The sequence below is a fragment of the Bos javanicus genome, chromosome 10 (assembly GCF_032452875.1).
Source record: "Bos javanicus breed banteng chromosome 10, ARS-OSU_banteng_1.0, whole genome shotgun sequence".
Taxonomy (NCBI): Eukaryota; Metazoa; Chordata; class Mammalia; order Artiodactyla; family Bovidae; genus Bos; species Bos javanicus.
In genome coordinates this window covers 99,234,358-99,378,536 of record NC_083877.1, presented here as the reverse complement: position 1 = coordinate 99,378,536, position 144,179 = coordinate 99,234,358, and the positions used below count along the sequence as shown (strand labels likewise).

The 144,179-nt window shown below is 42.7% G+C and overlaps 2 protein-coding genes across 8 annotated transcripts; one reads left to right on the top strand and one right to left on the bottom strand.

Moving 5' to 3' along the window:
- Positions 1–32,442: 32,442 nt before the first annotated feature.
- On the bottom strand, positions 32,443–77,559 carry GPR65 (G protein-coupled receptor 65). Of its 4 annotated transcripts, XM_061429631.1 has the most exons (4): positions 74,888–77,559; positions 59,785–59,968; positions 59,428–59,535; positions 32,443–52,761 (listed from the first exon to the last, which is right to left on the bottom strand). In XM_061429631.1, exon 4 carries the CDS (start codon positions 52,301–52,303, stop codon positions 51,278–51,280), a length of 1,026 nt encoding a protein of 341 aa, XP_061285615.1. In that variant the 5' UTR covers positions 52,304–52,761; positions 59,428–59,535; positions 59,785–59,968; positions 74,888–77,559; the 3' UTR covers positions 32,443–51,277. The 4 variants fall into 4 exon arrangements, with proteins under 4 accessions (XP_061285615.1, XP_061285617.1, XP_061285619.1 ...); XM_061429633.1 differs by lacking the exon at positions 59,428–59,535; XM_061429635.1 differs by lacking the exon at positions 59,428–59,535 and having other exon boundaries at positions 32,443–52,177.
- An 88-nt stretch (positions 77,560–77,647) lies between these two features.
- On the top strand, positions 77,648–135,303 carry GALC (galactosylceramidase). Of its 4 annotated transcripts, none has more exons than XM_061429627.1 (17): positions 77,648–77,906; positions 88,999–89,067; positions 89,325–89,388; positions 90,923–91,036; positions 95,502–95,641; positions 97,979–98,017; positions 102,667–102,797; positions 110,485–110,640; positions 111,530–111,654; positions 113,226–113,353; positions 119,382–119,471; positions 120,190–120,276; positions 122,284–122,434; positions 123,669–123,849; positions 129,851–130,014; positions 131,404–131,480; positions 133,466–135,303. In XM_061429627.1, exons 1-17 carry the CDS (start codon positions 77,697–77,699, stop codon positions 133,610–133,612), a joined length of 2,073 nt encoding a protein of 690 aa, XP_061285611.1. In that variant the 5' UTR covers positions 77,648–77,696; the 3' UTR covers positions 133,613–135,303. The 4 variants fall into 4 exon arrangements, with proteins under 4 accessions (XP_061285611.1, XP_061285614.1, XP_061285612.1 ...); XM_061429630.1 differs by lacking the exon at positions 77,648–77,906 and adding an exon at positions 78,025–78,092; XM_061429628.1 differs by lacking the exon at positions 77,648–77,906 and adding an exon at positions 88,185–88,834.
- Positions 135,304–144,179: the final 8,876 nt, after the last annotated feature.

Sequence of the window (144,179 nt, the reverse complement as noted above, 5' to 3'; positions counted from 1 at the left end):
CTTTGCAATACTGTAGTGGTTTTTGCCATACATTGACATGAATCAGCCGTGGGTGCACATGTGTTCCCCATCCTGAACACTGCTTCCACCTCCCTCCCTGTCCCATCCCTCGGGGTCATCCCAGTACACTGGCCCTGAGCACCCTGTCTCATGCATCGAACCTTACTGGCGATCTATTTCACATATGATAATATACATGTTTCAATGCTATTCTCTCAAATCATCCCACCCCCATCTTCTCCCGCAGAGTTCAAAAGTCTGTTCTTTATATCTGTGTCTTTTTTTCTGTCTCGCATACAGGATCATCATTACCATCTTTCTAAATTCCGTATATATGCATTAATATACTGTATTGGTGTTTTTCTTTCTGACTTGCTTCACTCTGTATAATAGGCTCCAGTTTCATCCACCTCATTAGAACTGATTCAAATGCATTCTTTTTAATGGCTGAGTAATACTCCATTGTGTATATGTACCACAGCTTTCTTATCCATTCATCTGCTGATGGACATCTAGGTTGCTTCCATGTCCTGGCTATTATAAACAGTGCTGCAATGAACATTGGGGTACACGTGTCTCTTTCAATTCTGGTTTCCTCGGTGTATATGCCCAGGAGTGGGATTGCTGGGTCGTATGGCAGTTTTATTTCTAGTTTTTTAAGGAATCTCCACACTGTTCTTCACAGTGGCTGTACTAGTTTGCATTCCCACCAACAGTGTAGAGGGTTCCCTTTTCTCTACACCCTCTCTAGTCTGTTCCCGTAGATCAAGGCAATACCCACTGCTCAGTGAACATGCAGTCAGTGCTCAGCAAGTAAAGCAATCAGTGTTGTCTTTTACTTCTAAAAGTCAATCAGCAGTGAACTAACCCTGGTAAATATACCAGGACTGCTAACTAATCAGCACGTGACCATGCTTCTACAGAGGAAGGCAACCTCTTATACCTCTGCAAGTCTCCCAAATCCGTGAATGAACTCTGTGCTTCCCCAAAGCTAGTAGAATATCAGTACTTTTGTTCAGCTCAGAGAGACTGTATCAAACCAGCTTACCTCTCCCTTACTGTAAAGTGAGCAATAAATTGAACTTTTTTTTTCTGGTTTCATTTGGCTTGAACATTTTTGGAATTCTGTTTTTATTGATAGTGTCTTTGAGCATATATCTTTGTACAGCTTTTTTTGTGGCTAGTCTAGGTATTAGATACACAACTCATCATAGTCTACTGGTATCAACATTTTATGTTTGCTGCTGCTAAGTCGCTTCAGTCGTGTCCGACTCTGTGCGACCCCAGAGATGGCAGCCCACCAGGCTCCCCTGTCCCTGGGATTCTCCAGGGAAGAACACTGGAGTGGGTTGCCATTTCCTTCTCCAATACATGAAAGTGAAAAGTGAAAGTGAAGTTGCTCAGTCGTATCCGACTCTTAGTGACCCCATGGACTGCAGCCTACCAGGCTCCTCCGTCCATGGGATTTGCCAGGCAAGAGTACTGGAGTCGGGTGCCATTGCTTTCTCCGAGTGAAGTGCAAAAACCTTACTTTTTTTTCCAACGTTTTACTCTCCCTCATCTTAAATATTTCCTCTACCTACATTGAGAATCAAGTTAGACTGTTTTTTCTTTTTTCTCATCTTCTGGGACTTGTTGTAGTCCCAAATGTCTCAGAGGTTTTGTTCACTTTTTTCAATCTGCTTTCTCTCTGTTTTTCAAATTAGGTATCTTCAATCTCACTGATTCTTTCCTCTGTCTCCTCCATTTTTCTAGTTAGCCCTTTCACTGACTTTTAAATTTTAATTTTGGCTTTTATAATTTTTAGTTCCCAAATATTCATCTTGTTCTTCTTTGTATTTTCTTTTTCTTTGGTAAGATGTTCTGCTTTTTCATTTATCTCAAGTGTTTTCATAATTGCTTATTAAAGCATTTCTTTGGTGACTGGTGTATAATCCTTGTCAGTTAACCTTTACTATCATCTATGTCATTAAGGTGTTGGCATCTGTTGATTGTCTTTTCTCATTAAGTTCGAGCTCTTCCTAGTTCTTGGTATAAGTGATGTTTGATTGAAAGCTGGACCCTTGGGGTTTTATGTTATAAGGATGTGAATCTTCATTTGAATATTGGGTTTTTGCTGGCTTTCCCAGATCTGATGTGTTTCATCACTGCCATATTGAGGGGTGGTTCTCCCCTTTTTCTTTTTGGATAACCAGGGGGAGGGTATCTTTGTTATTTTGTCACTGCAGGAGTGACAGTGAAGGGCTTCCAAGGCTGGGCTCAGAAGGCCACCCAGCTCCTAGGAATCCCTGATGGCGTCCACTCTGCAAGCCTTCAGCCACGCTTCAGGTGAGAAGCGTGGATTTCCTAAGGCTGCCCTGTGGGGAAACCGTACAGAATCACAGAGAGAAAGGGCGAGAGACCCGAGGCGCACCAGCCACTTCAGTCCTCAGTTGATCGGGGCTTCCCAGCCCAGGCACCAGAGGTGGAGTGAAGAAGCCACAGGATGACCTCAGTCCCACGGCCACCTAATCGCAACTGTACGAGAGACCTCAAAAGAGAACTGCCTAGTGGGAGGTTTCTCAGCCGCAGAGCAGACAGGCTCTCCCCGCGGGCATGGCCCTGTGTGCCGCAGCTCGTCGGGCGCCTCCCTGGGCTCTGCTCACTAGATGCGAGCAGCGCCTCCCCAGTCGTGACTACTCAAAGCATCACCCGACACTTCCCTGGAAACACCATCCCGAGCTGGCTAGCTGTTCTCAGTCAGCCCCAGATTTGTGAGTTACTGTTACTGTCTTTAAACCATTGTTTGGGAGTGATTTGCGACACAGCAATAGATCATCAGAGGGGGGCCAAGGAGGCCAGGACACAGAACATCTTCACCCCCTCCTCAAGCCCACCTGATGCCGACGGAAGAGCTGGGCTCTGCGGTCTGCTTCTGGAATGCTTCTGGTGGGCTCTCCATCGCATCTAGGTATGCGTATGCATGTATTCATCACGTACAGGCTTCCCAGTGGTGAAGAATCCACCTGCCAGTGCAGGACGTGCAGAAGAGGCTAGAGACAGACTCGATCCCTGGGTCAGGAAGATCCCCTGGGGTTGGAATGGCAACCCACTGCGGTATTCTAGCTGAAAAAATTCCGTGGACAGAGGAGCCTGGTGGTCTACTGCCCATAGGGCTGCAAAGAGTCAGACACGACTGAGCACACGTGCACACACACACAGCACAGATCTATGATATTTAGGTATGTATTCATTTATCATATATGGGTATATAAACGATCCTTTTATAGATAGGGTTTATAGTGACATAATAAGACACATACACATTACAAAAACATGCTTTTTATATAAATACACGCAAGACAGTTAAATAAAAAGAAAAGAAAAAACTGGAATCATTCAGGAGTATGGGAAAATAATTGCTTTAGAAAGAGCAAAGTGGTTGATGATTCCATTCCCTTTTCATCTTTCTGAAAACAAGAGAAACACATTGATGTTTTATTATAAACTAATTTGTGGGTATTACAAGTTTTTGTGTCCCTACATCCTAAGAGGAATTTACAACATGGATTTTTAGATGAAAGACACCAAAAATGTCATCAACACAGTTTTATGTCTATAAAATTTGCAGGGAAAAAAAATCTCTCTTTGGCCAAGGACCTCACACTAAATCGTAACTCAAAGGAGGTATTTCTGTCAGAATGAAGTTGATGTTGCCTGCATTTTTGATGATTTAGCAAGATACCAGGATAGCATTTAGAGAAAGCAGTACAACAAGGAACATAGTTTGAATAGTAGCTAACTCAGCAGCAACCCTATTTCTGACAAATACTATCTCGTGGGGTCATCTGTTACTTACAGCCTTCCTATTTGAGACCCATCGTTCTTAAAAGAAGATTTTATATGTATATGAAGAAATGCTTGCTTTCTCTTGTTTGTTTTCTGGGGTATGGAAAATCCATGAATGGGATCAAGTTATTAATCGGTTATTAAAAAGGAAAAAGGAATGTGGGGATACAAAACACTCTGGATATCCCCCTCCCTTTTTTCTTTTTAAATTACTACTGTACTGCTCAGTACAGAGCTTCCCTGCAGCTCAGACAGTAAAGAATCTGCCCACCATGCAGGAGACCCGGGTCTGATCCCTGGGTTGGGAAGATCTCTTGGAGAAGGGAATGGCAGCCCACTCCAGTGTTCTTGCTGGAGAATCCCAAGGACAGAGGAGCCAGGCAGGCTATAGTTTGTAGGGTCACTTAGAGTCAGGCACGACTGAGCGACTAACACTACTACACTTAATCCATGAATGGTCAAGTTATTAATCAGTTATTTAAAAAGAAAAAAGGGATGTGGGATACAAAACACTCTGGATCCCCCCTCCCTTTTTCCTTCTTAAATTACTACTGTATTGAGCTCAAGGAGCTCAGCCTGGTGCTCTGTGACAACCTAGAGGGGTGGGATGGGGTGGGAGGTGGGAGGGAGATTCCAGAGGGAGGGGGCGTGTATACCTATGGCTGATTCATGCTGATGTATGGCAGAAACCAACACAACATTGTAAAGCAATTAGCCTCCAATTGAAAATAAATAAATTATATAAAAAGAAATCAAATAATTAAAAAAATCCCACTCTGGAGTTCCATGGCTATCTTCTTACATGCTTGAAGATTCCATCCAAAGATTTTGACTCTTGTAATTGGGATCATAGTGTAAGATCCTTATTAGCATTCCTAACGGCCAAGGACAGGTTAATGGCATCTCTAAATATCTTATATTGTTCAAGCTGTTTTTCTCCTCAAGGTAAGGAATGTAAATCTAGATTTTGGTAGAAGAGTCTGGGCTGAAACTGTTTGCTGTAGAGAATGAGGTGGTTAGAATGTCCCTTGGACCATTTCTTCTTAAATACAGATTTTAAACAGTGCTTTTTAACAATGCCGTGAAGCAGACAGATTACGAGGCGTTGTTAGAAGGCAGTCCACTCACTGAAGACCCTGGACCCCCAGGCAGCCTAAGACAGGAGCTACTTCATCTCTGAGAATCACCAGAGTAGGATCTGTGGGAGTGTACGGTATTATTTGGGGGTCATGTTTGAATAATTTAGAATATTAGCATCGAATCTGGCATGCACGAATCTTAGCCTGTCGATTAGTGGAACAGAGTCAATGTTAGAAAGCCTTTGCTGAATTCCAACTTCTGCCTTGTAAGAGAAACCACCAGGAGTAACTTGAGAATCCCTCCGCTGCTCTATGGGAGGCAAATCTGATCCCCCCATGAGTATATTACGGTGATTATTAAGGATGAAGAACTTTGCTGCCTTTCACTGGGTTGAGAGGCAGATGAGTTTGCCCTCCTGGTGGGTAGATGAGTATACCATCTTGTCACTCTCGGTGGGTGGTAATACGCTGCTTTCTTGAGAACAAACATCCCTCAAATCCCATAGGAGTCTTTGTAAAAAAATTATTTATTTATTTATGTTTGACTGCCCTGCGTCTTTGTTGCTGTGTGCAAGCTTTCTCTAGTTGCAGTAAGGCGGGTTCTACCCTTTGTAGGGGTGCACGGGCTTCTCCTTGCAGTGACTTGTCTTGTTGCAGGGCTCAGGCTCTAGGTGTGTGGGCTTCAGTAGTTGCAACTCATGGACTCTAGAGCATGGGCTCAGTAGTTGTGGCACAGGGGCTGAGTTGCTCTCAGCATGCAGAATCTTCCCGGCCCAGGGGTCGAACCCCCTGTCTCCTGCATTGGCAGGCAGATTCTTATCCACTGCACTGCCAGGGAAGTCTCCATACAAGGCTGAAGATGGGTTTTGCTGTTGTTTTTAAAGTAAACAGAGACCTCTGATTTTAATGGGGGTCATCTGCCATATGATCCAAAAAAAGCCATCAGAAGCCTTTGAGTGAAAGGTCTCAGGACTACTGTTGTGCTAAGAAGGGCAGGCAGGCCCAGGAAGGTTAATTGCCAGGTGTGAAACATAGCATCACTACCATTAGGCTGAACTGAGGATCCAAGTTATGAAGACACAGCTGTGATATACCTTTGGCCCCCCACCTCTTCAAAAGTTCATTTCAGTTTTCAACCATCGGCTGGAAACAAGTTTTAGTATCTGTGTGTCAGATGGAGTAAGACGGCCTAAGGAAATCATAGTGCTTGATGAAGTCCATTTCTTGGTTCCAAACAAACGCAGTCACCTTTGATCCGCAGCTCAGTCCAGAGTCAGGGCTTCTCCGGTAGCTCAGAAGGTAAAGAATCTGCAGGCGACATGGGAGGCCCAGGTTCAACCCCTGGGTCAGAAAGATCCCCTGGAGAAGGGAACGGCAACCCTCTCCAGCAGTCTGGCCTGGAGAATCCCAGGGACAGAGGAGTCTGGTGGGCTGTGGTCCATGGGGTCACAGAGTCAGACACGACTGAGCGACGAGCACCTTCACTTCTTTACTTTTCAGCCCAGGGTGACAAGGTGGTGCAGGTTACCTGCAAGTCCATACTTTGAGAGTGAATTCTGACTTTGTTCTTGGAAGATATGCTCTTTTGAGTCTGTTGGTTTGAATTCCTTGTGATGGTTTTCACGGTCTGATAGTGAGGCAAGTTATCTGTAAATCACAGTGATTAAGAATGAGATCTTCTTGTGCCCCCTAGAGACACTGTTTCTTAGAACAGTTTATTAAGATGTCACTTTTAGAAGGACCTTTCATCTTCATGTCCAGAACTCAGTAATACTTTGAGTCACTTTTGTGCAGCTTGATTTCAGCCACTTTGGAACTTAAAGGCTTGAGTTCACGTGAAAAGGGCACTGGTCTGGTGACTGATCCTTTCAAATTACAATATATTAATTATTCATAGATTTAAATCTCAATTTCCCACATAGTAGCTGAGTTATATTGTACAAGATTTTAACCTCTTTAAATCTATAATTTCCTTTTTTTTTTTTTTGGTAAAATTAGGATAATAATTGTACTTTCCTCTTTGGATTGTTACATGAATTAAATGAAATAATGTAAAGTTCAAAGCTCAGTTCCTGATGCACAAGCTGCCTGTGGAAAATATTAGACCAAATAATGACTGCAGATATTTGGGAACTGACAAGAAAGCTGAGCCCCAAAGAATTGATGCTTTTGAACTGTGGTGTTGGAGAAGACTCTTGAGAGTCCCCTGGACTGCAAGAAGATCCAACCAGTCCATCCTAAAGGAAATCAATCAGTCCTGAATATTCATTGGAAGGACTGATACTGAAGCTGAAACTCCAGTACTTTGGGCACATGTTGCGAAGAGTGGACTCGTTGGAAAAGACCCTGATGCTGGGAAAGATTGAAGGCAGGAGTGCTATCAAAAGGTATGCGTGGGAGGTCTGGCTGCTCGCCACTTAAATGCCAGTAAACCAGCCAGGTTGCTGGAAAGGAAAGTTTATTTCAGGTGCCAGCAACTGGGGTGGAGAGGGTGGCAGACATCTGTTCAAAGGCTGATTCCAGCCCCCCCACCCTCCCACTGACAAGCAGGGGGTGAGAGCGTTTATAGACAGAGTGATGGGGGGTGGGTTACATGCAGAAACAGCACAGTCAGCTCTAACAGTCATCTTCAATTGGTCGTCAGTGGTCCGACTAGCATCATCTTGGTTGTTTTAGGCACAGTTAATCTTTAGTTCTGGGGTGCACTTGTTCCCATTTCTTTGCAGCCAGTTCTCAGAATTGTGGCAGCTCCTGGGTCGAGTCTGGTCATCATGTAGTTACCTTCTCCACCTGGTGTTTTGGTATCTAAGACGGCTTACAGGATGTGGCTCAGAATATTATCTATAGCCCTTGAGAACTAAAGGTCCTTGACTATGCTTAATTACCACATTATTATTTAGTCTCCTGAGACTGTTTTCCTTTGTTTTAGCATTTCTCACTTCTCTGATTAAACTTATATTTTGACTAAAGTTGTCTACAGGCAGAGAACATGGTGAGGGGTGGGCAAGAACCATATGGTCTTGCTCTGTTTCAGGAGGAGAGGAGAATGACAGAGGATGAGATGGCTAGATGGCATCACTGACTCCATGGACGTGAGTTTGAGTGACCTTCAGGAGTTGGTGATGGACAGGGAGGCCTGGCATGCTGCAGTCCATGGGGTTGCAAAGAGTCAGACACGACTGAGCAACTGAACTGAGCTGAACCGAATCTATCAAATTCAGTTTCTTATAGCTCAAAGAACTGGTCAAGCAATTCTATTTTCTTACTATAATTGTAGATAGTAAGGATGTTTTGGAATAACTTTAACTTGGATTCAGTGGAATATTTTATAATATAAAAAAGTCGAAAATAAGGTAAGTTCAAATATTTAAACATATTTTATTTATTTTTATTTTTGGCTGTGCTGAGTCTCTATTGCTGTGCAGGTTTTTCTCTGAATTTGGCAATAAGGAGTTCATGATCTGAGCCACAGTAAGCTTCCAGTCATGTTTTTGCTGGCTGTATAGAGCTTCTCCATCTTTGGCTGCAAAGAACATAATCAATCTGATTTTGGTGTTGACCATCTGGTGATGGCCATGTGTAGAGTCGTCTCTTGTGTTGTTGGAAGGGGGTGTTTGCTATGACCAGTGCATTCTCTTGGCAAAACTCTATTAGCCTTTGCCCTGCTTCATTCTATACTCCAAGGCCAAATTTGCCTGTTACTTCAGGTATCTCTTAACTTCCTACTTTTGCATTCCAGTCCCCTTTAATGAAAAGGATATCTTTTTTGGGTATTAGTTTGTGAAGGTCTTGTAGGTCTTCATAGAACCATTCAACTTCAGCTTCTTCAGCATTACTGGTTGGGGCATAGACTTGGATTACTGTGATATTGAGTGGTTTGCCTTGGAAAAAGCAGAGACATTACTTTGCCAACAAAGGTCTGTCTCGTTCCATCAGTCACATATGGATGTGAGAGTTAGACTATAAAGAAAGCTGAGCGCCGAAGAATTGATGCTTTTGAACTGTGATGTTGGAGAAGACTCTTGAGAGTCCCTTGGACTGCAAGAAGATCCAACCAGTCCATCCTAAAGGAGGTCAGTCCTTAATATTCATTGAAAGGACTGATGCTGAAGTTGAAACTCCAAAGCTTTGGCCACGTAATTCGAAGAGCTGACTCATTGGAAAAGATTCTGATGCTGGGAAAGATTGAAGGCAGGAGGAGAAGGGGACGACAGAGGATGAGATGTTTGGAGGGCATCACTGACTCAATGGACATGTTTGAGTAAGCTCCGGGAGTTGGTGATGGACAGGGAGGCCTGGCGTGCTGCCGTCCATGGGGTTGCAAACAGTTGGACATGACTGAGCGACTGAACTGAACTGAACTGTGCTGGGTCTCTATTGCCGTGCAGGCTTTTCTCTAATTGTGGAGAGTGGGGTCTACTCTGCAGTCGCGGGGTGTGGGCTTCCCATTGGGGTGGCCTCTCGTCGTGGATCACGGGCTCTAGGGCATTTGGGTCAGTGGTTGTGGTGCGTGGGCTCAGTAGTTGCAATTCCTGGGCTCCAGGGCACAAGCTCAATTGTTGTGGTGCATGGACTTCGTTGCTCCGAGGCGTGTGAGATCTTCCTGGACCAGGGATCAAACCTGTGACTCCTGTATTGGCAAGCAGATTCTTTATCACGGAGCTGCCAGGGAAGCCAAATAAGGTCAAATTTTAATTTTCTGAGTGAGTCCAATACTGACGTAAGTTACTAAGTACAACTTTTTAGGGTAGAATATAACAAGAGTTTGTTAAATAGACATATACCTCTCTTTCAGACATTAATTAGAAAATGTTTTGTTGTTCAGTTGCTAAATCGTGTCCAACTTTTTCAACCCCCTGGACTGCAGCAGACTGGACTTCCCTGTCCTTCACTGTCTCTTGAAGTTTGCTTAAACTCATGTGCATTGAGTCAGCAATGCGATCCAACCATCTCATCCTCTGCCATCCCCTTTTCCTCCCACCTTCAATCTTTCCCAGCATCAAAGTCTTTTCCACTGTCAGCTTTTCCCATCAGGTGGCCAAAGTACTGGAGTTTCAGCTTCAGCATCAGTCCTTCCAATGAATATTCAGGACTGATTTCCTTTAGGATTGACTGGTTTGATTTCCTTGCAGTCCAAGGGACTCTCAAGAGCCTTCTCCATCACCATAGTTTTAAAGCAGCACAGTTTGAAAGCATCAGTTCTTTGACGACCAGCCTTGTTCATGGTCCAACTCTCACATCCATACACAACTCCTGGAAAAACCATAGATTTGACTAGATGGAACTTTGTTGGCAAAGTGATGTCTCTGCTTTTTAATACACTGTCTAGGTTTGTCATAGCTTTTATTCCAAGGAGGAAGCATTAGAAAACAATCATTTCAATGTGTCTAGGATGTCCATTTCTCTCCAGACAGCCTAACTTTCAGCAGAACTTCTCCCTCCCACATGCTACAGTTGAAACTGAGTCCCTGCATCTATTTTGGCATAAGCAGAATCCCACGCTTTAGTCCCTCTATTTTGGATCATGACTCATGCCTTCTCGTTCCCTAAAATTACTGTCTTGAGGTTGGATTTCCTGCTCACTTTGCTTGTTTGGGCTGAGTGGATTCTTCTTTTCAGTTCCTGTGAAGGATGATGTTTAATTATCCTGAGAAATGTGAATCTCCCAGACATACAGTCCCAGCTAGAGCAGTCTTGGTGATGAGGAGGTTGTGGTCTATGAAAAGAGAAAGCTCTCTGGAGTCAGCCAGCCCTGAGCTCTATTTTTTAATTGAAAGCACAGTTGATTTACAAGAGACATTAGTTTCAACTGCATTGTTGTTCAGTTGCTCAAGTTGTGTCCGGTTCTTTGGGACCCGATGGACTGCAGCATGCCAGGCTCCCCTGTCCTCTGCTACCTCCCAGAGCTTGCTCAAATTCATGTCCAGTGAGTCGGTGATGCCATTAAACATCTCATCTGCTGACCCCTTCTTCTTTTGCGTTCAATCTTTCCCAGCATCAGAGGCTTTTCCCATGAGTTGACTCTTCATCAGGTGGCCAAAGTGTTGGCGCTTCAGCTTCAGCATCAGTCCTTCCAATGTGATTCAGATTATACCCCACTAAAAGTCATGACAAGATACTGACTAATTCCCTGTGCCACACAACATATCCTTGTTGCCATATTATGCAAAGTAGTTTGTATCTCTTCATCCCTTATCACGATCTTGCCCCTCCCGCTCTCCCCTCCTCACTGATGACTACGAGTTTGTTTCCTCATATCTGTGGGTCTGTTTCTGCTTGCCATTCGCATTACTTGTTTTTTTAGATTCCACAGATAAGTGATGTGTTCCAGTATTTGTCTCCACCTTGCTTATTTCACTGAGCATAATACTCTCTAGGTCTGTGCACATTGCTGCGCATGGCAGAATTTCATTCCCTTTTATAGGCTGAGTCATAGTCCATTGTATGTCCATTCACCACATCTCCTTGGTCCATTCCTGTTGATGGACTATGACTTGGGTTCAGGTCTGGGTTTTGCCATTGGAGAGGGGAGTAGCCTCCTGTGGCATACATAAGTGAGAAGGCATCTGACCCTTCTGGGGTAAAGTTTCTGGTGTCTGGTTGCAGGTGGCACTGGTGGTAAAGAGCCTGGCTCTCAATGCAGAAGACAGAAGAGATGTGGGTTCGACCCCTGGGTTGAAAAGATCCCTTGGAGAAGGCCAAGGCAACCCACACCAGTATTCTTGCCTAGGGAATCCCATGGACAGAGAAGCCTGATAGGCTACAGTCCATGGGGTCGCAAAGGGTCAGATATGACCGATGCGACTTAGCACGCATGCCAGTCTTACAGGACAAAGCCAGAAGCAGCTGTGATTCTGTTCCTGCAGCCCTGTGCTATGACTGGACGGCTCTGCTCCTGGCAGTGAGCCTTCTAACCTGGGTTTTCCAGCCCTCCCAAAGATTGTGTTGCAGCCTAATATCATATTAACAAAACTCACTCTGCTTAACCAGAAAAGAGGATTCAGTTTCTGCCACTAAGAACCCAGACGGATACCATCCTTCCCCACCTGCATCCAAATCCAGCCTATCACCCAGTCCTGCTGATGGAGTCATTTCGATCTGTCCACTTCTCTTTCCCTCTGCTTCTTCCATGGTTCAGAAACTACCTTTTTTGTCCAGATCCCATCCACAGCCTCCTGTTGGCTCTCTGACCCCCAGACCACCGCACTCTAATTCATTCTCCTCACTGACACCAGAGTCATCTCCCTTCGATGCCAACATGCTCATGACACCTCCCAGAGCAAACTCCCCGAGTGCTCAGTGGCTCAGTCATGTCTGACCCTTTGTGACCCCATGGATTGTAACCCACCAGGCTCTTCTGTCCATGGGATTTTCCAGGCAAGAATCCTGGAGTGGGTTGCCATTCCCTCCTCCAGGGGATCTTCCCGATCCAGAGTCGAACCCATGTCTCCTGTATAGGCAATCGGATTCCTTACCACTGACGCCACCTAGACCCCTGCTCTGTGGGATCTCTGTCTATTCCTTGGGAGTGCAGTTGGTCCTCTTATCACCAGGTGTGTGTGAATTTACTCTTTCCACCTAAACGTGCTTCTCCCAAATCACCAGGTGATGTTTTAGTCACCTTCCTGGCCTTAGGTAAGGTTTTCTCTGCTTCAGGAAGCAGTTCCCGACTTCTCAAGTTCCAGTTAGGGGCCTTTGTAATTCTAGAGCATCCCCAGACGAATTTTACTTGCTGTTTATTTATCTGGATTCCATGCCACACAGAAGGCCCTATGAGAGCTGGAGTCTTTTCTGTTTAGTTGAGAAGTATGCCTCCAAAATCTGCAATGCAACCTGACACATGTGAGCACTCAAAAAAAAGCTAATTAAATGGAGAATGGTGTCAAATGTCTTAGAAAGACCTAAAGTATTAATGTAAGAATTGACCATCATGCATGAGTTCTGACAACCTAGAGGCCCCTAATGACCTCAATAGGGGCAGTTTCAGTGGAGAGGTGACAGCTGAGGCCAGGTCTCATGGGGCTAGCAGGAAGTGGATGCAGGAAGTCGCTTGGTTTAGGACATCTTCTCCCACTCCACGACTGGCCAAGATGCCCTTATGAGGTCTATGGGCAGGACAGGCAGTGGACAGAGGAAGGCACTAGACGCCCAGGGTATTGGTCTGGAAGAAACAGCGAAGGAGCTAAGGCACCAGCACAGGCTGAGTTCTCCGCGAGGCACCGGAAGCAGCGTCTAGAACCCCCAGTACTTGCAGGGGCCCACAAGGTTGTTTTAATTTCATTTTTAATAAGAAGAACAAAATCTGCCTAGAATCCTCCTGAGTCTACACTCATGATGCTTGGATTATAGTCTTCCTTATACCAACACAGTCAAGAAATATAATCGGTGACATTATTTAACAGAGGAAGGAGATCCCATAGGAAAAGGGCCCCCAGCCCACGGCAATCACAATGCACCCCAGCGACTTTGCTGACCTCAGGAAGTCTAGTTTTGCCTCTGAGATTAATTTGTCATGAATCAGGTCACCCCCTTTCTTCTTTCTCTCAGCTGTTGGGCCCCCATTAGCTTCAGCTCTCCCATGCTTCCTAGGTTGATGTGATGGGGAGACAGCCCTATCCTCTGATATCTCAGAGACTGTGGTTTGGAAAGGTCTTAGAGGTTCCTGGCAAGGCCAAGGGCAAAACTGCATTTTATGATTTTTAACTCAGATGTTGGGTTCAGCATGTGGGCATGTCTGCGGATTTCTGTTTCCCCTTGGGGTAAGCAAAGTCTACAAGCAAAGATACCATCTTCCTGGAACTGAAGAGGGAGAAAGACCGTTCAAACTGCCAACGCAGCACAGGATCTGGAAACAGGAAGTGCTGACTTTGTTGGATGAAGCGATTAGGAACTACTGTTCATGACCAGATGGGTGAAGACACCCCGGGAAAGAACAGGGAGCCTGGGTAAGGATTGCCTCCCCAAGAGGGACACTGAGAGGAACAAAGAAAGCTTAGGGACACCTTTCCCATCCAGACCGACTTTGTTCTAAGGGAAGGTCTAATTTGCTTTAGAGAAACTGGGAAGTTCTCAACTTTACAAGAATCTGCATTTTTTAGAGGAGATAAGTCTCTCTCTAGCCCTTGGTATAGGGGGCCAGGGCAGGGTGTGTGTGGGGGGAAGGGATTGCATTCAGAGTCCATATAAAGGGCTTTGTTTCTTCAGGCTTTTCCATGTGGGAACCACCTGCAGCCAACACACACAAGGTCTGTGGGAGGGTGAACCAAGGCCTGGTTCAGAGCCCGAGTTCCATGGCTGCATGGCAAATGCTTTGTCTCATAGGAGTGTTTCAAATTAAGTCATTAATCCGTTCATCCTCTTAAGCCCCTTCAGATGCTAGAGATTAAGTGTGAAGCGACCCCGCCTGGCCTGCTTCGTGGGCACTTCGCTTTGTGCCCAGTGTCTGGTACGGTCACTTGTTTACCGCCTCTCCCCTGGCTCTGCTCTGTGAGACCATAATCTCCACAAGACTGCGGACTGGGCTCTTTTGTCCACTGGTCTGAATTTAGTGCCCAGAACAGCTCCTGGTATGGCTGGATAAATGTTTGTTGCCTGATTTTGGATGAATGAATGAAATTATTTTATCATTCCTAATCCTGAACAAACTGTTAAAAGAAAAATCCAAGAGCTTCATTCATTCAGTTTTGATTACCATTTTCCAAGAATTTGATTTTGGAAATGTTTATAAAGACATGGTAAAATTAACATGGAAACATCAACACTTTTCTTTAATACAAACTTGATATAAGTATGTAACACAGCACTCCCAAGCTCTACCTAAACTTCTTACGTTACTCACTTTAAGGAATTTGAACTTCACTTGAACTAGCAATTGTCTTTAGTAACTTCTAGGTATAGCTTTCACCAGCTCAATAATGCAACTCACCTTTTAGTCATTTGAAATAGTTCTTTCACACAAGGCTAAATCTCCTACTAGGAAAGATTAATCTGTTTGCAATGAGCTCTGCACATGTTCAAAACCTGGTTGGTCTGTTTTGACATTTAAAAGGAAAACAGACTTGGGCTCTGAACCAAATCAAACAGCTCTGCAGGAGTGAGCCATATGGCCTCGTAAAATGATCTGGTGACAGAACTCAGCCTTAAGAGCATCAGGTATTGAAAGTCACATGCAGTGACTGTCTCTTGAGTTCCTCTATTGAAGAGTCAATCCTTTGGGTGTCAAAAGGCTTCTTAATCTTTAAGTTTTCCTCTATAAATTTGGGAGAACTAAATACTCTAAGCCATCATATCTTGAACAGCCAGTCAAAATTGTGAATTAGTGAGGTAGGGGGATACAAGACAATAGGGAATCTGGGCGGGGTGGGTGGGGGTGGGCATAGATGTTTATGGCTCCTAATTTCTACCCAGTAGCAACTTCAGAGTTTTACTTAGAAGGATGACCACCCAACTTGGGCTGGGGACGGGACGGGGCAGCTGGTGGTGGTGCTTGAAGCTAAGTTTGCATAGTCATTTACATGAAATAAACATAACATCCTTTGTTCCTGTCAAGGTGTGAGGACAGAGCACAAACAGAAATTGTATGGGAAGAACAACTATAGGTCCCACCGGGATGCTGTTCCTGGCTCAGATCCATTGCTGCCCTGTGAAAACTGGGCCCAGCCTTGTTAGAGCACCTGCATTTTCTAAAGAAGTTGGAAGCCTCAATTTTTATGAGAAATATCCTGGTGGTGGTGGCGGTGGTGGTTTAGATTAGGTATCAGAAAAGGCCTGCCTGATAAATAAGGTGACATCTGAGTACCGTCTTGAGGAAACTGCGAAAGAGTGAACCACGAGAGATAACGAAAGATGAAGCAAAGAGTGCACAGCCCTGTGCTGCAGTGTGCTTGTGAGCCAGAGAGTGGCCACTGTGTCTGAAGAGGACCAGTGGGGAGAAGAGAGGGTGGATACGACGACGGCAGAGGAGGAGCAGGGAGGGCGGAACATGGAAGCCCAGACAGGTCTGGGGAGGGCCTTGATGAGCCCATGATGGGAGTCACCTGGGAAGCTCCTGGGAGGCTTTGACTGCAGGAGTAACTTGAGCCAAGCTGAAATCATTTCTGGCTGATGCCATGGGGAAAATAATTAATTTTTTAAAAAAGGAATGAGAGCGAGATCAGGAGAAAAATGAGAAGGCATATTGTCTTGAATGAAATTCAGCAGTGACAGTGTTCTCCAAATAAGAGAGAGTGAAAGTGAAAGTCACTCAGTCGGGTCTGCCTTTTTGCAACCCCATGGACTGTATAGTCCATGGGATTCTCCAGGCCAGAATACTGGAGTGGGTAGCCTTGCCCTTCTCCAGGGGATCTTCCCAACCCAGGGATTGAACCCAGGTCTCCTGCATTGCAGGCAGATTCTTTACCAGCTGAGCCACAAGGGAAGCCCAAGAATACTGGAGTGGGTGGCCTATCCCTTCTCCAGGGGATCTTCCTGATCAAAAACTGAACCCGGGTCTGCTGCATTGAAGGCAGATTCTTTACCAGCTGAGCTATGAGGGAAACCCCCAAATGAGAGAGGCTTTAAGTAAAGGGTGGGGATCCCCTGGTGGCTCAGATGGTGAAGAATCTGCCTGAGATGTGCGAGACCCAGATTCAGTCCCTCGGTTGGGAAGATCCCCTGGAGAAGGGAATGGCTACCCACTCCAGTATCCTTGCCTGGAGAGTTCCATGGACAGAGGAGCCTGGCAGGTTACCGTCCGTGGGGTCACAAAAAGTCGCAACTCACACTGCGTAAAAGGTGGTTTCTCTCTCATTCATAAGTTCAGAGGTCTGAATCTAGAGGTCGATGAGAGCTTTGTTTGCCAAGTCCTCAGGGAATCAATAACTTTTCAAGTCATTACTCTAAGGACTTATCTAGGGCCTGAATGCAGATAGAAAAGAGCAAACTTAAGGCTGCCTATCTGTGGGTTAAAGAGTCAACTGTTTAGCAGGAAGCAGGATGAGAAAAAGATAAAGAGAAAGCCATAAAAGGTACCTTACAGCTATCTCTTATGGAAGCTTCCTAGAAGTTCCGTAGATTTTCTGCTTATATCCTCTTGGCTACACAGACGTTTCCACTTATATCCCCTTGGCTACACCAAGCTGCAAAAAGTGTTAGAAAAATCTAAATTTTGTTAAAAATTCTATCAGTGTAGAAGGAGGGAATCTAGATATTGGGAGGAAATAAGCAGGTTTTTAAAATGTATTTTAAAATTTGTTTAGGTTGTGCCAGCTCTTTGATTACAGTGTGCAGGGTCTTCAGTTGTGGCGTGCAGACTCTTAGCTGTGCTGCGTGAGATCTAGTTCCCTGACCAGGAGTCGAACCTGGGCCCCCTGTACTGGGAGTGGATTCTTAGCCGTTGGGCCACCAAGGAAGCCCCAGAAATAAACAGTCTTGAGCACAGGACACAATCATAGTAATCCAGTGAGAGATGATGGTGATGGAGGTGGTACAGAGTGGTCAGATTTTGGATATAGTCTGAAGTAGGGGAAAGAGGACATGCTTCTGCACTGGTTGTGGAGGGTTAGAGAAAGAGGATGGAGGCTTTGGCTTAAGCAACTCAAAAATGGAGCTACTCACATTGAGCAGGGTTAAGGAAAATCCTGGGGGACTTCCCTCGTAGCTCAGTCAGTAAAGAGTCTGCCTGCAGGGCAGGAAACCTGGTTTGATCCCTGGGTCAGGAAGACCCCCTGGAGAAAGAAATGGCAACCTACTCCAGTATTCTTGCCTGGAAAATCTCATGGACAGAAGAGCCTGACAGGTTACAGTCCATGGGGTCGCAAAGAGTCGAGCATGACTGGGTGACTAACGTTTACTTACTTACTTGGGCTTCCTCGGTGGTTCAGCGGTAAAGAGACTGCCTGCAATGCAGGAGACGTAGGAGGTGTGGGTTCGATCCCTGGGTCAGGAAGATCCTCTGGAGGAAGGCAAGGCAATCCACTCCAGTATTCTTGCCTGGAAAATTCAATGGACAGAAGATCCTGGAAGACTACAGTCCATAAGGTCACAAAGAGTTGGACACGACTGAATTGATCAAGCACGCATGCAAGAATAATCGAGTTTGATTTATGGGAGAGTTAATTCGGCACCCAAGTGGAGATGTCAGGAAGGCAGTTGGATATGCAAACCTGGGGTTAAAGGGAGACATGTAGCTTAGAACAAGAAATCCATCTTCATAGACATGGTGTCAAAAGCTACAAAACTTGACAAGATCGTCTAGAGAATGAGTATACATCAGTTCAGTTCAGTTCAGTCACTCAGTCGAGTCTGACTCTTTGCGACCCCATGGACTGCAGCACACCAGGCTTCCCTGTCCTTCACCATCACCCAGAGCTTGCTCAAACTCATATCCATCGAGTCGGTGATGCCATCCAGCCATCTCCTTCTCTGTCTGAGTGTACATAGCAAAGAATGAACATAAGACATGGAGCCCAAGGCATCCCAACATCAGAGGCTGGGGAAATGGAGAAGTGTCCAGTAAGGAGGGCAAAGAACTGAGAGGGCGGGTCCCTGGATATCAAGAGAATCAAGTATTTCACAAAGGCGTGATAGACTGTATGAAATGCTGCAGCGGTGTGTATGCCCAGCAGTGGGACTGCTGGGTCATAAGGCAGTTCTATTTCCAGTTTTTTAAGGAATCTCCACACTGTTCTCCATAGTGGCTGTGCTAGTTTGCATTCCCAGCAACAGCGTAAGAGTGTTCCCTTTTCTCCACACCCTCTCCAGCGTTTATTGCTTGTAGACTTTTGGATCGCAGCCATTCTGACTGGCAAAACCAATACAATATTGTAAAGTTAAAAAAAAAACAAACATATAAAAATTAAAAAAAAATAAATGCTGCAGCAGGTTGAATAATACAGAGATTATTTATTAGTTGACCATTGGGTTTGGCAACATGAAGGTCATCAGTGATCATGATATCAGCTGCTTCAGTGAAATGGTGAGGGAGAAAGCCTATTTGGAGTGCGTTTAAGAGAGAATGAAATTAGAGAAAGAGTGAATATAGACAAATTGTTTTCAGGGATATATAAAAACTAGCAGAGAAATGAGATAGGAGTTGAAAGGAGGTATGGAGTCAAGTTTTTTGTCTTTTAGAATGAGATCTATTACAGCACATTTTGTGTGTTGATGGGAAAGATGGAGTGTAGGGGAAATTTGAGGATGCAGGAGAGAAAGGAGAGAGTTGTTTGGAGTAAGATCTGTGAGTAGAGAAGAGGAAAGGATGCCCAGTGCACATATGGAGGTTTTGGCTTCAGAAAGGAGCACAGACAATTCACCCAGGAGGGAAGACAAATTACATGCGAGCAGATGAAGGTAGGCAGTAGAGGCCTGGTGAGAGCTCGTGGAAATTCTCCCCTGACTGCTTCTGCTTTCTTACTGAAATAGAATTCCAACTCCTCAGTTCAGAGTGAGAAGGAGAGTAGAGGAGCTAGAGATCTGTGAGGAGAGAAGAAAATATGAACTAGTTCTGTAGGAGACTGGATGAGTGAATGAACTGTGGAAAGGTAATGAAATTGCTGGGCACCACTAGGACCGATGTTATGTCAGCGGTTGTGGGTTTAAAGTTTGTGACTGTGGGAGTGGGCAGACAGTTGGATGGCAGCAGAGAGGGGGGTAAGAAGAAAGGGGGGCAGAGAGAGAAGTGGTGGGGAAGGAGGGCAAGGGTGAAGCGTGGACTCATCCAGGGGAATCACAAGAAGTACGAAGAGACCATACCATCTCACCTCGTCCTAAAGGAATGGGATGGTGATGAGGGACAGTGTAAAGGTCTTGGATTCAACGGATCATCTATAGCCTTTCTTAGAAAAGTTGAGCACCTGTGCACAAATAGACATGACTACTGTTTAGCATGACATGTTAGAGAACGCTAAGCTGCAGTTAAAATAAAATCCAAATTTCAGTGGCTTGAAAAGCATAGAGTCACTATGATAGGATTTGAGTTGGTGGCCTCTCTGCACCACACAGCTACGGAAGAACCCTGCCAGCTTCAGCACGTGCCATTTAGGAGTCATCAAAACCTTCCCGAATCAGTCGGTCAGGAGGGAGAAAAGGCACAGAGGGACAGGTGGCAGAGGCTTCTATGGGCCATGCTTGGGAGTGGCATGATCACTTTAATCATATTCGATTGAAGAGAACTTCGTCATGTCTCTGCTGGGGGTGCTGAGAAGAGAAGTCCAGCTGCGTGCCCAGAAGGAAGGGCAGAAGGGATCTTGGTAGACATCTAGCAATCTGTATCACAATTAGCCCCTTTAGTTACCACCCCCACCCCTTACACAAAACATGCATATTCTTTAGGGGAGAAAAACCCACATTTCATCCGACAATTGTATCGGTTTCGAAGTCTAGGATCTCCAGGTGAGGCTCAGACCACTGCTTCAGGTCCAGATCTGATTTCTCAAAGTCCAGCATGCTCTGAACCAAAAGACAAGTTACCTGCCTTCTCTCTGGTCAGCTAATACACAAGCGGATAGGATGATCGTGATAAAAACTCTCAGAGAAGTCCCTAGTCCACAGCAATGATGGAATCCTGTTTGGGGGGATATTGTAGGGAACCCCAACCCTTTGAAGAAAATGTCTTGGTAGAGTCTGGGCCTGTCCTTCCGGGGGGCTTTCTTGTCTGGGGGGCTTTCTTGTCCATTGTTCTTGGTGGCTAGAGGACAAGAAAATTCTTATCCGTTATTCCCGTGGTTATGTATGGGGTGGATATAGGGGAGTATGTTATAAGGAGTTACACACTTTTCAAATTACACTTTCTGCTCCTGTATGAGAGCAATTTTACAGACACAAGCTTGTGGTTTCCGGGCAGTACAGTTTGCCTAAAAACATGAGAGGCTTCTGACTTTCTTGGTTGCAGTCAGTTTTGTGTGGAAGCAAATAAGCTCCAACTTCTTTTCTAGGTTGGTTCTACAGCCTTTTTTTTTTTTTTTCTCAACCCATCCACTTTGCCCTCATGGAATTTGCATTGACGTCTGAAATGATCATCTTAGGTGGCAAGGCAACGTGCTTGATATTATCTTTGTCACTGGGTTGGCTCTCCCTCCTTTTTTATGACCTACAAACCTATCTTCTAGCATTTGATGTACAGATAACACCAGTTTTCCCAGCCCTAAGAAGCACTGAATTCTAAAAGTCTTTTTATGTAGTTTCACTTCAGCTGGCAATCTAGACCATTTTTGCCTGAGATCATCTCTTTCTTGTAATACTTTGCTAAAAGCAATAAATAGCGGCCAATGTACACTAATATTCTTGCTGCTTCTAATTGCTTCCCCTAGAGCTACAGACTTAATAGGCTTTTGGTCTGCCTTCTGAGTGATATCAGAGGTGATAATTGTATTAAGTTATTTTTGCCCCATGGATAACACGAGCTCCAGTTTTCAGTCTTAGATGCGTGCTTGCTTCCTTCCCTTGTTCTGAACACTAAACTAATTCCACACCTTTTAGGTGTTAGCTATGGTACTCACATTCAGGTGATGATTTCAGGTAATTGATTAGGGAATATGGTAACATAAGCCCCTGAAATCCAGTGGCTTAAATGAAAAGCGTGTTCTTCTCTCACTGAGGGAGCTCAGGGCGGTGGCGGCTGGGGCATAGGATCTCAAGGACCTGAGTGTGATGGTGAGCCTGCTGTTTCCCACACGGTTTCCTTATGGTTCCCTGCCCAGTCGCCTGGAGAGGAAAGCATGTGAAGGAGCATGACTGGGGGTTAAGGAGCCTGCCCTGGCAGGGTGCACACGATTTCTGCTCACATTCCACTGGCGAGAACCTAGTCACTTAAGACAACTGTAAAGGAAATCAGGAAATGTACTCCCATCCAGGAAGAAGGAAGGAATGGATTCAGGCGGTCAGCTTGTGGTCTCTATCTCACACAATAATAAAGAGTGAGGACAAATAAATGGGACTAATTCTTCCTACGTGTGTGTGCTAAGTTGCTTCAGTCACCTCTGACTCTATGCAACCTTATAGACTGTGGCCGGCCACGCTCCTCTGTCCATGGGCTTCTCCAGGCAAGAATACTGGAGTGGGTTGCCGTGCTCTCCTCCAGGGGGTCTTCCGAAACCAGGGACTGAACCTGAGGCTCTTACGTCTCCTGCTTTGGCACGTGGGTGCTTTACCACTAACGTCGCCTGGTCAGCCCAATTCTTCCTATAGAACATCTTAATGTATTTGAAGTGTCATGACATCATGGGAAGAATAAGAGGAGGATATATATATAAGGTTTATAGAAGGGACAAAGGGCTAAATTAAGGGATTAAAAAAAATCAATGGACAGAATTCATTAAAATCAGTGCCTAATAAAGAAAAAACTTCATCTGATTTGATCTGGTTTGCAGCAACAGAGATAGATGAGAAAACTATCTTTTGAAGATTATTGATTTTTCCATTTCTAGAAGCTGAGGTATCCTTCACTTTGAAAAGACCCTAAGAATAAAAGTGACAACAAGGAGGCTCATTTTAAAGGAGAATACAGTGCACAATACACTTCAATTATATTTCAGATTAAACCAACAATGCTTTGCTTATCACAAGAATTATTGTTGTTTAGTGGCTAAGTTGTGTCTGACTCTTTGTGACCCCATGGGCTGAAGCACGCCAGCCTCCTGTGTCCTCCACTATCTCCTGGAGTTTGCTCAAATTCGTTTCCATTGAGTCGCTGATGCTCTCTAACCATCTCATCCTCTGTCACTCCCTTCTCCATTTGCCTTCAATCTTTCCCAGCTTCAGGATCTTTTCCAATGAGTTGGCTCTTCACATTAGGTGGCCAAAGTACTGGAGCTTCCGGCAAGGACAGATAATAAAACAGAGACCTTATTTTACCATAGTAAGCAAAAAAACTTTTTTAAAGGAATAATCCAAGACCTCTGATTTTAGGCAGATAGTGGATCACATTAATACCAAAACTTGCATAGCATGTAGAAATTCATAATACTATATATAATATACAGAAAAAAAATTAAAGTGTGCTTCCAGATATCACATAATAGAAAGAAAATTTGCAGAAGTAAGAAATAAATAAGGAATGAAAAAACAACCATAGGTCCAGACAATGTTATAGGCAAAGTTCTAACAATTCTTCAAAAAATACAAACTGGTCTCATACAAACCAGTCTAGAATATAGAAAAAAAGGGAAATTGTTCCATCTCATTTTATGCCATATGGTAATCTTTGTTTCATCAGCTATGCTAAAGCCATTGACTCTGTGGATCATGACAAACTGTGGAAGGCTCTTCAAGAGATGGGAATACCAGACCATCTTACCTGTCTCCTGAGAAACCTGTATGCGGGTCAAGAAGCAACAGTTAGAACCCTGTGTGGAACAATGATTGGTTCAAGATCGAGCAAGGAGTACGACAGGGCTGTCTGCTGTCACCCTGTTTGTTTAATCTGTATGCTGAGCACATCGTGAGAAATGCCGGGCTGGGTGAGCTACAAACCAGAATCAAGATAGGCGGGAGAAACATCAACAACCTCACCTATGTGGAAACCACTCCAATGGCAGAAAGTGAAGAGGAACTAAAGAGCCTCTTGATGAGGGTGAAGGAGGAGAGTGAAAGAGTTGGCCTAGGACTAAATATTAAGAAAGAACTAAGATCGTGGCATCTGGCCCCATTACTGCAGGGCAAATAGAATGAGGAAGGGTGGAAGAAGTGATAGATTTCCTCTTCCTTGGCTCCAAAGTCACTGCAGATGCTGACTGCAGCCATGACATCAGAAGATGATTGCTTCTTGGAAGGAAAGCAATGAGAGACCTGGACAGTGTGTTGAAAAACAGACATTATTCTGCTGACAGAGGTCCACATAGTTAAGACTATGGTCTTCCCAGTGGTCACATGCTGTTGCGAGAGCTGGACCGTAAAGAAGGCACGGAACAGCAAAGAATTGATGCCTCCGAACTGTGGTGCTGGAGAAGACTCCTGAAAGTTCCCTGGACTGCAAGGAGATCAAACCTGTCAATCTTAAGGGAGACCAACCCTGAATTCTCACTGGAAAGACTGATGCTGAAGCAGAAGCTCCAGCATTTTGGTCATCTGATGTGAACAGATGACTCATTGGGAAAGTCTCTGATGTGGGAAAGATTGGGGGCAGAAGGGGAAGAGGGTGTCAGAGGATGAGATGGCTGGATGGCATCACTGACGCAATGAACATGAACTTGGGCAAACTTTGGGAGATGGAGAGGGACGGGGAGGCCTGGCGTGCTGCAGTCCATGGGGTTGCAAACAGTCGGATATGACTGGGAGACCAAACAACAAAAACAGCAATCTCAGTACAGAGAGAGCTTTCAGAATACTAGTTATTAATGCTAATACTAATTTGTAATAGAAACTTATAATACATTTTTTTGACCTGAAAAAGGAAATCATAAGAAAGCATAAAGCAAATATTACACTTAATAGTGAGATCTGACAAAGAAGTCCGTTATGCCAATTTTATTCAACATTATTGTGCAAGAGCTAGTTAGCAAAGTAATGTATGAAAGTAAGTAAAAGTTAAAACGATAGGTAAAGAAAAATCAAATTGTCACTACTCATAAGCAAAATATTAATTTCTACATAGAAAATTAAAGGAATTTAAAGGCCAAAACTAGAGCTATTGAGACTTCATCAACGTTGTGATATACTAGATTATCTTATGAAAAATGAACTCATTCTTGTGCATCAGCCATAACCAATGAAAGGATGAATTTTTAAAAATGCTATTTGCAGCATCAAAGTGACCTAACAATTAATCTAACATAGATGTCTAAGATCTTTATGGAGAATATTATAAAACTTTATTGAAGGCCATAAGAAACATTTAACAAAAAGTAGAAACATATGCTAACTTCCTGGATGGGAAGTCATAAATATGTAAAATTTCCCAAAATGTATCTGTAAAATTCAATGCAATTCTAATGAACAATTCAATAGAGTGTCCTCAGAGACTTGCTAAATTGGTCCAAAAAGCCTGATGAAGTGTAATGGTATAGAAAAAGGCACAAATCCTCAAGAAAAGAGGAGAGGGTATAAATACAGACTTAGCTGCATACCAGAATTAAGAAATATGGAAAAATGGGATTGTACAGTGCAGGAAGGATGGTCATTCAATTAATGGTGTCAAAAATGTGCTTCCCCTGTGGAAAAAAAAGATGTTTTAACTTTTACATATACACCACTTATTAAAATAAATTTCAGAGAGGGTTCTGAGTATGAACCATAGACTCCCCAACCTAAGAAAGCAGCATACTTATCCACCTACATGATGACTTATAATTGGCAACGTGAAGAAATGGGGCAAAGATGGTTCCAGGCTGAAGGAGCAGCATTTGCCCCGAGGCAGAAAGGATCACAGCAAAAAGGAGGAGCCCTGTGTGATGGAAGCTTAAGGAATAGGAGGAGGTGGCCAGAGTTGAGGGTTGATATATTGTTAGGACCGTGTCAGACCCCAAAGCTCATGTGCCCCCTGTTAAGAGTTTTAGAATCCATTCTAAGAGCAGTAGCAGCCAAGAGGGCTTTCAGTGGGACATGTCCTAATCAGACTTTCCTGAAGAGCCCTCTAAGCGGCTGTGTGAAGAACGGATGGGAAGATGAGGAAAGACCACGCTGGAGGCTCTATTGGGTGTCCAGGGTCTTGCGTAATGGACAGGACTGTGGTATTATGAGAGAGACATTTTAGAAGGACACCTAAAATGGGAGACGATCACAGGAACAAAACTGTATTTTGTTACAGTTCTTCCCGAAATTTCACACAGGAAGTCTAAAGCCCTAAAAGTTGCTAAAGCCACCAATAAAGTCTCATTTCCTTATGTTTAGAGCTAATGGACCAAGGAAGCAGAGAGGCCTCACGCTTGGGTGGAGGTGTAGAGGGATGAAGAGAACTCTAGACTCACTTGGAGAGCTTTGTTCAAGTTACATCCATCCTGGCCACTCCAACCTTCCAACTGAGACGTGGGAGATTCTAACAGGGGCCAAAATTAGGTGACTTATTGGGAATTTAACAGGATAGCATATGAAAACTTGGGCTTCCCAGGTGGCACAGTGGTGAAGAATCCTCCTGCCAAAGCAGGAGACGCAGGAGACGTGGCTTTAATCCCTGGGTTGTGAAGATTCCTTCAAGAAGAAAATGGCTCCCCACACCAGCATTCTTGCTGGAAAACTCCCTGGTCAGAGAAGGCTGGCAGGTTGCATTCCATGGGGTCTCGAAGAATTGGACATGACTCAGCAACTGAGCACACACGCACGCATATGAAAATTCAACCATGTTGTTGTCTTACTGCTTTGAAGAGAAGTTCGGCTGACCACTCTTGGCGATAGGAAAAAGCTTGCTGCTTTTACACAGACTGAGCTCTTTACGACCCTCAGAAAAAATGTTTACTCTATTGTGAGATCTCCAGTAGTCCACAAGGAAGTAAAGGGAAGGGGGAAAGGAGGCATAAACCTCAAGTCAGGGGCAGTTTCAAGGGCGCAAAGGAGGACTGAGCAGGGGTGGAAGACCACAGTCCTGGCTACCATGGCTGAGTGCAGCATCGTGGCCGGACGTTCACGTAAAGGGTCAGAGCTGGACAGCATTGTCACATAGGCTCAGGGCCTAGACCCCTCAGCAATTTCCCAGCATCCTGTAACCTTCGACAGTGTAGGAAAAGGAGCCCTAGACATCACTAGAGCTTTCTCAAACTAAGCATCTTGCTATCTCTGCCCCCAGGCCCACCAATAATTGTGGCAGTGAAAATTCTAGAGCCTCTCTCTTAAGGAGTCTTTCCTAAGGACAGCCCTTTATGCACATTGAGTTCACAAGAGTTTTCTCCATTCAGGCTTCTCTGGTGGCACAGTGATAAAGAATCCACCTGCCAATGCTGGAAACTCGAGTTCAATCCCTGGGTGGGGAAGATCCCCTTGAAAAGGAAATGGCAACCCACTCCAGGATTCTTGCCTGGAAAATCTCCTGGTCAGAGAAGCCTGGTGGGGTTGCAGAGCTGGACACGGAGTGACTAAACAGCGGCAGCACCGAGATTCAATCTGGAAGAGACCCGCAGGTGTGGCTCAGCCCTGTTTCAGAGGAGACAGCCAGGCACGTGGTTCAGGGGATACAGCAAGAGTCTGTATCACTGGGATGGCGACTCAGGTTTCCTGCCTCCCCGTCCAAAGCCACATCATCACACGCTTTCTGCTTCAGGAAAGGGAACTTGCCCCAGAAACACAATCTACTTCTAACCTCCCCCGATGAAATGTGAACTGCTGCTTGGTTTGTGATCAACTTATGGAGTTGACATTATGAACTCCATAGTATGAACGTACAATAGGAGAAATTCACCAGGATGCATTCTTTCCTTTGGGCTCCCTCCTGTTCGCACATCTATTACTCCAACTCTCAACAGGGCATTTCAGTTTCAAGGAGTCCGTGAAATAATGTGGTGCCATTATCTCAAATGCAGCCACTAGGGGATAAACATCCATGGAATGCACGATACCTTGGGCAGGCTAACGGCTGGTTTTGAAAAGGTTTATTTCTAGAAAATAGCAAAACGACTTACTTTTGTTTTCGATTGAAAAAGAAGGCAAATTTAAAATGTTAAAGTGCGTGTCCTTTTACATTTGTGTTTCTGGCCATTTCCTGCAAGAACATCTATTTGTCATCAGGCATTTATACATAGGCCTGTAGGAATGTTTGCCAAAAAGACTCTAGGGCGACTGGGGTCTTTGAGATACTTCACGAGAACGTGCAGGAGAGTTACAGTCTCGCTTCCGCTCTTGGACCCTCAGCAGGTTCCTTTAGAAAACTAAAGACTTTGGAAGTTTTTTCACGTAGCCCTTTTGCCACATTTCTTTGACCATGAAACCTTTGCAAATGTTTTTTCTTTTAGCATCCCTAGAACCTCGGTTCCCCAGGACACTCTGGGAGGTGCTGGTTCACGATGACTCTTGGGAGCTTCCCACCCAGAGGGCCTTTTTTGGGCCCCACTGTCTGTCTCTGGAGCCTCACAGATGTAGTGCCAGCTGTGAGCCCAGCACCAGGGCGATCTGACATTGGCAGGTTCTTCCCTGTCGCAGTGGGACAGACAGCATCTTTCCACTTCTTTTCACAACTCTTGAATGTCTGAATGACTCTCAGTGAATATTAACTGTTACTACCTTGAGGCTTGGACCTTGGAAGAAGCATTCATGATCATCCAGCTCCTGTTGCCATGCTGAACACGTCCCCTGGGCTGAGAGATGAGCCCTCGCTGTGTCAGTAGGCTGCCCTGACCCCAAGCCCTGGGCGTGTGGATCTCAAGGCTCACGGCAGGCTGTTCAGAACTTTCTTCTCTACCCCTCTCCCTCACATTTGCTTCCCCAGTCCCGCAAAGGCCATCCAGTTCATCTCCTTGTCCCATGCCTGTGATTTTTGGAAACTGCTTTGTTTGGAACATGCCCTTGAGAGGACTCACCTGAAGCATCAAATATTTACAAGCATTTCTTCCATACTGATGCAAGGTTCCTCCAAGAAGAATTCTGTTCACACTTTCCCAGAGCACTGTCATTGAGACCACATAGGTGTAAAAAGGGAAGAAGCCAGTGGTAGAGCTGGCTCAAGGAACCGAAGTCCTCCTCCCCTTTCCCCGCTCTGCGGGTCTGCGAGTGCTGTGATCAGCCCTGGCTGCACGTCCTGACCATGTGAGGAGCTTATTTTTTTTTTCAGATTAATTTTTATTGAAGGGTGGTTGCTTCATAATAGAAGGAAAACTGTATCTGAAGAGCTTTTAAGACACAGGCCTCTGGGCCCCACTTTTAGCAATTCTGACTTAAATGGGGGAGTCCATGCCTGCGTCAGTTTTTAAAGCACCGAGGTAGTTCAATGGTACACATCAGGGTCGAGTTTCACGGATTTAGAACAAGGGATCAATGAAGGTGAAAAATGCCACGGTAGCCAAATCATCAGAAAGAAGAGCAGCTGAAATATTTCACAGGAACGAATCCACGTGGCCACCCACAGCCCCTCTCCAGCTGTCCGCCTGATCACCCACAGCTCTTCACATACGACTTTCCTTCCAGATGCTCCGAAAAGTGTGACAGCACAGTGGTTCATCCCTGCTCCTGCCACTCGCACTCCCGGCTTGTGAGAATGGGAAAATACAGCTACAGCATTTAAGGCACTTTGTTTATAGTCATCACTGGTGTGACATTACAGCTAAAACTTTACAACCTGGGTTGGATTTTCATCCAGCTCTGATGCGCCCAGTGCAGGGCAGTAGTAACTACAACTAACAATATAATTTGCAAATTCCATTTTTATGGCTCTTTTATGGTTTGATTTCTAGGGTCACTTCTGATGCCAGTCATTTAGCTGGAGGTCCCTTGAAAGCACAGCTTAAAGGCTTGAAGATAACCCCAGAGATCAGGACGGGAGGAAGGCAGATGCAAGCACAGCTGGTATGAGGCTCTGTTGTGACCAGGCTGCCACTGGGGTGACTGACTGCTCGTTCTGTGCGTCCATCCCCCGAGAAGACGCACAAACTGCATCGTAGACCTGTTCGTTCGTCAAGGGAGAGAGAGGAAATTATTCGGTAATAAACTACGAGCAGTAAACTTGGTTGGGCTTCCCTGGTGGCTCAGCGGTAAAGCATCCACCTGCAATGCAGAAGATGTAGGTTCCAGCCGTGGGTCAGAAAGATCCCCTGGAGAAGGAAATGGCAACCCACTCCAGTATTCTCGCCTGGGGAATCCCATGGACAGAGGGCTACAGTCCTGGGGGTCCAAAGAGTTGGATACGACTCAGTGACTAAACCACCACCTTCAAACTTGACTATCCATTTTGTATGGATGGCTTGGCTTGAGTCTGGAAGGTACAGGACTGGAAAACTAAGGACAAAAGTCTGAGGGAGAGGTATGTAGACTGGCCCAAAGGAATGGCACGAAGTCCGAAGCCCATCAGGGAGCACCCACTGCAGGGGCTCTCCCTACCACCAGCGGGGAAGGGTGGCTGTGCTGGACAAAGGGCCAAGAACAGAGGGGGTGTGCAGAGAGACGTGATGGGTCCTCACTCGTCTAGCTAACGCTGCTCCGGAACGCCCAACCTGCTGGCTGCGGAGACCAAGGAGATCACCCAGACTTGGTAGCAGGCTGTTTACAGTAGACATCATCCACTCTGGGGCACAGAAATTTGTCCTTATGGGATTGATACTTAATACAAATTTTCTGTATATAGACTCTAAACATATTTAATAGTTGTATTGCAACATCTAAACTTCCCTGGTGGCTCAGATGGTAAAGAATCTGCCTGCAATGCAGGCAACCCAGGTTCGATCCCTGGGTTGGGAAGATGCCCTGGAAGGGGGCATGGCAACCCACTCCAGTATTCTTGTCTGGAGAATCCCATGGACAGAAGAGCGTGGTGGGCTACAGTCCATGGGGTCACAAAGTGTCAGACACAAATGAGTGACTAACACACACACACACTCACATGCACACACACACACGTTGCAACATTTATGGCTCAACAAAGGCGAGGAAAATAAGGGCTCAGTTTTCAGACATGAAGGTCAACGTCAACCCAGACCAGGATCCCCTGGGACGTGGAGTCAGGAGTAACCTTCCTGAAGCACAAATTTGATCCTGTCATTCACCTGCTTAAAATTCTTAATAGCTACGTATTGACCTCAACAGAAAAGTCCAAATGATTTCTCTGCGCTAAGAGAGTCTCTGGGGTCTAACTTCTGCTTCTTTCCACGTCTTTTTTGCCACTGCCTCCCCGCAGTCAGTGCCAACAGAGCTGAACTGCTTTCACTTCCTCAAGATAGAGCAGGCTGTGTGCTGCCTCTCAGCCCGAAACCCCCTCTCCCGACTTGGTTAATGCCGACTCAGCCTTTTGACCTCAGAGGAGCACCTAGTGTTCTTGGGTGCTTTCCTAGATGCTCCAAGACTGAGTCAGTGGCGGGTGTGCCCACTCACCCTTCTTCCTCACTCTTGCTGAAACACTCACTATTGCATTGCTTGTCCCTGGATCCCTATTAGATTATGAATTTCCCAATATTCCGGGAACCCAGCAAAACTTAGGCACCTGATGAGAATTCGTGAAAAGAAATAATAAGTGAATCAGGCACTTTTCTTTTCTATTAAATTGTTTACTATCCTTTGTATCATTTAAGAAGATGAGTGTGCATTTTTTTCTCATGCACTTCTCCGATGTACTTAAGAAGTAAAATAAAATGGAAGATGAATGGTGTGAAACTGATGGGAAACCTTACCTGAGTAAAGTTTATTTCATTGGGCTTAACCTCTTATAGTCATCTTTAAGGAAAAACAGATTAAATCCATATATAGGTTCTCAATCATTGAATAGTCTCCTACATTTTTATATTTCACAAATCCCAGGTTATATTTTTACCACAACAGTGTACTGCAAAACTGAACACTCTGCCTCTTGACCTCTTGACACTCTCGCTGGTGGCCTTGAATTTTGTGACATCATAATTAGAATTCAGACTTCATAGTGACTGACAGAGAACAGCAACTCAGCACAGCTGTTCCCTTCTCAGCTGCTGACATGGGGTCCTCAGGGGATACTGGCAGGCCTTTTCCCAGAAAAGTGTCCGCAATATATCTGCAGTGGGTACATAAGAATCTCCTGAAATGAGAGGAATAAAACTCCCTCTGCATCTTGACCCAAGGAAGACCTGTTGTCCAGTGAGGATCAGTCAGGGTTTATTGGGAGAGAGAAAGAACAGCATGGACACAGAGCCTGTACATTAAGGAGATTAGGGTCCCAAGCTTTGGACTCAGACATTTGGATTCAAATTCTACTGCTTTAAACCTCTCTAGGCTTCAGTCCTTTCATGGACAATGGGGATAAGAACGTCCACTTCAGATGATTGTTGGGGAGATTGAGTAAAATATCGGATGTGGAGTTCTCAACAGTCTCAGTGCACTCCTAGGAGTTATCACGGCTGAGTTCTCACAAAACTGGAACATAAGAGACTCTGATGGAAAGAGTCTTAGGAACCAGAATATTCACAGAGGGCTGGGGCTTGAGGAAAAGGGGGATTTAAGAGGGACTGAGGGGAGTGTCTCCCTTGTCTCTAAGGTGTGTGCTAAATCACTTTAGTCTTTGTGACCCTATGGACCGTAACCCACCAGGCTCCTCTGTCCATGGGATTCTCCAGGCTAGAATACTAGAGTGGGTTGCCATGCCCTCCTCCAGGGGATCTTCCCAACTCAGGGATAGAACTCCTGTCTCTTGTGTTTCCTGTATTAGGCAGGGTTCTTTACCTTGAGCGCCACCTGGGAAGCCCTGCTCTAAAGCAGTTTATATCAAACCAGAGCTTCCGATCTGGGGTTTGAAGATCAGGCAGTCATCCTAGAATGCAGCAGTGCAGAAATGAATTGTGATAAGCCTAGTTATTTGATGGACAATATTCTCAGCAAACTGCAGGGGAGAGATAGCAGGAAGACCCATGGCTAATGCACAGCTTTTAAAGGGTTTGCATAACTCACTGGGACACATGGATGTTTTCCGCTTTTGCCTACTCATAAAGAGATAATAAGCACAGTGACTCAATGTCAGGCAGAAAACTTGATTAACCTTTTTTATTCTTCCCCCAGCAATAAGCAGAATCGCAGAAGATCATTTCTTCAATGCAATCCTGGAGTAAACTGGAGGTTAATTTCTTATTAATTCATTTCAACTTTCCCATGGTTAAAATATACTGCCACAGAGAGAGTGACGCAGATTGGCTTTAGAACTTTTCCTGATGTAAGAATTTAAAAAATGCACACCCATAAATAAAACATTGTATTTCCTCCGCTCATATACAAAGGCTAAAATGATCAATATGGAATTAGTCCTTTGTCATTCCCCAAACACTTTTATATCTAATATTTCATTTGTACCGAATGACAAATACCATCAGATGGGCGAGGAAAATATTATCTTCACATTAAAGATGGGGAAACTCTGTCTCTGAGAGATTATCTGATTTGTTCAAGGTCACAAAGCTAGTGAACAAAGGAAGGAACAAGTCCTAAGATCCTAAACCAAGATAAAGCTGCAGTGGGCCTCATTGCTGCTGTTGCCGCGTGTACATGCAATCCCTTGTGTTCCCAGGGATTTTTATTGTAGCTGTTTCGCAGGCAATGCTGCAGTATAGGAGTTTAGACAAGGGCTTACAGGCAGACATCTCATGGCCCGTGAATAGAGTGTGAATATAACTGGAAAATCGAATACTGCTTTCTTGATCTTTGTCTATGCAGCTTCGTCCTCTGAGAGGCTGACCTTATGAACCATAATGAGACTTCTGCTTTTGGCTCCCTGGTAGGTAGGTCATCCAATAGAGACTTTCTGCGGAAAAGTAGAGGGAAGGGCGAGAAGTTCTGGGGACTTGTTTCCCCAGCTCCTGTGTTGAGGCTGCACCCTCACTGAAGGTCACAGCCTCAGCCCAGCTGCCCTCTCCAGTCAGGTTTGAGGACCACGCCCCCTTGCCCCTCAGGCCCAGAGGTGTCAGGGAGCCCAGATGTTGCTACCCCTGGGTGCTGCACCATCCCCGTGGCTCCACTACCCTCTGACCTTGCTTTTGTAAATATCTCTTTGAGATGGTTGGACGGCACCATTGACTCAATGCACCCAAGTTTGAGCAAACTCCGGGAGATGGTGAAGGACAGGAAGCCTGGCGTGCTGCAGCCCATGGGGTCTCAAAGAGTTGGACATGACTGTGTGACTGAACAACAGCAACATTTAAACTCTCTCAGATCATCTGAACCTGAGTGAGCCCTCCATTGCCTGCCAGTATCCTTCCTGACATTACCTTCTGGAGCTAACATTGTTGAAGGTTTCTATTCCCTGAAAAGAAGTCCAATCTTCCCCTTTTATAAGCTTAAAGAAACTAACCTTTCTTTCAATTGCGAATAATACAAGGCTTGTGTCTGGTGTCAGTGTACCTGGACCCCAGAGCCCGGAAGGATGCCATCACAGAAACACTCTTTTCCCTCCTCCTTTCGGTATTAGTATTCTGATTTTCCCTTGCGAAGCCACTCTTTCTTCTCCTTTCAGTCTCTGAGCTTAGGGTGTGACTATCTTACACTCCAGGAGCAGGCCTTGTCTATGAGAAAAACTCTTAACCACAAAGACTGGGAAGCAAGGGCAGGGGAACCAGAATCACGAGTCAGGAAAGAGAGTTCTCTCTTCTCCCTGGACTTCCTAAGCTGTGGACCCTCAACCTGGAGGTGCCAGTGGCCATCTCTGACTTGATGTAAAAGCTAAAAATAGCAGAAGGGGAAACAGAAAGATGGTGAAAAATGTCTTCCTGGCGCACACTGAGTTGAGCATTTGAATTCAGCCGCATCTGAAATTGCTCCTGGACTTTACTTTTCTGGACCAATAAGCTTCACCACCACCCCCCCCACCCCCACTGCCGGCTTTGACAATTTGCTTTGTCACCTGCATTCAGAAGGATTTGCAGCAGAGGCAAAACCTCCTGATGTGGGAGACACGAAACGTCTTACAGTTTCGGTTGTTTGGAAGTTATATAAATTGTTTCCCATTGTGACTCTTCATCTATGATAGAGGGTTTTGTAGGTGATGTTCTTCAAATGCCTTCCAAGAGGGGAATATGGAGGAGGAGTAAAGGAGGCCAACCTTCCGACTCAGAAATAAGAGGCAAGTCTTGCCTCCAAGTGAGATCCCTGCACATTCCGGACAGTGAACAGGTAGCCTTACTCCCCACACAATAGAGGCTGCTGCAGAGAAAGACCACACCCAGTCCTTGGCAGTCCCATTGATATTCCTAGGAGTTCCCATCTGTCTTCCCTTCTTCAACTCCACCAAGAACACGATGTAATTTTCATGATATCTCTCTTCAAATCTAATTAGCACATCGGATGATCACATAAATATTCAGTGCCAGGGTAAGCTGATGTGCTAGGTATCGTGGTCATTAGCATTCTATCTTTATGTGCATCCTCCTTGGAAGGGACAATTCATTTTCATCAAATGGATGCCGGGTTGAGTTTTGAAGCAAAGAGGATGGAAAATTTTGGAATACGTCATCTTCCTTATTATCTATCCATCCATTCTTGCAGCACCCAATGGCCAGGATACTGTTTCTGGGCTCTTCCCAGTAGCTCTATTTTCTGCTATTATTTTCCAGTGGAAGACACTTTAGCTTGAATAAACTAGGCTTATACAAAATGAAGAAACAAACAAACAAAAAACCTCAAAATGAATGTAACAGCAAAATCCTGCCCCATCTGCCAAATTTTTGTTGAGTTTCAAGGACACAGTTTTAATCAAAATGTGGATGTGGGGAAGAAACTATTACATTGTCTCCTCTCATCCCCACTGAAGGTGAGGAGAAGACTGAAATTTGCGCATTGAGGGTATTTTAGTCTCTGCTGGCTTAATGTCCACTGCATGTGTGAAATAGACAGCTAGTGGGAACCTGCTCTATTGCAGGGGGCTCGGTGTGGTGTTCCGTGGTAACTTTGATGGATGGGATGAGGGTGGGCTGGGAGGGAGGTCCACGGCGGAGGGGATAGATGTACACGTGGAGCTGATTCACTTTGTTGTTCAACACTGTGAAACCTATGCCCTGATAAAAAAGGTAAACATTCTTTTAGAAATTTGATTAGTATCTTTTGGATAAACAGCCAAATTCAAGATTCCTGTTTCTTCTCGGGACTCGTCTTAGATAGCCACAAGATGGTACCTTGTGTTAGCAAAAGCGATGGGGTTTGGCTGCTCGCTCCCCCAAAAGCCAATAAACAGGCCAGGCTGGTGGACAGGAAAGCTTGCTTCATTTCAGAGGTTGGCAATTGGGGTTGGAGAGAGAGTGGACGTCTGTCCAAAGATGGACTCCCCCAACTGGCACCAGTGGGGCAAGAGCTTTTATAGACAGAGGCAGGGGGCTACGTGCAGAACAGCACAGTCAGCTCTGACAGTCATCCTCAGATTGGTCAGCAGTGGTCTGACCAGCATCGTCTTGCTTGTTTCAGGTACAGTTAATCTTCAGTTGCAAGGTTGGTTTATTTCTGTTTCTTTGAGGCCAATTCTCGGAATTGCGGCAGCTTAGGTCAAGGCTACAGTCTGGTCATCGTGGAGTTAACTCCACCCGGTGGGGCTTCAGTGTCTATAAGACAGCTCACAGGGTACGGCTCAGAATATTATCTACAGCCCTTGCTGCTGCTGCTGCTAAGTCGCTTCAGTTGTGTCCGACTCTGTGAGACCCCATAGACGGCAGCCCACCAGGCTCCTCTGTCCCTGGGATTCTCCAGGTAAGAACACTGGAGTGGGTCGCCATTTCCTTCTCAATGCATGCATGCATGCTAAGTTGCTGCAGTCGTGTCCAACTCTGTGCGACCCTATGGATAGCAGCCCACCAGGCTCCCCTGTCTATGGGATTCCCCAGGCAAGAGTACTCCAGTGGGTTGGAGGAACCCACGTAGCCCTTGAGGAGGAACCCAAAGTCCTTGACTGTGCTTAATGAGTACATTATTATTATTTGGTTTCCTTTGATTGCTTTCCTTCATTTTTGCATGTTCTCATTTATCCGATTAAACTTACTCTTTGACTAACTTTTCCACGGGCAGGAGGCTGGCACAGGAAGTGGTGGAGGTCGTGGTGGGGAAGGACTGGACCACAGGGTCTTGCTCTGTTTCCCCGCTCGGGAAGGGAAGCTCCTGTGTCCTCTGTGATGAGGAGGGTGCTGTTCCCCTGCTGGTCCTGTGTCATCCCCTGGTCCGCTCTAGCCTTTGAGGCAGTGTCGTGCCCATCTCCTGGGACCCTCCTGGTAGAACCGCTGACCCTGCAGTCAGCGTGACTTGTCCCGTGCTGGCTGTGGGGGTCCAGGGTTTCTCCCTCACCTAGGTGCTCGCCAGAGCTGCAGGTGTGCTGGCTCTCAGCCACCGTTTTCATCCTGGGGATACTCTGGATCTCCGTCACCATCCAGCCTCTGCCCTGGGATCACTCCTGCCCTCCACGCGCCCCCAGAGCGATCCATGCTTTTCCCACTGCCCTCCTCACTCCTGCATCTTTCCACTTCTGGGAGTGATACTAGAGGGGGGACCCCTCCCAGGGCCGGAGAGTGGGCTCCTGTCTAACACTCAGAAATGAATTGTCCCGTAGATACACGCGCTGACAAAGTAAGAGACTTGATTGAGAAGGGGTGCCTGGGAGGTAAGCAGAGTCAGCGAACCAGGAAAACTGCTCTGCCGTGCGCCTCGTGGTCTCTGGTTTTATGGTGACGGGACTGGTTTCTAGATCGTCTCTGGTTTTATGGTGACGGGACTGGTTTCTGGATCGTCTCTGGCCAATTACTCTGACTCAGGGCCCTTCCTGGTGGTGCGCACCCTGCTCAGCCAGGATGGATTCCTGCCGGAAGATTCTGAGAGGTAGGTAGGACATGTGGACTGGTGTCTCCTTTCGAACTTTCCCGAATTGTCCCGGTTGGTGGTGGCTTGTTCCCTGTCATAAGACAACTCACGCAAATGGTTACTATGGTACCTGGCCAGGGCAGGCTGTTTCGGTCAGTGTTCCCCAACAGGAGCACATAGCAGTGTTTGGACATCCTCCGCGCCCACCGAGCTGACCTCCGGGCACCTCTCTCAGCACCCTCATGGCTTACCACCGTGTCTGTGTCTCTCTTCCATTGCCATTTTCTCTCTTTTTTTTAAAGAGTTCCCTGAAGGTGGTCTCCTTGCTGAGTCCCCAACAGGACAAGCCCCTCTGCTTCAGCCTTTCCCCCTTGACCTCTCTCCATCTGACCTCAGGGGCATGCACGCTCTCATTCCAGTCTTCTCTACTTCACGGCTTCCTCCTAGAATCAGAAGGATTTAGGAAAGAATCTTTTTACCCAGTGGGGCATCAGCAAGCAACATCTTCTTTCACAGATTGTATTTCTTTGATACCTCCTTCCTTTCTCCTGGGCAGTAAACTGGGCTTTAATGATGACAGAACATCACTCATATGAGAATAGAAAGTGGACTCATTTAATGTCTTCTAAAAACGATTCCGGTTACCTCTAGACTATGCAAAACTTCATGTTCGTTTCCAGAAAGGGAACTGACTATGGGCTTGGAAGAGACACACAGATGAAGAAAGTGTGGTTTCTGCTCTCAAACAGCTCTGGCCTGGTGGAGGGAGACAGGGGTGAAACCGTTCACAGAAGAACCAAATGTGGCTTGCACCATAGAGCTGTGAGATCAGAGAGGTTGTACAGCATCTTAAAATTGCGCAGCGTTCAGTCTAACTGCTTTCTTTCAATTCTGCAAGTTAAAACCATAGCCAGAAACCTACCTGAACACAGTTTTTGAAAGATAAAGATGTCTGTCTTTTAGCAAACTTCAGGTAGGGACATGCATTGGGAATAGGAGGAACCACAGACATACTCATTGCCTGTGTTTGGGTACAGTTGTACCTTCACTGTTTTTATCTGAGTGTGTTAGTCGCTCCAGTTGTGTCTGACTCTTTGTGACCCCCTGGGCTATAGCCTGCCAGGCTCTTCTGTCCATGGAGTTCTCCAAGCACGAATACTGGAATGGGTTGCCATTCCCTTCTCCAGGGGATCTTCTCAACCCAGGGATCGAACTCAGGACTCCTGCATTGCAGGCAGAATCTTTACCATCCAAGCCACCAGGGAAGCCCTAGTTGGTCGTAACTGAGGAAGAAAGGCCAGGGAGAGGGTGCCATGAGATCAGAGCAGATATCTCAACAAGTGGCCCTCCCTCCTCAAGGATACTGGGAAGCTCATCAGAAATACAAATTCTCAGACCTCACCCCGGTCCTGATGGGTCAGAATCTCTGGGAATGAGGCTTTATAGATAAAACCTACCCAGTTTTTCCTTACTATGTGTGTGTCCTGTGGGTGTCGTTCACTGCTCACCCGAAACACTCCGCTTCTGGCACTTCTGGTCACCAAACTGACAACAAGCAATCCTCTGCAACACCAGCTGGGCATCCTCCAGTTTAACTCAGTTCTGACACTATCTGCTTGGAGACACAGCATCGGAGGCCACAGGTTGAGGACTCAGTCCCCGAACACGCTCCCTTCAGATGCCTGTCACCAGCATGAGCAGCCCAGGGTACCCACGACTTCTGACCAACTTGACTACAAATCAGAGGCTCCTATGGGCTTCCCTGGTGGCTCAGATGGTAAAGAACATACCTGCAATGTGGGAGACCTGGGTTCAGTCCTGGGTCTTTTCCAATGAGTCAGCTCTTTGCATCAGGTGGCCAAAGTACTGGAGCTTCAGCTTCAGCATCAGTCCTTCCAATGAATATTCAGGATTGATTTCCTTTAGGATGGACTGGCTGGATCTCCTTGCAGTCCAAGGGACTCTCAAGAGTCTTCTCCAACACCACAGTTCAAAAGCATCAATTCTTTGGCACTCAGCTTTCCTTATAGTCCAACTCTCACATCCGTACCTAACTACTGGAAAAACCAGAGCTTTGACTATATGGACCTATGTCAGCAAAGTGATGTCTCTGCTTTTTGATATGCTGTCTAGGTTTGTAATGGTCCTCCTTCCAAGAAGCAATTGTCTTTTAGTTTCCTGGCTGCAGTCACTGTCCACAGTGATTTTGGAGCCCAAGAAAATAAAATCTGTCACTGTTTCCACTTTATCCCCATCTATTTGCCATGAGATGGGACCAGATGCCATGATCTTAGTTTTTTGAATGTTGAGTTTTAATCTAGCGTTTTCACTCTCCTCTTTTACCCTCATCAAGAGGCTCTTTAGTTCCTCTTGTTTTTTGTCATTAGAATGGTATCATCCACATATCTGAGGTTGTTGATATTTCTCTTGTTGGGTAGCAAGGTACAAAAAAATTATATTGCTTGTGAATAAAAGATATTTTCACCTCTTCCTACTTAAACTGTCTCATTGGGTTAACTCAGCTACTTTGGGCTGAATGCTGAATCTTTCAAATACACTCCATCTCTCCTAGTTCCTCCCATAAAGGCTGTGGAGTGAAAGAGGTTTACATTATTTTGCGGTGGCAGGAGAAAGGCAAGGTTAAGCCTCTCACATGGCATTCTATGCAAATTAGAAAAAAAAAAGTGTCTTCCTTAAGACACTTTCCTTTCAGTGGTGGAACATTTTCACACTGATCTTGTTGGAACACAGTGCTGCCATATGCTCTGAAACTGCCATAATGCACGTGCGAATCTATGATGTCTGTGGAACGTGAGCTGCCCTATAGACACCGGCTTTCTTGTGCAGTGCGCAACCTGCACAGCTGTATGCTAACCTCTGGCTTTGTACCCACTGCTGTGCATCAGGGTGAACACATAACTTCCCCCAGAGGCTTGCAGCTGCCTGCAGGGAAAGCACATTCTTTGTCTTAACTATTCTCACAGGACACACACACACTCTGAAGTTTCTGAGATTCAGCAGAAACTCTCCAGGCCAAGAGGTTCAGCATTTGCCTCTGAGGTCCTCATTCTACTTTTTGTTGCCTCCTCCCTATGGCCCACTGGGGTCAGGTGGCCAGGCTTTTCCACTTTCTTGTGTAACAGGAACTTTGGTTTATATCAAAACTGCATCATCACTTCCCTTGGCTTAGAGAAAACTCCAAATTTAAGTCATCCGTGCCTGATTCTTGATAGGAAATGGGAGCGCAGGGGATTTCAAAATTCTTTTCTTTCTCCATAATGTCTGACTTTTGAGACGTTGCTCTCTAGAGACAATTGATACTGGCTTCCTTTTTCTAACTAAAATTCCGCTCCCCACCTTCCTTTTCCTGAAGCACGAAAACTCATGCTTCAGTGGATAGGTCCCTTGGGTAGCAGTATTTTCTAGATTTGAAAATCTATCAGGCAAGCTCTCACAAAAAATTGTATTAGTGTATCTTTTTCCTGTGGTACCTTATTGAGGGCTGTAAAAAGAAGGCCAGAGACTCAGATGTCCTGAGGTTTTCCTGAAAGCTCCCTGATGTGAGAGCCTTCGTGGGCCTTTTCTGAGTCCTGGGTCATAGCAGAAAATGGTTTAGGTGGTTGTTTGTTCTGCAGCCATTCAATAACAAGGGCCGGAGAAGGCAATGGCACCCGGCTCCAGTCCTCTTGCCTGGAAAATCCCATGGATGGAGGAGCCTGGTAGGCTGCAGTCCATGGGGTCGCACAGAGTTAGACACGACTGAAGCGACTTAGCAGCAGCAGTAACAAGGGCTGCTAATTTCGTAAGCTGGAGCTGCCCCATCGCCCTCTCCTCAGACCTCTGCAGCCGTTTACTGACAGTCTTCGCCTGTAACTTACATCACCCTTACTTCCACATGCCACATTCTGTTAGGACGTGTTGGGGTTCAAGAAAGGGCCTGACTCAGACTGACTTGGAGAATAAGGAAGCTGATATGGCTCGTGTCGCTGCCCTGTGCAGAGACTCAGTGCAAGAGCAGACCCAGCTTCAGTGCTCGGTGTCCCTGAGTTCTCGTGGCTTCCACGTGTTGGCTATTTCATGATCACAGAATGGCCGAGGAAGTTCCAGGAGACTCGTCTGCATATGACGCAAGTGAGTGAGTAAAGTCGCACGGTCGTGTCTGACTCTTTGCGACCCCATGGACGGCAGCCTACCTCTGGAGTGAAAGTGGGAGCCTTTGTGCAGCGTTCTAAGTTCACCCGGACACACTGAACCAATCACTGTTCTTGGGGATTGAGATATTTTTTTTAATTAATTTTTTTAAGTTGGAGGATAATTGCTTTATACTGTTGTGTGGGTTTCTGCTGTACAACGACTCCAATCAGTCATAACTATACATATCCCCTCCTCATGGCCCTCTCTCCCACCCTCCCTACCCCTTCCACTCTAAGTCATCACGGAGCACAAGGCTGGGCTCCCTGTGTTACACAGCAGCTTCCCACTAGCTATCGATTTTACACATCAGCTCAGTTCAGTCACTCAGTCGGGTCCAACTCTTTGCGACCCCATGGGCTGCAGCACGCCAGGCCTCCCTGTCCACCCCCAGCTCCTGGAGCCCGGTCAGACTCACGTCCCTCGGGTCGGTGATGCCCTCCCCCGTCTCAGCCTCTGTCGCCCCCTTCTCCGTAGTGTATGCACGTCGATGCTACCTTCTTAGTTCATTCCACCCTCTCCTTCCCCTGCTGTGTCCACAAGTCTGTTCTTTGCGTTGCATCTCTGTTGCTGCCCTGCAAACAGGTTCATCATTACTATTTTTCTAGATTCCATATATATGCATTAATATATTATACTTGTTTTTCTCTGTCTGACTTACTTCACTGTGTATAACAGGCTCTGCTGCTGCTGCTGCTAAGTCGCTTCAGTCGTGTCTGACTCTGTGTGACCCCATAGACGGCAGCCCACCAGGCTCCCCCGTCCCTGGGATTCTCCAGGCAAGAACACCAGAGTGGGCCGCCATTTCCTTCTCCAATGCATGAAAGTGAAAAGTCAAAGTGAAGTCGCTCAGTCATGTCCGAATCTTAGCGACCCCATGGACTGCAGCCCATCAGGCTCCTCCGTCCATGGGGTTTTCCAGGCAAAAGTGCTGGAGTGGGGTGCCATTGCCTTCTCCATAACAGGCTCTAGAAAACCATAATTCAAAAAGACACGTGTACCCCAATGCTCATTTCAGCACTATTTACAACAGCCAGGGAAGCAACCTAGAGGCCCATCGATGGATTGAGTGACTTCGATCAGCTTCACTTATGTACCTGCTCCGCTCCTGAAGCCAAGAACCACATGGGTTTTGAAGAGAATGTCTACCTGATGGATAGGTTTGTGGGTCATTGGCTGGCTTCTGGTCCATCTTGTCAATGAGCTCTGGGCCTCATGATAGTCAGGCAGGCAGCAAAGAGCAACAGAGGTTCAAAGAACTGTTGAAAGCTTGGATAATGCCATTGTCACTGGAGATCATTAGAGACTGGAAACCCAAGTTTCCTCCTTCAATTTCTTAGCATCATTAAATCTCTCTGATTCTGGCGTAAACCTGAAAAAGGACAGCCCAGTAATGACTGAAATGGAATTTCCTGTAGCTTGGTGGTATGTGGGCTGGGCGTTCTAACTAAATGTTTTGTAACACTGAATGTGAGAGAAGAGACACACAAGCCATTTCATAGTTTGCAACAAAATTTAGTCCATTTATGAACATCTGACTATAAATTTAAAGAAAAATATCATGAGCAAAGAATGATAGATGCTAATCCAAATAATTCCTATTTTTAACCAATTTAAAATATCATTGCTAATATTTGTTTCTATTTCACTTTAACAAATGTAAGAAATATTAATTAAAACTTTCTTAAAAGAAAACTCTTTCTCCTTAACCTTATTTTCCCATATAATCTTAAGAATTTTCAACTGAAAATACAAATAGTGCTAAGGGTTTCAGAAACCTAACTCTGGAGTTAGGATTGAGAGTGAAATTGTGCCATTTTAGCTGATTCCACTGACTGACTTATTATTTATTCACTTAACAAACAAGTTTGATTATCAAGAGAACACCCTTAGCAACAGCCCTTTTAGGGGTCGGGGCAAGGTTTGTAGAGCAAGAGAAAGAATCCCTGCCTATTCCAGACCCTGCTGGGAAGTTTTTCACCCAAGGGGAGCCAGGTGAGCGCTGGGAGACGCTAGGCCTTTCCACCTGGCAGTGCTTCGGAGCGCAGGGTGTCCCAGCTCCCTTCTTGGGTAAATGACAGACAAGCATGGAAGGCATTGCCCCAGAGGTTCACAGTAGCGTTCCTTAGCATCAGCGTCATTTCCGTCGGTGGGTGGGTGGTATGACAGAGGGCTTTTTGCTATATACGTATTTAAAAACGCTAAGAAAGCGTCACAGAGCTGGCACTGTGCGTGCGTCCAGGATTGCCGGATGTCTCTCTATGACATTCCTTCAGAGGCACTTTTTAGTCCATTATTGCAGGCTTTTGATTCGATGCATTTAATCATCCAAAGAATTCAGAGTTTCCAAGTTAATCTATCTGTTAGGAAGTGTCAATAGTCTTGGAGCCAAGACCAGAAATTTTGCAGTAATTTTGAAAAGGATCCTTTTAGAAGGATGTTTACAAGTTCAATTACATTTCCACGAAGGATCAATGAAATTCTGGGAACCAAAGTTAATATTTTTCACAGCATCGGCAAGTCCAGTCACTGCAGAGGGAGATTTCTTGATTGTATTTGATTTTGCAATTAATTGAGCACACATTTCCTAGATAATGACATTTATAATTTATTCTATAGCTCGCCCTGAGTGATGGCACAGAGGCTTCTCCAGCCTATTCCTTTATTGACTTGCTTTTTGAACACCTAATTGTAACATTATTTGAGGAATCATAATCTGTTTTTAAATGTGTAAAAATCCACTGGTGCTTCATAAAGAGCTTATGAAAATTGTAGGCAGAGGAAAAGTAAATTATAGGGCATAATATGTTTAATGATATGCAAATGCTGTTAAACTGGAACATGATTGTATTACTATTCTTTGGGGAAGAACAGATTTAAACAATTCAAAATAGCAGATGTAAGTTTTTAGTGCTGAGATCTAACAATAATAAATTAGAAATGGAAAGTCATACATATACTGAATTACATCTTGACTTTCATTTCATCACCATAGACAAAACTGCAAACGGCTCCCGGCTCATATGTTATGTTTCTCTTCCTGTGGAAGGTGGCCAGTGGGTAAGATAACTAAACTAGAACAAGTCATCAGCGTTATTGCCACAATCGTGCAGAAATTATGCAACTCAGTCTGTGTTCTCTCAGGTGTAAACTGACCAATTTAACCAGCTTGGAAGAAACAAAAAACAAACTAGAATGACACAGGGAATTTGCTCTGGTCTTTGTTGTTACATCGTGTCCCACTTTTTGTGACCCCAGGGACGTTAGTCCCCCAGGCTCCACTGTCCATGGAGTTTTCCAGGCAAGAACACTGGAGTGGGTTGCCATTTCCTTCTCCAGGGAATCTTCCCAACCCAGGGATTGAACTCAGGTCTTTGCAGCAGGTCTGTTTCCCAGCTAAGCCACCAGGGACACCCAAACCAAGCGAAACTATCTAATGGTTACCAAGCTCTCTAGAAAGCAAAGAAATAAAGAATACAAACTGAATTTCAGCACTTGCCCCCATTCACTTCCAATTCACAGGGAATCTTGCTTGTTTCTTGGTTGTAAAAATGTCATTCTAAACTCCTCTCTGCTTTTGGGGAGTGGCAGCTGTGAGCTACGAGGTCCTGAATAGAACGTGATCACCACCTGCTGGCTACAGACAGGGATGCTATGTGAATTTTCTCGGCCAGCAACAAGTGATGTCAACAAGGATCTTGGAAGAAGAAGAGGACTCTAACTTCCGCATCACTGCCCTTCACCCTCGTTTGACCCTGTGTTGCTTTCGTCGGCTAATTCCTGCACAAAAGGGGCATTCACCCAACGCAACTGAAAACCAACCTGTCGTGCTCCGCAGAAAGGGCGTGGAATGCCAAAGAACAAAAGACAAAAAATTTAACTTGAATCAGGTATTTACACTGTGAATGGAGAATTAAACTGGACAGCCCTGCTTTCTTTTAAACTGACCTTCTATTATCTCCCCCCAGAGGCTGTCTGCTCAGGACATGTAAATAAAAGCTCCCAGTCAGACCTGGATATTTTCAGAATAGCAGAGCAAGGGAAACAACGTGTATACGAGTTTCCTTAGCACGGCCTCCTTGGCAGCCACTTTGGGTTGAAGGAAGAAGATGGGAGGAGGGAAGAGGAGGGAAGAATCTTTGCAATGTCTCCCAGCTGCTGATTCAGTAAACAAGGAAATAAAACACCCACATGTGCATTATTTCAGAAGGCAAAGAGGTCACATGTGTCCTTGTTGGTATGGTTGTTGTTCAGTTGCCAAGTTGTGTCTGACTCTTTGTGATCCCATGGATTGCAGCACGCTAGACCTCTTACAAAACAGTACGAAAATAGAGTGAAAGGTCTCAGGAAATTTTTGCCCATTTGTTTTTGTGAGATGATGTGGGTTGCTTGTGTGTGTCTATGAATGTGTATTATTTGTGTGCTGTTCTGTCTATTGTAGGAACAGACTTCTGATTCACAGCAGGGTCACCTGAAGAACCTAGACAAACACACCTCTTATCACAAAGAGCTTCCTGGGTCAGGGTGTTATAATAGCTGCTGTGTTTCCATAGCAACCTGTGGATGGGTTTCACCAGAAAAGAGCAGAAGCCCCATGCGTGAATGACTGATGACAGTGATGCCTGGGAAAGCAGAGGCCCAGGAGAAGATAGACACATTATAAAACGAAATACCTACATGCTATGTATTACAAATTCCACTTTAAAATAGGTACTTTCTAATTAAAAGTGGATAAAGTCAAGAGAAGTAATTGGCAAATAATTGCTTATTTGATCATAACATGAAATATTAGAAATATGGTATCTCAGGGAGAATGTTTAGCTTAAATTGGAAAAAGGGAATAAATCAGGTTGCAAAGGGAGATTTTCTCAGGTTGCTCCTGGGGAAGTGATGGTATGTAATTTGAACAAAATGAGGTGGTTATTTTTTATGTCTTTTAACTTGTTCTTCACCTGTGGTGGCTTAGATGGTAAAGCATCTACCTGTAATGCAGGAGATCCAGGTTCAACCCCTGGGTCAAGAAGATCCCCTGGAGAAGGGAATGGCTACCCACTCCAGTATTCTTGCCTGGAGAATCCCATGGACAGAGGAGCCTGGCGGGCTACAGTCCATGGGGTCACAAAGAGTCAGACACGACTAAGCGACTAGCACTTAGACATCACCTGTGAAGCTTGCCCCAGACTAGGTACAGAAAAAATGGAGACTTTAAAAACCTGTTCTCGGTCTCTTTACTAGCCTATCCTAGACGTTTAATTGAGTTCACTCAAATAAAAAAATAATATTTTTAAAAAGGAAACAAAAATAAAAAATTTAAGCAAAGTAAAACTGGACTCTGCCTCTCTGTTTATGGTGATGACCATAGCTGCATCTCCTCACAGCTATAAATTCCTAGAAGCAGGCTCTACTGAGAATGTGGAACCAACAGCAAAGCTCCTTCGGTTATCATAATGGACTTGCTGAAACATCTAGAGGAAGTAACCACAGCCACGGTGTGTGGGATCCAGCCCTTACCAGCTCACGTTGCTGTATTCGTACCCCTAGAGTCCCTCCAGGGACTATCACTTGGGTCAGGTCAGTTCAGTTCAGTTGCTCAGTTGTGTCTGATTCTCTGCAACCCGTGGACTACAGCACTCCAGGCTTCTCCGTCCATCACCAACTGCCGAAGCTTGCTCAGACTCATCAAGTTTGTGATGCCATCCAACCATCTCATCCTCTGTCGTCCCCTTCTCCTTCTGCCTTCAATCTTTCCCAGCATCAGAATCTTTTCCAATGAGTCAGTTCTTCGCATCAGGTGGCCAAAGTTTTGGAGTTTCAGCTTCAGCATCAGTCCTTCCAATGAATATTCAGGACTGATTCCCTTTAGGATGGACTGGTTGAATCTCCTTGCAGTCCAAGGGACTCTCAAGAGTGTTCTCCAACACCACAGTTCAAAAGCATCAATTCTTCAGTGCTCAGCTTTCTTTAAGGTCAAATCCTCACATCCATACATGACTACTGGAAAAGCCATAGCCTTGACTGCAGCTAAGTCACTTCAGTCGTGCCCAACTCTGTGCGACCCCATAGTCGGCAGCCCACCAGGCTCCCCCGTCCCTGGGATTCTCCAGGCAAGAACATTGGAGTGGGTTGCCATTTCCTTCTCCAATGCAGGAAAGTGAGAAGTGAAAGTGAAGTCACTCAGTCATGTCCAACTCCTAGCAACCCCATGGACTGCAGCCTACCAGACTCCTCCATCCATGGGATTTTCCAGGCAAGAGTACTGGAGTGGGGTGCCATTGCCTAGCCTTGACTAGATGGACCTTTGTTGACAAAGTAATGTCTCTGCTTTCTAATATGCTGTCTAGGTTGGTCATAGCTTTTCTTCAAAGGAGCAAGCATCTTTTAATTTCATGGCTGCAGACACCATCTGCAGTGATTTTGGAGCCCAAGAAAGTAAAGTCTGTCACTGTTTCCATTGTTGGGTATTCCGTCACTTGGGTAGATGTCCACTAATCCTCATGAAGATGAGAATGAAAGTGAAAGTGAAAGTCGCTCAGTCGTGTCCGACTCTTTGTGACCCCATGGACTATGCAGTCCGTGGAATTCTCCAGGCCAGAATACTGGAGTGGATAGCCTTTCCTTTCTCCAGGGGACCTTCTCAACCCAGAGATTGAACCCAGGGCTCCTGCAGGGCAGGCAGATTCTTTACCAGCTGAACCACAAGATATCTAGAGGACTTTGCCCTAAATCATATGAGCATCTTCCTAAAATGTGTTCTCCATGGTTGGCCCCGCTCAAAGGTTTTGACAGCCTGATTTACTTTGGAACTTCTCTCGTAACATGTTAAATTAGTGGTTTTGTTGTTAATCATTAAGTAGAACATTCTAAGGGGGCCACAAATTTTTATTTGCCGTTTCTTTTGATATAACCAACTGAGGTCAATTTCTAATCAGTTCTCTTTAACAGATCAGCTTAATTACTATCTGTATGATTTATTTCCAAAGGTATTGATTCATGAAATAACTCTTGTTTTCTCCTTATTCTGGTCTAAATCCAATGACTATCCTGAACTACTCTCCATGTGTATATGCCGTTTGCATCCCTAAAGAAAGATATAGTAGATATAGAGGGAGGGGATATATGTATATCTGATTCACATTGTTCTTCAGCAGAAACTAACACAACATTGTAAAGCAATTGTCCTCTAATTAAAAAAATGCTATAATAAACCATAATGAAAAATATTTGAAAAATAGCGTATATATATTTACAAGCATTACAGAATCACTTTGCTGTATAGTAGGAATTAATAACATTGCAAATCAACTATACTTCAATAAAAATAAACAATAAAAATGAAATGGTATGTTTTTAAAAAAACACAAAGGAGGAAAAGCAACTGAAGTGAATTTGGGGTTCTAGGGCTTCAAGACAGGACTCTGGATAGCAAGGAAATCAAACCAGTCAATCCTAAAGGAAATCAAGCCTGAATATTCATTGGAAGGACTGATGCTGAAGCTGAAGCGCCAATACTTTGGCCATTTGATGTGAAGAGTCAGCTCACTGGAAAAGACCCTGATGCTGAGAAAGATTGAACGCAGGAGGAGAAGGGGACAACAGAGGATGAGATGGTTGGATGGCATCACCGACTCGATGGACATGAGTTTGAGCAAGCTCCAGGAGATAGTGAAGGACAGGGAAGCCTGGTGTGCTGTAGTCCATGGGGTCACAGAGTCTGACATGAGTTAGCAACTGAATTCCAGCTGCTTCCAATGAACTGTGTGATCTTGGACAAGACAATCTAGGTCTGAGTTTCCAAATGTGGGCAAGATTTCCTGGATCTTTTACTGTAACACATATTCAATGTATGGGGTGCCAATAATTTATCAAGAATGAATGAAGCAGCCCAAACTCTTTTAGTTACTCTTCATTTCATTCATGTATCTTTGACCTTTAAGGATTCATAAATGTATCTCAGCATGCCCAGAAACAATCTACTAATTTTCCAGAAACTTTCTGATCAAAAAAGTGCAAAGATCAGAGAAAGCACCTGAGGCCTCAAAGCAAGGTGGTTTTCTCTTGTGCACCCAAACAATCACGGACAACTTTAACAGAAGATGGAGTCAGTTTGGGCACTACCTGGTTTTTTTCAGTGTATATCTAGAAGTTAATTGTTAGTCTTTTTTGTTATTGGATTTTTTTTCTACTGTGAAGACACAAATGATACCAAGACATTTGCTAGCTGATCAATTTTGGGTACTAGAAGAAACAGATAAGACAGAGAAAGAAGAGGGAAGAATAGGATAAGAAAATGTTTAAAATTCTTAAAAAACACTTCAGTTAAGAAGAAAAATGATACCTACTTAAAACTTGGCAAAGTAATTTATATAATGAGAAAATATAAATATAAAAGAATATATCAAGATTTCCTGAATACTCTAAAGCCCCAAAGAAGTCTCTGAATGTAAGATTTAAAATAATAAATGTCTTTTTTTGTCTATAGCATATCTTTTTGTCTAGACAGGAAACTTCTGGTAATTTCAGCCATACTGTATGTGTGCTTGCTAAGTTGCTTCAGTCGTGTCCGACTCCGTGCGACCCCATGGACTGTAGCCCACTGGGCTCAGTCGAACCTGCAGGGATCGAACCTGCATCTCTTACATCTCTTGCTTTGGCAGGCGGGTTCTTTACCTCTAGCGCCACCTGGGAAACCTATACAACCGTCCTGTACTCAACAGCAGATTTTGAAAGAACCAAACTTTTTTAAAATAATGATTTTAAAGAAGGTAAAAAGTTCTCTGAGTAGCTGAAGGAAATTTTATAAGGCTCATGTCCTTTATATCGTGGATGAGGCCTTCAGACTCTCACTCAGAAACAATTTACTTTTATAAAGAGCTCTTACAAGCTAGTGACTTAGTGATTGTATAAGGTTCAAAAAGCTTATTAGATCATTTCTCTTGTAACCTCACTACTTAACAGAAAACCTGGTACATAGAATGGGCTCAATAAATATTCGTTAACTAAGGAGACAGATGGAAGCAGTATTTAGCAGGTGTTGTTGGAGACAGGTCCATATGATCGGGCGGAGTGATGGTCTGAAATCCAGAGGAGTGGGAAAATCACCATGACCATACCCCGTGGTCACCGCTTTAAAAACGCACAGTCCAATACAGCCTATTACTCTCTGAGAGCTTAGAGCACAGATACAAAAACAATTGCCATGAACAATAATGACCCCGAGTCATTAGGAAAATATTCAGTTTTATTTAATTCTCATTTAATAAAAGTCAGGGAGCTATACAACCTTTTTAAAAAATATTTCCATTAGGATTAAAATTGTCCCTCAATGGGAACACATGTTTAGGTTTCCTCTGCAAAATATAATCTAGATGGCATAATATCATTAATATTAATGAAACTGGAGCCTGTTATATACAGTGAAGTAAGCCAGAAAGAAAAACACCAATACAGTATACTAACGCATATATATGAAATTTAGAAAGATGTAATGATAACCCTGTATGTGAGACAGCAAAAGAGACACAGATGTATAGAACAGTCTTTTGGACTCTGGGAGAGGGAGAGGGTGGGATGATTTGGGGGAATGGCATTGAAACAGGTATAATATCATATATGAAACGAATCGCCAGTCCAAGTTCGATGCAGAATACAGGATGCGTGGGGCTGGTGCACTGGGATGACCCAGAGGGATGGCATGGGGAGGGAGGTGGGAGGAGGGTTCGGGATGCGGAACACGTGTATACTTGTGGTGGATTCATGTTGATGTATGGCAAAACCAATACAATATTGTAATTAGCCTCCAATTAAAATAAATAAATTTATATTAAAAAATAAAATAAAAAACATATACCTTGGTTCTATTCCAGGATGTCTAATTCTACAGTATCTTTGGTAGATACAGAAAGTACACTTTTTCCTTGTCTCTTTGATTTATTAAGCTTCCCAGTAAAGAACTTTAATATATTCCACATATCTGATCTTCCTATCTCAGTTATAAAGCAGTACAGGATTGGGTCAGCAACACAATTTAAACTTGTTAATGCAACTGTGATTCTGTAGATCTTATAACTTTGCTTCCCAGACTTGAAATGGTCAAACACTTGTTCTTTTAAGTTCATGTCATGCTCTAAAATGCTGCGAATCAGCAACATCACATGAAAGGGAGTAAAACACAAGATAAAAGTCAACGTGATACTAATAAGTAGTTTTATGATTCTCTTCCTTTCCCTGTGTTCCGTGGCTTGATTTTGCCGCACAGCTTGGTAAACTTTCTTGTTGCAAGTCATTATAACGACCAGAGGTATCACATAACCTATACACGTCCTAGCAAAGTTAAACCTGATTTGCCAGTTCTCCAAAGGATATTTGTCATAGCATAAAGTAAAGTTAGACTTCTTGGCGTCACAATATTCGACAGCTGTTTCGTCTTCCCACAGAATGACAGCATTGAGGATCGTTTCCAAAACCCAGATGGTGAGGCTGACCATGAATGCACATTTTCTTGACCTTAGGAAAAAGAACCTCAGAGGGTAGACCACTGCCAAATACCGATCAATCGAGATGCAGGTGAGGAAAGCTGTGCTGCTGTAAAAGTTCAGGTACATGAAAAAAGCACTCCCTTTGCACAAGGCAGGAGAGAACGTCCAATTGTCTCTATTCCAAGTATAATTGATCCACAGAGGAAGAGTTGAGGCGTAGAGCAGGTCCGAGAGGGATAAACTGAAGAGGTAAATGCCTAATTCGTTTTCTTGCTTTGCCTGCAGAAAAGACACACAGAGAGAACCGATGTTGGCTGGAATGCTGACTATTACCACAAAGACATAAACAACGGGAAACAAGTAGTGCTCCAAGTCATGCTGCTCGTCAATACATGTGCTGTTCATTGCTTCTTTTTAAGGGGCCGATTACATTTGTTCCCAGACAGGAAATAGCAAACTGAGTCTTGCCTCCTGGTGATTTGCTTTCAACACCTAATTCTCTTTTGCTAAGACTGTGTCAGTCCTCCTTTGCTTTCAAATGTCCTGATTGGTTCATTGGTGGTCTTAAAGATGAATGGAGGTCAATTTTCACACAGGTATCGGTGGGTGGAGGTCAGGGTTCAGGCTCCTGGCAGTTACAAAAGGAATCAGTTGATTTTAAGGTGCAGGAGTCCAAGCACTTACTATCACGGAAGGCTGACAAAGAGCTCTGGAGGATGAACTAGCTTATCCACCAGTTTTCATAGAGTGCTGTTCTTCAGTTTAGTTTTCTTCGCAAAACTCAGAGGAGATTGGAGCAAACGTGAATATACAAGGTTTCATTTTCACAGAGGATGGCATCTCTTTTTAAAATGCTTTTGTTTCTGTAATGAAAAACAAACTAGAATAGTTTGGATGTTTAAAAGAGACATCATCATTTTTGAAAGAATCTTATTTTATTTCATTTATTGAGGATATCAAAATGCATTAAATTTCATACACTGAAGGTGTTTAAAAAGGGGAAATGGTCTAGCAGACTTCAGTAAATGAAATCAAGCTGAGATATTTGACTTATTTCAAATAAAAATTATTCAAAGGATGATGGGTTAGAAGGAATTATGTTTCCCACTGGACATAATCTAAGAATGCAAAATTAAAGTCAAAAGTCATTTTAGAAGCTAATTTTTAAAAAAGATGGCAAATTCAGTTATTTATTTGTAATTAGTAAATGCTTTTGAGTGTATGGTAAACTGTGTGATTACAGCATTTCAAGTTTTTAATTTCATATGCAATATCTGTATAAGGCACTTATTTTCAAAATAAGCTTATGAGCCAAGAAAAAATTGTCATAAGAGGTTTGATAAAGTGAAGCATTTGAAAATATAGCAGCTTGTTGAGCCTTCATAAATAATTAAGCCACACTACCTCATTTGTTTTTCCTTTCCTTTCTTTGTAGGCTAATTTACTTTATCATTCTCATATTCTTGTGAAAGACAGGGCAGAATGTTCTCGATTCTGGGTAATATCTTGTGATCTTCAGTTTCTACCATTTATATCTGATTGCTTACAAGTCTAGTTTTCTAAAAAGGTCTGATGTTGTAGATTCAACATCTGCAGAAAGAAAAGCGCAAGAAAGAGAGAAGCCATCCTCCTCTCCACACTAGAACAGGGAAGTAGTGAGGTCTGCTGGTGCTTCGGCTGATTTATCTGAGGGGATATTCACAGAAAGCTCTGTGGGGTCACCACACTGGGAAAGGAAGTCATGCCCTCTTCCTGAGTAAGCCAGAGAGTGAACCAGGCCCAGAGCCCGGAGTGTAGATCACAGCACAAAACAGAGAACTACAATTCCTGAAATCACCTAGTGTTTCCACACCTAAAAATATGACTCAAATTCTTTCAGATCAATAGGGAATCCTGCCAGAGAGGGAAAAGGGGAGCAAGAGCTAAGATCAGAGAGGTAAGTGGGCTGGGTACCCTAAGGCGTATGTGGGTCTGGAGGAACTAATTTTGACGGCAGAGAACCAGGGACAGAGTGTGGGCCTGCGCAGGTAGCAAGTGGCGCTCGGTCATCCGACACCTGCTGAGGTCCAGGAGCCTCTGCCCTCAAAATAAAGACGCTAAAAACACACTTCACACGTATGTGTAGACCGCAGGGTAAGTTGGCAAGTTCCCTGTCTTAGCATTATTTCTTTGAGGAATTCTCAGAAAAAGCCCCATATCTATCCATGGCCTCTGGTTGGTCCTCACTTGGGAACGGGGAGACTACACTATTAGTTTTGTTCTGAAAACTTAAGGTCAACAGTGACTCAATACTGGATCTATGTGCTCAGCCTCATTAGTCATTAGGGAACTACAGACTAAAACCACAGTGAGACACAACTACGCATTCACCAGAATAAATGAAATGAAAAAGAGCAAATATTAATACCAAGTCTTGATGACGTAGAGCATCTGGAACTCTCATATACGGTTGGGTGGAAAACTCTTTGGCTCTTATGCAAATCTTATGGTTCAGCAACTCTACTTCTAGGTATGTGCTCAACAGTAAGACATAACATGTGGTTCCCAAGACACATGTGGTAGAATTAGAATGTTCACAGTAGCTTTATTTGTAATATCCCCCAACTGGAATGCCTAATAGCAATAGAAAAGATACTTTTGAACCATCATGCTGGAGAAGACTTTTGAGAGTCCCTTGGACAGCAAAAGGATCAAACCAGTCCATCCTAAAGGAAATCAATTCTGAATATTCATTGGAAGGACTGATGCTGAAGCTGAAGCTCCAATACTTTAGCTACCTGAAATGAAGAGCTGACTCATTGGAAAAGACCCTGATGCTGGGAAAGATTGAGGGCAGGAGGAGAAGGGGGCGACAGAGGATGAGATGGTTGGATATCATCGACTCAATGGACATGAGTTTGTGCAAGCTCTGGGAGATGGTGAAGGACAGGGAAGCCTGGAATGCTGCAGTCCATGGGGTCGCTAAGAGTCAGACACGACTGAGCAACTGAAAAACAACAAAAAATCTATACATCAGTAAAAGGAACAAATTACTGTTACAAGCAATGATGCAGCTGAAGTTCAGAAACAATGCAGACGGATGGAAAAAGGCAGGCACGAAGGGTCCATATTGTCCGATTAAGAACCGGGTAGTGTTAAGCTGTGCTTTCAGAAATGAGGATAGCTCCCCATCTATTGAGGGCTTTCTGCATGCTGGACTCCATGTTAATGGCATGTATATTTGTTATAATACATGTTTTACAACTCTGCTGTTTATTACAATTATGTATTACAAAGAAGAATTGAGCAACGTATCAGGCAATTAGCCCCCAATCACCTGTCTGCTCTTCGTAGAACTTGGCTGCAATCCTAGGTTGTGATTCTGAAGTCTCTTGACTCTTAACTACTTTGTCTTCTGCCTTTATATAAAAATACTTTAGAAATCTGAAGTGTTTTTAGGGTTTGGGTCTTTCAGCTATAATGACTCTTCTAATTAAAGAAAATGACATCATAATAATTTCTGCAAACTAGATATAAAATAACCCTAAACTTTCCAGAAGGCTTTACTTTTATATTCTCTATTAAACTGCGTGGATTTCAAATAAACACGTGAGAACGATCATCTCACGTCACGTCTCACACTCAGCGACAGCACGTCTTTATGTTCCCTTATATTTGTCAACACGTTTTCTTCCGAAGGTTAAAAGTGTTCCTTTTCAGTAATTTACGAGGCAACACATTTTAATTAGGCTTTTATTTTCCTGTATTTGCTTTTAGGAATAGATAGCTAAAACCGAGCAAATATCCTGCTACCACTGTGAAAAAAAAAAATTCTTTGAGTTAGGAGGCTGAATTTTGAAGGGTCTATTGTTTAGATCAGGGACCATCTGTGAATTGCTTTAAAGTTGAAATGAATTATGTGTCACCACTCATAATGTGGTGATAAAGAAAATGTAAGCTAGACCCACTGGAAGTGGGAAGGAACCTTGTGCAGTCCCTTTCTTCTCAACAAAGCCCATCTGCCTTGCTGCAAGCAGCCATGTAGAATGTCGTGTCGAACGTTTAGCTGTTGGGAAAAACTGACGAAGAGGAGTCAGGTGGCAGTGGCCTTTGGGGAGGGGCTGGGTGATGACAGGAAGAGGGTGCCGGGAGGACTTCTGAGAACCGAGAGGCCTTCTCTTTCTTGATGTGAGTGTTGCTATGAGCAACCTCGGGCTACAGCCACGGGGTCGCAAAGAGCCAGACGCGACTGAGCAACTGAGCCCAGCACCGCAGCACATGAACAAGCTTGTAACAAGCTTGAACAAGTTCGTAAAAATGCATCAGGCGGTAAGCTTGGATACGTGCATTTTTTTCACATATGGGTTATGTTGTGGTTAAGGTTAAAAAGTGGAATCAAAAGGCTGTGTGCGATGAGATGTAAAGAATCTTGACGCCAACACCTGGATTTCCTGCGGGTGGAGCATACATGCCTTCCTAAGAAATGCTATGATTCTACTCCTTTCCTCACATATAAAAGGCAATTTATAGACGCAAAACAAAGCTGTAACTTAAGTAATTTGAAAATGAATTCACCTAAAACAAAGGCTTACCAGATGGAAAAGTGAGTGTACTAAGGTCCTGGAAGAAGCGAATAGAAATCATACCTTGAGGAGAGCGCCCTTGACCCAGGCTTTCAAGAATTCTCACAGATAGGGTTCTAACAAATATGAGCTGATTAAAATGCCCTCCGTCCACACACACACACAAAGAGACTCAATTTTAAAAATTGATAAAAAGAGCATACATCCTGCTACCACACGGAGAGAAAACAGACACAGACAGAAGTTAGCTACTATGTGTGAGATTCAGCAAACAAACGGGAAAGAAGAGACCTGGATCCGCAAAAGCCTTAGAGATGAAATTAATAGATATACAACACAAAAAAAGCATGCCCAATATGTTAAAGAAATAAAAGAAGGAATCTGAACATATGAATAAAGGATCCAGAGACAATGCAAGATAACTAAGCATATAAAAGATTGAAAGAGTCTTTTCAGAAATAAAAAACTTAAAACTTAATACTTAAAACTCGACACGGGGACTAACCAACTGACCAACTCCAGTTGAAGAGAAAATTAGTATGTTGCAAGGTAGAGCTAAAGAATTCACACAAAATTATCAGAGTGTTAAAGAGATGTGAAAATACCATACCACAGAGATAAGGAGGATAAAGTGAAAAGGTCAGCATATGTATAACTGAAGTTCCTGAAGGACAGAAGAAAGTAGGGGAAAGGCGATGTTAGAAAAGATGCTGAGTAAAAGACGTCTGAAAGTGATGCAGGACAAGGCATCCTCAGATTATGAAGCACAGCAAATCCCAAATAAGATTAGAAACAAACAGAGATGGAAATCTCTTCTTAGATGCCTTGCAATCAAGCTTCAGATCACCAAAGACTAAGAAAAAAAAAAAAAGAGCCAGGGAGAAAAAACGAATTACCTATTAAGGATGAAATTTCAACCAAGACCTTTTCAACAGCAATGATAACAGAAACCAGAAGGCAATGGATTGATATTTCCAAATTGCTATGAAAAAATGTCATCCTTTAATAGCCTACTCAACAGAACTAAATTCTAAAATGAGAGCACAAGTAAGGATGTTTGAAGAGAAACTACCACTGAGACCACTGGCCCCCACAATCCTCATTAAAGAGACTTCTGAAGAACATAAGAGGAGAAGGAAAATGTCCAAGATGGCCAGAATATAATAAGCTACCAAGGATGGAATTTTCATGGTTACACGTTACATCCATGACCAGGCTTACGGATCTGGGGAAGAAATTTAAACCATGAAAATATTCTTCCTTAGAAGCGGGACTGGGGGCTGGGTGATGGGCAGGAAGGGACCCCTTCCTCCTTTGTCCATGGTACTCAGCAAATAAGCATCTCTTTTTTTTTTTTTTTTTAAAAGGAGCTCTTCCCTGGTGGTCCAGTGGTTTAAGAATCTGCCTACAGATGCCGGGGGACCCAGATTCGGTCCCTAGTCCGGGGAAGATGACGCACTTCCGAGAGGCAACTAAGCCTGCGCAGCGCAACTACTGAAGCCCACGCACCGAGTGCCGGTGCTCCCCAGCAAGAGAAGCGCCCTCCATGCGAAGCCCACGCTCCACACCTGGAGAGCAGCCCCCGGTTCGCCCCATTTACGAAAAGCCGGTGCGCGGCAACAAAGACCCAGCGCAGCCAAAGATAAACGCATCTTGAAAAAAAGATAAGAAGGATCAATTGGAAAAAAATGATTTTGAGACGACTTACAAAATTTTCAACGGAATACGTTTCTTTCTTTGCAGAAACATTTACTGCCTTAGCTAAACAGCCGCGAGACTACATGGATTGATGAAGCAGGTCCTGAAGCCTTCTGGAGCCTTCTGGGTGGGAGCACAGAGACGGTGGTGACGGAGGCTTGTGGTTACGTTGTGTGGGCTCTGGAAACTCAAAGGCTCTCAGCAGTTCTTGGGGGACTTGTGACCACGTGTGTGTTTATCTGTTTCAGTTTTCACAGGTGTCACTCAGCAACCATTTTACAGAGTTCTTGTGAGGACTGAACGAGATGACACGTGAAGCCCAGTACTAAGAACATGGTAAGCCTGTACTACACGTGAACTGATACTGTTCTAATGACAACACTGTTTTGTCAGTCGCTAAGCTGTGTCCGACTCCTTTGAGACCCCATGGACTACTGGTGCCCGCCAGGCTCCTCTGTCCGTGGGATTTCCCAGGCAAGGACGCTGGAGTGAGCTGTCCTTTCCTCTTCCAAAGGTTCTTCCTGACCTAGGGACTGAACTTGCGTCTCGTGCATTGGCAGCTGAGTTCTTTACCACTGAGCCACTAGGGAAGCCCAACAAGGCTGGTAGTCTGTGATCTCTCCTACATCTCCTGAATGGACATCATCTTTGGCCAGCTATCCAGAGCATAGCAGAGAAGCCAGAGGCACTCAGAGTGAAATTTACATAATAACATTTCACATGTCATACCAAACTCGGAAGATGGTGCTGTTAAATTAATTTGTGTGAATCTCAGATTAAAATGGAACCCATAGTTCTTATCATTCATGCTGCTTTTCAGATATTGTTTTCACTACTTTAATCATATTTTGAGAAAATTGCTTTTAGATCCAGTGCTGAGAAATTTGGGTTAAGGTTTTGATTCTGACTTTAATTTCTACCTAACGCCTAAAGAATATAATCCACAGCTTCTAAAACAATACAGACCATTGATGACAATGATCCGAAGATAAAACGTGGGCTGCCATCTCTGGGGTCGCACAGAGTTGGACACGACTGAAGCGACTTAGCAGCAGCAGCAGCAGCCGCCGCAGGAAACCTTTGCCTTCACTTACCAGTTGAATAGCTACTTATTAAGACTCCTATGTGTCAGACAAGTGATAGTCACCTATTAAGTTATTAATTAATACTGGAAATATTATTTTCAATTTTACTAATAATGTGGGAAACATTCATATTGGAAATATCATTTTCAAATTTCACATTATTTCTGATGGTATAAAAACTTACCAGTAGACCACTATGTTGGTGAAAAGGTGGTGCTACATAGCTCTATAGCCAGGGGTTTGCTTGTTTCTTCCTAACCACTTAATTTTCAGTTTGTCGGTATACCGTTTCCTGTAGAGGAAATAGAGCATAAACATTCCCCTTTCATGTTTTAACAGTTTTACCTAACTCTTTTACACGAAGATTTTGACATCCTTTATTACCACTCTAAGTAGAGAGACCATATGTCATCCCCATGTCTCCCTGTCTTGTAGTATCACATTTATACAGTCTAAACTGGCCAAATGTTGCAAATATCACTGACAACCATTCAAAAGTATGTTAGGTACTTAAATTTTTATTTTTTAATCTTACACTTACCCATGTTCCTTGGGACGGTGACTCTGTTGATCGAGGAGTCAGATACATCTGCTTGCACCCAGAAGAGAAACCAGCATTGTTGAAGGGACAGGAAATTGAACTCATATGTCGTCATAAACCAATGAGGAAGCAGCATCTTAATGAGATTGAAGTCTGTTATCCAAGTTTGAGCAACAGACGTCTCCTAAGGATTTTTAAAGATGCTTTATTTATTATTTACTGTTGTATAATTTTTAGAAATCACTTTTCTGTGTCTCAGTTACAATTGTATACTGATATTATATGTGTTTTATTTAATAGAATATGTACTAGAATCGCATTCATTTGTTCATTCCCTCTTTCATTTATCTGTCAACACATATATCTATCCTACTCTGAGGGCACTGTGCTGGGAAATATATAGGACCTGGTTCTAATCTGTAAGGGGCTTATCAGTTAGTGAAGGAGATAATAACCACCAAAATGGATAAATACTCCAAGAGAGATACAGAAATATAGGATGAGTCACTGGACGTGTGAACTGTGGATGTACGAAACAAGAGAAGAGGTTGTAGATGGAATCAGGGTGATCAACGTCCTGGGAGAAAAAGAGTAGAGAGAATGGAGACTGGGTGTATAAAGAGCTTTGCGTGTATGCTTAGTCGATTTTCCAGGCAGGAATACTGGAGTGGGTTGCCATTTCCTCCTCCAGAGTATCTTCCTGACCCAGGGATCGAACCTGTGTCTCCTCTGTCTCCTGCACAGCAGGCCATTTTTTTTTTTTTTTTTTTTTTTACTGCTGAGCCACTGGGGAAACCCTACATAAACAGCATATTCATTTCTTAATGGCATGATGGTAGGGCCACAGTAGCCAACTTGGTAAAGATTTTTTTTTAAAGATGTTAGTGGGATTAGGTACATAGTATGTTATAGAACCACTTTTTCCTTTGATTTTCCTCTTGGAATAGAAGAGTCCATCAGAGATTGCGAAACCATGTTAAAAACCAGGTGAACTGGTTTGAAGGTGAAAGTTGCTCAGTGGTGTCCAACTATTTGGGACCCCATGGACTGTAGCCTGCCAGGCTCCTCTCTCCATGGGATTCTTCAGGCCAGAATACTGGAGTGGGTAGCGGTTCCCTTCCAGGGCATCTTCCCAACCCAGGGATTGAGCCCAGGTCTCCCACATTGCAGGCAGATTCTTTACCAGCTGAGCCACAAGGGAAGCCCAAGAATACTGGAGTGGGTAGCCTATCCCTTCTCCAGGAGATCTTCCTGACTCAGGAATCGAACCGGGGTCTCCTGCATTCCAGGTGAATTCTTTACCAGCTGAGCTATCAGGGAAGCCCCCTAAGTGGCTTAGACAGATCAATAATTTTATGAAACTTGAAAATTTATTTAAGAAAGATGTGGGTTATTACAATGAAAACTCATGTAGTATATTAAGGTTGACAGTTGCTACCAAATTTGTAAGTGATTTGATGTGAAGTAAAATTAGCTCCTAGAACTTTTGAGATGTTAAAAAAGTCAGAAACATTATGTTTGAACCCCACTGAATGAACTTTTATTACAAATGAATGGGAAATTTTTACTTTATAAGGACAGAATTAATTTGAAGTGGAAAATTTTAACTTCATTTTAAAAACTACAATCATGATGATTTGAGTCTGTTCCTGTAAAAGGAGGTTAGATGTTCCTGTTGGTAGAGTTTTTAAAATTTCTGCCCAGAATTGGAAAAGATGACCTTGTGATATAACCAAAAATGTTTTCCCTTGAAGTTATTCAGGATGTAATAGGTGTGCAGTGGGTTTCCTATACTTCTTTTGTAGGTCTTTCATTGAAAATAATTAAAGTACTCATTTAGATTTATCAGGTACATTTGGAAAGTAATTTAGCATATACTAACTTAAAAGCAGTATAGCATACAGTAACTTAAAATTCAGAATATCTTCTACTTTTACTGAAATAATGAAAAATGTAAGTACAACGCAGAAAATTAATAGTAAGACCCTTCAGTTCAGTTCAGTCACTCAGTTGTGTCCGACTCTTTGCAACCCCATGGACTGCAGCACACCAGGCCTCCCTGTCCATTACCAACTCCTGGAGTTTACTCAAACTCATGTCCACTGAGTTGGTGATGCCCTCCAACCATCTCATCCTCTGTTGTCCCCTTCTCCTCCTGCCCTCAATCTTTCCCAGCATCAGGGTCTTTCCCAGTGAGTCAGCTCTTCGAATCAGGTGGCCAAATTATTGGAGCTTCAGCTTCAGCATCAGTCCTTCCAATGAATATTCAGGACTGATTCTGTGTAGGATGGACTGGTTGGATCTCCTTGCCGTCCAAGGGACTCTTAAGAGTCTTCTCCAACGCCACAGCTCAAAAGCATCAATTCTTCGGTGCTCAGCCTTAAGCCTTTACAAAAACGAAAGCAATGATTTCATTTTCTTATGCCTCTAATCCAAAACTTTTGTTTGGCTTCACACATCCACTTGTCTGTGGCTTCTATACATGGGTATCTCATGATACTCACAATTTCTTATTTACCAAAATAACCTACACGTCTGCTTTTAGGGAAATGCTATTTTCACATCCACATCGGGGTTTTATGTATTTTGCTCTTCAAAAGAAAAAAAAAAGGATGTTGTTTAAAAACACAAGAAACACAAACTTTCACTTCTGATTAATTAGGAGAAAAACTGTGGCTGCCCTATGCTGAAATTTCAATTCCACATTACAAGAGTCTTGAGAACTTTTAAATAACTCTGCTTCTTACTAAGTCCAGTTTTCTGAAGCCACAGGATGGAGTCCCAGCACTGGCCTGTGGCAGAACTCTTGGTCTGCCCGTGGGGAAAACGGGAAGAGAGTGTGGTTCTCCCTGCCTCCAACTTCTCCACAGGGCAGACAGTGCAAGAGCTGAATCTGCTGACGAAGTGTCCTTTGTCGCCACGTTTTCCATTTGGTGCAATTTCACTAGTCAAAGCCGCAACTCAACGTGGCAGGGAACATTCTGAAATACTGACTTATTTCCCCAGCCCTACTTCCTTTTACCCTATCCCTACCCATCCCCCTGCCCTCCCCCCCACCCAACACTCAATTAGCCACTTTGAGTGTTTATTGCCTCAAGATAAGGAGTTCTTGGCAGAAAAATATGGAATGGGGGAGGAGAAGACAATCCTGTTTGGAATTTCAAGGGCTTTAGGCAACCTAGGAGAATGGCTCAATTGGTAAAGAGTCTGCCTGCAATGCAGGAGACCCAGGTTCAATCCCTGGATTGGGAAAATCCCCTAGAAAAAGGAATGGAAACCCATTTCTGTATCCTTGCTTGGAGAATTCCATGGACAGAGGAACCTGGCGGGCTACAGTTGCAGAGAGTCAGACACACTGAGCGGTCAAGCACGGGAGGATGGGCAGGACCGAGAGGCAGACAATCTGCTTGGAAGCCAATCTGTTCAGATAAAGCAAAGCCTCCTGCCCCTGAGAACAGATCTGAGGCTTCTCTGGCCCGATGGGGCTGGGGCTTAGGGCTGTGAGAAAGGAAGTCGTGAGAGGTCAGATGTGGTAGCCGGACACAGGGGCCCTGCGTCCTGACTGAGTCAACCCCCTCCCCTGCCAGCCCTGAGGTGGGGTGGGGTGGGGCCACGGTGATTCCGATGAGCTGGGGAGGAGGGTGGACCTGTCTCTCATGTGCAGGGGTAAGTCCAGATGGGAGGCTGTCTCAAGATGACATGTGTGGGCAGCCTGAGCCAGCTTCACTAAGTTCCCTGGTGCCTGGCACAGCACAGGCCAGGCATGTGAGGACCACTCAAGTGATGGAAAGCATCGGCCTCCCCTTGGTGCTTCCAGTGGCCCAGTGGGTCAGAGAAGAAGCCTGGCTGCCACTGACAGGGGAAAACCCTGCTGAGTCCTGTGTGGGCTCTGCTGACGACCAGGAGGGAGTGAGGACATCCCAGGAGAGGCCAGCATGGGCAGAGGGCAGCCGTGAGGCTCAAGGGTGAGCTAAATCCCTCCAGCCTTAGCAGCATACAAACTCCCAGGTTCCTACCTGGTGTTACGGGCTGACTTTCAACCCCCTACCTCTCTGCCAAAATCCATATGTTGAGGTCCTGCTCCCTAGTACGTCATAATGTGACTGTATTTGGAGATAGGCTCTTTAAAGAGGTGACTAAGCTGAGATAAAACTGTTAGTCCAATCTGATTGGTGGTGTCCTTATAAGAAGAGAGATTTGGACTCACAAAGAGACTCCAGGGATGCACATGCGTAAAGGAAAGAGCAGGTGAGGACAGGGAGAGAAGGTGGCCATCTGCACACCGAGGGGATAGACCTCAGGAGAAGCCAGCCCTACCGACACCTTGATCTTGGACTTCCAGCCTCTAGAACCATGAGGAAATAAACGCCGCTTTGTTATAGCAGCCCTAGCAGAGTATAATAAATACAAGTGCAATCCAGAGGAAGAAGAGGTTAGATCCTGAATTGACTGTGAGCAAGCGTCTACCAGTTTCATAGAATGGGGTATTAAAATGGAATTTTAGTTGAGTTACAGAAAGATAAAGAATATTTTATTTCTTGCATCTCTGATTATGGCCTGAGATTGGAATGTGCATTTTAAGATCACACGTTTGACCTAAAATGTTTAATTCAGCAAACATTTGTTAAGCCTTTGACTAGCAAAAGTATTTTTCTCATTACTTGTCAGGGGGGTTAAAATGTAACTATAAGATGACTTTCATTTGAGGGGTTTTGAAAGTTTTAGGCTTCCCAGGTGGCACTAGTAGTAAAAATTCCGCCTGCTGAAGCCAGGAGACTTAAGAGATGTGGGTTCCATCCCTGGGTCGGGAAGATCCCCTGGAAGAGGGCATGGGAGCCCATTCCAGTATTCTCACCTGGAGAATCCCATGGACAGAGGAGCCTGGCGGGCTACAGTCCATAGGGTGGCAAAGAGTCGGACACGACTGAAGCCTCTTAGTATACATGAGTGAAAGTTTTAGCATCAGGCTTCCTTTCTAAAGATGCAAATATATTACTCGGGTTGAAGGGGAACATTAAGTTGTCAGATAAAACCGTACTCGGTGTCTACACTACGACAAAGCTCCCCAGGGTCCATTTGCACCAATACTTCTCCAAGTGCACTTCTTGGATTGGCAGTGTTAATGTCATTTCTGAATCTTTGAGAATTACAGTTCTCAGTCTCACTCCAGGCCCAGGGTCAGAAGCTCTGGGGCTGGAGCTCAAAGATGTGTGTTATAAAAAGCCCCCCAAGTGGTTTTGATGCCCCAAAGTTTTGAGAACAATTGGCGTACAGGATGGCTGCCTGGATAAGAGACCGGGGGGAGGAGTAGAGACACAGAGGGAACAGAACCTCTATAAAGGGAAGAGTGTGGAGACACGTTCTGTTCAAATTCTTCCTTGGTTTGGGTACTTTAACCATATCAGAGAGGAAGAAAGTTTCCCTGTCCTTCTAGGTTCTTCTGGCTGTTCCAGAGGGAAACTGACATGAGCTCCAAAGAGCTCCAGCACCATAGTCCTTTATGTCTCTGCAGAAAGACTTCAGCAAGGAGCAAGTGGGTAGAAAAGAAGTGATTTATTAGACTGGGACACATTTGAGGCTTATAAGCAGGTGCCCGAGAACTCAGTGGGCTACAGTTTTATAACTGAAAGGAAAGTGCGGAGCAGGAGAAGACCTCCTTTGTCTTTCTTGAGTAGACGTCATGCTTCCATTATCAGCTCTTCCTCCAGGCTGGGCAAGGGAGTTTTCTTGTCCCTACATGGTAAAGCTAAATTCACAAATTATTGTCATTTATGTGTGCAGAGAGCATGTCCTAGAGATCATTCACTTACTGAGCTCACTGGGCAGGGTGTGGGGCTCACACCACCGCTGTTTTATTGTTTGGGGCAGGGCTGGTACTTCTGCATGGTTTTGTTGCTAAGCAAGCCTGCTTGGTTTTGTGGTTAAACCAACCTGCTTTCAGGAATCACCATTAACTTACAGGGGTCTCCCATATACTTTTCTACATACAATCCCCTAGTGGGAAAAACTATTCAATTACCTACTTTGTCCCTTTACTCTGTCCCTATCAAGGTAGGTTAACGGGACAAAATAAGATAAAAATTTAATAGTATGTATGCATGGGAGAGGCCCAGGAAGACTGAGGAACTCGCCAAAAATAGCTGAAATCCTTAAATATTAAACCATAAATATTATCTTCAGCCAAAGACAAAAGAGGATGTTGGGGGCAGTGGTTTGAGACTTCAAAGGGGAGGAAGGTAATTCATATAGAGATGGGAAGGCAAACGTTTGGTAAATAAACGTGTGCTGGTTTACATGGAGACAGTGGAATGTCTCTGATGCCCAGACTCTGCCAAGTTTCCCCCATCACTCTTAGTCCCTATTTGCAGATCTCTCTGGTGATAACTCTATTCTGGGAATAGGCCCTTTATGCAAATTCTTTTAGGCAGTTAAGGGGAAGTGTAACAAGGAAAACTTCCAAACTCTTCTGTTTCTTAAAAATAATCTGTCTAAATCCTTATACCAAAGAGACACATTTCAGGGTGGCAGAATTTGTTCCCTTACAGCTTATCATCTCTTCATCAGTTTTTAAATTCCACTCGCATCATTGTGTCATTAGTCCATTTGGTTCTGCCCTTTAAAAAGTTGAAGCTAATGCAGCCTCTCATTTCAGACTTGTAAATGATTTTGACTTAAAGCTTAAGTCAGAACATAACTATAGTAACAGTTAAAATGGAGACGTTATCAAACTAAGGACTGGATCTTTAATATCCTAAATATCTCATTATGGTTGTTGTTGCTGTTGTTTTGTCTCTAAGTCGTGTCCAACTCTTTGTGACGTAGCCCGCCAGGCTCCTCTGTCCATGGGATTTCCCAGGCAAGAATACTGGAGTGGGTTGGCATTTCCTTCTCCAGGGGATCTTCTTGATCCAGGGATGGAACCCATATCTCCTGCATTGGCAGGCAGATTCTTTACACTGAGCCACTGTTACCAAGTTCAAGCTCGCTCTGCTTGGTGCTTGAGAGGCTGATAAATCTGAGAGACGAGATGTTGAGGTGAGGAATACAACTTTATTTGGAGAGCTGGGTAACTGAAAAGATGGCAGACTAATGTCTCAAAAAAAAGTCATCTTATGTGGTGCTGGTTGCCAGGTTTTTTTTTATCTCTGATTTTTTATGAATCAGAGATAGGGGGAAGATGAGGAAACAAAATAAAAAGACCATTTAACTCTTGCAGATATCTCCTAGAATGGGAGATGTGCTAGTTTCACTTCCTTACAGCCATCTCACAGGTGGTGTGAAATGGAATATTTCCTTCCCTATCCATAGACAAAGAATGCCACAGTCCTTCACAGGGAGGCGGGGCCAGGTTATCTCCCTGAGGCAGGCAATTATGTTTGCCTATAATAACAGAAGTGGCAAGATAAAGGTTAAAGTCACAGAAGCAGATCCAGTTGTTGTTGTTCAGTCGCGTCCGACTCATCGCAACCCCAGGGACAGCAGCACACCATGTTTCCCTGTCCTTCACTATCTCCCAGAGTTTTCGCAAACCCATGTCCATTGAGTCGGTGATGCCACCCAACCATCTCATCCTCTGTCTTCCCCTTTTCCTCCTGCCCTTAATCTTTCCCAGCATCAGGGTCTTTTCCAGTGAGTCAGTTCTTCATATCAGGTGGCCAAAGTATTGGAGTTTCAGCTTCAGCATCAGTCCTTCCAAAGAATATTCAGGGTTGATTTCCTTTAGGATTGACTGGTTTGCTCTCCTTACTGTCCAAGGGACTCTCAAGAGTCTTCTCCAGCACCAACCTTCGAGCATCCATTAAGCATCAGTTCTTCAGCGCTCAGCTTTCTTCACGGTCCAACTCTCACAGTTGCACGTGACTACTGGAAATATCATAGCAGATCCAGTATGAAGTCAAAATTAACCCTACACCACCAGGGAAGCCAAATACCTCTTTAGAAGATCTAACATGTATTTCCTGATGTCTATAAGTTACAGAAACAAATTTTAATGCATTTGTTATGCTCACTTATTGAAGTAATCAAATTTAGGAAGATGAACTCCAAATAGTTTCCTCAAGTACTGTGGAATGTGCAAAATGATTAGCTTAATTTTTTAAGTCAGGATAATAAATGTAATTCCTTGTGGAATTATCTGTTCTGTCCAGTTTGCTTATGCTAGGTATTACCAGATAATCTTTTAAGATTTAGGATCCAAAAACTGTTTCATGAATTCAGGTTTAACCAAGACATGCACTAATATTTATGGAGGTACAATTCAAAGGATAGTGCAGAGAAGGAGGAGAGATGATTGGCAAGAAACTGAGTCAACTGGGGCAAAGGGGCTAGGGACAGAGCGCAGGGAGGATGGGAAGCCAGGCTAGTTGTTATGGGCTCTGCGGCATCAGGACTGGTGAAGGCAGGTTCTGTCACCCAAAGCTGTGAGTCATACCAGGATCCAAAGAACGAACAGAGCAGAGATTACAGTGAAATCCAAGAGTGATGGGAATGCCTGCCATTTTATAGAAAATAATGCTAGAACCTTTATTCCCCTTGATGCTTTTTTTAGAGGATGTTAAAATATCTTTGCAAATGTGCTGTAATTGGGTAAATCCCTTCTGTTGTTTTATAATACCTCTTTCTATAAAGAAGCCTTCAAAATATTAGTTACTGCAACATTTAAGACTATATCATATGAGTGGTCTGCTGAAATGCATCATGGGCAAATGCGATCTTAAATATGTTCACAACATACAGATGGCCAGCAAACACATAAAAAGATGCTCAACATCACTCATTATTAGAGAAATGCAGGTCAAAACTACAATGAGAGATCACCTCATACCGGTCACAATGGCCACCATTAAACAATCTACAAACAATGAATGCTGGAGAGGGTGTGGAGAGAAGGGAACCTACACCCTTATTTGGAATGGAAACTGATACAGCCACTATGGAGAATAGTGCGGAGTTTCCTTAAAAAACTGAAAATAGAACTACCATATTACCCAGCAGTCCCACTCCTGGGCAAATATCCAGAGAAAACCATAATTCAAAAAGATACATGCACTCCAATATTCATTGCAGTGCTATTTATAATAGCCAGGACATAGAAGCAACCTAAATGTCCCCCAATAGAAGAATGGATAAAGAGGATTTGGTACATATATCTGTACATACATACATACAATTCCACATACATGGAATATTATTCAACCATAAAAAAGGATGAAACTGAGCAATTTGCCGTGATGTAAATAAATCTAGAGACTATCATACAGAGTGAAGTCAGAGAATAGCAAATATTGTTTAATATCGCTTATGTAAGAAATCTAGAAAAGATACAGATGGACTTGTCTGCAAAGCAGAAACAGACACACAGACATAGGGAACAGACATATGGATATGGGGAGGGGAATGGGGTGGGGTGAATTCTGGGAGACTGGTACTGACATACATGCACTGCTATGTCTAAATAGATAACTGTCAGTTCCTACTATAGAGCACGGGGAACTCTACTCAGTGTTCTGTGGTGACCTAAATGGGAAGAAAATCCAAAAAGGAGTGGATATATGTATACGTAGGGATTGCCTAGTGGCTCAGATGGTAAAGAGTCTGTCTGCAATGCAGGAGACCTCGGTTCGATCCCTGGGTCAGAAAGATCCCCTGGAGAAGGAAATGGCAACCCACTCCAGGATTCTTGCCTGGAGAATCCCATGGATAGAGGAGCCTGGTGGACTCAGTCCATGGGGTCTCAAAGAATTTGATATGGCTGAATGCACGCACGTATATACACACACTCACACACAGCTTTGCTGTACAGCAGAAACTACCACAACATTGTAAAGCAACTATACTCCAATAAAATTAGTTAAAAAAAAATAGAGTACATTCACAAATTCTTTGACACTCCTGCTCTCAAGAGGTGGAGCCCGGTTTCCCTCCCCTGGAGTGTGGGCTAGACTTACTGACTCACTCCTAGCAAATAAAGCAGAAGTGATGCTGTGTTGTTCTGGAGACGAGGTCAGAATAATCCTGTGAATTCCCCCTCAGGCCCTCTCACTTTCTCTTTTTGCTCACTTGGTCTGAGGGAAGTCAGTCTGTGTTGTGAGAACACGCCCACGTGGCAGGGATCTGAGTGAGCCAACAGCATTGAATAACCACCTTGGAAGTGAATCTCCAAGCCTTCAGATGATGACAGCTCCTGCTAACATCTCTACTGCAGCGTCACGAGGGATCCTGAGCTGGACCACCCAGCCAAGGTGATCCCGAGTTCCCCACCCACAGAAACTGAGATGGACTAAATATTTATTACCTTCCCTCATAGCTCAGTCGGTAAAGAATCTGCCTGGAATGCAGGAGATTCCTGGGTTGGGAAGATGCCCTGGAGAAGGAAATGGCAACCCACTTCAGTGTTCTTGCCTAGGAAATCCCATGGACAGAGGGAGCCTGGCATGTTACAGTCCATGAGGTTGCAAAAGAGTCAGAAGCGACTAAGCAACAACAATCTGTATAAAATACAAGTCTAGATTTTTGAAAACTTCTTATAAAAAAATTTGCAAAATGTTTTACTGATATATTTTTATCTTGACTGCATTTTTATCAACAATACTTTGGGTTTTTCTTTTTATTTAGTTGCTGTGTCCAACTCTTTTGCGACCCCCATGAATATGGAGGTAAATAAATATTAATCAAAATTAATCTCATATGCTTTTTTTGGTGAACTTTTTTTTTGGCTACTAGAAAATTTCAAGTTATATATACATGTTTTGCCTTCTATTTATTGGACAGAATTGTACTAGATGTTAAAAAAAAAATCTTCTGAGCCATGGGTACTGTTATTTTTTTCATGCCTAAGACTTGAAATTAGGTGGACTCTAGAATTCATACCCTGGCAGGAGTGCAGAAAAAGATACTGACAATCCAAAGACGAATAGATGGATCATGGGTGAGACAGAGGGGGACAGCAAAACTTCCTGGAGTTCTTCATTTGAACTAATCCATGCATTAATGGGGATTCCCAGGGGGCGCTAGTGGCAAAGAACCAGCCCGCCAACGCAAGAGACCTAAGAGACACAGGTGCGATCCCTGGGGCAGGAAGACCCTCTGCAGGAGGGCATGGCAACCCACTCCAGTATTCTTGCCTGGAGACTCCCATAGACGGGGGAGCCTAGTGGGCTACAGTCCACGGGGTCGCAAAGAGTCGCATGTAACTCAAGTGACTTAGCATACACACGTGCATTAACAATTACCAACAAAAGAACTACACAGGGTGAAGGCAGTGTTTAAAGTGGGGGAAATGCAGATAGAGAGGCTGAGAATTCTTTGTGGTGATCATTTCCAGTCTCATTATAACCTGGTGTATCAGTCAGGGTTCTTTGCTGCGGGCATAAGCATCTGAATGCAGAGTTCCAAAGAATAGCAAGAAGAGATAAGAAAGCCTTCCTCAGCCATCAATGCAAAGAAATAGAGGAAAACAACAGAATGGGAAAGACTAGAGATCTCTTCAAGAAAATTAGAGATACCAAGGGAACATTTCATGCAAAGATGGGCTCGATAAAGGACAGAAATGGTATGGACCTAACAGAAGCAGAAGATACTAAGAAAAGGTGGCAAGAATACACAGAAGAACTGTACAAAAAAGATCTTCACGACCAAGATAATCACAATGGTGTGATCACTCACCTGGAGCCAGACATCCTGGAATGTGAAGTCAAGTGGGCCTTAGAAAGCATCACTATGAACAAAGCTATGGGAGGTGATGAAATTCCAGTGGAGCTATTTCAAATCCTGAAAGATGATGCTGTGAAAGTGCTGCACTCAATTTTGCTGCCAGCAAATTTGGAAAACTCAGCAGTGGCCACAGGACTGGGAAAGGTCAGTTTTCATTCCAATCCCAAAGAAAGGCAATGCCAAAGAATGCTCAAACTACTGCACAATTGCACTCATCTCACACGCTAGAAAAGTAATGCTCAAAATTCTCCAAGCCAGGCTTCAGCAATATGTGAACCCTGAACTTCCAGATGTTCAAGCTGGATTTAGAAAAGGCAGAGGAACCAGAGATCAAATTGCCAACATCTGCTGGATCATGGAAAAGCAAGAGAGTTCCAGAAAAACATCTATTTCTGCTTTATTGACTATGCCAAAGCCTTTGACTGTGTGGATCACAATGAACTGTGGAAAATTCTGAAAGAGATGGGAATACCAGACCACCTGATCTGCCTCTTGAGAAACCTTTGTGCGGGTCAGGAAGCAACAGTTAGAACTGGACATGGAACAACAGACTGGTTCCAAATAGGAAAAGGAGTACGTCAAGGCTTTATATTGTCACTCTGCTTATTTAACTTATATGCAGAGTTCATCATGAGAAATGCTGGGCTGGAAGAAGCACGGGCTGGAAGAAGCACAAGCTGGAATCAAGATTGCTGGGAGAAATATCAATAACCTCAGATATGCAGATGACACCACCCTTATAGAAAGTGAAAAGCAACTAAAAAGCCTCTTGATGAAAGTGAAAGAGGAGAGTGAAAAAGTTGGCTTAAAACTCAACATTCAGAAAACGAAGATCATGGCATCCAGTCCCATCACTTCATGGGAAATAGATGGGGAAACAGTGGAAACAGTGTCAAACTTTATTTTTTTGGGCTCCAAAATCCCTGAAGATGGTGACTGCAGCCATGAAATTAAAAGACGCTTACTCCTTGGAAGGAAAGTTATGACCAACCTAGATAGCATATTGAAAAGCAGAGACATTACTTTGCCAACAAAGGTCCATCTAGTCAAGGCAGCGGTTTTTCCAGTGGTCGTGTATGGATGTGAGAGTTGGACTGTGAAGAAGGCTGAGCGCTGAAGAATTGATGCTTTTGAAGTGTGGTGTTGGAGAAGACTCTTGAGAGTCCCTTGGACTGCAAGGAGATCCAACCAGTCCATTCTAAAGGAGATCAGCCCTGGGTGTTCTTTGGAAGGAATGATGCTAAAGCTGAAGCTCCAGTACTTTGGCCGCCTCATGGGAAGGGTTGACTCATTGGAAAAGACTCTGATGCTGGGTGGGATTGGGGGTAGGAGGAAAAAGGGACAACAGAGGATGAGATGACTGGATGGCATCACTGACTCGAAGGACATGAGTCTGATTGAACTCTGGGAGTTGGTGATGGACAGGGAGGCCTGGTGTGCTGCAGTTCATGGGGTCTCAAGGAGTCAGACATGACTGAGGGACTGAACTGAGCAAAAAAATGAAAGACTTAGAAATCGAGATATGGCACAGAATTGCTGCTGAGGCTGCAGAATCAGCCTTGTAAAATGGGCTCCTGGCAAAGGACCAGAAGGGCAGCTCACTCCATCCTGCCTGAGCCCTTAGGATGGCGCTCCTCCCCCTACTGCCCCGGGGACTTCGGTCCCTCTGGGGCGCCTCTAGCAGCGCCTCCTTTGGACTCTGCTCCGGGCTGCTTTCTGCGAGGCCTGTACATTGAATCGCACTTCCAAGAACAAAGTCCCAGGTTTGGGGAACTGACTGCAGGGTCCTGGTCACTGGGGCTCCAGAGCTTACGTGCTGAGGGTGAGAAGAGGGACGGTGCAGTGCCTTAACTCCTGAAGGAGGTGGGATCTGCCTCCCACCAAGACTCATACAATGGGGGATCAGCCACACACAGGAAGACACAGGTGTGAATGACCGTAGACAACAAAGTTCAAACCAGTACAAAGACAGGAAGAATCCTTTCCCTCAGGACTGTCTTGGTTCTGTGGAGAGCAGTAAACTCAAGAGTTACGTTCTAGTTAAATTTATATCCCATTGATGTTATTGTTCATATAATACACCCTTCAATATCTTGTAATATATGATCATTCTTCTAAGTGTTATATAAATATTAATTCAGCTAAGTTTCATATTAACAGTTCTACCATCACCACTATTTATGGATGGTTAAACTGAAGCCTGAAGAATGTAAAGAAACCGGGCCGAAATCACACAACTAACAGGTGGAAGGAGAGATCTGAAGCTATGTTGTCTGGCTCCTGGGCTGATTGTACTGGCTTGACTACCTTACCACAGTGCTTCTTATTCTAGCAGTTTTTATCTGTAGTTATACTTAAGAAAATGTTTAGTAAACAATACATAATTTATTCCATTATGTGGATTCTGTCCATTGACTATTTTTACTGTCTTTGTATAAAGCCCTGAGTTAACTGAGAGAAGTCATAGAACAAGGACTGATGTAATTAACAGCTGAAATCAAAAAACTTATGTAAAAGTCGTAAAGATCAGATAAATGGCAGATGTTACAGGATAGTTCATGAAAAGAGAATACTTCATACTTTGACCCTGGTGGACTCTTTAAGAAATGCTTCCAAATTATCTAGAAGTAATTTTTTTCTTATCCTCTTATATGATTATTTAGTGACTTTCCTAAAAACCAAACTTTTATTTTGTTGTGTCAAGATATTAAGTCTTATACAGACCCCAAGTTATACAGGAATTTGCCTGTATTTTCTAATAGAACTTTTAGGTTTCCATTTTTTAAAAACACATTTAGAGCTTTATCCATTTGGCGGTTATACTTAGATGTGGTATGAGGCATAGATCAAAAGTTTGATCTTTCTCTCAATATCACGTTTTTAAAAGCCCATCTTTCTCAGTGATTTGAGGCACCATCACACCAGTGATTTCTGTTTAAGTTCAATTTACGTTTAATTTCTGTTAAGTTCAACATATATACTGAGTACCCACCATGGGTTGCACACTGCTGCACTTACGTACAAAGAAGAAGACTTGGCATGTAGCCTTGAATTTCTGGCAGCCTAATTCAGAGTCCTAAAAGTAAAACCATTTCTGAAAGTGAGACAGCAGACTTTATCAGCAACGTTTCATCTTTTAGACAAGATTGCGCTCACTTCCTCAAGAGATCATCTGATTTGATCACATTTTCACTTTAGAAAACTGAGAAATTTGCTGGGGCTGAAGTGCAGTTTGACACTCAGAAACACTGTTTATTTAAGAGAAAATCTCCTTATTTTTAAAACTCATCTGACTTTTGAGAACTGAGAGACCCTCTTTTCTTACTGCCTGGTATATTTCAGGGATCCCAATCGAAGAGAAGCAAGGGAAGCCGAACACACCATCACTTACTTGTCTGGTAACTGCTGTTTCCCTCTATTTCACATCTTCAACAAGTAGCAGTGCTGTGCCCAGCAGTCCAAGTATCTCTTTCTTAGCTTGCACTTCCTACTTTTTTATTAGAAACTTTCTTGACTAATGGTTTCCTGAGCATAAATGAGAAATTTGAAACAAGAGATGTTTTCCCTGATAAGGAATTACTTTGGTTATGAACTAACAGGAACTAGTTGTACATGTTTTCTGTTAAACATTCTTGTCCTCTTTCCCAGCTATTGCACACTGCACAAGTATTTATAGGGTGCCTCCCAAATACAAGGTACCCGGTGCACTACAGGATGACATATGCTGGGTTCCGATTTCCAAGTTCCCAATCTTGCTTGTATGGTATTTTCCCTCTATTTTCACCTTGGTACTTCCCTTCTGGTTACATAATTGTGCATGTTTTAGGGCTTTCCCTGTGGCTCAGCTGGCAAAGAACCTGCCTGTCAATGCTGCAGATCCATGTAGACTCGGGTTCAATCCCTGGGTCAGGAAGATGCCTGGAGAGGGAAACTGCAACCTGCTCCAGTATTCTTGCCTGGAAACTCCCATGGACAGAGCTACAGTCCATGGGGTCGCAGTGCATATCACAGATACAAAATCTCAGGGTTAGTTAGGAAGCTTAACATTTACTTATCAACTACGTCTGGCATCCACTGGTGTGCCAACCCACGTTTAAAATTTTATTAGAACAGATGGATCAGCGTTCTGGGAAGAGAAATCCATGGCACTTGAATAGCTACACACTTGAATACAGCATAATCACACAGAATGGTGACCATAAGGAAAGTAGGTCAGATAAGTGCTGTAAGAAAATAGAGCACATGAAAGAGAACAAGTGACAACATACAGGGAACTCTGTAACTTATCATCCAAGCCAGAACATTTTTGAGGGTCAAAGGGACACTATTAGTAATTGGATTAGGACATTAGACACCAGCTGGGAATGTTTGGTAATAGTAGATCGACAGTAACTTAGGGAAATGTTGAGAGTAAGCATACTGTCCACTATGAACCTACAGATATCCTTAAGGGCCTGACGAGTGTGATTACGGTACTGCTCAGATAAACTTTTCCTTTTATTGTAATTGTAATCTTGACACTTACATTTAGGTTTGAAGTAAAGGGGCAAAAAACTTAGATTCCAAATAGAACCCTGTAGACAAAGGCTCCCTCAGCCTAAATAGCCTTTGGGTTGTCTCTCTGCCATGTTGTGGTACCCAGGTTTGCACAGGCACTGATAACCAACTCCATGGCTTTGTCTAGGGAGATATTGGGCTCAGAGATATTTTCTCTGCAGTCTCTCAGTAGTCTTTCCAATTTGCTTCAATGCCAAGGAAATCAGAAATTTCAGCTCAGTGCCAGACGTGAAAGGGATCCCAGCACAATTCACAACTTTCCTACCAATTTACGGGTATCTGCTGGGAACCATTTCAACTGGCAGCAGAAAGTACCCTACGCAGCTACACAGTAGGTATCAGGATGAATTACCTCGTCAGCTAACACTTAATAAGTGGGTGAAACTTTCAGCTCGGATTTACTGCGTTGTCTGTTTCCTTGTTTGTATGCCATTTAATTAAATGTCCCCCCCTGCGGCTGGTCTTCTTGTTTCCTCTTACATAACGTGGAAACTCAGGCTCAGGAAGCTAAGTGATCCACTGGAGGTGACAGCTAAATGGGGTCTAAGACAGAGGCTGCGAGCCGGGTCCTCTTTCTAGTTCAGCCACCGACTGGCACATGGTACAAATGCCCTGAGAGGCTTCAGTTCAGTTCAGGCACTCAGGCGTGTCACACTCTTTGTGACCCCATGGACTGTAGCACGCCAGGCCTCCCTGTCCATCACCAGCTCCGGGAATCCACTCAAACCCATGTCCATTGAGTAGGTGATACCATCGAACCATCTCATCTTCTGTTGCCCCCTTCTCCTCCTGCCTTCAATCTTTACCAGCATCAGGGTCTTTTCCAATAAGTCAGTTTTCCCCATCAGTTGGCTGAAGTATTGGAGCTTCAGCTTCAGCACCAGTCCTTCCAATTAATATTCAGGACTAATTTCCTTTAGGATGGACTGGTTTGATCTCCTTGCAGTCCAAGGGACTCGCACGAGTCTTCTCCAACACCACAGTTCAAAAGCATCAATTCTTTGGGGTTCAGCTTTATTTATAGTCCAACTCTCACATCCATACACAACCACTGGAAAAACCAGAGCCTTGACTAGAGGGACCTTTGTTGACAAAGTAACGTCTCTGCTTTTCAAAATGCTGTCTAAGTTGGTCATAATTTTCTTCCAAGGAGCAAATGTCTTTTAATTTCATGGCTGCAGTCACCATCTGCATTGATTTTGGAGCCCTCCCCCCCACCCCACCCAAAAATAAAAGTCTGTCACGGTTTCCATTGTTTCCCCTGTTTGCCCATCTGTTTGCCATGAAGTGATGGGACTGGATGCCATGATCTCAGTTTTCTGAATGTTGATGCTTGGGGAGGTCCATGGTAAGCCATTCACTGCACGACTCCCTTGGCTTTGGATAGCCATCTTTTTCTTCGATAAAATGCTCCAGTAGGTGATGCCAGAGGCGGGGCACCGAAGTGACAAACGCAGAAACCCGCAGTCAAACCCTGACGTAGAGCCCGCTGGAAAAGGCTCGCTCCCCACCCCCACAACACGAAGGCGGCTGCGTCAGCGACCCGCAGCCCACACTCAACATGGCGGCGGCGGCACCCGCGGCCTCCTGCCCTTCTCCATCATGGCGGCGACCGGACCCGCCTCCCTGGGCGCCCGAGTCATATGACCTGTCACACAATGGCTGAGCGCCTAATTCAGGCCTCCTGGCAACGCCGGGCGAAAGCCATGACGGCCGCCGCGGGTTTGGCGGGCCAAGCCGCGGTGCCTCTGCTGCTGTGCGCGCTGCTGGCACCCAGCGGCGCGTACGTGCTCGACGACTCCGAGGGGCTGGGCCGGGAGTTCGACGGCATCGGAGCCGTCAGCGGCGGCGGGGTGAGGAACGGGAGCGGGGCGGGGGGCGTCCGGTCCCGCCCCGTCCCACAAGCCCCCGCGGCGCGGCCCCAGCGTTTCGACGCGCGCTTCGCCGCCTGAGGCGGGCGCCCGTCCGTGGCTGCTTCGACGCCGCGGCCGCGCGGCTGGATCCCGCGTTCGCTGGTTGAAGATGACCCCATAGAGACGGTTAGGTTAAACAGATGAGGGTCCGGAGGTCCACCGACTAAGTGACAGGTCTAGATAGTGACAGGGCGGGGGGCTCAAATCCTTCCTCAACTTGAGCACGGGGGCCTGAGGGGAAGGGTCTCTTTAGAGGGCACTCCGGGAGGGTCGCTCCAGAGATGGCGGGGGGCCGGAGGAGCGTCCGTCCGCCGAAGAGGATGGCCCGGAGGGATGTTTTGACTGCGCTTGTTATTTTGGGGGGTCGGGGGGTCGGAAAGTCCTGGACAAGGACTGCAGCTTGCGGTTGGGCTCTTTCCAAGGGGGCAGGCATCCGGTAGGTTTTGTTTAAAGGGACGACAGGTGCCTCAGGTCCTCTTTAGGAAGGTGAGAAGCCAGAAACGGGCTTTTTAAAGTCTTTTTTTCTAATATCAGGCCACGCCAGTATCAGCTGATACTCTCGGACTGTTTTGCCCCCGGATGGCAAAGGCCTAAGGGGGTGAGTTGCCCGCTGGAAGAGGCCTCGTTGGTGGCTGTTTATGTGTGCGAAGAGAGGGAACGTTCAGGTGCACAAGAAATCACCTGGTCTGTCTGTGTAAACGCAGACTCTGGCCTTCTCGCCAGCTCCCATTCTGACTTTAGAGTTCTGGCGTGGGGCCTGAGAACCTGCGTTTTAACAAATTTTAACAAAGGCACCAATTGATTCTCGTCGTAGGTATTGAGAGAACTTTTTTATTGATTCAAGGACCTCTGGAGCAAGCTTGTTTTCTTTTTTTTTTTTAATGAATTTTTAACTTTAGAAATAGTTTTAGATTTACAGAAAAATTGCCAAGACCATACAGAGTTGTCATATACCCTGTAACCAAGCTTTCTTCTATTATTAGCATCCCACGTTAGTATGGGACATTTGTCCCAACCAATGTTGGTTACCTTAATGAAAGTCCTTACTTCCTTTCATATTTCCTTAGTTACCCAATGCTCTTTTTCAGTTTCAAGATCCCACACAGGATACTAATTACACTTAACTGGCTTGTCTCCTTACCCTTTTCTAGGCTGTGTCAGTTGGGATAAGTTCCTCTTATCTAGGCATTCTAAAATACCTAAGGGAGCCTACCAGTCTCCTCCATCCATGGGATTTTCCAGGCAAGAGTACTGGAGTGGGTTGCCATTTCCTTCTCCAGGGGATCTTCCTGACCCAGGGATTGAACCCAGGTCTCACTGCATTGCAGGCAGACGCTTTACCGGCTGAGCCACCAGGGGAGTTCCTAAGGGAGACATGAGGGCCATACCAGCTTAATGCAAAGTCTGCGTGGGCACAGCTGATAATTTCCTTAGTTCCCTAGTTGTGCTAACAGGTGGCTCCCAAGCCTGGGAGCTTGCTACAGTGGCATGATTGTTCTTGGCTCCTAACAATTTGCTTAGTCCTGTCAGCTTGTTCTTTGTAACCTTTGTCTTGCCTTTGTTTTATCCCCTTATGTTTATAGCCTTTGAGTTCATGGTGTTTGTGGTGGCAGGTCTTTGGATGAGAGGGATTTTCTTTTTTGTTCCCCAGGACAGAACTAGAGCTGATTTTGTTTGAAAATGGCAAGGCTGAACTCCTGAATGGGTTGTTTGTTGAATTGAGTCAGATGGAATGTGTGTCCTTGGATGCAGTTCAGAACTAGCTTGAGTTGCTGTTTTGGGCGGGTCTCACCCTATTGATAACCAGTGTTGTTGTTGCACTGGCCTCTGTGGTTCTTATGGTTGCAAGATTCCCTCGGCGATAACCATCGGAAAACTTTGAACAAAACAAAAGTTTATTACTCATAGGTCCTGGAGAGCACATGGCATACCTGGGTCACACCTGGTGATGGGAGGTAGAGAAAGAGAGGGTGTGGGCCTGGGGTTCTGCTTTCATTAGGGTCAAGGGTGGAGGCCTTGGGCTTTGTGGCTTTTCTTTGGTGACCTGAAACCTTAAGTGTGGGAATTTAAAGTTCAGGGAAAGAAAAAGTGGCCCTAATGATGGTCCGCTGGTGAAACTGACCAAGATCTTGCAAAGAACTCCCTCCTCCCCCCAACCTCAGCTTGGCTCTGGCTTCTTTGGCTGCAGTATGTTTGTTTGAGACAGCCATCTCGGAAGTGGATACCTCCGAAGTGGATGCTTTGCAATCAAAGCTTGAGTCCTGCACTTGCACTACAAAAAAGGAAAAACCTGACCATTGGGTATTGCACTACAAGCCACCCTTAATGCCCAGGTATCAGAGTAAGTGGTGAGGACCTTAAACTTCCTGAACAGCTGATTTACTGAAAGTAAGGGATAGGGCCTGTTGTAATTTAGAAAGGATTATAGTAGCACTCCTGTAATTATACTACAGTCAATAGTTTGCAGTCCAATTGGTAGCCATTGTCCTAAGCTTAAAAGGTCACACCTTGAAACCAGGTCAGTGATCTTGGGGCCCGAGGAATCTTCAAAGATTAGGTAATACTGTGATTAACATTTTGGGCCATCTGAGTGGGTTTGAGTCTGTCCTGGGTTGGTGGATTGCTCCATATCTCACCCAACCACAGTCAGTTCCGTTAAAGAGTTGTGTCTCATTTCAGGCGACAGTGATGCAAGTATGCTTACAAGGTTGGATCTATATGGTGCAAATACTTGATTCAGTTTATGTAATAGACATTTCTATGAAAACAGAAAACAATGGCTAACGGAGCAGATTGTAAACCTATTCTGAATCCTGAGGGCAGCCAGTCGCGATTTCTAGATGTAGAGCATCTTGAGATGGAGTGGGGACAGACGGTGGCAATCATAGATCTTCCTGAGTTGAGTTTGACTATCTCGGGATCTTTCTGAGTGGTCCACAAAGCAACAGGCATGAAGGTTGTTCAGATATGAACTGTTGTGATTTCTCTGGAGTTTGTATAAAGTTATCACACTTTAGGTTGCATAACTTCAGGAAAAGGGAGATTTTAGTTCTTAATAATTTAAAGTCAGAAAGGTGGGAAAAAGTCAGAAACATTAGTTTGACAAGCTGTATTCAGATGTTGGAGGAAATGAGAATTCAGTATCTGGTCCAGTTTACAGGTAGAAAACAAACCTCAAAGACAATTAACAGCACTAGAATCTGATAATGGGCTTCCCTGGTGGCTCAGATGGTAGAGTCTGCCTGCAGTAGAGGAGACTGCGGTTTGATCCCTGGGTTGGGAAGATCCCCTGGAGAAGGAAATGGCAATCCACTCCAGTATTCTTGCCTGGAAAATCCCATGGACAGAGGAGCCTGGCAGGCTATAGTCTGATTATCTACAGAGTGTACTCTAGTTCTTCACTGAAATACAATTTTCTCTCTATCATCATCCCTTACTTCCACCTTTTATTAGAGATAACCAAAATAAGGCTAACTTCCTTGCAAAATAAGTATGGTCTTATTAAACTTACCCTGATTATATAAGTGCAGCCAAAATAATAATTGACTATATAGGTTCTTTTAAGTGTGCTCTGTTGGACATTTGCACAAGGAATCACAGATTGGGCTATTAAAAATCTCTTTCAAGGCTAGGAGGCCAAGCCGTGAACTTATCATCAGACTTTTTCTGCAATCCTGATAGATTTGGGTGAATTCCTTTCTTCTCGAGGTCCACCAATATTCTGAGATTCCTGTACCTGCCAAGAAGTGACCTTTCTTACTGACCTGGAAAGGCTTCTGGGAACCCTGTAAGCCAGTTACCAGGCTGATTTTTCCAGGGAGCTTTATTGGCTCCATGTGCTGTGCTTAGTCTCTCAGTCATGTCCAAGTCTTTGTGACCCCTTGGACTGTAACCTACCCAGCTCCGCTGTCTATGGGGATTCTCCAGGTAAGAATACTGGAGTGGATTGCTGTGCCTGGAACCCACTGCAATGGGTTGCAATGCACCCACCTGCAATATGGCAGACCTGGGTTCGATACCTGGGTTGGGAAGATCGTCTGGAGAAGGGAGCGGCTACCCACTCCAGTATTCTTGCCTGAAGACTGCAGCCAAAGTGATGGTGTAGAGTTCACTGACATTGGCTCTGTCAGTTCAGTTCAGTCACTCAGTCGTGTCTGTCTGTGACCCCATGGACTGCAGCATGCCAGGCTTCCCTGTGCATCACCAACTCCCAGAGCTTGCTCAAACTCATGCCCATTCAGTCAGTATCCCATGCAACCATCTCATCCTCTGTCATCCCCTTCTCCTCCTGCCCCCAATCCCTCCTAGCATCAGGGTCTTTTCCATTGAGTCAGTTCTTAGCATCAGGTGGCCAAAGTATTGGAGTTTTAGCTTAAACATCAGTCCTACCAATGAATATTCAGGACTGATTCCCTTTAAGATGGACTGGTTGGATCTCCTTGCAGTCCAAGGGACTCTCAAGAGTCTTCTCCAACACCACAGTTCAAAAGCATCAATTCTTTGGCACTCAGCGTTCTTTATAGAAAGCTTTGGGCATATTTCTTTATATGCCCAAAGAAGAGCAGTGCCAAAGAACATTCAAACTACCGCACAATTGCACTCATTTCACACACTAGCAGAGTAATGCTCAAAATTCTCCAAGCCAGGCTTCAACAGTATGTGAACCATGAACTTCCATATGTTCAAGCTGGTTTTAGAAAAGGCAGAGGAACCAGAGATCAAATTGCCAGCATCCGTTGGATCGTCAAAAAAGCAAGAGTTCCAGAAAAAATGTTTACTTCTGCTTTGTTGATTATGCCAAAGCCTTTGACTGTGTAGATCACAACAAATGGCGGAAAATTCTTCAAGAGATGGGAATACCATATCACCTTACCTGTCTCCTGAGAAATATGTATGCTGTTCAAGAAGCAATAATTAGAACTGGACGTGGAATAACAGACTGGTTCCAAATTGGGAAAGGAGTATGTCAAGGCTGTATATTGTCACCCTACTTATTTAACTTATATGCAGAGTTCAGTTCAGTCGCTCAGTTGTGTCCGACTCTTTGCGACCCATTGAATCGCAGCACGCCAGGCCTCCCTGTCCATCACCAACTCCCGGAATTCGCTCAGACACGTCCATCGAGTCAGTGATGCCATCCAGCCATCTCATCCTTTGTTGTCCCCTTCTCCTCCTGCCCCCAATCCATCCCAGCATCAGTCTTTTCCAGTGAGTCAACTCTTCACATGAAGTGGCCAAAGTACTGAAGTTTCAGCTTTAGCATCATTCCTTCCAAAGAAATCCCAGGGCTGATCTTCAGAACGGACTGGTTGGATCTCCTTGCAGTCCAAGGGACTCTCAAGAGTCTTCTCCAACACCACAGTTCAAAAGCAGCAATTCTTCGGCACTCAGCTTTCTTCATAGTCCAACTCTTACATCCATACATGACCACTGGAAAAACCATAGCCTTGACTAGACGGACCTTTGTTGGCAAAGTAACGTCTCTGCTTTTCAATGTGCTATCTAGGTTAGTCATAACTTTCCTTCCAAGGAGTAAGTGTCTTTTAATTTCATGGCTGCAGTCACCGTCTGAAGTGATTTTACCTTAGAGTTCTGTAAATTCTTACCCGGTTCATCAACATGATCTGAAAGAACCCTGTACTTTAAGCAAAGAGTTCTCTCCAAAAGTCTTGAAGATGAAGCACTTTTGGAAGAACATTTTTGCCAAAACAGTAAAACAATAACTATCTGAAAATGACAAAAAGGCTTAAACACGGGCATATTAAAAATCTGATAAAGTTCATTGTAATTCAGTTGATAAGGAAATTTGGTTATTTCTGTAACCTATAGCATTTTAAGATAATAACTAAAATTACAAGTGATAGTATTATACCAGGATATAGCAGATGTCTAGGAATTTCATGTAATTTCTGGGACACGTATGTTAATGTATCAATACAAATATCATCTAAAGAAAGTGTAGTGTTACATCTTACTTGACAATGCTTACTATACAGTTTAACATGCCAAATAAGCCTAATTAGTTTCATGTCTTTTTATAAGGAGAAAGAACACATCTTTGAGATGTCCAGGGCCCATCTGGAGAAATCTCAAGAAGTTAATATGAGGTCAAAAAGACTTCATTTAGAGTTTATTTGGGGAAGTTTGTCAAAAATACAAAAGGTGTTAAAAACACTCGATTAAATAGGGTCATTGGTCACTGTGAAACAATAAGTATCCATTTAACCAAAATGACAAGAATTTCACAGGCAAATATATAAAGTTACATAGTTTAAACCCACTTTATCCACCCCCACCCACAACCTTAGCTCTTCTAATAGAGAAGACTCAGGGTTTCTTTTTTAAGTAAAGATAAAGATAATGTGAAGCGTAGAATATTATTTTGATAATATCTTAATCTTTATATCCTAGGTAGGTTCCTTAAAAGGTAAGGAACCTTTCCCAAGCTTATCAAGAACAGACCAATAGTCTAATAAAAATTTGTCTTTTTAGCAGATTAAGAATAATTCTTAGTTTTTAATAAGTATACTATTTATTAAAGCTTATTTTTAAAAATCCTTATAATTTAATTTTTGGCCAGCTTGACTACACAAGGTAAAATTCCCTCTCCTAGCCTCTATATCCATTCATTTTGTCTACTCTAGGACAAAATTACTTTGATTTCCCTTAACAGAAATACATCTCCCTACCCCATACCTTTTCTTAGGCAAAATACATCGTACTTTTCTTGAATTGTTCCTCATATTATTTCTAGTATTTTAATTACATATATTAATTAGATTGCTTAACTCTTAGAAACCTTAATTTCTAGTGACAGGACGTTTTTACTAATAGATCTAAATATCTTTTGTTTCTCTGTAATAAGAAACCAAAAGTAGATAAACTTGTCTTCAGTATTAATGTTTCAGTGTTTTATATTATTTGGAAATTATGTGTGTAATGAATTTCCATCATTTAGCAAAACTCTAAGGTTTCAAGTTACCAATGAGATTTGGGTGACTAGTTTTAAGTAGACATTAGCATAAAACATAATTATTTTTGAAAAGTGGATTCCTGGGCAATCAGAACTTAAGTTAGGCCCTTGCACTCCAGAAAGGAAAAGACAGTGGATGACTAAGTTTTTAGTCTGATCGCAGATCTGACCTTCTGCTCTGGGCAAAAAATCTTTTCCCTAAGCGAGCTGATTTTTACACTTTTATTTCCAACTGTTGCAGTCTTACTCATAGGTGCTGGTACATATTTCAAGATAAACAGACTAATGTACTAATGTATTTATCCTTTACTACTATGATTCTCCTTTTTATTTTGGTGGTTTAAACCTAGGATAGCCAGTATTTCATAAAATGAGGATTCATCATGTCCTAACACCTTTTCTTTGATGTTAAATCCATTGTTTAACTTGCTCAAAGTGGAAATCTTTTGTTATTTTATGTTTATTAACTGTTTAAAATGAGGTTTGTTTCATAACTCAGAACAGGAAACTTCTCTGATAGTGTCTCTGTGTGTAATGTATTACTCATCTCAGAAGTTCAGTAAACACTGATTGGATGAAAATGATTGCAGTACTATATTTGCACATCACTCCTTTCTGGAGTCCCTGGATGTAGCACAGTTTGTAGCAGTAAGTGTTTGGAATATTCTCATTTAGTTTGCATCTTTGGTAGGGAGAGCAGTATGGTGCACATGGACTTAAGACCAGATTGCCAGGGATCTGCTCTGGGCTCCTTGTCACTCACTGTACAGCCTTGGGTAGGTTATTTAACCTCTCTGTATCTCAGATTTTTTTTCTGGGCACACAGTGATACCTGCCTGGTTGGAACATTGTGAGGATAGATGTCAAAGATCAAAGGATGGCATCTGCAACGTGATTAATTTTGGTTAATATCATTCTGTTTCATACATTAGAGGGGAGGAAGTTATCCAAGGATTTTAAGTGAAAAATACATTCAGTGCCTGCCATTTATTGAGAACATAACTGTTTTCCAATTTTTGTGCCAAGGCTTCATCCTTGGCTGTTATAACAGGCCTTATTTAGGGAGCATGATTAGTATCAATAATTTGGTGATTTGTTATTGCTTCATGGTACATTTCAGCACTTGGCTATACTGCTGACTATTGCCGTTGATAAAACTGATGCTTCTGCACTGGGTGTGACTATCAGCTGGCGATATCCTAATGACGTGGTATGATTGCTCAAAGTTGGCCCTTTCTTTGTTAAGGATAGAAGAGCATAGAGAGCAAAAACAACCTCCAAACAGCAAAGCACACTGTTCTAGCAGCAGTATATGTTGTTAGCATGATACAGAGCAGGCAGCATTGTTTCCCTTGGGTCAGGAGTAGGTTAGCATGCGTATACAGCACTCATTCACTTTAATATTTGAGCCTCTACTAGTCTGTAAGCTTTTTGAGGAAGTGACTGTATTTTTACAAGCAATTTGTGTATACAATGCCTGTTATCTCTTGAGAGCATACTGTGTGCCAGCTACTGTGCTAAGTCCTTCCTATATCTGAATTTAGTGTTGGGACAGCTGAATGAGTAAGCCGACCCTTCGCAAATGATAATTTGCCCTTGGTCACACTGCTTGTAAATGATGTAATCAGGATTCCAGCTCCATGGACTCAGATTATATTATATTGCCTGTACTGGTGAAGCTAATGATAACATAAGAGATATTAAATAAATGCTTGTTGAGTAAGAATAAATGGGGATATGAACTTGAATGGGACCGAGTCGTTGTCCCTAAGGATCTTGGAGGTGAAACAGTGATGAGTGTGTGGGGATAGAGGGATTAATGGTGGAGCTGTGGACCTGTTGCTGAGGGAGGCCACAGTCCACAGGAGAGGCACCTATGTCACAACGCTGAGGAAGAGCAGAGGGAAGTCTTCCTTGAAGAGGTGGAGTGTGACCGGAAAGCTTGGACTGGATTTGGCCAGATGAGGGTGTAGAGTGCATTTGATAGATGAATGAATAAAGAAACTGTGCTACATAAATATAATGGAACATTGCTCAGCCTTAAAAAGGAATACATTTGAGTCAGTTCTAATGAGGTGGATGAACCTAGAGCCTATTATACAGAGTGAAGTAAATAAAAAAGAGACAAATATCATATATTAATACATATTTATGGGCTCTAGAAAGATGGTACTGATGAATCTATTTGCAAGGCAGTAATGGAGACAGAAGGAAGATATATTAGTTTGTCACACCTACATAGATGGTGTGAGTTAGAATCCGAATAAGGGATTTGGGTATAAAACTGAGCAATCTGAGCTTTATTCTGAAAGCTCTTGCGGGGAGGGAAATTCTTTCATCTCTTTATTCTTCCATCTTTCTTTATCCATGCATTTTGATGCCAGTCTTTTTGAAAATTTTATTTTTAATTGGAGGATAATTGCTTTACAATGTTGTGTTGGTTTCTGCCATACAACAGGAATCAGCCACAGGTATACATATGTCCCCTCCCTTTTGAGCCTCCCTCTCACTCCCCACCCACCCCACCCTCTGCGTTGTCACAGAGCACTGGTCTGCGCTCTCTGAGTCTCAGCAGATCCCCGCTGGCTGTTTCGCACATGATAATGCACGTGTTTCCATGCTGTTCTTTCAGTGTGTCCCGCCCTCTCCTTCCCTCAGTGTGTCCACAAGTCTCTATGTCTACATCTCCATTGCCGCCCTGCAAATAGGTTCATCAGTACCATCTTGCTAGATTCCATATGTATGCGTTAATATATTTTTCTCTTTTTGACTTACTTCACTCTGTATTATAATATGCTCCAGGTTCATCTCTCACATTAGAATGGACTCAAATGCATTCCTTTTTATGGCTGAGTAATATTCCACTGTGTATATGTACCACAGCTTCTTTATCCATTCATCTGTTGATGGACATCTAGGTTGCTTCCATGTCCTAGCTGTTGTAAACAGTGCTTGATGCCAGTCTTGTATGAGGTTTCCTGAATAGCCTGGCCTGGGGACCACTGTGTCGTCATTCTTAACAGCAAGAGATAGCACCTATAAATCTCTTATAAGACTGAGGAGAGTAGAGGTTCCTTTAAGAATTGCTGCTTGTAGTATTGTCAACAAAGGTCCGTCTAGTCAAGGCTATGGTTTTTCCAGTGGTCATGTATGGATGTGAGAGTTGGACTATAAAGAAAGCTGAGCACCGAAGAATTGATGCTTTTGAACTGTGGTGTTGGAGAAGACTCTTGAGAGTCTCTTGGACTGCAAGGAGATCCAACCAGTTCATCCTAAAGGAGATCAGCCCTGGGTGTTCATTGGAAGGACTGATGCTGAAGCTGAAATTCCAGATCTTTGGCCACCTGATGCGAAGAGCTGACTCATTTGAAAAGACCCTGATGCTGGGAAAGATTGAAGGCAGGAGAAGGGGACAACAGAGGATGAGATGGTTGGATGGCATCACTGACTCAATGGACTTGGGTTTGGGTGGACTCCAGGCGTTGGTGATGGACAGGGAGGCCTGGCGTGTTTTGGTTCATGGGGTCGCAAAAGTCGGACACGACTGAGCCGACTGAACTGAACTGAACTAACAATATTTTCCTACAATATGTTGAGGGGAAAAATTGCCTGAGATTCATCTTTCCCATTCTTGGCCCCCAGATATTGTAGGTGACAGACAGTCTTGAGGTAGAGAAATTGTTTTATTTCTTCTAATAACTACTCTCTGAGTCTAAGTCCTCAAGATAAATCTGTAATAATGAGATTCATCAATAGACTTAGCAACCTTAACCTCCCAGCCAACCGTCACCAACCCTCATCTCAGTAGAAGAGAAACATGGTTGTTGCTGGGAACCTGTGTTTTAGCTGTTGGACAAACATCAGCCCTATTTACCCAGCGATGAGCAAAACAAAGGTAGGCGAACAAAGAACCTGGGAAACGACTTCCCACAGCTTGGTGCTGCCTAAGAGCTGGCTAACTGTGGACGTGCTAGATGGCCTGCATAAACACTGTGAAAAAGTGCTCATGATTAGATTTGTTTTATTCATGCTTTTGAAAACTTTTTTTTTTTTTTTTAGGCAACCTCCCGACTTCTAGTAAATTACCCAGAGCCCTACCGTTCTGAAATACTGGATTATCTCTTTAAGGTAGTGAACAAATAATGATTTAATTGTGTCTGTGATATTTTAGAAACTGTGGTGAATTTCAGCAATAGTCTATAGCATCTTCACAATTCTAGTTTTTAAAAATCTGGTAAATTACTTTTGGAATAAGTTACTATCTGTTTGAAGTTTTGCTTTGGTTTTCTCATCTGTAAAATCAAAGGCAGTGATTAGTAATCGTCTTGAAGTGTTTTCCTTCATACAGTGACTCATACTGTTAATATTGTTACTTCTTTCCCCAGCCAAACTTTGGTGCCTCACTGCATATCCTAAAAGTTGAAATAGGTGGTGATGGGCAGACAACAGGTAGGAGGGTTTGGGGACTGGGATATTTGCCTCCAATATTCGAACCTGTACCTAAACTCGTAGACTGTGGTTTCAGAATATAAATAATGCCAACATTTCTGATGTTGATTATTGTTTAGATTGTTCTTTATTGTTCCTTTTTCATTATAGTTATTTAAAAAATATTATATCAAAACATGTATTTTTTCATACAAAGCAGCCTGTGGACTTTAGATTGCTTATTTAGTTGAAGAATCAGTAGTAAATAAATCCAGTTTTTTATAAACTAATAGTCACTAGACAGAGAATAGGGAGAAAGTGAAATTTTACTAAGAAGTTTTAAGAAAGTAAGTTTTTAATGTATTAAGCATGTAAAAAAAAAGGTGTTATTAGCTTTAAATAAAATATGTGGCAAAATATAAATAATTGGTATTTTAAAGATACAGTGTTTTTGTCCTTTAAAAATAAAATAATTTAACCAGTATATTTGCAGTCTTTATTGTCATCATTTTGATTAGCTTTGTGTAATACATGTAGTCAATTAAAAATTTTTTAGGTCTCTGGTTTTCAGGAAGAAGAAAATTCTCTCAATGCTTATATATAGCTTGTTTTTTTATGGGTTAGACTCCATTACAGTATGAGTATTAGAGTATTGTCTATATGCCTGTGTTCCTGTTAGTGACTTGTAAGTAATTTTTGTTAAATAGATATATCTGCATGGTGGTATTGGTATTTATGCTGAAAGAAAAAATGCAAATTAAAAACAAAACAAAAAAAACCCCATAACAAAACCATCCCCTGGCTGTTACAGGAAGGCATGCATTTTATTGTGAAACCCTTTTTTGCAGGATAGATAATGACTGGCCATCTTCATTTGCTGAAGCTAGATTAGAGATAGAGATACAGAAGCAGGTAGCTCTTGTGAATTCTTATGTTTACATTTAAGAAGAAAAGGCCTGGGGCGCCTCTCCCAGGTCAGATGTATGTGAAACGTGGGAACACATGAGGATGGATGTTATTCACCTACCTAGACACCCTGTAGAGATTACTATAGACTTTTCTTACACTGGCAAAGTGTGCTCATTCCTATTTTCTCAGTGTTCTGTTGTCTTGATTTAAGGAGGCATGTTATAGGCTTAAGGCACGGGGTTTGGAAATTGGGACTTAGCAGCTCAGGATTCACGTCTGGGATTGAGAAGCTAGAAGTTGAGGTGGGCTGAACTTAGAGCTGGGCGTGGGGATTTGAAAACCCGAGAGACCAACTCCCAGCAGGATATTAGTCCTAGAAATTTTCAGCTATGTGAGCTGATAACACTCACAGCTTATGATAGAAAGTTGTGGTTTATTATTTAAGACCTTTGTGATGCTGAGGGCAATGGAAAAGTGCAATAATATGCTCTGATCATCTACCTTTAAGTTATATAAGATTATTCTTATGTGCCCCAGGTCAGGATTGGATCTGGAAGCTACTTGTCTGTAATCTGTTTGTGTGTGTAGAGTGTGGCCTATGAATCACCATTAATAGTCTCCTTTCTGTTTGGTCTCTCTCTTTCAGATGGCACGGAGCCCTCCCACATGCACTACGCACTGGATGAGAATTATTTCCGAGGGTATGAATGGTGGTTGATGAAGGAGGCTAAGAAGCGGAACCCTAATATTACACTCATAGGTAAGAAGTGAAGTTTGCCATACTTTTGTAGTCTGCTTCCTTTTAAAGTTCTCAATTGTGTGTGTGGAATACCTGTTACTGCTGAAGTGCTAATCATGTGGTTAACACTGCCAGTACGCTACCAGCAGCCAAGCATGTGCCAGCCATGCGTCTTCCTTTGCTCATGTATATTGTGTCTGATACTTATCCTGCCTCTGGAGGGAGGCGTTATGTTCTCATTTTGTAGAAGCAGTGGAGGCTTAGAGAGTTATACCACTGACTTAAGGTTGGAAAATTAGTAACCGTCAAAATCATATTTAGAACCTAAGTCTATTCTGTGTTTTTCTGTTTTTGGGTGGTATTATACTAATTTCCTCAACAGAATGTCTCATTAAAATTTGTAAAAGGACAGTGTTTATAAGATTGTATATTGTATATGCAACTGTGTCAACTTAAAAAAATGTACAATGTGAGAGTTATGAGTTAAGTTTTCTCTGGGGCAAAATGAGATTGCAGCCCGGGAGACAGCACTTGAGAAAGAGGAAAGAGTGCCTCCAGAGAGGCAGGGGAGGCCAGCGTGCATGTGGTTTTAGTGAGGGGAGCACATGCCAGCAGGTTCACATTTTTGTGGAAGGTTTCTGCTGGCCATGAGGGGCAGGCATCCCCATGAGGGAGTTTAGCGCTTTTCTAGGGATGAGGAGATACAAGAATTGGGCTCACAAAATGGGCTCCTGAAAGTATGTATCACTGAGTGCTTCATTTCTGCTCTCCGTTCAGGGGGTATTGAAAATTGGCAGTACAGTGCGCATGATTAATCCTTGTAGAGGTAGATGGAGGTGCCAGTTTATAGTCAGCAGCAGTATATCCCAACTAACTTGCAAAATTGTGTGTTACATACATTAGTGGATCCCACTTCTAGAAGAGGTGCATACAGAAGTGATTTTTGTTGTTGTTTGTTTTGGACCTCAAGGATGTGGTGGGCACTGTTCGAGGCGGGGATGCCTAGAACAATCCTTTCCTTGTGGAACTGAAATTCTAGTAGCAGGATAATTTCTCACCTGAGACTATATTCCTTGTACTGTTCTCCTGTAGCAGTGTACAGTCCTATAAAAGATTTCAAACACACACAGAAGCATACTTTTATCATTTGAAATGACCTTGGTTGTTTCAAATAGGCTTACACATTCAGGCTAAATTGTGTGATTTATTGAGGTCCATTTTATAGGAGTTCAGTTGCTCAGTCGTGTCCAACTCTTTGTGACCCCATGGACTGCAGCACGCCAGGCCTCCCTGCCCATCACCAACTCCTGGAGTTTACTCAAACTTATGTCCATTGAGTCGGTGATGCCATCCAACCATCTCATCCTTTGTCGTCCCCTTCTTCTCATACCTTCAATCTTTTCCAGCATCAGGGTCTTTTCCAGTGAGTCAGTTCTTCATATCAGGTGGCCAAAGTATTGGAGTTTCAGCTTCAATATCAGTCCTTCCAATGAATATTCAGGACTGATTTCCTTTAGGATGGACTGGTTGGATCTCCTTGCAGTCCAAGGGACTCTCAAGAGTCTTCTCTAATACCACAGTTCAAAAGCATCAATTCTTCTGTGTTCAGCTTTCTTTATAGTTCAACTCTCACATCCATACACGACTACTGGAAAAACCTCAGCTGTGACTAGACGACCTTTGTTAGCAAAGTAATGTCTCTGCTTTTTAATATGCTGTCTAGGGTGGTCATAGCTTTTCTTCCAAGAAGCAAGTGTCTTTTAATTTCATGGCTGCAGTCACCATCTTCAGGGATTTTGGAGCCCCCAAAAATAAAGTCAGCCACTGTTTCCACCGTTTCCCTATCTTTTTGCCATGAAGTGATGGGACCGGATGCCATCATCTTCATTTTCTGAATGTTGAGCTTTAAGCCAACTTTTTCACTCTCCTCTTTCAATTTCATCAAGAGGCTCTTTAGTTCCTCTTCACTTTCTGCCATAAGGGTGGTGTCATCTGAGTATCTGAGGTTATTGATATTTCTCCCGGCAATCTTGATTCCAGCTTGTGCTTCATCCAGCCCAGCATTTCTCATGACGTACTCTGCATATAAGTTAAATAGGCAGGGTGACAATATACAGCCTTGACATACTGCTTCCCCAATTTGGAACCAGTCTGTTGTTCTACGTCTGGTTCTTACTGTTGCTTCTTGACCTGCATACAGATTTTTCAGGAGTCAGATAAAGTGGTCTGGTGTTCTATCTCTTTAAGAATTTTCCACAGTTTGTTGTGATCCACACAGTCAAAGGCTTTGGTATAGTCAATAAAGCAGAAGTAGATGTTTCTTTGGAGCTCTTTTGCTTTTTTGATGATCCGATGAATATTGGCAATTTGATCTCTGGTTCCTCTGCCTTTTCTAAATCCAGCTTGAACATCTGGAAGTTCACGGTTCATGTGCTGTTGAAGCCTGGCTTGGAGAACTTTGAGCATTACTTTGCTAACGTGTGAGATTAGTGTGATTGTGCTGTAGTTTGAACATTCTTTGACATTGCCTTTCTTTGGGATTGGAATGAAAACTGACTTTTCCCGGTCCTGTGACCACTGCTGAGTTTTCCAAATTCGCTGGCATATTGAATGCAGCACTTTCACAGCATCATTTTTTAGGATTTGAAATAGCTCAACTGGAACTCTGTCACCTCCACTAGCTTTATTCATAGTGATGCTTCGTAAGGCCCGCTTGACTTCGCATTCCGGGATGTCTGGCTCTAGGTGAGTGACCACACCATTGTGGTTATCTGGGTCATGAAGATCTTTTTTGTACAGTTCTTCTGTGTATTCTTGCCATGTCTTCTTAATATCTTCTGCTTCTGTTAGGTCCATACCATTTCTGTCCTTTATTGTATCCATCTTTGCATGAAATATTCCCTTGGTATCTCTAATTTTCTTGAAGAGATCTCTAGTCTTTTCCATTCTGTTGTTTTCCTCTATTTCTTTGCATTGATCACTGAGGAAGGCTTTCTTATCTCTTCTTGCTATTCTTTGGAACTCTGTATTCATATATTATATCTTTCCTTTTCTCCTTTGCCTTTAGCTTCTTTTCTTTTCTCAGCTAATTTGTAAGGCCTCCTCAGACAGTCTTTTTGCATTTCTTTTTCTTGCTGTGGTCTTAGCTTATAGGGGTTAACGTCACACTATTTTTAAAATCATTTTCAACCATCAAAGGACAAGCGTAAGTTTTTCTAAGTAAAAAAAAATGAGGAGTCAGTGTGTTTTTTCTAAATGGACTTTAGTAAGTGTTTTCAGAAATTGAGCAGTAAAAAGCATCATTGACTTCCGCACATACTTAACCCCTGGGCTGCTTTCAAGGTCAGTTCCCATTTAAATGCAGAAAATCTGGCAAGCTGAACCCTGTCCTAACAAAGACTTAATTATGGTGGGCCTTCAGAATGTATTTGGCATTTCATTATTTTAATGTCACATTTCTTGTGTAGATACAACTTAGGCATTCTTCTGGAGCTTAGAAAAATAAGCATTTTGTCATTTTGATTTTATTTTTTTCCAGTGGTAAACTAGATTCGTAACATATTAACAGTTAAGGAACTTAATGTTGATCTTATTTTAATACATTAGTAAGCGAATTAGGATTTAGAATCATAATTAGTGCTTCTTTTCTCTCTCTTTTAAACTTAATAATAACTGGGGTATTAGAAGAGTGTGGATTATTTGTTCAATATCATATAACAAAGGGCTATTTCCCTACTGAGTCACTGGCACTTATATTGCCATATAGAAAAAGTAGTTTTGCAAAATTCGATTACCTTATTAATTAGTATTTAGATAGCTTCAAGTTGTAAGAAGATGTAGTAGTGAGTGAGGAATTTGTATTGTACTTGCCTCACAGAAGTAGTTAAGCATAGTGTTAGTTGCTCAGTCATGTCCAACTCTTTGTGACCCCATGGACTGTAGCCCGCCAGGCTCCTCTGTCCATAGAATTCTCCAGGCAAGAATACTGGAGTGGATAGCTGTTTTCTCCAGAGGATCTTTCTGACCCAGGAATCAAACCAGGGTCTCCTGCATTGCAGGCAGATATCTTTACTGTCTGAGCCACCAGGTTAAGCATAAGCCTTTCAAAACTCTTTGATTTGCCTTCAGAGAACAAAAATTGTACATTGAATATCTTTTTAGCAAGGGTGGGGATATTAAGTTATATGTTACATTTGTTTCTGTTGGTAAATATCATTGAGAAAAGGGTTTCTGTTTGTTTTTATTTCTTTTTATTGAAAGAGCCCTTAGAATCACGGAACGTGACTCTCAGGATCAGTAAGGAGTTACCATGCTCATAAACTGGAAGGGAGTTTGAGCATTTGTGCATGGCATGGGTCTTGCTGTCGTCAGACCTTTGCTGGCTTGTGCTTAGGCTGTGTTGGTGGCCCTTCTGCTTGCTTTGCTTTGGTTTTAGTGGTGCCTGCGCTGTTACACCTGATCCAACTCTGCCTGTTCGTCTCCGCAGGGCTGCCGTGGTCGTTCCCTGGATGGCTGGGGAAGGGCTTCAATTGGCCTTACGTCAATCTTCAGCTGACCGCGTACTACATCGTGACCTGGATTGTGGGGTCCAAGCATTATCATGACCTGGACATTGATTATATCGGAGTCAGTAATATATTTTTCAGAACATGATTAAGCTTTGAACATTTATTTATAATTTTTTAAAGTAATTTCTGGCACTTTGTTGACATCTTTGTGTTCTGAGACTAATTTGTTCTGTTGGTGTCTGTTGACAAATTATCTCTGTGTCACCACTGATTCTTCCTCTCTGTCCATCCACCTCTTCCCACTTTTGAAACCTGTATGTAGTGTATGACTCCCTGCACTGTTTCTGTTTTGGTTTTGGTACCACCCCAGCTCACATTCTCCTTCTTCTAGGCTTTCCCTAGTTTTTCTGTTAATAATTCTTACAACAATATTGTGTTTTTACTTTTATAGCTTAGTGATTAATCTAATTTTGCTCCCTCAATCTTCTGTGGTCCTAAAGTAGAGAGTAGCAGACTTCTAAAAGTGCTAGAGAGTAGATATTTTAAGTTTTGTGGATCAGAAGGCAATATTAAGCATATTATGTAGGTAATTATATAACCCTTTAAAATGTAACCGCTTAAAATTGTAAAATCCATTTTTAGCTTTCAGGCTGTAAAAAATACGAATGGTGGGTCTGATTAGGCAGGCTGTAAGAAATATGCCTACTCTTGTCCTGAGCTGTTGCTTAACCCCTTTTAATGATTTAAAAATGCGAGGCCTAACATCTTGTGGTTCTAGCTGGTCTGTTGGCTGGCTGGAGGCATGCCTCACCCCGCACTGTGCCCCCACAGAGCCTCATACACACACAGTAGGTCTCTATACACTTTGGCTAATAAATATGCTGTCAAAACTGATTTTGAAAGCTTTCGTGCAGTTAGCCAGCAATTACAGAGCTGCTCCTGTGTTGCAGGCATTGTGACCAATATATCTTGGGGGAGGGGCACAGTTAATCAGCCCTTGAGGAGCTGAGTGAGAGGGGCAGACACTGCAGCAGGTGCACTACAGGGTCCTAGGACCCGATACAGGGCATGAGGGCAAGCCAGGGGCTGTAGGAGGCCAGAAGCAAGAACATACTGTTTTTGTTATGCTTCTCTAGATTATAACTGAAAGTTAGTTTGTTGTGTTTGAGAACTTTTCTTAAATACCAAGTATTTTTAACCCATAGTGAAACTAAATGTAGACGTGAGTCTTGCAACATTCTTTTATGGTAAAGTCACAGAAAATGTTTCTGTCAGAAAATGTGTTATTTACATCTCTTTTAGACTCTTTATAACCACACACCATGGTAAGGAAGTTTCTTTCATAAGATCACTTTCCAGTTGGTAAAGAATCTGCCTGCAGTGCAGGAGACCTGGGTCAGGAAGATCCTTTGGAGAAGGACATGGCAACCCACCCCAGTATTCTTGCCTGGAGAATCCCATGGACAGAGGAGCCTGGTGGGCTACAGTCCATGGGGCTGCAAGAGTCGGACACAACTTAGCGACTGAACCACCACCACCAGAATCACTTGAGTGAAAAGAGTATTTGGAAGCTATGCCCATCTCTCAGGTGCAAAATGAAAGTCTTAGCGAAGTTCTATTTCAACCCCAAAACCTCATGCTGTTGATTCTAAGCCTGAGAGATTTGTGCGTGTTCCTTTTATCTGTCTTCATTAAGAGTTTGCTTTCATGATGGCACACATCACTGTGACTCTCTGTGTGTGCTAAAGACATGACCCCTGTGCAGTGTCCTTATTAATACTTGGCTTCCAGGGGTGCTTGTAGGGACTGGTAAGAATTACTGCCACAGTCCTATGTGTGCTAAGTGTCCAGTGCCTGCTGTAGTTCCTGGCATACACTGTCTTGTCAATCTTTATTGAATGATTTAATATTCCATTTTTAGAAATCTCTGGAGTAAGTGACTTTTTGAAAAATACCCTCCAAATATGTTAAGGTTTTTAAAAATACTATTTTAATTAAAAATTATGTTGTCTTATAAATATCTATCAGAGAAGGCAGTGGCACCCCACTCCAGTACTCTTGCCTGGAAAATCTCATGGATGGAGGAGCCTGGTAGGCTGCAGTCCATGGGGTCGCTAAGAGTCGGGCACGACTGAGCGACTTCACTTTCACTTTTCACTTTCATGCATTGGAGAAGGAAATGGCAACCCACTCCAGTGTTCTTGCCTGGAGAATCCCATGGACGGAGGAGCCTGGTGGGCTGCCGTCTATGGGGTCGCACAGAGTCGGACACGACTGAAGTGACTTAGCAGCAGCATAAGTATCTATAAAGTTGATAGCAGGAGATTCTATTAAGTAAGAAAAATGGCTTTCCAGATAATATGAAAGATGGTGAGAGAAGAGGCATCTTAGTGGTAGCGTTTACTTTCTGGCACAAAATCTTACAATTCTGACATTTTGACTTTCTGTTTTGCAGATATGGAATGAGAGGGCATTTGACATTAATTATATCAAGGTCTGTACAACTTTAAAATCTTTTTATCTTTAAGTTATTAGTGAAAAATCCCTTTATAGTTCCATGGAAATCAGTAGTAGGAACACTGCATTTTGTACAGCACAGTGATGTGTTTTGCCAGTTGTAACATAAAATTATATAATTCCTTCTAATCCCCAAATTGCCTTTGTCTATAGAGTTGTGGTGAATTTTCCTATTTAAAAATTCATTATTTGTATAATTATGATAATTGTTATAGAACAACTATATCATTTAGATTTTTAGAATGTCAAGAAATGTTAAATTTTTCTTTCATTGTCATGTATCAAATTTGTAGTATATTATCTCATTCTTGTTTTCTTTGGAAACAAGAAATTCTTATTTGTTTCTTTCTCCTGTTTCTTTCTTTCTTTCTCCCATTACATTGGAGTGTGTTGTATGTTTCTATTTGTGATTAGCAAATAGATAGCAACTAATATTTGCAAAGTGTGTTTCTTTTAGAGGTACTTTGCCTAAATATTTATCTCTCTCTAATTCTTACTGCCCCTTTATGGGGTAGCTACTGTTATTACTATTTTTTAGGAAAGGAAAATCTGAGAGTAATAGCCCTTCCCATCACTGGAAAACAGATGGCAGTTTAACTTTTCAAGTGGAGATATTCTCTGGTTTACTTTATAGTTCTGTTTGTCTTGTTTTATTATGTCTTTTCTCTAAGAAATAGAATTTCATGGTTACATTTTTTTTTCTTTAAATTGAGTGTCTTATTCTTTTAAGCACGTCATATCCACTAAATTTATTTCATTTATTTATTCAGTCAGCCAGCCAGAAAGCATTTACTCAACACCTAGTTTGTCAGACAACGTATATGTGCTTGGAATACAAGGATAAAACGTGCTTTTTCTACCCAAAAAGAGTTCACATTTGGGGACTGTAGAGTCCCATATGACCAACTGAAATATCAGTCATGGTTTATTTAGCAGAATAGTGCTTGTCAGGGGGCGCAGAGAGGAGTTGATGCCTGTATCTGAGATTAGGGAATTCTATTTAAAGACTAGTTGGAATCTTCAAGCTGGGATGGATAGGAACTCCACAAGTTGCTAAGGCAGACGATGCCATTGGGAAGACGTGAAGACGGGGAAGTAAAGGGGTTTGGGGGCAGAGCAAGTGGAGAAAGATGGATTAGACCAGCAGGGGCACTGAGCCATCAATAGGCTGGTGTGTTTTGGATTAACGGCATGATTTAGTCACTAGTTGTGCGGAGGAGAAGGCAGAGATTGAGAGGATTGAATGCAGCCAGAGCCAGGTAACTCAAAGTTAACTGCAGGGGGCAGGCATTACCAGCGAAGGGGTGAGAGTGCGGCAGGGTGGGTGGGTGGCTGTGGAGGGCGAGGAGTCGTTAGTGGCAAGCTGGGACTAGGATGAGTACAGGTCTGATGAGAGCAGCAGGAAGACAGAGCAGAAGCCAAGTTAGTGCCCATATCCCGTGTAGCCCTATAGTCAGGTAGACCGTGTTGCTGTGATGAACTCTCATCTTCCCAAACTTGACATTTCAAGTCCCGCCCCCCTCCACCGCCCCGCCAACCCCCACCTTGGGATTACACATGTTCTCTTTGAGATAAGTGAAAGTGAAAGTGACATTGCTCAGTCATGTCCGACTCTTTGCGACCCCATGGACTGTCGCCCACCAGGCTCCTCCATTCATGGGATTTTCCAGGCAAGAATATTGGAGTGGGCTGCCATTTCCTTCTCTAGGGGATCTTCCCAACCCAGGGATCAAACCTGGGTCTCCTGCATTGCAGACAGGTGCTTTACCATCTGAGCCACCAGGGAAGACCATATGATTGTTTTTAGCTTTCAAATGTATTTCATTTGAAAGAAGCTTTAAAAGCATTAGAATTTAGTTTCATATTTGTTTTAAGCTAATGGTCTGCAACTAAGGTGGTTGTTTTATTTATTTGTTTTTACTATTAAGAGCCTGTTGCGTATTCCTTTGCATTCTAATTCAGCTTGCCTGATTTGAAAGACTAATTCCTATTCTAAGACTCATCATCAGTGTTCTAAATGTTTTAGACTTTGTTTCCTTTTCTCTCAAACTGTAGTTTGCCTGCAGTAACACATCTTAGGAACTAACTTGTAGTTTGCATTTGCCATTTTTGTAGTAATATTTTCCTAAAATCTGTGTCCTGTTTGTTAAAAGGCCCATGAGAGAGAGTTCAATAATGGCACATGAATGCAGGTATTCAGATTCAATAAGCTTAATGAATATATATTCCATATAGTATAGTAAGATGGCCCCTGGAAATAATAAGAAGGATTTGTCTTTAAGAGTAGAAATAAATATAGTACAAACAAGCAATGTATGTGAAGATGGCAAGGCTATTTTTTTCTTTTATTTTTGCTGTTTACATTGTATTTGGGATTCCCTGGTGGCTCAGATGGTAAAGCATCTGCCTGCAATGCGAGAGACCCAGATTTGATCCTTGTGTCAGGAAGACCCCTTGAGAAGGACATGGCAACCCACTCCAGTATTCTGGCCTGGAAAATCCCATGGACAGAGGAGCCTGGTGGGCTATAGTCCCTGGGGTTGCAAAGAGTCGGACACGACTGATTGACGTCACCACACTGTATTTATGATTGACTTTGTTTTTCAATTGTGTCTGGAAAATCCCTTATAGGATCTGAGCGTAGTGAATGGAAATGGATGTCTCTGGACCCTCGTTCAGTTCAATCAGAACAGCATCCTTTCCATTTATCTTATAAGTAATATTTCTGTCTAGACTTTTGTGGGGGGAGAGGGAGGGTGGAAAGGGAAAGATTCCACAGCAAAAACATTTGGAATACATTAGATAAAGCTTTGCTCAAAGAATGCTACTTTTCATCCTCATTTTGGCAATTTATGTATAAAACACAGTTTCTAGACTCGTATATTTTACAGTATTATTTGAATATACCATATTAAAAAGTAAGTGATTTTAGAGATGATGCTCTAGGAATAGAATTAGAAAAAATAGATCATCATGATAAATACAAATGTGACTGAGTTGCTCTACCTCCTCTCTGTAAGAGTAAGAAAGAACTTCAGAGTGATGAGACTCAAGCTGGTCTCCTAACAGAGAGCTCGGGATTCTGAGTTCTACTGAATCTTGAGTTGTTTGTTGTTTAGATGCCAAGTTGTGTCCAACTCTTGAGAGTTAGTTGATCTCTAAGGATCTGTTCAGATTGCTTTCAGAGTGGAATTGGTGAGAGCACATTATTTGGAAATTTCTTTAGTTCAGAAAACTCAGAATGTGAAAAGAGAGCTTGTGAAATTCTTTGTTCCCCCTTAATCAATATTTACTGAGTGCCTGCAACTATGAGCCTGATAGTTCAGAGTGCATGGGGATGTCGCAGTGAGTTCACACACAGCCGTCCATCGAGAACTACTGTTTTGAGATCGGCATCTTCTGCTCCTGGGTGAAATGATGTCCCCTCTTCTCGGGTCCTGCTGCATGTATTGGCAGTCCATACTGCTCAGTATGGACCACTCTGTGATTGTCTAGGACACCCTGTTAGTGTTAGCGTGCTGCCAAGCGTGTTTGCCACTGGACGGCGAGGACCCTGTCTTGTGCCTCTTTCAGGGCCCTCTTGGGGCCCAAGCACAAAACAAAGCGCTCTGTGCTCTGTGAATTTATTCCTGTTACAGTTTAGCTTGTTGTTTTTAATCTGGTGGGCGGGTAGTCCTACAGACTGATTTTATTGCCTGTGCTGTGTATATGAAAGCATTGAGGGTAACAAAAGAATATTTCTTGTTTCTACTTATAGCATGATGCAGAATTCTAATAATTGTAGTACTTTAAGTAATGGCAGAATATTTAAAGACATTGCAAAATGCTCAAAATAAAATGAAAAGTTAAAGCATTTTGTGTGTGTGTGCTCAGTTGTGTCTGACTCTTTACCACCCCCTGGAGCCCACCAGGCAATGTGTATTTAATCTGATCCCAATTTACTGTGTCTGCATAAGAAAACTGGAGAAGGCAATGGCACCCCACTTCAGTACTCTTGCCTGGAAAATCCCATGGATGGAGGAGCCTGGTGGGCTGCAGTCCATGGGGTTTCGAAGAGTCGGACACGACTGAGCGACTTCACTTTCACTTTTCACTTTCATGCATTGGAGAAGGAAATGGCAACCCACTCCAGTGTTCAGTGTTCTTGCCTGGAGAATCCCAAGGACGGTGGAGCCTGGTGGGCTGCCGTCTATGGGGTCGCACAGAGTCGGACACGACTGAAGCGACTTAGCAGCAGCAGCAGCATAAGAAAATTCCTGTAAGAATTCATATCAGAGTAGTGTTTTTTTATGGATATTACTGCTCTGATTTAAAAAAAAAATTTCCACCATTGCACCCAAATTTTCTATGGCTAAACGTAATTTTAAAGTCAGAGGGAAAATCCTTCTAAAATATTTTTGCCTCTTGGGTTTTTTTTTTTTTTTCTTTTTACATTCCTATGAAGTAGATTATTTTAGTGATAGTGTTTTTTTACCTCTCCACATGGGGCACATTTCTATTGAGAAATAATGTTGACACTCTCATCCTACTTGTTGAATCTGAAGACACTTTAGCTCACTTGGTTGTAAGTCAGCAGCTGAAAACTCATTTTTAACCTTTCCTGTGTTCTGTTTCTCTCTCTGAAAGGTGTTAAGAAGAATGCTGAACCATCAAGGTCTCCAGCACGTGAAAATCATAGCGAGTGATAATCTCTGGGAGCCCATTTCTGCTTCTATGCTGCTTGACCCTGAGCTCTTGAAGGTGATTGATGTAATAGGGTAAGGAATGTTTTACTTTGAGAATGAACAGTTTTTGGTTGGTTGCTCAGTTGACGGTGCCTTTGTTTTTGCCTGCTTTTCCCCTTTTGATTATATTTTCAGAAGGTTGCTTTCTTGTATTTACTTAACTAAAGCATGTATAAATGATACTTCATTCCTTTTTTTCTTTGAAAGGTATGTATTTTGGGAATCTTTCTATGACAATGTAATAATGTATTGATGACTTTTGAAATATTGTGTCAGTGTTCAGAAATACAAAACATGATTTTATTTAGATTAAGGGGCAGAGTAGTGTTTACATTTTAGAAATTATGAAGGCAGTGTTGTCTCTCCCTCCCCCTAAGTGTTCCTGTCTTGCTCAATTTGGATTCTCATTCAAGGAGCTTATTCTCATGGTGAGACTCTACCATTCCAGAAAGGATTTGTTGTTGTTTAGTCTCTCAGTCGGGTTCGACTCTTTGTGACCCCATGGACTGCAGCACACCAGCCTTTCCTGTCCTTCACTATCTCCCAGAGTTTGACTCAATGGACATGAGTTGGAGCAATGATGCCATCCAACCATCTCATCCTCTGTTGTCCCCTTCTCCTCCTGCCTTCAATCTTTCCCAGCATTAGGGTCTTTCCAAATGAGTCAGCTCTTTCTATCAGGTGGCCAAAGTACTGGAGCCTCAGCTTCATCATCAGTCTTTCCAGTGACTACTCAGGACTGATTTCTTTTAGAATGGACTGGTTGGATCTCCTTGCAGTCCAAGGGACTCTCAAGTGCCTTCTCCAACACCACAGTTCAAAAAGGTCTTTGGTGCTCAGCCTTCCTTATGGTCCAACTCTCACATCCATACATGACTATTGGACAATCCATAGCTTAGATTATTTCCTGCCTATTTCTGAAATAGTTAAGAGTTTCAGTTTGTATTGTTTAGTATGGGGACCACTAGCCACAGGTGTTACGGAACGCTTGAAATGTGGTTAGTCTAAACTGAGGAGTGTTATAAGTGTAAAGCACACACTGGATTTTAAAGATGTGTTAATAATAGAAAACTAGGTTATTAATTATTTTTCATATTGATTACATGTGTTGAATGATAGTATTTTGGGTATATTGGGTTAAACAAAATATATGATTAAAATTTTGTGTTTTTTTAAACATAGCTACTAGAAGATTTAAAGTTACTTTGTATAGCTCACATTGTATTCCTATTGGACCAATCTGGTTTAAACTGTGACAGTATTGTGTTTAACCTCTTAGTGAATTTGTTGTTGGGGCCTTGGCCCCAGTTTCCAGCCTGTGAAGCCAGTTGTTGTCAGTGCTTCCATCAGGGTAGGGTCTGCCCCTGTGGAATGAGAACCTGTTGGTCACCTGTCACCTCCACTGTTTCCACATTCTGTCTGCTGATCCTGCCCAGTCCTGATGCTGCAAGACTCCTGGGGACTCTCTGTCACCTGGTTTTGATGGGGATATTGTCTGTGGGTTGTAATTTCCATCATGAGATTGGTCTGTTTGGTTTCAGGAGGAGTAGTGTGCAGAGTTTCAGAAACTGGGCTGCTACCATGATCCACCTTGTCTATAAGTTTTATTTCTCCTGTAATACACATATGTTTTTCTGATAGGATATACTTTGGTTTACTTTCAGTGATCTTAATCTTGTCATTTAAAGTTTGAAAAATCATGCCATGAAATGATAGAGACGTTTTGCCTAATTATATGCATTTAAAAATTATTCTTAAAGAACTTTTACATTATTTTGTTGAACTGTAGATCTGGGCATCACAAGAGACCTGAATTTCAATATCAGTTCAACCCTCTTTTCTCAGATTATTTGATAAATCACTCAGGTTTAAAATGTAACAGTTTCTTTATTTTCTGAATGAGCGATATAATACCTATTTCTATAGCTTTGAAAGAGATGCTTTTTGGGATTTTAAAGATAATGCATACTCTTTATAGAAAATTTGGAAACTGTAGAAAACTATAGAGTTGGAACTTACTCAGAATCTTAATATCTAGAGATCATTAATAGCATTATAGCATGATATTTTCCAGAGTATTATTTTTTATATTGAGTATTTTTTATTTTTACCAGAGACATACCAGATATACATTTGACTGAGTGATAACTAGATGAGTCTTAAAATTAGCATTTCTTTGAGAGGTCAAAACTGAATATTATGATCATGGAATGAAGTTCTGGGATATAGAATAAGGGCTTCCCAGGTGGTATTAGTGGTAAAGAACCTGTCTACCAGTGCAGGAGATGTAAGAGACACGTGTTTGATCCTTGGGTCAGGAAGATCCCCAGGAGGACATGGCAACCCACTCCATTATTCTTGCCTGGAAAATCCCATGGACAGAGGAACTGGAAAGGCTATAGTCCACAGGGTCGCAGAGAGTCAGACATGACTTTGAAGTGACTTAGATCAGATCATCAAAATGTTCAGTTCAGTCGCTCAGTTGTATCGGACTCTTTGCGACCCCATGAATCACAGCACGCCAGGCCTCCTTGTCCATCACCATCTCCCAGAGTTCACTCAAACTCACGTCCATCGAGTTGGTGATGCCATCCAGCCATCTCATCCTCTGTCGTCCCCTCTTCCTCCCGCCCCCAATCCCTCCCAGCATCAGAGTCTTTTCCAATGAGTCAACTCTTCGCATGAGGTGGCCAGAGTACTGGAGTTTCAGCTTTAGCATCATTCCTTCCAAAGAACACCCAGGGCTGATCTCCTTTAGAATGGACTGGTTGGATCTCCTTGCAGTCCAAGGGACTCTCAAGAGTCTTCTCCAACACCACAGTTCAAAAGCATCAATTCTTTGGTGCTCAGCTTTCTTCACAGTCCAGCTCTCACATCCATACATGACCACAGGAAAAACCATAGCCTTGACTAGATGGACCTTTGTTGGCAAAGTAATGTCTCTGCTTTTCAATATGCTATCTAGGTTGGTCATAACTTTCCTTCCAAGGACTAAGCGTCTTTTAATTTCATGGCTGCAGTCACCATCTGCAGTGATTTTGGAGCCCAGAAAAATAAAGTCTGACACTGTTTCCACTGTTTCCCCATCTATTTCCCATGAAGTGATGGGACCAGATACCATGATCTTCGTTTTCTGAATGTTGAGCTTGAAGCCAACTTTTTCACTCTCTTCTTTCACTTTCATCAAGAGGCCTTTTAGTTCCTCTTCACTTTCTGCCGTAAGGGTGGTGTTATCTGCATATCTGAGGTTATTGATATTTCTCCCGGCAATCTTGATTCCAGTTTGTGTTTCTTCCAGCCCAGCGTTTCTCATGATGTACTCTGCATATAAGTTAAATAAACAGAGTGACAATATACAGCCTTGATGTACTCCTTTTCCTATTTGGAACCAGTCTGTTGTTCCATGTCCAGTTCTAACTGTTGCTTCCTGACCTGCATACAAACTTCTCAAGAGGCAGGGCAGGTGGTCTGGTATTCCCATCTCTTTCAGAATTTTCCACAGTTTATACAGCCTTGATGTACTCCTTTTCCTATTTGGAACCAGTCTGTTGTTCCATGTCCAGTTCTAACTGTTGCTTCCTGACCTGCATACAAACTTCTCAAGAGGCAGGGCAGGTGGTCTGGTATTCCCATCTCTTTCAGAATTTTCCACAGTTTCTTGTGATCCACACAGTCAAAGGCTTTGGCATAGTCAGTAAAGCAGAAATAGATGTTTTTCTGGAACTCTCTTGCTTTTTCGATGATCCAGTGGATGTTGGCAATTTGATCTCTGGTTCCTCTGCCTTTTCTAAAACCAGCTTGAACAACTGGAAGTTCACAGTTCACGTATTGCTGAAGCCTGGCTTGGAGAATTTTGAGCCTTACTTTGCCAGCGTGTGAGATGAGTACAATTATGTCGCAGTTTGAGCATTCTTTGGCATTGCCTTTCTTTGGGATTGGAATGAAAACTGACCTTTCCCAGTCCTGTGGCCACTGCTGAGTTTTCCAAATTTGCTGGCATACCGAGTGCAGCACTTTCACAGCATCATCTTTCAGGATTTGAAATAGCTCAACTGGAATTCCATCACCTCCCATAGCTTTGTTCGTAGTGATGCTTTCTAAGGCCCACTTGACTTCACATTCCAGGATATCTGGCTCTAGGTCAGTTATCACACCATCGTGATTATCTAGGTCATGAAGATCTTTTTTGTACAGTTCTTCTGTGTATTCTTGCCACCTCTTCTTAATACCTTCTGCTTCTCTTAGGTCCATACCATTTCTGTCCTTTATCGAGCCCATCTTTGCATGAAATGTTCCCTTGGTATCTCTAATTTTCTTGAAGAGATCTCTAGTCTTTCCCATTCTGTTTTCCTCTATTTCTTTGCACTGATCACTGAGGAAGGCTTTCTTATCTCTTCTTGCTATTCTTTGGAACTCTGCATTCATATGTTTTATCTTTCCTTTTCTCCTTTGCTCTTCAGTTCTCTTCTTTTCAGAGCTATTTGTAAGGCCTCCTCAGACAGCCATTTTTCTTTTTTACATTTCTTTTCCACGGGGATGGTCTTGATCCCTGTCTCCTGTACAATGTCACGAACCTCAGTCCATAGTTCATCAGGCACTCTTGTCTATCAGATCTAGTCCGTTAAATCTATTTCTCACTTCCACTGTATAATCATAAGGGATTTGATGCATGATTTATGGATCAAAATGTTAAAGTTTATTAAAATTATGTAATTGCAGAGAACAGTAGTCAGATTTTCCAAGTTGGGATTTATAGTTCCAGAACATGAATTCTCAACCCTGTTAGGTGCTAGCTTTCTTTTTGGGTTTCTGTTGTGCATTTTTACAGTACTGACGAGGTGTCTGTTTTCACCTGAGGTCAGTGATTCAGGTGGAATCTCATTTTCCTCTGATTACTTATTTTATATTCTTTATTATATATTCATTTTTCCTTAGGAAACCATGGAATACCAGATTGATGTGCCTTACTTCATCTTTACTAGGATAATTAATTCCCAAGTAGGATTTTTTTTTCTTAAAAGATTCATGACGGAAATGGAATTAAATAACTAAAAACTAAAGTTTGTTGTTTTTCAGTCGCTCACTCACGCCCAGCTCTTTGTGACCCCATGGACTGCAGCACACCAGACTTCCCTGTCTTTCACCATCTCCCGGAGCTTGCTCAAACTCCTATCCATTGAATTGATGATGCCATCTAACCATCTTATCCTCTGTCATCCCCTTCTCATGCCTTCAATCTTTCCCAGCATTGGAGTCTTTTCCATTGAGTTAGCTTTCACATCAGGTGGCCAAAGTATTGGAGCTTCAGCATCTGTCCTTCCAATGAATATTCAGGACTGATCTCCTTTAGGATGGACTGGTTGGATCTCCTTGCAGTCCAAGGGACTCTCAAGAGTCTTCTTCAACACCACAGTTCAAAAGCATTGATTCTTTGGTGCTCAGCATCTTTATGGTCCAGCTCTCACATCCATACATGACTATAGCTTTGACTATACAGACCTTTGTTGGGAAAGTAATGTCTTTGCTTTTTAATACATGCTCTAGGTTTGTCATAGCTTTTCTTCCAAGGAGCAAGCATCATTGAATTTCATGGCGGCAGTCACCATCTGCAGTGATTTTGGATCCCAAGAAAATAAAGTCTGTTACTGTTTCCCCATCTATTTGCCATGAAGTGATGGGACTGGATGCCATGATCTTTGTTTTCTGAATGTTGAGTTTTAAGCCAACTTTTTCACTCTCCTCTTTCACTTTCATGAAGAGGCTCTTTAGTTCTTCTTCACTTTCTGCCATAAGGGTAGTATCATCTGCATATCTGAGATTATTGATATTTCTCCTGGCAATCTTGATGCCAGCTTGTGCTTAATCCAGCCAGGCATTTTTGCATGATGTACTCTGCATAAGTTAAATAAGCAGGGTGATAATATACAGCCTTGGTTTACTCCTTTCCCAATTTTGAACCAGCCCGTTGTTCCATGTCCTGTTCTAACTGTTGCTTCTTGACCAACATACAGGTTTCTCAGGAGGCAGGGAAGGTGGTCTGGAAGTTCCATCTCCTTCATAATTTTCCAGACTAAAATAGGTCTTCACAATCATTCTTTTAATGTTAAGAATACTACTGTTCCAAACCACAAAGATAAGAATTGTAATATGATTCAGTCTCTGTTATTTTGCTTGTATTTTTGTTAAATTTTTTGTCAGTAGTTGTTGGCTTAAGAAGTACACACTCTTCTCCCTAGAGTTCATGTGCTAACTCTTATACTGTTAGCCTCTTTTCTATTTTACATTTGAAATTTCTTAATTGTTTTTATATTCAATAATCAGTCACTTCCACAACCATCATTATGACAATATTTTAGCCTTGGAACACTAAATGTACATTTATATTTCAGTTGACTCCTCCCAAATGCCAGAAGAAGGGAGAAGTTCATTGCTCTGGAAAGGGTTTCTCCACCTCTGCACTTTGATGTTCTTCACTGGATAGTTCTTTGCTGTGGGGACATGCTAGGGGCATTGTAGGCTGTTTAGCAGCGTCTCTGGCCTCTGCACACTAGAGAATGGTAGCAACTCCTGCTGTGGCTTCTCCACCAGGCAGAGTCACCCAAGTTGAGAACCACCACTGCTCTGGGTTTAATAACTTCTTATTTTTATTCAAAGAAGAGTCCTCTGGGTTTTTGTTGGTTTTGTTTTAGTGTTTTTGTTTTTGCTGGGGAATAAATGCCAAGCTGTCTTTCTCTGTATGAGGGGTAGAGCAGGGGAGGAAATACTATTGATACTTTATGTAATAAGCTCATTAGTCTTTTTTTTAAATTAAATAAATACTGTATCTCTTTATAACAAATCAACTGGGTCTTCCTTGTGATAACTTCTCTAGTGGTGGCCTGTGCACTTCTGTCATTATTGCCTCACAGCATGTGGGTTCCCTGATCAGGAATTGAACGTGCGTCCCTTGCATTGCAAGGTGGATTCTTAAGCACTGGGCTGCCAGGGAAGTCTTACTTTTGGTTTTCTTTTTCACTCCTTCCTTTCTACTGTCCAAGCTCACTACATCCCCTGGGAAGTCTGAATCCTGTCTCCACCTCATTCATCTCTTGGAATGTTCTAGGCCTCTTCTGCTGCCTCCATCTGTCGACATCCTTCCCTTCTTGTTATGGTTTCCAGGAAGAGGTCTTTCTCACTGATGATCTCCCCGCTTCTGTTCGTTGTAAGTGCATCTCATCCTCAGGGCATGCTGAGACCCAGGGGTGGGAAGCAGATGCTTACATACAGCCTGACATCTACCTGGAAGTTGCCCATTGTTTTAAGATAGAAAACCTTGGCAAAGACACATATGTTTGTTCACTCAATGAAAGTTGTAGTTGCTCAGTTGCGTCTGACTCTGTGACCCCATGGAATAGTCCATGGAATTCTCTAGGCCCGAATACTGGAGTGGGTAGCCGTTTCCTTTTTCAGGAAATCTTCCCTTCCCAGGTATTGAGCCCAGGTCTCCCAGATTGCAGGCAGATTCTTTACCAGCTGAGCCATCAGGGAAGCCCACGAATACTGGAGTGGGTAGCCTATCCCTTCTCCAGCAAATCTTCCTGACCCAGGAATTGAACCGGGGTCTCCTGCCTTGCAGGCGGATTCTTTCCCAGTGGAACTACCAGGGAGGGTATTTACTCAGTAAATATATGGAAGTGCCTGTTCTGACTTTTTACATTTCCTCCCTCTCTTTCTTTTCTAGAGCTCATTACCCTGGGACACTTACAGTAAAGGATGCTAGGTTGACTAAGAAGAAGCTTTGGTCTTCTGAAGATTTTAGCACTGTAAATGGTGATATGGGTGCAGGCTGCTGGGGTCGCATATTGAATCAGAATTACGTCAATGGCTACATGACTTCGTAAGTTATTAAAACTTTCAAAGGTTTTCATTTTGAAAAATTTCAAAGCATAATAAGTAAAAAAAAGTACAATGGACTTCCATAGTCTTACAACCTAAATTCAGTGATTTAAGCATTTGCCTTATTTCGTTCATCCGTCCTATACCTAACATGTGTCAGCTCTAGAAAGAGAAGGCAGGAAGCTGCGAACAGAAATAGAGCTTATTTTGGGGTCTGATATATTGTCTTAGATATGGTTAAGTTATTTCCCTGACTTAGATGCTTTTGTTCCCTTAAAATCAGTTACTACTGAGACCTCTTCTGCAGGGGTAAGCATTGTGGGCAGGCTTAGACCACAAAGTGGCTTAGGTCTTAAATGGCTCCTCTTGTATCAAGAGAGTTATGTGTGGTTCTCTTCCCCTGCCCTGTCTGCCTACACCATCACTTGAGCCCTGGCAGTCGGACTCTTAAGAGTTCTCATTGTAAAACTTTACAGCCGCTGAGTCAGGTCATGAAATTATGTCATGAAACTGGGGCATTAAGAAGGCTGATTGTCAAAAAGAAAGCAGGTATAGATAAAGTCTTTATCTGTATTTGACTCACGTTTGTGGTACTGGTAGGTCGTGACTCTTTTTCTGGTTATACCATTGTGCAGTAAAAATTGTGCACTTCATATACATTTGTATTTTTTATTATATGATTCACTATTAAAAATATTGCATCCCTCATTTGATTTTTCAAAATGTGGGTGAACTTAGGCAACTTAAATTTTCTTGTTTTGGGTGGTAATTTTACCACTTGCATATATTTGTGTAAACTTTGCTAAGGTCTTTTATACTATAGGCTTCTAGACATTTACACTTTTATTACAAGCTGCTTGGTGTTTCTCTTTTATCAAACAATCTTTTAGCACCATTGCTTGGAACTTGGTGGCCAGTTACTATCAGCAGTTGCCATATGGGCGTTGTGGACTGATGACTGCTCAGGAGCCATGGAGTGGGCACTACGTGGTGGAAGCTCCTATCTGGGTATCAGGTATGGTTCAGATCCCATCCCTCACTCCCTGCCTTTCTTTCTAAGAGACAAAGCAGAAAGCACTTAGAGGGAGTTATAGAAACACTGTGTGTGTGTGTGTGTGTGTGCGCACACACATGTGCACACATTGGTTTTAAGTGTATCTCTGTTTTAGCAAGATTTGTCCTAGTGTTTTATAAGACTCTTTCGGGTAACTAAGCTACTCTCTGTATTCCATTCTTGATTATTCTAAGACCAAGCTCTTTTTTTCCAGTTGATGTATTTTTCACAGGGATTTATAGTCATGACATTAACCATGTAATCATGACATTATTCTAAACTCAGGTTGTTCTTTAATAAATACGAAAATGGTAAGTTTTGGATTTTTATTAACTCCTTAAATTGGATTTGGTTAACTCCTTAAATGTTGACATAGTTGGTCCCACATTATTTCAATGAACTAACGTACTTTTATAATTTTGTCACTGTTTCTTGGGGGGTTAATTTTGTCACTTCCCAAAATGAGACAAGGAGTATCACTCAGTACATTTCTAGGACAAGCTTTGAAGGTGCCCAATAAATGAGTATTGTGAAAATAAACTTGTTTAAAACCATAAAGCTTAGTTTTTGAAATATTTTGTTAACTTTTTGAAAACCATATTCTTTGTAGTTATATTAAGGTGATTTAAATAGAGATCAACAAAAACTGGGAGGAGATAACTTTATTTACTGTTGGAATAAAGTAGTTTTTCAGTAGTCTTGAACTGACAGAGTGTGGTTTATTTATTTTTTACCAGTCATTCTAAGAATATTCCCTTAATTATACCATTTAACTAGGCTAATTACTCAAAAGTTGAAACATGAGGCTGGCAAATATTTTTTCCAAAATAGAAATTAGCTGTTAGACTCAGTCATACTTGGGAAAGTTTTCCTTGTAACCGTCTCGGTTCTTTGGTCAATCTAATAATTGACAAAAGACAGATCACCAGGAAAAAAACCCATTTAATTTTGTACATAAAAATATGGGACTCAAGTTTGCAGTCAGGCAATTGAGGCTTTATAATGCCATCCTAAGCAAAGGAATGAGATAGGGACCTGGAGCTTTACAGGGGAAGAAGACCATTCATAGAAAGAGATAGGGACCTGGAGCTTTACAGGGGAAGAAGGCCATTTATAGAAAGAGAGAGGGACCTGGAGCTTTACAGGGGAAGAAGACCATTCATAGAAAGAGATAGGGACCTGGAGCTTTACAGGGGAAGAACACCATTCATTGGAAGAGAAGAACAGATATTTGCTGTGCCATGAAGATAAGTCTTTCAGATAAAAAGTTATTGTTGGTAATAGCTCTCTTTCTGGGCCGGGTCTCCTATCTAGATTCTTTCAGGCAGTTGAAGGAGAGAGAAATTTTTTCTTTAGTCTTCTGGGTCTTGATTGCCAGCAGTTCAAAATAATACGCATGCTAAAGTGGCACATTTTGGGGTGGCATACTCTGTTCTCTTTCAGCCTCAAGTAAGTAGATAGCTTTTTATTTCTGGAAGAATCCTATTATCACCACTTTAATGTTATTTGGGTCTTTCTCTGCTTTTCTATAGCTCATACCACTCAGTTTACTCAACCAGGTTGGTATTACCTGAAGACAGTTGGCCATTTAGAGAGAGGAGGAAGCTACGTAGCTCTGACGGATGGCTTAGGTAACCTCACTGTCATCGTTGAAACTATGGTAATTCTTTGTCGTTTTTATTGGATTAATTCACTTTGTTAGTATTGGGGGAAAAAAAGCATAAAATGTAACTGAACACCTTAAAGAAAAAAAAGGAGCTTTTCTTTTCCATGTAGGATCCCAGGACTGGGATGATCAGTCTGTGGCTTGACCTGGTCACTCTCTGGGCTGAGGGTCCACCTGTGCAAACCTTCTCTTCCTTTCAGATTCATCCCAGGCGTGAAGGACCCAACTTTATGCCTTTTTTCCCCCATTCTACACAGTTACGTGAAAATCTTTCTTGCAGCTTTGGTTTTAAAGAAATTCTGCCAGTTCTTCAAGTAGCTGAAGGGAAAGAGCATGAGAAATACTGATATTCTGCTTCTCTCCCAAAGATATTGTTGCCTTCACCTGGGAACTGGGAGGGAGGGAGCCCCATGTTCTTGACTGTACCTACTTGGCCTGGAGTTTCTGTCAGTCCAGCCTGAGAGGGACAGGGAGGGATGGCTTGTGGTTTAAATGCCATATACTCTTGATGCTCATACCGAGTTTTAGTAGATTTTCTTGAATACTTCTGTATTTGTAGTGTGCCCTTAGGATCATTTCCAGACTTTAGCATTATTATTATTTAAATAATTTTCACCAGTTTCGCTGGGAGTATATTTATGGAGCTCCTCACACTGACATTCTAGAAGCAGATCTCTCCTTTACTCATTAGATATGGTTTCCTTCAGTTCTTTGAACATTTTTAAATACCTGATATTTTAATGTGTTTTGTCTAAGAAGTATAATATCTAATAGGTAATGGCTAGGCTTTCTCAGACATCGTTTCTGTCAACTGCTTTTATATCCGTATATGGGCCATTCTTTCCTGTTTCTTTGCAAATATCATATATCATTTGTTGTATCATATATCATATATATATCATTTGTTGAAAGCTAGACACGTTACATAAAATAACCTGGACACTCTGGACATCAGATTCTTTCTCCTCTCTAGCATTTGTTGTTGCTTTTTGTCATGGCTGTTGCTGTTAATTTGCTTTGTGACTTTCCTGAACAGATTCTGTAGTTTGCAAGCTTTATCATGTATGGCCACTGAAATCTCTGCTCAGTTTTCTTAGTGGTCAGATCATGATGGTACAGCTTTCCTCATGTTTGGAGCTAGCAAGTGTCCCAGCCTTTGCTGACAGGCTCTGTATACATAATGGGGGCATGCTTCAATGCCCAGGTGGGTGGTTTACAGCTCTGCCTTAGCTCTTACTTCCTGTTTGAGCCAAGCTCCCAGGGAGGCTTGAATTTCCCAGTAAAGCCATCTGGGGCTATAGTTTTCTTTGTGGAAAAGTTTTTTAACTATAAGTTTTTCAACTAAAAGTTTTTCAACTTCCTTTACAGATAAAGGGATATTCAGTTTGTCCATATCTTCTTCAGTGAGCTTTGGGTTTTTGTGTCTTCAAGGAAATTTGTCCATTTCATTTAAGTTGTTAAATTTCTCAGCACAAAGTTACTGCTATTATTCCCTGCTGTTTTCTTTATATATATATATATACACACACACACACACACACACGCACACACACACACACACACATATATATACACTGTATTGATGTCACCTCTCTTAATGTTCATAATTGCAGTTTGTATTTTCTTTCTTCTTATTCTGGTTTCATGATTAGTCTGGCTAGAAGTTTATTCAATTCTGTTAATCTTCTCAAAGAATCAGCTTTTGGTTTCTCAATTATACAGTCTTGTTTTTCTGGTTTTGTTTGATTTATCGTTTCATCTCTTATTATTTTCTTTCCTCTGCTTACTTTGTTTTTTTAAATTAAATTAAAAGTTTTATTGAAATATAATTGATTGACAATATTGTCTTAGTTTCAGGTACCCAGCATAATGATTCAATACTTTATAGGTTATGCTGCCTTTAAAATTATTACAATATGATGTCTGTATTTCTCTGTGCTTTACAGTGTACCCTTGTTGATTATCTGTTTTATACCTAGTAGTTTCTATCTCTGAATCCCATACCCTGCGCTTATTTTGGTTTTAATTTGCTCTTCTTTTGCTAGTATCTTAAGCTAAAGTTTCTGTTTTAGTGGCATCCCACAAATCCTGCTGTGCTACGTTTTTATTTTTGTAAATTCAAAATGCTTTCTAATTTCCCCTTTTATTTTTTTCTTTGAGACATAGATTATTTAGAAATTTGTTATTTAATTTGTAAATATTTGCAGATTTTTTTCAGACATTTTTGTTATTCATTTCTGACTTAATTCTGTTGTGGTCAGAGAATAGACTTTGTGGGACTTGAATCTTTTTGAATTTATGGAGACTTCTGTTATAGCTAAGACTGTGGTGTACTTTGGTAAATGTTCCTTGTACAGTTGAAAAGAATACATATTCTGCAGTTATGAATGAAGTGATCTATAGATGTTAATCCAGGCAAATTGTTTGATAGTTTTGTTCAAATCACCTGTATCTTTGTTGATATTCTGTCTAGTTGTGTGTCAGTTATTGAGGGGAGGTATTAAAATCTCTAATTACAATTTAAAAATTTCCCACAAAACCTGGCCCAGAACCTTATATTGTTAAGTCCTCTGTGATTGTTAAATCCCATAAAGTAGGAACGATGTCACAGACTTCTTTTGATCCACACCACGGTAATGATGGCTTCCCTGGTGGCTCAGACAGTAAAGTGTCTGCCTGCAATGCGGGAGACCTGGGTTCAATCCCTGGGTTGGAAGGATCCCCTGGAGAAGGAAATGGCAACCTACTCCAGTACTCTTGCCTGGAAAATCCCATGGACAGAGGAGCTTGGTAGGTTGTGGTCCATGGGGTTGCAAAGAGTCGAACATGACTGAGTGACTTCACTTTCCTTTTTTCCTTTACTTTATGGTAATGATTATTTTGAAAAAGTGATGTTGACAATGAGATTTGTTGTATATATTTAGCTGACTGAAGTTGTGCATTTGAAGGTTATACTTGGGTGAGATGCCTTCTTGGTGAAAACATCCCAAGCATTTCCTTTTTTTGGATGTATATCACTTAGAAAACAGAGCATAAGTTTAATCTTATGTGTATGCCATCAGATGACTCTGGAATTCAAAGTCTGACTCAGTCAAAATGCCATTAAGTTTTATTTTGAGTAGGTATATACAATGTTGTTGTTGGTCAGTTGCTCAGTCGTGTCCAACTCTTTGTGACCCTGTGGACTGCAGCACGCCAGGCTTCCCTGTCTTTCACCATCTGCTGGAGCTTGCTCAAACTCATGTCCATCGAGTCGGTGATGCCATCAACCATCTCGTCCTCTGTTGTCCCCTTCTCCTCCTGCCTTCAGTCTTTCTCAGCATCAGGGTCTTTTCTAATGAGTTGGCTATTTGCATCAGGTAGCTAAAGTTTGGAGCTTCAGCTTTAGCATCAGTCCTTCCAGTGAATATTCAGGACTGATTTCCTTTATGATGGACTGGTTGGATCTTCTGCGGTCCAAGGGACTCTCAAGAGTCTTCTCCAACATCACAGTTCAAAAGCATCAGTTCTTCGGTGCTCAGCTTTCTTTATGGTCCAACTCTCACACCCATACATGACTACTGGAAAAACCATAGCTTTGACTAGATGGACCTTTGTCGGCAAAGTAATGTCTGCTTTTAATATGCTGTCTAGATTGGTCATAGCTTTTCTTGCAAGGAGCAAGTATCTTTTAATTTCATGGCTGCAGTCACCATTGGCAGTGATTTTTGGAGCCCCCCAAAATAAAGTCTGTCACTATTTCTATTGTTTCCCCATCTATTTGCCATGAAGTGATGGGACCAGATGTCATGATCTTAGTTTCTGAACATTGAGTTTTTTTTTTTTTAAATTTTATTTTATTTTTAAACTTTACATAATTGTATTAGTTTTGCCAATGGATTCATTTTGAACATTGAGTTTTAAACAAACTTTTTCACTCTCCTCTTTCACTTTCATCAAGAGGCTCTTTAGTTCTTCTTTGCTTTCTGCCATAAGGGTGGTGTCATCTGCATATCTGAGGTTATTGATATTTCTCCTGGCAATCTTGATTCCAGCTTGTGCTTCATCCAGCCCAGCATTTCTCAAGATGTACTCTGCATATAAGTTAAATAAGCACAGTGACAATATACAGCCTTGACATACACCTTTCCCAATTTTGAACCAGTCTGTTGTCCCATGTCTGATTCTGTTGCTTCTTGACCTGCCTACAGATTTTTCAGGAGGCAGGTAATGTGGTCTGATATTCCCATCTCTTGATGAATTTCCCACAGTTTGTTGTGGTTCACATAGTCAAAGGCTTTAGTGTAGTCAATGAAGGAGAAGTAGATGTTTTTCTGGAATTCTCTTGCTTTTTCAATGATAAAATGGATGTTGGCAATTTGATCTCAGATTCCTTTTCTTTTCTAAATCCAGCTTGAATATCTGGAAGTTCACGGTTCATGTACTGTTGAAGCCTGGCTTGGAGAATTTTGAGCATTACTTTGCTAGTGTGTGAAATGAGTGCAATTGTGTGGTAGTTTGAATACTCTTTGGCAATACTTTTCTTTGGTATTGGAATGAAAACTGACCTTTTCCAGCCCTGTGGCCACTGCTGAGTTTTCCAAATTTGCTGGCATATTGAGTGCAGCACTTTCACAGCATCAGTTTTAGTATTTGAAATAGCTCAGCTGGAATTCTGTCACCTCCACTAGCTTTGTTCATAGTGATGCTTCCTAAGGCCCACTTGATTTCTCACTCTAAGATGTCTGGCTCTAGGTGAATGATCACACCATCATGATTATCTGGGTTGTGAAGATCTTTTTTGTACAGTTGTTCTGTGTATTCTTGCCACCTTTTCTTAGTATCTTCTGCTTCTGTTAGGTCCATACCATTTCTGTCCTTTATCGAGCCCATCTTTGCATGAAATGTTCCCTTGGTATCTCTAATTTTCTTGAAGAGATCTCTAGTCTTTCCCATTCTGTTGTTTTCCTCTATTTCTTTGCATTGATGGCTGAGGAAGGCTTTCTTATCTCTTCTTGCTATTCTTTGGAACTCTGCATTCAGATAGCGATACCCTTCGTCTTCCCCTTTGCCTATAGCTTCTCTTCTTTTCTCAACTATTTGTAGGCCTCCTCAGACAACCATTTTGCCTTTTTGTTTTCTTTTTCTTGGGGGTGGTTTTGATCACCACCTCCTGTGTAGTGTTCTGAACCTCCGTCCATAGTTCTTCAGGCACTCTGTCTATCAGATCTAATCTTTTGATCTATTGTCACTTCCACTGTGTAATCTTAAGGAATTTGATTTAGGTCATACCTGAATGGTCCAATGGTTTACCCTAGTTTCTTCAATTTAAGTCTGAATTTTGCAATAAGCAGTTCATGATCTGAGCCATAGTCAGCTCCTGGTCTTGTTTTTGCTGACTGCATAGAACTTCTCCATCTTCAGCTACAAAGAATATAATCAGTACGATTTTGGTGTTGACCATCTGGTGATGTCTATGTGTAGAGTCTTCTCTTGTGTTGTTGGAAGAGGGTGTTTGCCATGACTAATGCATTCTCTTTGCAAAACTCTGTTAGCCTTTGCCCTGCTTCATTCTGTACTCCAAGGCCAAATTTGCCTGTTACTCTAGTATCTCTTAATTTCCTACTTTTGCATTCCAGTCCCCTATGATGAAAAGGACATCTTTTTTTGGTGTTAGTTCTGGAAGGTCTGGTAGGTCTTCATAGAACCATTCAATTTCAGCTTCTTCAGCATTAGTGGTTGGGGTTTAGACTTGGATTACTGTGGTATTGAGTGGTTTGCCTTGGAAATGAACAGACATTTCACATTGTGGATGTGACTGGTGATGGAAGAAAAGTCTGATGTTGTAAAGAGCAATACTGCATAGGCACACACAATAGGCATTCAACAAAGGTTTTGTTAGAAATAGTCTTTAAGAATTTGGAATACACTCTCTGTCACCTAGTGAGTGTGACTTCTGTTAGTCTAGGTGCAGTAAATGACTTTTTCTTTAAAATGTCCTATGTCTCATCTGAATAACTTACATGATTTTTTTTCTCCTTAGAGTTATAAACATTCCAAGTGTATACGACCACTTCTTCCCTATTTCAATGTGTCACATCAGTTTGCTACGTTTGATCTTAAGGGTTCTTTTGTAAGTAAATAAGTAGAACTTTTATTTTGGTTTTGATTTGAGAATTTATATATTTTATCATGAGCTAGAAGTTTTTAAGTGAAATATTATAAGCTATTAAGAGTTTTCATACACATTGTTCAATGACTTGGTGTCTTCTCTTTGCTGATTGGTTTTAGTCAGGAAGTACAGAAGCCACGAGGAGGTAATGCTCTTTGTGGTTTTGAAGAATCCTAACAAAAGTCACTTACAAGAAGGTTTTTCTTTTTGGTAGAGCATCATTTGTGTAGTTGAGGAAGCTTTCCAGCAATGCTCTTTACAACATTCGATATAAAAAGACACAAAATTCTTGTTATTTCTACCTATTGTTAGATTTGAATACAGAAATATATACAGTGCACTTTCTACTAATTGCATAAGCATTGTTTTTTAATGCCAGAAAATTCTTAAAAAGCTTTTTATATAGGTATAATAATAATGAGTATTTTTGAAGCAAAGATACAAATCTTTTTTTAACATTTGCCAAAAATCTGCAGTGTTTGTAGGAAATAAAGTATTTGCTTGAATAATGTCTTCCTACTTTTGAAATGATTGTTACTTAAGGTTTGAGGTGGGTCTTTTGGTAGGTAGAAATAGAATGCACCTTGTCCTTGGTTCATTCTTGCTGGTACAGGTTTTAGAAGTCCTCCAAGAGAAGATGGTGAATCACTCAACAGCTTTCTTTGTGTTTCCTCCTCAGAGTCAAATACAAGAGCTACAGGTGTGGTATACCAAACTTGGAAAACCATCGGAGAGATTTCTCTTCAAACAACTGGATTCTCTATGGGTAGTTTTAAATAAATTCCTATAGTTTGAGCATTGCAGTAGGGAACAGAAATTTGATTAATGAATTAGTTTTTAGTTTCATAATTGATTTATGGCTGAAGCATAATAGAGATAAAGTTCCCCCCCGTTTTTAAAATAGAAGTCCTCTTCAAGGAAGCATGTTTTGGTAGATGGGTTTGCTCTTGGTATTTAGTTTGTCTTGGTGAATGGTACCATCACTTGGTTGCCCAGGTCAGAAATTCGAGTCTCATTTGAGACTGTCATTCCCACCCATTCTTTGAATACCCTCAGTGACCAAGTACAGACCGTGTCACCCACATAGTTCTCCTGCCCATGCCTCATTCTCCACTCCCACTGCTCCTGCTTATTCAGGTCCTCATTAGATCTCTCGTGGATTTTGGAAACTCTCTCTTGCTCGTTTAAGTCTCTCTGCCAAACATCGCATTGCCCCCAGAGCTGGTTTTTGTCTATCCTTTGCTCAGATGCCTTAATGATTTTGTCAGTTCACATTCCTTAGTGTAACATGTGACCTCATTACTACCTCACGAGGTAAAAGAATGCTTTCTTTTCTAGAGGCCTGTCCTACTAAATTGATCTTTCTTCTCACACTAAACTTCTTGTAATTTTCAGGGCATGGGTATGCCAAGTTAATTACTTCTGTAACTTTGCACATGATTTTTCTTCCTCCTGGGATGCCTTGTTTGTATTTTTATCATCCTTCAAGACTCACCCCAAGTGTGGCTTTCTCTGAAGCCTTCCCAGCAGTCTTAGGGTCATAGCCACCTGGGGATGTGTGTTTGCTTAGGAAGCACGTCCCTGCTGCACCGGATGCCTCCATGATTGAGTCCCCACCTTATACATCCTTAAAGGTCCCTGCCTTTTTGTTCCAGGTGCCTAGTGTGGAGCTTAGTAAATGGTGGTTTCTTATCAGTAAATGTTTCAAAGACTGAATTGGTCTGTGCAAGCACATCACTTAGCCTAATTGACACAGATCTACTTTTTCTGGTAATTATTACTGTTCTGTGACTCAACTAGTCACTATCAATAAATGTAAGTGTAGCGTCTACTTTTTGTATGACACATTGCTAGAAATAACATCATAAAATTGATTTTCCCATAAGAAAAATGTATCATTTGGGGTTATTCCTAAGCCAGAATATGGTATTAGATATTTCATAGACCTGACCGACAATTTAAAGCAAAGGTGTGAGATAAACACCTTTAATTCAAAGTAGAAAAGAAGAACTGCTCAGACTTCATGAAGTGGACGTACAGTTAGTGCCGTCATCAATTATGCTAAAGCTTCACTGTCTGTAGAGGCCCGTATTTGCTGTAGGACACCTATGATGTAGGGAATGTTTCTTCTGGGTCACTCACTGAGCTTAGAACTTTATAAATATTGTCTCACTTAATACAACAGCCCTATGTAGTATGTATTTTATACTCATTTTAGAGATGAAGCGATTATGGCTTTAAGAGATTAAATTGGCAAAACATAAACCTAGTTTGCTAATTGAAATATGTATTGAACATGTAATGAGTAGGTAGGACTTTTTTAAAAATTAATAGTAAGGTTTTCTGTGTTTAATAGCTGAGTCAACAGTAAGATTTTACAGATATTTCTACCTTAGTGAAGTCCTAAAAAATAAATAAGCAGATCTCTTGGATACGTATATTGAATTTATACACAGGCTTTGAAGATCTTATAGTCTAATGGAAAAGCATAGACTGATAGAAATAGATTTGGGGGTCATCTGTTCCTTCTTCCTTGTATGAAGTGAAATTCTCCTAATATCCTTTCTAGAATGTAATTTTATAAAGTTTTCTAAACAACTTAAGAAAAAAGATTTCCAGGGCCTTGGTATTAAGTGTGTATATTCACAAATAATTAGGGACTTCCAACAGAAATCACTTTGGCATTTCTTAAGCTATTTCTTAAAAAGGCTATTTGACTCACATGAGATGAGCCGAGGCGCCTGGCTTGACCACAGTGTTGTTTCTCTCTCAGCTGCTCGATAGCGGTGGCAGCTTCACCCTGGAGCTGCAGGAGGACGAGCTGTTCACCCTCACCACGCTCACCTCCGGCCGCAAAGGCAGCTTCCCGCCACCTCCCAAGTCCCAGCGCTTCCCCTCTGTCTATGAGGATAACTTCAACATTGGTAAGTCTTTGTACTGACACTTAACTTGGTTCCCATTTTCAGCAGTAATGGATAGATTTCTACCTATCAAACTGGTGCAAGATGGAGTCTGTGAGAAGTGCATTGATTTAGTTCTAAATCTCTATGTGGTAAAAGGGCCCTAATTTCTGTTACTTCCAAGTAACATCGCAACTTGAGGGTCTTGTAATTTGCAGTGCCAGAAAAAATTTAGAGGTTATTGTTGGAGTGAAAGTTATACAGACCTTACTCAACTTACAGTAGGGTTAGGTCCTGATAAACTCACCGTAAGTTGAAAATACCATAAGTCAAAAATGTACTTCATGTACTTTAATCTACTTCGCCTACCAAACCTGTTAACTCAGCCTAGCCTACCTTCAGTGGGCTCCAAACACCTATGTGACCCAGCAGTTGGGCAGAATCCTCTAACAAAGCCCAACAAGGTGTGGTGTGTCTCCTGTCGCTTCCGATGCTGTAAAGAAAGTGAGCCCAGGACGGCCGTCAGGGTCCACAGTGGTGCTCAGCGACTCTGCTGTTTACCCTCGTGATTGTGTGGCTGACGGCGCTGTGGCTTTTTGCTGCTCACGGCCACTGCCCGCATCACGAGAGGGTGTGCTCATCAAAATCCAAAGTTTGAGGTACAGTTTCTACTGAGTGCGTATCACTTTCATACCATTGAAACTGGGAAGTCAGGGCAGTTGAACAACTTGCCTTGGGAACTGACTGAGCTAGACTTTGAACCCAGGTCTGCGTGTTCCTGAACCAGGATCTTTCCTCTTAAGCATTTGCATGGATTGAATATGTAAAGTCTGTATGTCCGACTGATCATATTGGTATTTAATAAAGATGACATAAAGTCCGTAGCTCTTTAATTACCTAAACCCTACCCTTTGACTATTTATAAGTATCATTTCTCTGGTAGCTCAGTGTTCAAGAATCTGCCTGCCAATGCAGGAGATACGGGTTCAATCCCTGGGTTGGGAACATCCCCTAGAGAAGGAAATGACAACCCACTCCAGTATTCTTGCCTGGGAAATCCCATGGGCAGTTTGGCATGCTGCAGTTCATGGGGTCGCAAAGAGTTGGACATGACTTAGTGACTGAACAACAATAAAAAATATCATTTGCCTATTTAAAACTTTTCAAAAGTATATCAGAATGTACCAGAAAACATTAGAGAGGAGAGATGCTGTAATGATTTGATAACTCAACACACAATTTATTGTGTTCTGAACAGATTACCCGTTCTTTAGTGAAGCTCCGAATTTTGCTGACCAGACTGGGGTGTTTGAATACTACGTGAATATGGAAGACCCCGGAGACCATCGCTTCACACTGCGGCAGGTTCTCAATCAGAGGCCCATCACGTGGGCTGCCGATGCGTTCAACACCATCAGCGTTATCGGGGATTACTCATGGTATGTAAAACTGACCTCGTCTTTACCATAGATGTGGTGAAATAACCTTGTAATGTCGTCAGGTACTTTCTGAAGCCAGGACTCCACAACAGCCCTCCTTGTCCAGGAGCCTAAGAGGTCTGTGATAACTGTTGACTGTCACAGTGGGCGCAGACCAGCCGGTCGTTTTGCTGTTGTTCGGCGTCCTTCCCTCAGATTTCCCCAATTTAATAGTAATCGTTGCAGGGTAAGATTGGTTTTAATGTGAAATCTGAGGGCTTTGGCCCCAGTTATAATGTAAAATTTACGCATAAGCAGACTTTGCAATGGCACCCCACTCCAGCACTCTTGCCTGGAAAATCCCATGGATGGAGGAGCCTGGTGGGCTGCAGTCCATGGGGCCGCTAAGAGTTGGACACGACTGAGCGACTTCACTTTTCACTTTCATGCACTGGAGAAGGAAATGGCAACCCACTCCAGTGTTCTTGCCTGGAGAATCCCAGGGACGGGGAAGCCTGGTGGGCTGCCGTCTGTGGGGTCGCACAGAGTCGGACACGACTGAAGCGACTTAGCAGCAGCAGCAGACTTTGTGATATGCATGTTGTTTTTAAGCTTTTGTTTTTGCTGGAGAGTTGCTCCGTTGATCTGGTGTTGCCACCTGCTGGACCCATACTTGAATTACACTGTTTTAGCCTTTGTGCAAAATCTGTTTACAAGGTGACAGTAGATGGCAATAGTAAAAAGCAAATCAGCTTTCAGTTGGCTAGTGAATTTAACTAGTATACCTCCACCGTGAGACATAAAATACAAGCATTTCAGGCTTAGTGATAGTAACTATTAATGCGAAGTCACAAAATAGCCATATCTGTAGCCTGGAAATTGGACAGGGAAGGGAAGATAATTTGGAAGAAAGCCTTGAATTCTTTATATGAGGAATGCTGTAGAAAGTCTCTATCCCTTCTGCAGAGCCTTAATCTGTGTTATGAAATGCAGTTCTAGTCACAAGCTCTGATATAAATCTTGAGAAACTTTCAGTTATCCAAAGTTTCTGGAACCATTATAGCACCATGAATAATTATTAGGATAAAGAATTCTTACCTAATTTAGGATGACTTTGGTGGATTATCTTTTTATACAACAGAAATACTGTTTATACCAGCATCTCTGTTCATTTCAGTTCAGTCGCTCAGTCATGTCCGACTCTCTGCAGCCCAATGGACTGCAGCACTCCAGGCCTCCCTGTCCATCACCAACTCCCGGAGCTTGCTCAAACTCATGTCCATCGAGTCAGTGATGCCATCTAACGATCTCATCCTCTGCCATCCCCTTCTCCTCCCGCCTTCAATCTTTCCCAGCATCAGGGTCTTTTCCAATGAGTCAGTTCTTCACATCAGGTGGCCAAAGTATTGGAATTTCAGCTTCAACATCAGTCCTTCCAATGAACACTCAGGACTGATTTCCTTTAGTATTGACTGGTTTGATCTCCTTGCAGTCCAAGGGACTCTCAAGAGTCTTCTCCAACACCACAGTTCAAAAGCATCAATTATTCTCTGCTCAGCTTTCTTTATAGTCCAGCTCTCATATCCACACATGACTACTGGAAAAACCATAGCTTTGACTGGACTTTGTTGGCAAAGTAATGTCTCTGCTTTTTAATATGCCATCTAGGTTGGTCATAGCTTTTTCTCCAAGCAGTGCGTGTCTTTTAACTTCACGGCTGCAGTCACCATCTTCAAGGATTTTGGAGCCCAAGAAAATAAAGTCTGTCTGTGTTTCCATTGTTTCCCCATCTATTTGCCATGAAGTGATGGGACCGGATGCCATGATCTTAGTTTTCTGAATGTTGAGCTTTAAGCTAACTTTCTCACTCTCTTCTTTCACTTTCTCAAGAGGATCTTTAGTTCTTCTTCACTTTCTGCCATAAGGGTGGTGTCATCTGCATATCTGAGGTTATTGATATTTCTCCTGACAATCTTGATTCTAGCTTGTGCTTTATCCAAGCTGGCATTTCATATGATGTACTCTGCATATAAGTTAAATAAGCAGGGTGACAATATACAGCCTTGACGTACTCCTTTCCCAATTTGGAATCAGTCAGTTGTTCCATGTCCAGTTCTAACTGTTGCTTCTTGACCTGCATACAGATTTCTCAGAGAGGCTGGTAAGGTGGTCTGGTATTTCATCTCTTTCAGAATTTTCCACAGTTTGTTGTGATCCACACAGTCAAAGGCTTTGGCATAGTCAATAAAGGAGAAGTAGATGGTTTTCTGGAGCTGTCTTGCTTTCTTGATGATTCAATGGATGTTGGCAATTTAATCTCTGTACTAGACACTTTATCTGGATATTCTGGTCATGTCACTGGGCTTTGTGATTTCCTCTTTTTTTTTTTTTTTTTAACTAATGATCTTATTGTAAGACAGGTGACTGAGTTTATTTGTCTAAGGGATGGGCCCTGCTATATTTTGACCACTAGTCTGGAAGCCAGCCTCCATAGATACTTTGTGGGCCAACCCTTATCCCCCATGCCTGTGAATATTCTACATGAAGTTCTCTCTGAACCCCAAATGTTTTGTTTCTGGCTGAGAATCTAGAAAGGTTGAGAGAATTTCATTTTAAAAGAGAGATGATTAACCAAAACTCTTTGTAACTTTGAAGGTTTTGCAGTATTTACATAGCAGTACTCAATCTTACTATTGCAGTGGGGAAGGAGGTAGGGAAGGGGGGATGAAGTGAAGTGGGGAGAGAAGGAAAGAGTGACATATTCTGAAAGAAAAAGAACCAGAAAACTGCAGTCATGCTTCTGTCCTTCTTAGCTCTGCCCCCCTCCTGTCGTTTCGCTGCTCAGGAACACACCGAGATCCCCGCCTGCTGCCGAACCCAATACACATTTCCGGGCCTGATTCCAAAGCCTTGTAAAATTTGCTCTCATCCTGTTTACTTTGTTTTGTTTCTCATCATCCTATTCTGGGTGCAGGGGAGCCGGAGCTGCTGAGAGATGCATACGCATCCCACGTTCATTTCTGTCCCCGGCCGTGATGCCGGTGTATTGCAGGGAGAGGAGGGAGAGGAGGGAGTGGAAGCTGGGTAACACTGAACACTGGTCTGTGCTTCTGATGGCTGCTTTATGCTGAAGGCAGCACCCTGCCTACCGTACAGACTGGGAAACTGAGGCGTCGGGGTAAGATTGTTCAAGATCCCATACTCTTAAATTCAGAACCAGGGCAAGAGGCCAGGTCTGTCCCTCGCTGTAGCCCCTGCTCCTTGGACTTCCTCTCACAGCCTTGTTTTAATCACTGTCTTCTCCCTGAGGGCAGGAACCAGAAAGTTAGAGTGTATTTATAGTGCTATTCCAGTCAATTAGCTCTATGCATGCTGGGTGCCATCAGTTCTTAGGACTGTGTTTAGAACAGAATTTCCCTCACGTTTGCTGCTGCTGCTACTGCTAAGTCGCTTCAGTCGTGTCCGACTCTGTGCGACACCATAGACAGCAGCCCACCAGGCTCCCCCGTCCCTGGGATTCTCCAGGCAAGAATACTGGAGTGGGTTGCCATTTCCTTCTCCAATGCATGAAAGTGAAAGTGAAGTCGCTCAGTTGTGTCCCACTCTTAGCGACCCCATGGACTGTCCATGGATTCTCCAGGCCACAATACTGGAGTGGGTGGCCATTCCCTTCTCCCAGGGACTGAACCCAGGTCTCTCGCCTTGCACGTGGATTCTTTACTAGCTGAGCCACCAGGGAAGCCCTGCTGCTCCTGCTAAGTCGCTTCAGTCGTGTCTGGCTCTGTGCGACCCCATAGACAGCAGCCCACCAGGCTCCACCATCTCTGGGATTCTCCAGGCAAGAACACTGGAGTGGGTTGCCATTTCCTTCTCCAATGCAGAAAAGTGAAAGTGAAGTCGCTCAGTCGTATCCGACTCTTAGCGACCCCATGGACTACAGCCCACCAGGCTCCTCCGTCCAGGGATTTTCCAGTACTGGAGTAGGGTGCCATTTCCTTCTCCCTCACGTTTAGATTTAGTTAAGTGTCAGCGCAGTAATTTGACTACAGAGGGTGGACTTTCCCAAAGCTACTTCAGACTTTCATCTTATTAGTAAGCTTTGGCTGGAATCTGAGGACAATCACAAAATTATCTTTTTCTGAACAGACCTGAACTCTTGAATCCTTTTGATCAAATTTGCTCAATATGTTGGCTGGTTTTTATTTTCTCAGCACTTCTGAGGGGTTATGGCTTTGGAAGATGAAGCCAAATTTTTATTCTATTTTATTCATTATCTGTAAAATTGTGTGTAAGTTCTGATGTAAGAATAATTTATTATGGAACGTGATGTAAAAAAAGGAAAACATTTGATCTTCTCTCACTCTCGCACTAAATAGAATGAGTTTATGGTGCTGACAGGTTCTGATGAACCAGCACCATGATAATGAGAGGTAGGGGATTTAGAGGTAGGGGAACCAGTCCGGTCCCAGGTGGTCTCGTGCTGGTGGTGATCTGCACAGAGAAGAGCACGCTCTGCAGGGGGAGGACACACAGGAGAGACTGGGCTCTAGTTACTTAGCACTTGATCTTCCCGTAAAGTAGCCCAGCTTTGATTAAATGAGGATTTTCCTGATGGTTGTGTACCTGTTGTAGGTGCTTCTTTTTTATATTTTCCTTTACAAGTAACATTTCCCTGTGCAAAATTCAGTGATGAGAAATGTAAAAACTACATAATTCTAGATCCAGTTTCTCCCCATTTCAAAAAATATATTTCTTGGCATTCTTCATTTTAGATAAATTGCTTGCTTTATTGCTTGGCTGTGTGCAAGCTAATTCTTTCCCATTTGCACTTAAAATTTGAGTAGGAGGGGAATTGTTTTCAGAGGTCATGTTGGATTGGGGTGATTGTGGGCTTCTCTGGTGATTCAGCAGTAAAGAATCTGCCTGCCAATGCAAGAGACCTGGGTTTGATCCCTGGGTCAGGAAGATCCCTTGAGAAGGCAATGGCAACCCACGCCAGTAGTCTTGCCTGGAGAATTCCATGGACAGGGAAGCGTGGTGGGCTGCAGTTCTTGGGGTCACAAAGAGTTGGACACGACTTAGCAGCTAAATAACAACAAATCACTGCAAAAGAAATCTGGTGGCATTTGTGAAAGGAAGCCTGGAGGAGAGCTCATTGATGATGCTCTGTTAGCTCCTGTTTGGCTCAATCTTTCTCCTCCTTTGGTATACTCTGTCAGTCAGCACTGCCAAAACCCGGCTGTTACTGCCTCTTCGTAGGCAGAGATACCCTGTAGGGGAAAATGGTTCTCGGAGTGAGGTTTCTGGACCTGCAGCATCAGCGTCACCTGGCAGTCTGTTAGACACGCAGGTTCAAGGGCCCACCCTATACCTGCTGAGTCAGACCCTGAGAGTGGGGCTGGCAGGCGGAATCAAACACGCCCTCCAGGGTGATTTCCATGGGGCTCAAGTCTGAAAACGCCTGCTATAGAGTCAAGGGAGAGTTGACTCTGACTTGACAGAGAAAATAATTTTAGATCTTTCTTCTGTTGTTTTTAAGTCTTGTTAGGGTTAAATGTAAAAATTAGCTTCAAAGTAACTTTTCCCAGAGGCTCCTAATACGTAGCCTTCACTGCTTCTCTTTGCTGATGTAAATAATAAACGTTTTTGCTCAGACTTAGTGGAAACCTATCTTTTATGGTATTCCTAGAAAAAAATGGAATCTTATTATATTCTTAGAGTAAGAAGTTATTTTATTATAGAAATACAGGAAATATATTCTTAGGAAACTTGAAAACAATAAATATTATTTTCCAGTAGTAAGTCATTTAAAAGAGGCAATGAAATGACTTGACTTTAGTCATGTAAAATTTAAAACCATTATTGGTGAAGATTCTTGAAGCCCATACGTGCTATTAATGTGGACTTAGCGAAACACATCCTTCCCTCAGTTAGAAGTTTGGAAGCATGTGGCTGTGAAGTGAGCCATTGGTGCTGCATTTGAAATGACATAATTAAAAGCACTAACACTTTGGTTCTGCAGGTCCAATCTGACTATAAAATGTGATGTGTACATAGAGACCCCTGAGAAGGGAGGTGTGTTCATTGCTGGAAGAGTCAATAAAGGTGGTATTTTGATTAGAAGTGCCAGGGGGATTTTCTTCTGGATTTTTGCAAATGGAACCTACAGAGTCACAGGCGATCTAGGTAAGTGCATTTTTCTGTAGCACGTGATTTACTATGTGATATGTTGATGTGAGTGTCTGCTTTTTACCTATGGGAGTAGTGAAATACCTCACCATGTTTGAGCATCTAATTGGGAAGAGATTCAACATGTGTAAGCAAACACCAAACGATTCCATATTATAGTGTTAATTAATTAGTACAGAGGCAGCTCAGTGAAAGAGGAAATTGTGCAAAGTCTCTCCGGTATTGTAGCCTTGAGCTAGGCTGTTAGAGTAGGGTGTGGGGGTAAGGAGAGAATACTCAGGAAATTAAAAAAAAAAGCAGAAGTATAAGAATGTTGCTGGTGTGCTTATGGAAATATAAAGGGAAGAATTAACTGGCTTAAAATGGAGATACCCTATTTCCTAATTTAGTCAATAACTTGAAAACAGCTTGACTTTATTATTCATCTTAACAGTCTCTGTCTTATGTATAATAGTATTTTATCTAGAGTAGGTACTTATAATCTGTTCAAGTTGAATTCCATCCACTTCACTTTGGTTTGGGTACACACCACTCTGTTGAAACTAGATCTTATTGGTGACTCTTTCTGATTCAAAGTCTCTTGACTTTCATCCTGCATTAATAAAAAGTCTTGTCTCCTGTTGTTTTCCCCCTTTGCTTCTTCCTTAGGTTAAAGGGCTCCAGTGATAAAACAGAAGTTAAAGAGCGAGTGGGTAATAAGGACATTAGAATAGAAATTGCATAATCATAGCATGACTGGTCTGGAAGGTACCTCGCATTTTCCAATCCAAAAGAGAGTGCCAGAGAGGTTAATTGATTTGCTGAAGGTCTCAAAATGAGGTAGTGGAAGAAGTGGAACTAGAGATTTAAATCTCTGTCTTCAGTCCCCACTGCCCTGTGTCTTAAACTGCCCATTGAACATCTCATCCTGAGTTTCTGTCAGGCATTCAAATATAATACATTCAAAAATTGACATTATTTTCTCTCTAATTCTCTAATGCAATTAATATTACCTTGTAGTGAGTTACACTACCTGGAAATCTTATGGTAGTTTTTTGACTGTTCCTGCTTATCTTCTATATTTGGTCCGATCAGGTGTACATACAGACCTGAATATACATGCTAAGGCATCATGTACCCTGCTTGGTTTGTAAGTTTATTTTGCTCATTTTCTTGTGAGCTCATGTATTGTTATTGCTCAGGGTAGGATCTCTGCATGTTGAGTTCCTCAATGAAGGATGTTTTTTTGTTTTAAATCAGTTGTAGATTTAAATCTTGGAAATGTCAATCTTTATTATGACCGACTTTGCTACATATGGATGTACCTAAGAACCCCCAGTGAGTTCTGCGATTCAGTGATTTAGATTTTAAAAATGTGCCAACTAGGATAATCTTTTTGTGTTACAGCTGGATGGATCATATATAGTTTAGGACATGCTGATGTTACAGCAAAAAAATGGTATACACTCACTTTAACTCTGAATGTAAGTATTGCCAATCCCAGTTCCTGGAGGTAAAATGTTCTTTTCTTGTGTCTTTTTTTTTTTTTTTTTTTTTAACATTTTATGTTATCAAATGAGATGGGGAAAGTGTGATAAACAGTGGAAAACAGGCAGAGAACCTGCCGTGATGCCAGCAAACCACTAGTCCTTGGGATGCTAGTGTGGGTCTGGGTTATTTCACCTTTGTGAACCTCTGTCCTTATCTTTAAAATGGAAGTAAGCTCTGTGGGTTGTTTGAGAGTTAGATGATTTTTATTTTTTTTTCACTCAACACATTTTTATCAAGAGTCTACTATATGTACTGTTCTAAGTACTAGGGATATAGTAGTGAACTAGACAGGCAAGATTCCTGCTCTCTCGGAGCCTCTGTTCTTCTGGGACAAGAGTTAGTAAGTTTTTCTTTTTTTTTTTTCTGTAAAGGGCCAAAAAGGAACTATTTTAGGCCTTGAGCGCCCTGTGGTGTACTTTGCAGTTCTTCAGCTCTGCTTTTGTAGGGAGAATGGAGCCTTTGACAGTAGGTGGATGAACCGGGGTGGCTGTGTTCCACTGAATTTATAAAAATAGGTGGCTGGGCTGTGCGCCAGAGCTGGCTGACTCCTGCTATAAATAAGCAAATAAAACTGTGAAAGTAAAAATGGGATAATGAGATAAAGTAGCTTCCCTGCCAGATTCTCCAGACAGCGGCCAGGGAAGGCCTCTTGGAGGTGGTGACCGAGCTGAGGTCTGAGTGGAGGGCGCGCTCTGACTGGCTGGGTGGGAGCGGTGGTCAGAGGATGGGGCAGCGGATGCTGGGGGTGGGGCAGGGAGATGAGCTTCTGTGCATAATGGGGTTTGTGTGTGCAAGCCCTGGGTTCAGTGTAATAGTCACCAGTCCCTCAATGGCGGAAGAGGTGCAGCAAGCACTTTCAGAGCTGGAGCTGGATCGCTGTGAGGTGTGCAGTAATGGGAGCGTATGTGGCTCTGCATGTGGAGTTGGGCAACTCAGATTCAGGTCTGAGCATCACTGGTAAATCTGTGATTCTGATTGCTCGTCGCCATGTCTGCAGCCATAAAACACAAGAACTAAATGAAGGCCCTTTCCATTATAAGTGTATGACTCAAGAGCAGATTTTATTTTGACTCCGCCTAGCGCTTTGGATCTTTTGCTCTTCACCCTTTTGAAATTAGCTAGTTTTAAATGTGGCCGGAAGGAGTGTGCTGTGAATGTTTGCTCACAAGCAAGCTGTAATAATGGTAAGAGCTGTGTGCCAGGCACTTAGCTAAGTAGGAAGGGCAGCTGTCTGAGAAAGGTGTTATGTTTATCTTTCTCTGTCAGTGACCAGTACATTGTTCCTGTGGATATTTCTCTCTTCTTCCATCCACTCCCCCTGCCCCTCCCAGTCACCAGTTTAAATGCTGGTTACTGTTTTTCTAACATAAGGGTGAGCTTTTGAAATGACCTCAAAGTGATATTCTGTACATGAGGATAAAACAATAAAATGAAGGTTAATTACCCTTCTCCTGGCTGGGCTGATTCTCTTTCATGAAGACCTTAAATAAACATCTTGGCCCCTGCTGAACCGTCTGAAGAGCTGGTAGCTGTAAGCTACAAAGGACATAATTGCAACTACGTGTAAATAAGAAATATGTTTTATTTTAGTGAGCTTTTGTCTACAAATTTATCATGATGTTATGAAAAGTGTTACATTCCAGCAGATTTTACAGCATTTTGGGGGAGTACAGGAAATATTGAGGATTTTGTGTCTTGGGAACTGTTTATATAAATAGATGAGAATTTCCTTTGAGAAAATTTCCCCTGCATTTCAAACTGCTCAAAGTTGTGGGATCATATTGCCTTGATGAGTCTTGCGTGAGAAGAATATTTGCTACATATTTGCTACACTAAGTAGGTGGCCCTTCCATTGAGCAGCAGGCTTCAGAGGACCATTTTCCCATGTGTCTAAGGGGTGTGTCTCTCTCCATTCCAGGGTCGTTTCTCCTCCGGCAAGCTGAATGGCAAGACCCTCTGGAAGAACATCTCTGTGAACTTCCCAGAAAACGGCTGGGCCGCGATTGGGACTCATTCCTTTGAATTTGCACAGTTTGACAACTTCCGTGTGGAAGCCTCACACTAATCCACAGAGGGCCATGGGACACTCTGCATTGTCCTTCTTTTTGGGTTTGATTCAGAGCCAATTCTCGTTTTGATGATCAACATAGGAGCCTTTCAGAGGCGAAAAATAATGAAGAGGAAATGAGGAGAAAAATATATTTTTGCTGATCTTCCTGAAGATTATTTTAGAACTAATTCCAAGGGGAAACAGATGACGCTTTAACATGACCTGATGTGTCCCATACATAGGACATGAAGTACTCGGGTCCCATCCTTGGGAGTGGTTAGGGTGTTGAGACCCTGACGCCTTGGGTTAATGCCGAGGTAGCTTTCGCCATCTTACTTGCCCGTGCAGATGGCCAGGGCTCGCTCGGACGGCGATGTGTCTGTTCACACTGACTGCGTGTCCTCATCGTGGGCTGCGCCGCCCTCATAGGAAGCTGAAGACCCTGGAGGTACTGCTGTGCGGGAACCACTCCAACATGTTACACCTGCACTCTGAAAGTACTTTTTTCTTTTCCTTTTTAAAGTGATATATTTTTGAATTATGATGAGTGAGATGATTTGAAAAATAGCTCATTAGTAACTACCTCTAAAGATATTTCTACAGTAATAAATGTTCGCAGATTAATTGGGTTACCTGCATTTTTTTTTTTCTTTTGGGTCCAGCTTTTAGTCTTGTGACCCTTACAACTCTGTGAACGTTTTCCCAGGTGGCTGGAAGGAGGAAGAAAGCTCCTTGGCATGTAGCCAGTGCTGTGAATGGGTCCAAAGGTAAAATTGTAGCACATTTTTTGTTTCATTTCACTGTGCCTTTCTGGTCTGATTTCTCTCCTGGCACTGGTGACAAACTAAAGTGATTAATGAATACTTCCACCTCCTTGTGCTGGGAGATAGGTGACCACCTACCTTTTGCTGGTGTGTAGAACTGGAGCATCCTCTAATATGTTGTTGTGGTTAGAAGTATTTATTTAACTGAAGTACAAATATGTTTAAGTGTAGGTGAGAGTGTTTCTCATGCATTATAATTTATATCTAATCATTAGTGTACCCCCTTGAAGCAAATCAGTTATTCATGTGGATAAAACAAATTTTTTTTATAATGAAGGTTTAAAAGTTCATTGAACTAATTCTACAGTTTTTGAATTTATAATGATTTAATGTAGGCGAAACCAACATGAATTTTTTATTACCATTAGAGACAAGAAACTAAATTTTAGAATAAACCCGGTTACAGAGGAAAATTTTTAAATTAAAACCAGTCTAAGTGATTTCCAGTTTAGGTCACTACATATTTTTAAAAATTAACTTTATTGAGGTGTAATTTACATATAGTAAAATGTTTGCATTTTAAATGTACAGTTCAATGAGTCTTGGTAAATGGATAAACCAAGATATCAAACTGTTTTGTCACTCCAGAAAGTTCTCTCTTATACCTATGCAGTCATTTACCCTCACCCCACCCTGATCCTAGGCAATCATTGATCTGATTTCTGTCACGTTGATAAATTTTCTTTGTTCCAAAACATTATAAAAACGGTATTATACACTTTGTACTCTTTTATGAATGATTTCTTTTACTTATCATGAAGTTTTTGACATTTGTTTATGTGCTATGTATATCAGTGATTTGCCCCATTGAAGGGGTATACCACAATTTGTCCCCCCAGCTTTAGAATTACGAATAAAATTGTTATGAACATTCGAGTACAAGCTTTTGTATGGACATATGTTTTCATTTTTTCTGGGTAAATGCCAAGAAGTGAAATTGCTAGATCCTATTGGGAAGTGTGTGTTCAACTTTATAAGAAACTATCAAACATTTCCAAGTTAATTGTATGATTTTATACTCCCATTAGAAATGTTTGAGAATTTCAGTTGCTCTACATTCTTGTCAGTGCTTCCTATTATTATTATTTTTAATTTTAACCCTTTCTTGTGACTCTGTAGTAGGTTCATTAGCTGCTGCTGCTAAGTCGCTTCAGTCGTATCCGACTCTGCGATCCCATAGACGGCAGCCCACCAGGCTCCCCCATCCCTGGGATTCTCCAGGCAAGAACACTGGAGTGGGTTGCCATTTCCTTCTCCAATGCATGAAGTGAAAAGTGAAAGTGAAGTCGCTCAGTCGTGTCCGACTCTTAGTGACCCCATGGACTGCAGCCCACCAGGCTCCTCCATCCATGGGATTTTCCAGGCAAAGTGCTGGAGTGGGGTGCCATTGCCTTCTCCAATTCATTAGTTGCTGCGCATCTTTTCAAGGGCTTATTTCCCTTTCATATATTCTCATGCAGTGTTTGTTCAAATCTTTTGCTCATTTAACAAATACGGCTCCTTGCCTTATTGTTGAGTTGTAAGAGGTCGCTATACATTTCAGGTGCAGTTGTTTTCTAAACTCAGATATGTATTTTGTAGATTTTCTCCAAGTCTATATCTTCTGAAAAGTAAAAAATTTGAATTTGGAAGTCCAATTTGTCATTTTTTCCTTTTATGATAGGTGTGTTTTTGGTGTCCGAAGATATATTTGTTTGGCCCAAGTTAACAAGGATGTTTTCTTTGTCTTCTAGAATCTTAGTGTATTTCTGTATTCAGATCTGTGATCCCCTGTGCATTACTTTTTGTTCATGAAGAGAGATGAGGATTGAAGTTCATATTCTTCCTGTATGAATATTCAGTTTCTCCAGCATCATTTGTTAAAGACTTCCTTTGTCAAAAATCAATTGACCATACATGTGTACAACCAATAATAGACTCTGTATTCTGTTCTACTGATATGTCTGTCTGTCTTTAGGCAAATACCACATTCTCTTCATTAGCAAACACCCTTTCCAACAACACAGATGACTCTACACATGAACATCACCAAGTGGTCAATACCGAAATCATACTGGTTATATTCTTTGCAGCTGAAGATGGAGAAGCTCTATACAGTTAGCAAAAACAAGATCTGGAGCTGACTGTGGCTCAGATCATCAGCAAAACTTGGGCTTAACTTGAGGAAAGTAGGGAAGACTACTAGGCCGTTCACATATGGTCTAAATCAAATCCCTTATGATTATACAGTGGGGGTGACGAATAGTAAAATTTGAGCTCAGCTTATATCCTCCAACTTTGTCCTTCAAAATGGTTTTGAATAATCTAGATCCTTTACATTTCTATAAGTTTTTGACTCATATATTTCTGCAAAGTCCTTTCTAGAATTTTGATTGGAATCACACCAGCATTACAGATGGGAAGAATGAGTATCTTAATAATATCGACGCTTCAGTCTGGGATCATGTTCCATCTCCATGCTTTGAGGCTTTCTATAATATTTCTCCACAATTTCTGTAGTTTTCACTGTACAGTTTTTATACATATTTTATTATATTTATCCTTAAATATTTTGTTTTTTGATGCTATTGTAAATGGTGTTTTCTCCTTATTTTTCAGTTCTTTGTTGTGCACGCATCAAAATAGAGTTGATTTTCTTTTGTTGACCTGCTGTCCCACCACATTACTAAATTTGCTTATTTTAGTAGCTTAAAAAAAAAACAAAATTTTTAGACTTTTCTACATATATGATAATATCATCTGTAAGTACAGATAGTTTTACTTCTTCATTTCTAGTAGGTCTGCTTTGTTTCTGGTGCCTTATTTCACAGGCTAGGACTGCTAGTACAAGGCAGGGAAGACGTGATAAGAGCAGATGTCCTTGCTGTATTCCTGACCATAGGGAAGAAGTGTCTTTTGTCATTAAGTGTAATGTTAGCTATAGTGTTAGATATAGTGTAGATATTTCTTTTCTGTAGATTCCCTTTATTTAGGGAAAGTTACCTTCAATTTCCAGTGTGCGGAGAATTTTATTGTGAATAGAGATTCAATTTATCAAAAAGTTATATGATTTCTATATACCTAATCAGACAGTTATATGATTTTTCTCCTTTATTTTGTGAAGATGGTATTTCATGTTTGATTTTTAAATATTAAAACAGTTTTGCCTTCCTGAGATATGTCATGACCAAGTGGTGTTTTTTACCCTGTGTGTATATAGTAGTGCATTTGATTCCTTGGTATTTGGTTAAGGGTTTTTATGTTTATGTTTACATGGAATATGGGTCTAGTTTTTTTTTTTTTTTTAATGTCTTTGTCTGGTTTTAGTACCAGGATGATGTTTTATAAACTCAATTGGCAAGTGTTCCCTCCTTTTCTTTATTTTTTGAAAGAGTTTGTGAGTTTCTTAAATCTTAGATGGAGTTCATCAGTTGTATCAGTCAGGGTCCCTGAGGAGGCAGAAGCTACACTAGGAAAAACTTCACAGAGAGAGTTATTAACTAGTAACAGGATTAACGGAGAAGGCAATGGCATCCCACTCCAGTACTCTTGCCTGGAAAATCCCATGGACGGAGGAGCCTGGAAGGCTGCAGTCCATGGAGTCGCTGAGGGTCGGACACGACTGAGCGACTTCACTTTCACTTTTCACTTCATGCATTGGAGAAGGAAATGGCAACCCACTCCAGTGTTCTTGCCTGGAGAATCCCAGGGACGGGGGAGCCTGGTGGGCTGCTGTCTATGGGGTCACACAGAGTCGGACACGACTGAAGTGACTTAGCAGCAGCAGCAGCAGCAACAGGATTAACTGCTAAGAAGTAAGGAGACCCCTGAAGAATACAGACATGGCCGCCATGGAGACAGCCGCTCTCTCGGCTGGGCAGAATCCTCAAGGAAGGAGCACACCCAGAGGAGGGTTTCCACGCAAAGCTGAGATTCTGATCTCACTGGAGGTGGCGTGGCCCTGGTTCTGTGGATGGCCCAGAACTGCTGAGATGGTGCCGCTGCAGCTGGCAAGCAGCAACCTGGCTTTGGGGGTGGACTTGAGACTCACTGGGAAGCCGCCTCCTGGAAGGTTGCTGAACTTTAGAAAGTTCCCCTTTGTGGTGCCGGTGGAGCTTTTCTGGGAAAACTGCTGGTGTGTTGGTGAAAGTACCTGGTGGGTCAGGGCCTCTGGTTGTCCCACGCCCTCCCTGGCAGAGAGGCATCACAGGGTGTCCCCGAGGCTGCGGTGAGCTCGCCACGGGAGCAGGAAGAAGAAAGCGCACTGTCTTGGGGATGGAAGCTCCTTGCTTCTGAATGTCCCCATGGTACCCTCCTCACTGGCAAAAGAAAGCGTTTACAGGCCCCAGTTCCAGGGTTGCAGAGCAGGTCAGAGAAGAGGACTTGCTGAGAAACGGCAGAAACAGAGCTCTCCAGCTTCTAAATTTCTTATGTCAGTTTTGGCAGTTTGTGTTTTTCAAGGAATTTCTACATTTCGTGTAAATTGTCTAGTGGCATAAACTGGTTTATAGTATTTCTTAATTGTCTGTAAGACATTCCTGATACGGCCAGTCTGTGCCTGTTCTCTTTACTAGCATAGCTGGAGCTTTGTCAATTATTTTTCAAATAGCCAGCTTTTGGGTTCTTAGACCTTTTTTTCCTTTGCTTCTTTATTTTCTGTTTTATTTATTGCTGTTTGTACCTTTGTTATTTATTTTCTTTAACTTACTTTGCGTTTAATTTTCGCTTTTTCTAGCTTCTTATGATGTCGGCTTAGATTTTTGATTTTGAATCTTCTTTTTCGTAAATATAGGCATTTAATACTAAACTTTTCTCTAAACACTAATTTAGCTGCATCTCCCATATTTGGATACGTCATGTTTTTATTCTCATTCAGATCAAAATGATGTCTAATTTCCTTTGTATTTTCTTGTTTTCCTCTGGCTGTGCTGTGTGGCGTGGGGCCGCTGGATCGCCAGGGAAGTTCCAGAAGCGTGGTGTTTAATTTCCAATTATGTGAGGATGTTTTAGATTTCTTTTTTTGTTACTGATGTTTAATTTCATTTTGTTGTGGGTCAGTGAATAGCTGTTTGATTTCAGTTATTTTAAATGTATCTAAACTGGTTTTATGACCCGATTTATCTTAGTCCATATACCCTTGAAAAGAATACAGATTGTGTAGTGAATGGCTATGATGTTTTAAAATATGAATTGTCGTGTTGGTTGATAGTCCGGTTTCAGAAGTCTAAGCCCTCACTGATTTTCTGTCCACCTTTCCATCAGTTATTGAGAGAGGAGTGTTAAGTCTCCAAATACAGTTGTGTGTTTTTTCCTTCCCCTTTCAGCTCGCACAGTTTGATGGTTTTGGAGCTTTCAGAGCTTTGCCAGGGCAGGTCCAGAGTAGCCTCTGTGCTGGTCGGAGCACTCCTTTTCCTCAGGCGCCGCGTTCTCTAGGAGTTGAATGAGTTCTCCACTCTACAGCTCCACTGTTGTTCGGCTCTTGAACACCTCCCGACTCTGTGAGAATTTTACTAGTTGTTCAGCTCACAGGTCCTTGGTCACTGTTCTTTCCCTGCTGATTCTTTGCCTGGCCCATGGAATTTCACACTATGAATACATAGATTGGTGTGGAGCCGGAGATGCACATGGGCCCCTCTGCAGAGTTCTGGGCCTCTCTTCCTGCGTACCTGCTTTCTCTCTGACGCTCTGGCCTGCAGACTGCAGGTGTCGCAGCCTCCTTGAACTCTGATCCGCATCTCTACTGCTCTCCATGACCCCGCCTGGGGAAGTGCTTCCCTGTATTTCCCCTCCATGTACTGGAATCTGCTAAGTGCCTCCACACAGAAATTGGGGAGCGCAGGGCTTGCCTCAGTGATTTCCCCTCTTTCAGGGCTCACAGTCCTGGGATGTGTTGTCTGCTCTGAAACTGTTGCTTAACAGGTCCATTTCCAGTTAGTGTTCTTTCATGGCTGAAAAACGGAACTCTCCACTCATTCAGCTCGATATTTAGCCTTTGTGAGTCTTTTCCAAAATCTTTTAACACTAATGATATGAATCCCATATTTGTTGACTTTGATGTTGTTTCAGGTGGCAGCTTGATCTTCTCCAATAGCTTTTAACTTTTTAGGTAGAGAATGTCTGATGCTTCTTCATTCCATGTATAGGTGCACGCATGCTAATAGGTGCCCAGCAAGGACTTGATTTCTGGTTAGGTTTGTTCTGATACACTGTGCTTGCTTATGGCTCCTGGTAACCATGAGTTGTATTTATTAAAGTAGACACCAAGCCTCTAGATAAAAACCCTCTGTAAATGGCTGAAGTTACTTCACACACTGTCTGAGCTGTTTGAGCTGCTAGAACAAAATAGCACACACTGGGGCGGCTTTTTCACAACAGACATTTATTTCTTGAAGTCCTGGAGCCGGGGAAGTCCAAGATCCAGGTACTGCATCTCAGTGTCTGGTGAGGACTCCTTTTCTGGCTCATAGCAGCTCCTTCTCACTGAGTCCTTAGCAGAAGGGGCCAGGGACCTCTGGAGCCCTTTTATGAAAATAATAATCCCCTATCCTCATGGGGTCTCTTTAAGGAGATCCAACCTGTCTATCCTAAAGGAAATCAGTCTTGAATGTTCATTGGAAGGACTGATGCTGAAGCTGAAACTAATACTTTGATCACCCATTGCAAAGAACTGACTCTTTGGAAAAGACCCTGATGCTGGGAAAGACTGAAGGCAGGAGGAGAAGGGGACGACAGAGGATGAGATGGTTGGATGGCATCACCAACTCAATGGACATGGGTTTGGGTGGACTCCGGGAGTTGGTGATGGACAGGGAGGCCTGGCATGCTGCAGTCCATGGGGTCACAAAGAGTGAGACATGACTGAGCGACTGAACTGAACCCTCATGACCCGATTGCCTCCCGAAGGCCCCACGTTCCAACACCACTGTATTGGGTGTTAGGATTTCATCATATGAATCCTGGAATGTGGAGGACAGAAGCATGCAGGTCATGGGGCACACCTAAATGTCACGCCTGGAGGAGCACCGCAACAGTGCTGAACTTGGTCCTAAGGTCTGGGCTCAGTGCCAGAGCTCTTCCTTACTGATTGGTTGAATCGCTTAAGCCTTCTGGGCTGAAGCTGCTGTTTCTATAAAACAAAGACTCGAGGCTGGCCCCTGAGACTCCTTCCAGCTCCTGCTCTGTAATTCTGTGCCTTGTAAAATCTGCATGTCTTTATTGAATTCAAATTGTGCTTACCTGAAGAGGTAATTTTTTTTCCAAATCAATACTGTTTGCTATCCATTGTTTTCCACAGAGCAGATGATCAAACAATGCTTTGTACATTTTCACTCTGGCAAAAATGGCCTCATCAAGTGAAATAATTTTGCAAATGCTAGTCTATTTCATTCTAAAGTAATATAGATAAGCCTTGTGGCAGATTCCATTCTTCGAGTTATGTGACCTGCTTAAGAAAGACCACTTTATCACTCTCATGGAGCTATTAGTAATATTTCAAGCTATCATGGTGTCTAAACATTGTGATAAGTGAGACTAGAATCAAGCGATAATCAAGATGCAGAAACCACATGATTCAGAAACCACAACATTGCTCATAGATGGATTCGTCATAACATTTGATTTTTTCCTTTTGTCTTGTTGATATTTTTCTTTCACTTGCAGGAAGTATTTGTTTCTTTCAAGTATGTTGGAGGTATTATGCTTTGATCCAATCATTCTGAAAATAGCCCTGTGGTTCCTTCAAGCGCGTGGATAACCTGAAGCGGCTTTAGACGAGTTCTTCTCCTTCCTTCTCCTCACGTCCCCTCATCCCCATGGCCCTTCTTCCTCAGCCCCTCCTTTCTCACCTTCTTTCTCTCCGCCTCCCTCTTTCCTTCCCGCTCTGATAGAATTGAACTTGATGTCCCACATGATTGACAATTATTAACTCAACTAGAAAAAATGCAAACACTTTAGAGGAATGGTGGGGATCCCTGGGCAAGAAACGTGGTGATTTTGTTCCCACTTGATAGTTATAATTTTCACACTCACTGAGGGAGGGAAACATTATGAAACTCAGGGATTGGAAGATTGTACTGAAAAGACAGCTTATTACTTTCTGCATCTGTTTTGCAGATTGCACTGACTAGTGTTTTTGAATTGCGTGGTAGGTACTGAACACAAGGTAGGCAGTGTTTCTAAGCCCGTGTTAAAGGTGGATATGCAGGGTGGCACCACGTGCTTTGGGAACCAGTGTGGGCTCCAGTACTCTTGCCTGGAAAATCCCATGGGCGGAGGAGCCTGGTAGGCGGCAGTCCATGGGGTCGCTAAGAGTCGGACACGACTGAGCGACTTCACTTTCACTTCTCACTTTCACGCATTGGAGAAGGAAATGGCAACCCACTCCAGTGTTCTTGCCTGGGGAATCCCAGGGACGGGGGAGCCTGGTGGGCTGCCATCTCTGGGGTCGCACAGAGTCGGACACGACTGAGCGACTCAGCAGCAGCAGTGGACTTTGGCAGCTCTGATATTGCTGCAGTGGATTTACTGCTCTGTTTGCTAACACTGACGGGCTGTCGGCCGATCAATTACCAGGTACAGGCAGAGGATACAATTCCCTTTAAGGTGAGTAAGTAATACTATGCTTACCTGTGTGTGGCTTTTCCATGTGGGGGACACAGTGGCATTCACCCAGGCGGGGCTGCACAGTTTCTGACCCTGAGTCTCATAAGAATTCTTAGCTTCTTGTGATACTGTCTAACGGGGGTAAGAACATGGCCAGACTGACTGCAAATGGGATTCAGGGCATCTCTGCCCACTTGTCTCTGCCCAGTGGCTCTGGACACTAGACATGTGCATGGCTTCTCCTTATGTGTAGCTGGTAACACTCCAGGATATTTGAGAATTTCCTTCAAGACGGTGAGTTGAAGGTCAGTTTCCCCCAGCAAGTCCAGTGCACAGAGCCTCCCAAGACCTCTTCCTACATACCCTCTGTGACAGATTTACACCAACTCTGATTGTTGTTCAGTTGCTAAGTTGTGTCCAACTCTCTGCAACTCCACGGACTGCAGCACGCCAGGCTTCCATGTCCTTCACTGTCTCCTGGAGTTTACCCAAACTCATGTGCATCGAGTCGGTGATGCCATCCAACCATCTCATCCTCTGTCGTCCCCTTCTCCTCCTGCCTTCAATCTTTCCCAGCATCAGGGTCTTTTCCAGTGAGTCGGCTCTTCGCATCAGGTGGCTAAAGTGTTGGAGCTTCATCTTCAGCATCAGCCCTTCCAGTGAATATTCAGAGTTGATTTCCTTTAGGATTGGCTGGTTAGATCTCCTTACACTCTGATTACTTTTGCAAATAGTTCAGGCTTGCAAATAAAACTAAAACTACCTAAAGATGCTAGAATGTTTAATTTTGTGTGTCAACTTGGCTAAGCCATGATACCCAGATATTTCTTTACAGATGTTTTTGTGAAGATATTTTTTAGATGAGATCTATATTTAAATGAGTAAATTTAAAGTAGATTACCCTCCACTGGGGTTCCCAGGTGGCACAGAGGTAAAGAATCTGCCTGCCAAGGCAGAAGACGCAAGACGCATGGGTTTGATCCCTGCATTGGGAAGATCCCCTGGAGGAGGAAACAGCAACCCACTCCAGTATTCTCATCTGGGAAATCCCATGGACAGAGGAGCCTGGTGGGCTACAGTCCATGGGGGTTGCAAAGAGTCAGAGACGACTGAATGACTGAGCGTGCACACACACACACACACACACACACACACACTCCATAATATGGGTGGGCCTC

What these genes read in the sequence shown, in the direction of transcription:
- GPR65 (XM_061429631.1), bottom strand. Translation starts at nt 52,303, where the DNA reads ATGAACAGCACATGTATTGACGAGCAGCATGACTTGGAGCACTACTTG.
- GALC (XM_061429627.1), top strand. Translation starts at nt 77,697, where the DNA reads ATGACCTGTCACACAATGGCTGAGCGCCTAATTCAGGCCTCCTGGCAA. An exon ending in GTCAATGGCTACATGACTTC is followed by an intron (nt 110,641 to 111,529) that starts GTAAGTTATTAA and finishes ACAATCTTTTAG; the next exon opens with CACCATTGCTTGGAACTTGG. An exon ending in CAGAGTCACAGGCGATCTAG is followed by an intron (nt 130,015 to 131,403) that starts GTAAGTGCATTT and finishes TTTGTGTTACAG; the next exon opens with CTGGATGGATCATATATAGT.